The sequence below is a fragment of the Dipteris shenzhenensis genome, chromosome 5, assembly GCF_047967505.1.
Source record: "Dipteris shenzhenensis isolate YYH24624 ecotype China chromosome 5, Dip_SZ_1.0, whole genome shotgun sequence".
NCBI classification, from domain to species: domain Eukaryota; kingdom Viridiplantae; phylum Streptophyta; class Polypodiopsida; order Gleicheniales; family Dipteridaceae; genus Dipteris; species Dipteris shenzhenensis.
The window spans coordinates 53176858-53321036 of record NC_141600.1 but is presented as its reverse complement, the minus strand read 5'-3'; the positions used below and the strand labels follow the sequence as shown (position 1 = coordinate 53321036).

At 42.1% G+C, this 144179-nt stretch overlaps 3 protein-coding genes across 5 annotated transcripts; 1 reads left to right on the top strand and 2 right to left on the bottom strand.

The window, feature by feature from the left end:
* Positions 1-20036: 20036 nt before the first annotated feature.
* Positions 20037-24536, bottom strand: LOC147902193 (pentatricopeptide repeat-containing protein At5g27110-like). Of its 2 annotated transcripts, XM_087374952.1 has the most exons (3): positions 24180-24536; positions 23930-24006; positions 20037-23847 (listed from the first exon to the last, which is right to left on the bottom strand). In XM_087374952.1, exons 1-3 carry the CDS (start codon positions 24334-24336, stop codon positions 21424-21426), a joined length of 2658 nt encoding a protein of 885 aa, XP_087231078.1. In that variant the 5' UTR covers positions 24337-24536; the 3' UTR covers positions 20037-21423. The 2 variants fall into 2 exon arrangements, with proteins under 2 accessions (XP_087231078.1, XP_087231077.1); XM_087374951.1 differs by having other exon boundaries at positions 23930-24274.
* Positions 24537-42800: 18264 nt separating this feature from the next.
* On the top strand, positions 42801-75708 carry CLPR4 (CLP protease R subunit 4). The gene is made up of 7 exons (XM_087374785.1): positions 42801-43165; positions 43528-43731; positions 43826-43881; positions 56902-57028; positions 57125-57202; positions 57391-57504; positions 75151-75708. The coding sequence occupies exons 1-7, from the start codon at positions 42875-42877 to the stop codon at positions 75220-75222; spliced, it is 942 nt and encodes a 313-aa protein (XP_087230911.1). The 5' UTR covers positions 42801-42874; the 3' UTR covers positions 75223-75708.
* Positions 75709-89280: 13572 nt separating this feature from the next.
* Positions 89281-101007, bottom strand: LOC147902191 (putative auxin efflux carrier component 1b). Of its 2 annotated transcripts, none has more exons than XM_087374469.1 (6): positions 98720-101007; positions 98212-98533; positions 97716-97801; positions 97379-97536; positions 89669-89745; positions 89281-89543 (listed from the first exon to the last, which is right to left on the bottom strand). In XM_087374469.1, the coding sequence occupies exons 1-6, from the start codon at positions 100116-100118 to the stop codon at positions 89396-89398; spliced, it is 2190 nt and encodes a 729-aa protein (XP_087230595.1). In that variant the 5' UTR covers positions 100119-101007; the 3' UTR covers positions 89281-89395. The 2 variants fall into 2 exon arrangements, with proteins under 2 accessions (XP_087230595.1, XP_087230596.1); XM_087374470.1 differs by having other exon boundaries at positions 89406-89548.
* Between the last annotated feature and the right edge of the window lie 43172 nt (positions 101008-144179).

Here is a 144179-nt window from a genome sequence, read left to right as displayed (position 1 = left end):
GAATGAAGTCGTCATACATATCTGTGTAGAAACATCATTAATTTTATAAACTATTTTCTTCATTTTCATCTTGCACCAACATGGAGAGTGTTAAGACTGAAAGAATGGCATACTTGCATAGTGATGAAAACAATTGGCAATTTCATAAACGAGGATAACTGATTGCTTGTATTAAATTCCTAAAAGTGGAGAGCTAATTGATTGCATACATGTGTTAGATTGCTTCAATATGTTTTGGCCCACCATCTTAGAGATGAGGATCATTGGGGAAAATAAATAGGAGAGGGAGAGGAGAGAATCCCCCAAGTGGTGTATCTAAAAGTGTAGCGTCATAAATGCACACAGATGCTATGAAAAGCAATAGACAAATGATACGTGCAACATCCACAAGACAAAATACAGATATGCAAGAGATAGAATGTTAAAGAATGTTGTATTCCAAAGATCTCACAACATCTGCCTACACAATGATCTTGGAACGCTAGTAATGGCATGCGTATAGAACCATCTGATAGTTAGAGAAGTAGCCATTGAAGACTACAACCGCTTGGAGAAACCGTCAACCATGGTGGCTAACTTACCCTCGCACATGCCTCCCGGTCAATGCTGCTAACCTGCATGGTTATGCAATAACACATGGCACTCACAGTGGATTGTATGAACCACACATGCACATCCCGGGATTGAAGTCAGATGCCTTACATACTGTAAAGTGTATGTGCAACAATCATTTTAGGCATAGCCTCGGTAGAGAACCAGGTGTGGTAAGTTAAATCTCTCTCTTTACTCAGTACACAAGAATTACCAAGCATCTCATTTTGAAAAAAAATAAGAAAAACATCCACTCTCTATAGTCGCAATGCCTGTCTGAACGTCCTTTTTTTATTTCTCCTCCCTGTCCAAAAGCATCTCCGCATTTCGGACATCTTCGATGTCGCCTGTCCAAAAGCAACCACTATAGTGACATATGTGCTTTGCTGCACAATAACACTTTATTCTACGAGGCCCTTCCGTAGCCATCGCCGTAGTTCTACTCTTCATCTGAACTAGAAATGTACTGGAACAAGTGCAACAATAGCACCCCTCTTGCTCAGTCCTGCATCACTGCTCTCAGACAACTCTGTCGGCGGCAACTGTGTCGTTGCTCCACTCGAACCAACATTCGCAATCGCCTCTAACTACTACTTCTACATAAACATCTTCAATCTTCGATCCTACTATAGATCAATTAGCCATTGCAAAATAGATGAGGCTTGGATCTATTCACTACCTGCTATTCAGGCCACTGCTCTGTGGGTAATACTTCATCTATCCATGCACCTAGTGGTAATTACTATTGCCATCGTGACTGTGCCGTCGTAGGTCTTTGAATCACCATTGGCTCGAAGGAAGGGGGATCTGGTTATCTCGGAAAAGGTGTGTGCTTTATGAAAATACTCGGTGAACCATTCCAAATGGTTTGTCATATGAGATGATGCACCACTGTTGATGTACCAAGAATCTTGATCTACTTGGCCGACTTGATAACAGAAGGCCTCTTTTGAATTGCAATTAGTGTCAAGATACACTGTATTAGTCTTCTGCATTTCCTCACTTGCATGAAACATGTTCTCATATTCATTTGCATAATGATTGTGACTAGAATGTCCACCACGCTGATTTCGCCTTCCTCAAAAAATTCCCTTGATTGCTACTGGATTGACTACCTTGGTCGTACTGCTTCTTGTGGCAATCTCTTTCATTGTGTCTGAACTTATGATACTATATGCACTGAATGTTTGACACATTGCTGGATGCATTCCCTCATCCTTGGAATCTTCCTCTGTTGGAATGCTTTCCTCTTTGTTGATGCTGATATTGCTAAGGATGATGTTGATTTTAACTTTGATGCTGATTTTGTTGTTGATGATGGCCACTTTGCTCGAGTGATCTACCTTTGCCTCTGCCTTTACCTCTACTTCTATTTGAAGTTATGAAAGCTTGATCATTGGAATGACCTTTGTGTGCATGAATGGATTGAGTTTTGAGTTCTTCACCAAGTAAGACTACTAACTGAAGTTCTTCTAGTGTTGTTATTTGTCATTGGATGGAAATACTTTGGACTAGATTCTTATATCCCTCTCCTAGTCTATTCAAGATGACTTGAATCATTTTTGTGGGATTCATAGTCTCTCATGCTGCTATTGCGAGTTGATTGTTGTAATCCTTGATCCTGAGTACGTAAGCATGACCGGTGTCACTGGTGTTGTGAAAACTCTGGTTTATCTGGTTTCTCAATGTGAGAATCTTGGAAGTGTTATTGGACTCCTAGAGAGCTGCGAACATATCCCATGCTTCTTTTAATGTCTTGACTGTGTTCAGCTGTCCTAGCATGACATCTTGCACATTCTGCTTGATTAGGTGATATGCATACTTATCTTTCTTGTCCCATTCTACTTGCGCTTAGGCACTGGCAAGATTTGCTACAGGTGCGGACACTATTGGTGTAGTTGGAGATCTCATTGTAGATCCCACTGTGCTGGTGGTAGTGGTGTGATAACAGGTGGAGTAGAGCTCTTGCTGACTAGAGCGAACACTGTTGGTGTAGTTGGAGATCTCATTGTAGATCCCGATGTGTTGCTAGTGTTGGTGCTGTGATAATAGGTGGAGTAGAGCTCTTGCTGGCTGGATCCTCCAATGGTCTAGGTGTAGATCCACGACATACTCCCATTTGTCCTGAAGTACAAGAATGTTCTCCATTTGATATTTCCATGTGCCTTAATTGGAGTTGTCTAGCTTAGTAAATGCCTCCAAATTGAGGTTACTAGTCATAGACATAGTGCAAGAAATGTACTCGAAGTGTCTCTGAAATCACTGTCTGAATCAACTACAAAACACTGATGGTATCACAACTGAAATCTGAACCGTCAATGAAGATAGAACTGTAATATATAATCCAATCTGTTACAGGCTTGTGGCAAATGATGCCAGGAATAGCCAAGAGGATTTACAAGGCTTGAAATGATGTGCACAATGCCAAAAAATAGCCAGATAGGCTTTACAATGATGGCATGTGTGTGTGAAATCAAATCATGTGCAATATGCCCACTGAACAATCGGTCAAACCTCTGAACACTCTTAAGTTTTCTCGCTAAATTGTGGAATGTCAGGTTTCAGGTAATGTGATGATGTGAAAATGCATGTGAGGGATGGGATTGACTCTGAGTGCTTTGATTAGCTACTTTCGAGTTCTCTCCTCTATGGATGATCTAATCTACTCTGAACTAGATCTAGACCAACGATCAAGCGATGAAAAAGTAGCAAATAATTCCTTTTCTTTGTTCGTTTTAGGTGCTGGGTCAGATGCGTTGATGTAGAGGCTAATGTGCGTAAAGGAAGCGTAAAGGAAGTGGATTTGGCGTTGAGGCTCAAAAGTGTGTGATACTTGCACCAAAATGTGCGCATAATGTGACGAGCATGTAGAGCATGAAAAATTGAGCATTTTTCTTTTTTGGAGCACCCTCAAATTCTTCCTGGATCAAGAGATGCGACTTGATCTATGTGGAGGGGCAAAAAAGGGTGAAAAATGCTTTGTGGTGATGTGGTAGGGTGATGTGGCAACTGTGTTCACATGTAGAAATTGTGCCTAGTAAGATATTGTGCTTAGGGAGCACTGTGCTTAGGTGGTAGCTGTGTGGTCACATGTCGAAACTGTGTGGCTGGAAAGGGGGGTGTGTGCCACATGGCGACTGACTAGTCAAAGGTGACATGGCAGTGAAGATAAGGGTGCCATGTGTCACAATTTTGACTACACTTCTTTGTGTAACCTAACTTGATCAACCCTATCCACTATCAACCGTACTCGGGTTGACCAACCAAAGTGTGGTTTGTGGAGAGCCATGTGTCAAGTACTCAACCAAGATAAGGTATCTTGACGAAGGGTGGCCAGAATGACACGTGTCCGCTACTAATCATGGCCTTAACAGAATCTGACGGAATCCTCGGGATTCCGTTACCTTCTCCGTTGATGAAGCCAGGCATGCAAGTGGCAACTTTGATCGTTTCTAGAGGTTACTGGAGTCTGTAGGATGTGTTGGTTGCTGAGCTATTGGAGTGTGTCCATGATGCAAGAGCCAGTTGTTGGAGGAGCCGTCGTCTCTGGAGCCTTGGTGGTTGACTGAGTCGTGGGTAGCTATCGATGGTATGGAGCCGTAGAGGAGTTGTTGCTTGAGGAGCCGCCTTCTTTCGGCATGCCTGTGAGGTCTTTGGTGAAGATGCCAGGGCTGGCCGTCGTTGGGCCGTGTAGAGCACCTAGTAGAGCTTGAGCTTCAGCCGCACTGTTTTGCTGGTAGTCAAGGGCTCGCTTTCTTTAGAGATGGCGCTTGTCACACTGTTGTAGAGCTTCGGCACTGAGGAGAACTTGGCACTATTGTTAGGCGCTTTGGAGACATGGAAGAGCTCGTAGGAGGTGGCTGGTTGAGTAGTTGGCTTGAGTCACTGGCGAGTTGGGTGATGCATGTGGAGGATGCAGCGTAAGAGCTACTGTCTATTGAAGGCATTTGGGGTCGCTTGAAGAAGGTCGCTGATGGAGTTGGGGTGTTGTAGAGCCGTCTGTTGAAGGAAGCAACCAGTCGTATGGAGCCCAGAGTTGAAAGGCGTTGCTGCTGATAGGAGCCTGCGAGTTGTCGGCTCTGTTATTTGGAGCTTCAGTTACGGAGTTCGTTTCTGGAGAGATAGGCTGAGGATGTGACTCAAAGGAGCTTGCTGGGGATTTGGCAGAATCCGGGAAAGCTGGTGGCCTCTCTTGCATGCACGCTTGGAGCTTGTCGGTCGGCAGGGCTCTTAGTGGAGTCTGTAGGGGCTGAGTCGCTTGCTAGAGTGTAGGCTTGGTGGCAGTTAGACTACAAAGAGCTGTAGAAGGAGCATACCAAAGTTGATGCTGTAGAAGGAGCTGCTTGCCGAATGGCTTGCTAGAAGCCTCGTGCTGCCCACCAATTCTGATATCCGGCATCAAGAACTCTTTGCAGCCCCATTATGAACTCTCACTGCAGCCCAAGAACTCATTGCTCAGGTGGTGCAGGTGTTCAACCTTTGGTGTTGTATTTTTCCTTTTCCATCTCTACTATCTTAGAATCAATTTCTAGAACAAAGATCTGTCTCAATCTACCTTTCTTTCTCTCCCTATCTCTTTCTTACACAAAGAAAGAACAATGGACGGAAAATCTCTCTCTTTCTCAATCAAATCTTTCACGAACTCTCAAAACAAATGAATGGAAATCCTATGGACGGAAATCTTTCGAACTAATGAATAGAATTCTTCAGACAAACAGAAAATTTGTCTATCACTCAACGGAAGTTCTCACAATAGAAGAGAACACGTAATCTCTCAATCACTCAATCACTCAATCACAAGCAAGATGGCGCCTCAACGGAAGGCAAAACCATGCTCTAATACCATGACAAAATATGAAGAGGGGAGAGGAGAAGAGTGGAGATGAGGAGAGAGTGCATAGCTAGAGAGCACACCACAAATGACTAATTGTGCACTAGATTTAGTTGAAAATGTAGAATATATACAAACCCATTTAGGGTTAAGGTTAGGACATATAACCCTTTCCTTTATAGCACTCTATATGTCTTAGTGCTATGCACATTATGATGTTGAGCATGGTTTCTCAAGAGACCCTTCCCCTTCATTAAAGCCACCCTTTCCCATACAAATTTAACCTTTCATGCTATGACTATCATACAAGGGTGCCAAAACTAGCAAAGTGTTGTAGATGAGGTGGGAAAAAGATGGGGATACTCCTGCACGATATTTTATGACTACCGTGATAGTTCATCCTCTGGTAATACCTTCCAATTAATGAGGTACTCAATGTATATTGTGTTATGAAGTCCTTTATCTCTAAAATCCACAATGTGCTCAGGGAGGTGGCCTTCCTCATTCATAGTGGCAAAATGCATGTTTTAGCCCACGTGTGGTTTTAGCAATGATTTATGAAAAACATTTTGAATTTAGAGGAGAGTGGTATCTCCAATTGATAATCTTACTTCCCCAATCTTGGTAGTGCTCAAATGATCTTATAAGGTCCATAATTCGACGAGATAACTTAGTGTTGGTGTTACGCTTTATAGATATTAAATATTGTGGAGATGTAGATGCATAAAATCCCCTTCTTTGAAAACTAGCTACCTCATGTTCATACACATACTGCTTCTGCTTGTCTTGGGCATCTTGCACATTCTCTTTAGGAAATTGTAAAAGAGCCTCCATCCTCCTTTCCAAGTCTTCTTGTGCTTGCTAATTTTTCATACCCATGTTTGAAATTGTGGAAGGAATCCATACTTTGCATCCATAAATTTCTTTAAATGGGCTCATCCCAATACATAAATGCTTGGCATTATTGTCATAATTGTGAGCTAGTCCAATAGATATGATGCTTGTTTTTATTGTAACAATTGATAACTTCTTGGTTATATTGTAACAAAACTCAAATAGTCTCAACCATTTATCCCAAGACCCCGTCGAGTGTCATGGCAAAAGTGTGTCAAAGATTCCTCTACCCATTTGTTCACCCTCTCAAACTTACTTAGGATGGTATGATGTACTGGAAGTGAGTATGGTGCCCATTGCTATAAACAATTCTTGCCAAAAGTGAATCATAAATTTTGCATCTTGATCATTGATAATGTCTTGAGTAAATCCTTGGTTTTTAAAAACATGATACATGAACTGTTAAGAAACTTGAAGATGTTGAATACCTATCTTGGTAGTTATAGATGTTTTCCCTATAGAAGAAAAACTAGTGATGAAGTCCATAATTGCTATGTGTGTCTTATGGAATGGATAATGGATACAACAACCTAGTTGGAAGTTTGTTGACCACTTTATTTTGGTGGTAAGAACTCAATAACATATTACACCACATCTCCCACCCAAAAGAAACTCTCAGTAGCATATTTCACTAGATGTTTCATTGGAAAGAACTTAATAACATATTGCACCACATCTTCCTCCCAAAACAAACTCTCCTTTATCCTTTCATAGTGTTTTTGTGATTCCCATATGTCATGCCTTAGGGAATGAATACGTTCTATAGTGCAATATCAAAACCAAGTAAATTGTGTCTTGAAAGCACAAGCTAGTGCAATTTAAATTTAGGATGATCTTCACATGATTGTAACACGAGGGTCTTGCACATTTGGAAATATGGTTGCTGCCCACATTCTGCATATACTCCTCTTGAATGCCATGTATCCAATAATGGTAAATAGTGAAGACACAATGTGAATCCCATGTTCTCCGCAAGGCATCTACAACCACAACCTCTTTTCCTTTCTTATATTTAATCCAAATTTGTATGTTTGCACTAAATCCAACCACCTCTTTTTGCTTGGTTAACAAGCTAGAATGTTTTGCATGGTAGACAAGCTAGAATGCATAAGATAGTATACCTCAATGAATGGGGTAAATGAACTCGTGTATACCTTGGTGGGTTAATAAACCCCTCATCTAAGATATGTAGGCAATGATCTCTATAGAAGCTAAGCTTCACAAGGAGCTCAACTAGTTCCAGCCAAGTTTGAAATGAGTGTAGCTATAGAAGATCCTCATGTATGACCTACTTGACCTCATAATACTGCAGTGGGAAGAATGGCACATCAATGTTGTACTAGAAAGGAGGAAGTCTGTCCATATGTAACCCCAGTCGCTCAAACCATCTCACTATGTATGCATACTAGCATCTCTGGTCACTTGTCGTCTAATTGATAACACCATGGATGAGGATAGTGCTAGCCACGGTAGTCTATTGTGACTAGGGGTATGATCTCCACATGCCTTGACTCGATATAAGTAGATAATGACTTGGAAAGCTGCATTAAGCTGCAATGGTGAAGATCCCAACTCAGCCTAACTGATCTGGTGAGGTACTGATGGCTTACTCTAGATCATCTGTGATAGCATAAGAACCTATAGCCACTCCACACGAGCCCATTCTATAACTGACAGGATTGGCCGCCAACAAGGGTTGCCACACATCCCTGCTGATCGAACCAAGGAGTCAAATAGAAGACATTTGGTCTGGGGTCCTGAAAATATGAACGGAAGCACTGCCTCTCCAACCTAGCTAAAGAGGCATACCCTCTATTTAGCCAAGCCTACATCACCGGTCTCATGGCTCCGGAAAAGATAACCCCTAAGTAGGTATATGCTTAAAAAATCTCTACGGGTGACCTGTCAAACGTAAAAATCTCTCAATGCATCACAACCTGAGATATATTGAAGATCACAACCTTGGTTTTACCAAGGTTGACCTTCAGATCATGCGACTCATAGAAAGACTATAGTGAATCAAGATGTCTCTGCAGCCCCTCTACTGAGAGGACGATAGAAGTACACCGTCTTTTGCATATAGTAATATCTGAATTAGAGTACTAGCAAGAGAGGATCCCATCCCCCCTAATGTCTGCATGACTGTCTCAAGCTCATTGATATAAAGGGCATCCTTGTTTGATCCCACTCGTACTTGAAATCTCATCTGTCCATCCAACCCCTGTCCAAACTCTACCTGAGACTCTCTCATAAAGTGCCATAAATGCCCAGATGACCTCCTGATCTACTAACCCAAGCCCTGTAAGCGCCTGATGAGGCGGGCCTTGGGAATGGTGTCAAAGGCTTTGCGGAAATCCACAAAGCAATAATAAACCCTCTGTCTCTATGCTCTCGCCTCCTCAATGATACATCTGAGTGTGAGAACTCGGTCCATGGTCCCATGATCATGTCGGAACCCAGCGTGTACATATGCTCTAAGCCCCTGCATCTTTGCAAATTGGCTGGCCTCTGAATCAAGCATGGATGCATAGCTCTTAGACATGACATGCCCAATCATAATGGTCCCGTAGTTCCCCAAATTCATGGGATCCCCTTCCTTGTGGATAGGTGAGATAGTGTTAATAGTCCAAGTGCATGGGAAGCCAAGACAAACTTCTTCATTAAATAGCTTTGTTAGGATCGAGGCAAGGATATTAATCCCATATGCAATGAATTCATCAGTGCATAGACCCTCATGATCTTTCGCTCAGCCGACCGTATCCTTAACACCCCCCTTAGTGAGTAGTGTACAAGAAGTAGGATGAGATATGTGTGATAGGTCAGGAGTGGGCTCATCAGGGATGTCATATAAGGTACATGCATAGTCTTGCCAGCAGACTCTAGTAGTTGTGAGAGGTAAAGGAGACCGCTTCTCTAGGAATCTCTGCCAAAAGTCCTTGGAGTTATTACTAAACAAAATATTCAGTAATTCCTCCTCGTTTCGACAGATAAACTCATTTTTATTCCTGTAAACCAATCATTAATACTCACGTATCGTGTCAAGATCGGTCAGAGGATTATGTTTGGTCTCGAGTTTGAATTGGCAGCGTAAAGTCTTACACTCATCATCATAACAATTGCTGCAAGGGATGGTCTCCAAGGGTGGTGGGCGGGTAGAGCGAGTAGTGTGAGGAAAGGTGTGAAGTACAGCCTCATGGAGTGAACGGGTGATCATGGCAGCATGATTCTCTAGTAGGGAGATGAAGTCAATATATGTGAGGAGAGTAATAAGGCGTGCTGAGTACCTAGGTGAAAGACTACGATCGAAACGTATGTCCTGAAAAGTGATGTGAGTGATTGGAGGAGTGAAGGGTATAGTGAGGCAGGGTGTAGAAACACTAAAGATGAGATAGGTGTGGTCAGTCCCCGAGGGTAATGGCGCAATAGAAAAGTCAGTGATGTGGGAGGCAAAGGCCCTACCGTCCACTCTAAGCCTAGTCTGATTGAAGTGGTTGTTGACATCTTCGAGTTTCTGCACTTGTTGAGGTTTTTCTTCCTTCTTAGTCTTGTCTTTACCTTCTCCCTTTCGCCTTTCCCCATTTCAATTACTAACTCTTGATCTTTTTTTGCAGGTGAAACCAAGGGGCCCTGAGGTGGGCCAATCCATAGCGCGGGGCCCATTGTGTGGTGGAGAGGCTGTTGATGAAGGGGAGCCCTCTTTTTTTTTTCTCCAAGCAGGTGACGTGTCACCTGTTGATGTGGTAGGTGACCTAGCCTTTGTTGATGTGGCAAAGGAAGGAGGCAAGTGAGCTGGGTGGCGCTATGGGAGAGAAAAAGAGACGGTGTTGTTATTATTGAGATGGACGAGGGTGAGTGGGTGGACGGGGTGATGGAGGTAGAGGGAGCAGATGGGTGTGACAGAGGTAGAGGTGGACGAGCAGAGTAGGGTGCAAACGAGGTGAGCAAAGAACAAATGAGTAGACGGACCTGAGCAAAGGACGCACAGGTAGAGGGGTAGACAAATGAGTGTGATCAAACAGACGAATGTGAGCATGAGTAGACGAATGTGAGTGTGAGATGAGGACTACAACAAGGCTGACAAGAGCATTTGCTTACAAAATCATCAATGCCATCAAATAGCACCACTAGATAGAGAGAGACGACAATGAGCGATGATCAACTGAGCTGCAATGGGGACGTGAGCAGATGGATTAGCATGGAATGATGAGCGTGCAAGATGGACATGATGGACGTGAGAGAGAGGCATGAAGTGACGAACATGAGTAGGGAACAAGATGTGAGCTAGGAACAACGGATGTGAGAGAGAGAGAGAGAGAGAGTAGGAGATGTTAAACATACCTACACAAGAAGGAAAAATATGATTCATGAGATTCTTGACAAGACATATGCATGATACCTTGTGTGTATTGATTAGGGCACATGCAATAGCTAGTTCTTATTGTGCCCACATGATGCATCTTTCATTTAATCAAGGGATATGTCTCATGATAATGCAATATTGGGACATAGCTTCCCTCCCACTTTTGAGGGTGCATCATCTAGCTTTGCATGTGTGTGTGTGTGTGTGTGTGTGTGTGTGTGTGTGTGTGTATGTGTGTGTGTGCGTGCGTGCGCGCGCACGTGTGTGTGTGTGTGCATTTGTGTGTGTGTCTGCGCGCGCGCGTGTGTGTGTGTGTGTGTGTGTGAGAGAGAGAGAGAGAGAGAGAGAGAGAGAGAGAGAGAGAGAGAGAGAGAGTATTTTGTCTGGAGCTTCTGCCATTTCTCATGGGACTTCTTCATCAACTTGTGCTTCTTCTGTGTGCTCTTTGCAGCCCTAATCACTGCTTTGCTTTTTGGTCATACTTTTGCTTTTGCTCTCTCTTAATTTTGACTCAGTTGGCAGACCTTATTTCTCATATGCCTCTTTCTTCGATCATGCCCTAATCTTTGCTCATTTATCTTGCCTTTTTCTCACCTTTCTTCCTCTACCCATTTTGCTATCTAGATTGCAACCTTTTCTTATTTTCCTATCTACTTTCTTTTGCTGTCCATACCTCTTTCTTCTCCTTCATTGCTCTACAAGGCAACTACGAAGACTTATATGCACAAGAAACATAAGCAACACTTGGGTCTCGATGGCCCTATACATGCCTCTCTCGAGGATCAGCTGTTGTATGATGTCATGCATGAAGGTTTTGAAGATACACGCAAGGATTCAAAAGATTCTACTCCTACTGTTGGAATTTTGATGGAGGTAGATGACATAGTGGATTCGGTGCGTGAATATGCCAAGCATGCGGTTTTTTCCAGATCATATGCCAGTTGTTGCAATAGATGTGGGTACCTGGTTGACAAGAACACTAGGTGGCTATGTTGTTTGTAAGGTGCACTATGCAGCAAGAGATTTTTTTGAAATCATAATGGTGGATGAGCAACATAAACAAATGCTACTAGAGCACTCTCCACTCTTTTATGGACAACAAATGGTGCATGTGCTACCATGGTCGCCTACCAAGGATTATCAAGCTTTGATTTGACATTGTTGTCCAATGTGGGTGGAGGTTGTTGATTTTCCTTAATGCTTTGCTTCAGTCTTGCCCAAAATTATAGATTTTTTAAGGCAAGGTAGTGTGTCCACCTAGGCCAAATGGAAATTCTAAATAGCCAAGTGCCCATAATTGTAGCTTTTTTAGGCAAGGTGGTGTGTCCACCCATAAATCTTTTGTGGGAGCATGCTTTGAATACAAAACATTTGGGTACATGGCTTCACAATGTCCTTTAGTCTTACATAAAATGCATGCACATGCTATGCCTATTCCAATGCAAAATAAGGATGCCAATGGATCTTCAGTGTGAACAAATATGGAGAGAGGAGAGGAGAAGAGTGGAGAGGAGAGAGGGCACAACTAGAGAGCACACCATGAATGACTAACTATACACTAGTATAAGTTGAAAATGATAAAAATATACAAACCCCTTTAGGGTTGGGGTTAGGGTTTCCAACCCTTTCCTTTTATGCACTATATGTGTTAGTGCTATGCATATATGATAATACATGATGTTGAGATGGTTCCTCAGCACCTTCGCTCAAGATCAACATCGTGAAGTAGGCCTTTCGTCAAGATGATGATTATGGGGAATCAAAGAAGGACTAAACATTACATTCCATCACACGTCTTTAATGGTAATGTCCTTCCTCTACGTCAAACCAAGGTCTTGTCGGTGCTTCTAAAAAATATCTTTTCCAATGGTTTGGTAAAGATGTTTGCAACATTTTCCTTATCACAATGTTGTAGTAGTGTGATGTCACCAAGTAACACTCTGTCTTTGATGAAGCAGTCTCTGACATCAATGTACTTTGTCCTAGAGTGATATACTAGAATCTTGGTTAATGCTTAAGCCAATTGATTATCATAGTATATTGTTGTTGGCTTTGATTCATCAAAGTAGTCTTTTTCTACCAATAGTCTTCTCAGCCATATAGCCTCTCATGCACCTATTGTGAGTGCCCTATATTCTGCTTCAGTTGAAGACAAAGAAGTAGTTGGATGCGTATTTGACAACCATGAGATAGCACCTTTACCAAGAAAAAATTCATATCCTTGTGTGGATCTCCTAGTCTCATGATCTCCTACATACTCACTATCATGATCTCCTACATGGTCTCATGATCTCCTACATAGTCATTGTCATAATATCCATGCAACCTTAGATGAATTCCTCTGTATTCTATTCCAAACTCTCTTGTACCTGTGATGTATCTCAAGACTCACTTGACTATATTCCACTGAGACTGTTTTGGATTTTCCATAAACTGTGCAATTGAGCTTACTGCATAACAAATATATGGCCTTGTGATAGTAAAATATATTAGAGATCCAATGAGCTGCCGATTATACTTGTCATTGATTGTAGGCTTGTCTGGACCTTTAGTAAGTTTAAAACTTTGCTCTATGGGAGTGGCTTCAATCTTACAATATACCATATGAAACTTCTTCAAGAGTTTATCCACATATTTTTTCTCGCTCATAAAGGTGTTGTGTGAGTCTCTCTAGAACTCAATTCCAAGACAATAGTGCATAAGTCCAAGAGCTTTCATGTCAAACTCTACAGATTTGTCATGTTTCAAATTGCTGATAAAACTTTCATTGCTTCCCGTCACAATAAGATCATCTACGTACAAAAGTACAATAGATTAATGTCTTTCCCTTAAACTTTGTAGTAGAGAGTATGATCTCGATTGGACTTCATGTATCCCAGATTAGCAAAATACTTCTCAATTCTGCTATACCAACTTTTGGGTGCTTCCTTTAAGCTATACAGACTTTTCTTGAGATGGCAAACCTGATGCTCTTTTCCTGGTTCAACATACCCTGCTCGATGCTACATGTAGACTTCCTCATCTAGGTAACCTTTGAGAAAAGCATTTTTGACATATAGCTAATACACATTCCATCTGTTGAGAGTGGCGCTAGTGATATCAAAAATCTTATGGAATCCAGCTTTGCTACTGGAGCATAAGTCTTATAGTAGTCTTGACCATATTGCTATGCAAATCCTTTTACAAGTAGTCTAGCTTTGTATCTTTCAATGCTTCCATCTGGATTGTACTTCACTTTGTAAATCCATTTGTTTGCAATGGCCTTCTTTCATGGTGGAAGATTGCATAAATGCTTTTAAGTGTTGTTTTTGTACAAAGATTCCATTTCTTCATTCACATCAATTTGCCATTTTGGCTTGTTAGCTGCATCCTCGAAGTGCACTGGTTCTTTTGTAGCCATGATGGTTGTCATAAGAGAATAATTAGTGGTTTTAATCTGAATTGCTTTACCTTTCAAAGCATATGTCAATCTAGCTAGTGGTCTACTTTCCCTAGTAGACCCTCTAAGTTGCTACTCTTCCTAGGGTTCTCTGGCAATGCTTGCTCTTCTTCATCAACCTTTTCTGTAGGTGACTAAATAATTGGTGTGATCATCTCCTCCATAAGCGATGTTTTCCATTCTGATTCTTTATCAGATATATTCGAATTTCTTAGCTACATCAAGATTTTAAAATTAACGTGTCCGAATCTCTTGTGCCATACTGTGGAAAGTGGCATCGGTTGCTATTGAGCTGACATGGCATGAAAATTTGGAACTAAAGCTATCATTTTGAACAAGCGTCCTTCCTTGAGTGCTTTTCCTACTAGTTGATATCCTCTAGATTTGTCTCTGATTATGCATTTATCTCCATCGAAGATAATTCGATAGTTGTGTTTAGTCATTTAACCAACTAACAAGAGGTTCTTGCTGAGCTTTGGAACATAGAGTACATCTTTCACCAATCCTTTTGTACAATGAAATTGTTTATAGGGACAATGCCTTTCCCTTGAACTAGATTCGGTGTGTTATCTGCAATGCAGATAATGTTCTCCTGTCCTTCTAATGGTGTCATCTCTGTAAACCATTCCAGATGCTTTGTCATATCCGATGATGCACCACTGTCGATGGACCAAGGATCTTGATCTGATTGATTGAGTTGATAACTACATTCTCCTTTTGAATTGCAATCAATGTCAAGATACACTGTTTTCAATGTTCTACATACCCTCACTTGCAAGAAACATATTCTAAGGTTCATTGGCATAATGACTATGACTTGAATGTCCACCACGCTGATTTCCTCTTCCACAGAAATTCCCTTGATTGCTGCTGGATTGACCTCCTTAGTCGTACTGTTTCTTGCAAAAATCTCTTTCATAGTGTCCAAACTTATGATAGTAGTTGCATTGAATGTTTAACACGGTGGATGCATTCCCTTGTCCTTGAAATATTCCTATGTTAGAATGATTTCCTCTTGGATGCTGCTGCAGATGTTGATGCTTTGGATGTTGATTTTGATGACGATAACCACTTCTCTGAGATGTTGTACCTTTGCCTCTGCCTTTGCCTTTACCTTAGTCTAAAGCTGTTAATGCTTGATCATTGGAATGACCTTCCCGTGCTTGAATGGCCTAAGTCCTGAGCTCTTCACCAAGTAACACCGACTTTAACTCTTCTAGTGTTGTAATTTTCCATTGAATGGCAATACTATGGACTACATTCTCGTACCTCTCTCCTAGTCCATTCAAGATGACTTGAACCATTTCTACGGGATTTGTGGTCTCTCATGCTGTTGTGAGTTGATTGTTGTAATCCTTGATTCTAAGTGTAAGCATGACCAATTTCATTGTTGCGAAAACTCAGGTTGATCTGGTTTCTCAATGTGAGAATCCTAGACTTGTTCTTGGAATTATAAAGAGCTGCAAAAATATCCCATGCTTCTTTTAAAGTGATGACATGGTAGTTGACTGGTCAAAGATGATGTGGCACTTGATGCCATGTCTAATGATGTGGCATTACTGACATGGCTCTACGGCCCCGATGTTAATGTGGCAGGTGAGTCAACATTGCTAATGTGGCAACCATGCAGGTCAATGATGATGTGGCCACTAGGAAGCCATGATGATGTGGCATTATGGATGACATAACATGGTAGGTCAACTGCCACATGTTAGATGATGATGATGTGGTACTAGCTAAGGTACCACGTGCTGTGAGATAGGGTTGTAGATAGAGTGCCACGTGTTACTAGGCTAACAAACCTTGTGGGTAGACAGCTTTGGAGATTCCATCAAAATCTTCCAAGATTTTGTTTAAGGTTGAGAGTTTCGTAGTTGAAGGTTGATGCTCATAGATAATTGAGCATCATCTCTTCGTTGCTGGAGTCTGCATTGTCGGTTGCTGCATGAGGTATAGTTGTCTATTGGAGTCTATGTCGTTGGAGGCGCAATTTTGTTCATTGCCTTGGAGTCAGGGAGGTTAGCCATGGATTCCGACGATTAATGGATCTTTTATCGAATCTCTCGTTCCAGTCTCACGCGTTCGACTACCAAAGAATCAGGTCCGCCGTCATGTGCCCATGAGATCATTGTAAAGGGTGTTGCTGGCAAAGTAGTTTTGGTCATGTAGGCTAGTTGGGCATCATCATGTCTGTTGCTAGGCATTGTTGTAGGAGCTGGGATGGAGTTGTTTCCTCACAAGCTTGTTGATGGAAGCGACTGTCGGTTGGAGGGGTATGCTATGGCATGTGGGTAACCAAAAGTGTATTTGAGCAAAACTTTGTGTTATGTGCTAAGTGTGTTGTTGTGGTGAATACTATAATACCTTGCAACACGAGCACTATCAAGGTTGCTAGAAATATTAGAACAACAAAATGGTGCGTGCTCCCGTCCACATTAGTAGCCATGTTGGCCCTTAGCATGCGTTGTAGTTGTTTTGATGCAGTGTTGCTTGCCTAGGTTAGCTCCCTGCTATGTGGTCCTGAAAAGGTTGATGAAGCCTTAGTCGCTTACTAGTTTCTTTGCATGAAGACTAGGTAGGTCACCGAAGTCATGCGTAGATGCCCATGAGTCGAGTCTCTAGTGAAGGTGCTGAACCTATCTATGACTAAAGGTCAAATCAGAGCAGAGAACCTCTTTCTCTCCCAATGATCACAAAATATCGAATCAGACTCAATGGTCTCAAGGAATCTTTCAATAAGAAACACTTAAAATTTCTTCCTTTTTCTCCCTAAGAACCACTAACTCTCTCGTGAAGAAGTCTCTCAAGAGCAACTCTCAATCTCACAAAGGAAATCCTCACAACGTAACGAACAAAATTCTCAAATGAATGGTCAAAAATTCTCTCATTGAAGGAAATTTTATATCACTCATCGAAAGTGAAAGAACTCTCGATCTTTCAATCCCTCACACTCTCATACGGATCGAAATGCCTCAACAGAAGGCAAGGGATTTGATATCATGAAAAAATATAGAGAGAGGAGAGGAGAAGAGTGGAGATCATGAGAGAGGGCATAGCTAGATAGCATACCACAAATGACTAACTATACACTAGTATTAGTTGAAAATGATGAATATATACAAACCCCTTTAGGGTTAGGGTTAGGGTTAGGATTTCCAACCCTTTTGTTTTTAGCACTCTATGTTAGTGCTATGGACATATGATAACACATGATGTTGAGATGGTTCCTCAACACAGTGGTGAAAAGCAAAGGAAATAAACCAGCAGTTGCAGCCTAAGATAAGGGGAAAGCTCATATTTTTTCGAATGGGAATGCTTCCACATCGATACCCCCCACTTCTTAGTCTAAACTTGGTGAAAAAAACTCAAAAGAAGCTTGGTAGACTCCAAGCAAATTTGTAGATACCTCTACCTCCTAGCAAATGGAATGGTACATCTTCCAATGGTCGTACTCTCAAAGAGAATTCAAGAATTGGCATCACATGGGCTGCTGTAACAGCAAGCCATACTCTTTTTCCTAAAGGAGAAATTGTTGGTTTGATGTCTTCTGCACAAGCTATTTGTCACCTCAGGGTAGAGGCCCAGATCCTGAGGTGGATATGCAGACTTGATCTACATTTCCTATCAACTATACATAAACTGTAAATATGATATCACAATTCAAATGTTTGACACTTCATGTACAGGGTTTAGGTTAGGAAATGGAAACCATGGATGATTTTTTCAAGTTAGTTCGTTAATAAGCTAAACTTTTATATTGGCATCGAAAGTTTATATGCCCTAATAAAAATAAATGTTTGAAACATTTGCCTAGATTTGAAAATTTTATGCAAAAAAATTTAAAGCATCCCCAGGATTTAGATTTTTTCCTTCAAAATTCAAAAGAAAATATTTAAAAAAGTACTACATTCTACCAATATTGTGAAACTTAAAAAATGAGCTTGAAAATTTTATATTAATATGTAAGCATAGCTTCAATAAAAACATCTCTAATGGAAACTCATCTAGGTGTATCTCAATCAATTGCAGCTAGATATAGTGCCTCTGCATGAACACAATTAGCACATGTATGTGGGACGCCAAGGTCATCTTGCTAGGTTTGATATCTTCTATGCGAAAGAGCACTCTTTCTCAGGTGTAGTTTTTTGTGTAAAAACGTGATCTTCAACCATCCCTTGCTTTTAATGACAACCAAGGTAGATGGATTATTATGCAGTGTCTTATCTAGGGAGACATTTTTTAATTTGCCTTGGTCTATGCACCTCAATCCTCTTGCGATAGAGGTTGGATTTGGGATGCTATGCAATGCTATCCCTAGAGGCATCATGCCTTCATTTGTGGAGATTTTAATAATGCCCCACAACAGGGAGACAATACTTTTGGTAATACCTATATGTTGGCTTGTGAGAGAAACATTTGGTCTCAATTATTACTTCAGCTCAACGGTGTTGATCTTTGGAAGGAATTACAGCCCATGTTGCCAGGCTATACTTTCCAACATAATGCACAGTCCTCTTATCGGGCTCGCCTGGATCGTTGGTACGGGGTTGATCCCCAACACTATAATAATCTCACTTTCAAAATGTGGATTGATTATGCTTTCACGCAATCGGATCATGCCCCTTTATGGTTGAGGATATCTCTACACAAAATACCAGATGACAGATTGTCACAAAGGAGGCTTCTTTTTGTGAATAATAGTTACTTGGAGCATGATGCTTATAAGGAAATGGTTTGTGATGCCATTCAACCTCTTTCACATCAAAGTCATATATTGAGTATGCATGGGATGCTTTTATTACTAGGATGAAAGGAGTCATTCATGACTATGGCAAGAATTACATGAAGAGATTGAGGGACACTATAGCTCAGGCCAAAAACACTTGCCAAACATTGACTAAAAGCTGTTGAGATAAAGACATGTTTTGTCTACACAGCAACAGCTTTTGCAACATGTCTTTCCCATTCTTTCTCTTGCGCAGGCTTTGGAGCTAGAAGAACCTTTTACTAAAAGGGATTTCTCTGATGCAATAAAATCCTGTGGTAGATGGAAGTCTTCAAGATGGGATGGTCTCATTGCTGAATTTTTCCCCGCACATTGGAATATTCCCAAGTCTACTTTGCTGCATTTGGTTAATTGTGCTTGGCAAAAACAACAAATGCCGGATTCATGGAAAAAATGACTTGTTAAACTTCTTCCAAAGAAGCAAATATGTGAATCATTGGCTCATTGGAGACCTATCACTCTCATGCCAATAATTTATAAGATCATAACCAAAATGGTGATTGATCGTATTAAACGATACTTGCATGATGGCCTTTATCCTACCCAGCATGGTTTTGTTCCTCGCAAGCATATCACTGATAATATTGCAAATGCCTATATTGGTTAAAATACAGGAAGCAGGATGTTTTATTACTGCAAGTTGATATTGCCAAGGCTTTTGACACAGTGAAATAACATGGCTGTACAATGACAGTAAAGCTGCCTATATATTGTCTGGGGATATTTTTGAAAATTGGGCTCTCCGTTGTTCGGTCCGCCAGGGGTGTCCACTTAGTGCATTGTTATATGTGATAGCTACACATCTAATGCTTCAATACATAGATCATCTCGTGGGATTGGAAATTCATGGAAGTCGCACCATGGTTGCTCAACCATATGCTGATGATTCTTTTTTTACTCCAAAGAATACTGAGAGGGATCTTTCTTTCCTTATGCACGCTGTATCATTATATGGCACTACTCAGTTAGTTCGCCATCTTGGGTATTCCTTGAGTTGAAGGATTACTCGTCATCAACAAACTGACTAAAATTGAAGAAAAAACTTGAATATTGAAAATTGGCAACTTGGCCGTTGCATGCTTGCCTAAGAATAGTCCAATCTATTTTGGTGGCATACATTCAGTTTTACCTACCTTTGATCCTGTTTGACAAGGAAAATCTCGCATGCTTTATGTCAGCCATAATGGAAACTTTTTTGCGTTCCAAACATGGCTAAAAAAGTTTGAGATTGCTTTTAGCTGCATATCCTTCTCAACATTCAACTGCATATCCTTGCTCATAAGGCCAAAACGATGCTGCAATTTATACAAGGTGATCAAACTTGGGTTGCCATGATGCGCTATTTGCTTTTACAAATCACCACCTCTGCTTTTAGTCACTGGCAGTCAACTCAGTGGAATTTTCTGCTTAGCTGTATTGATAGCAAGATCAAAGATTGTCCTTTGCTCTCCAAAATGTTATTTGATTGAAAGCAATTCCTTAAGGACGGAAACTATACATTAGTCAAAGGCCTTTGACCCCCCGTTGGCTTTACAGGAACCCAAACGATCCTACTTTATTAGTTTTAAAGGAATCCACTCAGTGGCTTAAGCGATTCATGATGATGGTACCATGATACCTTTTTTTGTGGCTGCCAGGGAATATGGTTTAGGGATGCACTATCGCCCTATGTTCCTTTTCTGCCGGTACCTTCACTTGAGCTTCAGGATAGGCTTGAAGATTAGACTCTTCCATTCCCAGGTTCATCGACGTGTTCTTTGAGGCTCTCTCACATTACAATACCTTCCTTGTAGAAAGTTTTGTTGCCCCCAGCTTGGGTTTCTATTAAGGCAAATCAACTCTAGCAAATGAATCCCCGACAAAGTGATGAAGAGATTGCGGCAAATTTGGAGATCCAAAGTTCCTCTTCAACAATAGGTTGTTTTGTGAAGAGTGATGCTAGGGGTATTTTTTCGCCTGGGCAGCTCTTGACATGCATACATATTGCTCCGGCTATTTGTCACAGATGATTGGATCCACAAGAATCTGTGCCTCATCTCCTTTGTGCCCACACACCCGTGTTTTCTTGGATCTCCTTTGATAACGTTTGAGAACTAGATTTCCTGCTGCTACCTTTGGGAAGTATTTCTGGCTTTTTGGGATTCACCCCCGAAGAGTTGTTTTTCATTTGGGTTTGTTAGCAGGCACTTTGGACTTCATGGAAGGATAGAAATAATGTCTTTGGTGATCCTACCTTCTTAACCTTCCCTTTCTTCCAACGCGCTCTCCAGCAATCTTTCTTTGATTGTTTGCAGACACATTAGATAGACTACAATGTATACTTGTCATATAGTGAGATCTTTTGTTAATGTACTTTTGAGCTCCCCATTCAGGGGAAGCTATTGTGAAATATAATGCATCAAAATCTTCACAAAAAAAAAGTGTGTTTCGGAAATGTGTTTGTATCCCCCTCAAAAAACCAATGCATAATCCCACTATAGTCACTCCCTTTGTCTTGGCTTCTTCCATGCTCTCTTATTGGTTCAGTCTTCCTCATGCATGTGACCATCTGCATAGATGTTAGACATCAAGACATAAGCTGCAGCAGCCTTTTCATCCAATTGCACTGCATGTTCAAAGGCCAGTCTTCCAAGCTCCACATTACCCCACTTTTGGCAAGCACCCAACACAGTACACCACACCACAAGATTAGGATTGCAAGGCATATTCTTCACCATTGCTACTGCCTCGTCTAATTGTCCTGCACGACCAAGGAGATCCACCATGCCAATGTGATGCTCAATAGTTGGAGTGAAATTATAATCTTTGCTCATGGCCTCGAAGTAATTCTGGCCCTTATCCACTAGACCCGTGTGACTACAAACAGTAATAACAATAGAGAATGTGACCCCGTCTGGCTGTATGCCTTCTCCTCTCATTCTCTCAAGCATATGGAAAACAATTTCACTCTCTCCTTGCTGTGCATATCCTGCAATTAGTACATTCCACGAGACCTCGGTTCGAACAGGCAGCCTGTCAAATGCTTCCCGTGCTTCTGCGAGTGAGCTACATTGGGCATACATATCAACCAAGGTGCTGCCAACAATAAGATCTCTTTCCAGCCCCTTTCTGGCTATCTCGGAGTGTATTTCTTGCCCCTTGTCTATGGCTCCTAATCTGCCGCAAGCTTTCAAGCTGCAAACAAATGTAACAGCATCTGGAGAGAGACCCTCGAGTTGCATCTGTTTGAGACAGTTCAGTATTTCCTCACCAAGCCCCTGTTCGGCATATCCTGCCATAAGTGTGTTCCACGAGACCTCATTTCGAAGTGGCAGCTTGTCAAACACTTCCCATGCTTCTGCAAGCAAGCAGCATTTGGCATACATATCCACCAGGGTAGTGCCAACAACAAGATCTGTTTCTAGTCCTTTTCTGGCTATCTCGGCATGTATTTCACGGCCCTTGTCTATGGCTCCTATGTTGCCACAAGCTTTCAAGACGCTGATAAATGTGACAGCATTTGGAGAGAGACCCTCCTGTTGCATGTGTTCAAGACAATTCAGCGCTTCCTCACCAAGCCCCTGCTCCACATATCCTGCCATGAGTGTAGTCCACAAGACCTCATTTCGTACTGGCAGCTTGTCAAATGCTTCCCATGCTTCTGCAAGCAAGCCACATTTGGCATACATATCCACCAAGGTGCTGCCCAAAACAAGATCTCTTTCCAGCCCCTTTTTGGAAATCTCAGCGTGTATTTCTCGGCCCTTGTCTATGGCTCCAATGCTGCCACAAGCTTCCAAGCTACAAACAAATGTGACAGCATCCGGAAAAAGATCCTCTAGTTGCATCTGTTCAAGACAGTTCAACGCTTCCTCACCAAGCCCCTGCTTGGCATATCCTTTGATTAGTGCAGTCCATGAGACTACATCTCGAAATGGCAGCTTGTCAAACACTTCCCGTCCTTCTGCAAGCAAGCCACATTTGGCATACATATCCACCAACGTGCTGCCAACAACAAGATCTCTTTCCAGACCCTTTCTGAAAATCTCGGCATGTATTTCTCGGCCCTTGTCTATGGCTCCTATGCTGCCACAAGCTTTCAAGCTGCAAACAAATGTGATAGCATTTGGAGAGACACCCTCCAGCTGCATCTGTTCGAAACAGTTCACGGCTTCCTCACCAAGCCCCTGCTCGGCATATCCTGAGATTAGTGTGGTCCACGAGACTACGTCATGAACTGACAGCTTGTCAAACGCTTGCCGTGCTTCTGCAAGAGAGTCACATTTGGCATACATATCCACCAAGGTGTTGCCCACAAACAGATCTCTTTCCACCCCCTTTATGGCTATGTCAGCATGTATTTCTCGGCCTCTTTCCACATCATTTAACCTAGCACAAGCCTTCAGTACGGCAACAAGAGTATACTTAGTAGGGTGTACAGAGTCCTCTTGCATTTTCTGGTAGAGATCGAGGGCATGCTTTGAATCCCCACATTCAATATAACCCCTGATGAGAGAAGTCCAAGAATACTCATTCCGATCACCCAATTTGTTAAAAACCTTCTGAGCATCGCACATGCTTCCGACTTGGACCAACATTGGGACGAGGTAGTTCCCAAGAGATCTATGATCTTCCAGCCCAATTCTGTGAATGTAGTTGTACAGGCGCTTCGTATAAGCAAGATTCTTTTTGGTTCTGCACTTATTCAAGACGCATGTAAGGTTCTGAACTGAAGGCAGCTGGGGCATCCGTTCCATAGACGTGAGTGCCTCCTCTATGCTCAGCGTTTCCCAGCCACTCTTCTCGCACAGTTCTTGTGCTTTGGATGGACCAACCTTTACTCGCCTAGTGTATATTTTGGGCTTTTTCTCGGCTATGTCTTTAGGTACGACTGGATTATACCATCCGCCTATCCATAGCGATTCCTTGGTAATCTTATGCTTGAAATCTGGAAATCTTGGATTCGTCTGTCACAAAAGACTTGTCAGACTAGCCATTCTACAGATTCACCTGTGCAAATTATTCAATTAGGACTCGTCGCAAGCTTACTTTGATCTCATGGTTGTACCACCACTGGGAGGGCTCCGTGAAGTACCCCTTCCATAAGCGCTCGATCCCTGAACTACCTGCGAAGCACGCCACGACGAAAACCGATTGCCAGCAGTGGGTGTCGGACGTTTTAGCCCCAATCGTTACGAAAAAAGAAACGCCCGTCATGACTAAATTGCCCATGTAAAGAAATGTCAGCCCGATTTTCTCAATTGCGAAGGTTGCAAAATACACTAAAACACCGCAGGACCTGAACGGGAATCTTCGTCCAGCGTTCCACAGTCCGCAGGGGAAGCCATAGGAGAGACACTCATCTGAGAAACGATAGTGCTGCATAGTTCCGGTGCAATTGCATCAGCCGTATGGAAGGGGTCTCTGCCTCGTCCTGCATATATCTCCGTTACCATAACGAGAACTCAATGAATTGGGTGACTGAGCTGTGAGTGATGGAATTAGTTCGGCTCTGAGTATTTTTGCTCCTCCTTTCAAGAAAGGGCTATCATGCTGTTGTGGTGTTTAGCCTTGTGAAACTTGCAGTGATTATTGGTACACTAGATCGCCTCGCAATGGCCCTTGGTGTAGGAATCCCCCGGGTGCAGGGCGCTGGTTTCATGCCGCCGGATTTCCAGTCGTCAAATCCGGTCCATGCAAGCTCCATATCTTCTTTTAGAAGCAGGACCAAGCCTTGAAAGTTTAAAGAATGGCATACTATGGTTGAAAATGAATTTGCCAAAGATTGAAGATGCTGAGATCATATAGAGGCGGTGGGTTCACATCCAAAGAATTTGAGACTTACTACAAAAGCCACGGGATCAAGTGGCAAAAACCATCTACCCATACACCAAAGAATAATGGGAGGGCAATCAAGGGCTCTTCTTTCCGGACTATAAGGTCGTCGACTATATAGACTGGTTTAAGGTCTTCGTCCTCTAAAGCAAGGTCTACTTCTTTGATTTCATCCTCTAAACCAAGGTCTACTTGATCCTCTAAAGCAAGTTCTACTTCTTTGACTTTAGCAAAACAGTCATAATAACCTTACTGGTTTCCCTCCTCGGCAATTCTTTTGGCTTGCTTGAGAAGTATCTTTTAGTCTTGGACCATGTAGGATTTAAAGTGCTTATAGAACTAGCGTAGGTTAGCCTCTTCCTTTTCATCGTCCTCCAAGCCAAAGAAGGACATAGGGTCCTCGTCTGTAGCCTGATGCCATTTGGGGTCCTCTTCAAACATTTTGTGCCTTAAGAGAGAACAACTCATGGTTAAACCACCCGATCCTTCCACATCCACCCTTTCCAAGATGGGAAACGCTTTAGGGTCTCTTTTAAGTGCTTGGTAGCTCAGATGGATCATATCCTTGCCCTTGCTAGTCTTGAGCCATTGCTCAAATCTCTCTTGACAGTCTCGTACCAGTTGGTGTGCCTCTGTAAGGCATTGTTTTTCAATAGCAGGATCAATATATTCACCTTGACCCTTAAGGGTTGGGTCTTGCTTGTAATTTGGCATCCCTCTTGCATTAACATTGCTCTTAGGCCATGGATTGGTTGGATTTGGGACCAACACGGTATACCCTAAAGATGAGAAAGTGGACACGATTGTTGTGTCCTCATCGGATTCGCTTTGAATAATCACTCTATCCGATCCTTTTTCTCTTTTAACATCACCTGTATTGTTTGTATCCCTAGGTTGGATTGTCGCTATTTATCCTTCTTGGCTTGCTTATGGAATTCCTTGCTTGGTGCTGTATCTTAGGCCCTAGTTATAACATTTAAGGACGCCGAAGAAACTTGGCCTCTCTTGATACTCAACAAATTAATATTGGTCTTAGGATGCGTGGCCATTCTAGGGGTCCTTCTCATTGTACAATCATTGTAAGTACACCCCGCAGCGCCCAAACACAATAGAACATTTGTGTTAGTGGTGGTTGTTGCAGGTAGGGGTTGATCACAATTATCACCTGGTCCATAGGGGTAATTCGAGGTGGTGGGGGTTGAGGGCCTAGAATAGGTGGAGGCAATGGGAGTTTTTGAGCCCTATATTACCCTTGGTTGGCAAGAGGGGCTCCTTGAATGGTCAACTGTCCTTGATTGGATGGATTTGGTGGGGCGGGCAAGGTCAGGGGCTGCCTCTGTTGATACATTAGGAATTCCTTATGGTAGCGACACTCCAATGTCTCATGGTTTTCCCATTAAGCGCAATGGGCACATTAGAGTGTTGGCCTAGCCCTAAGGTAGGGGCAGTCATTAGTTGGATGGTTGCCCATGCGAGACCACATCAGACATTATCTCTTTTGGCGAATAAGTGAGGATTGCTTCAGCCTTCCCTTGTCAATCCTCCCTTAAGCTGTACGTTCACCCAATTCAAGAGGTTAGTGGCCAACTCATCCATTTTTATGCCTTGGGTGAGTGGAGTTGCTTCCTTGGCCCCACCTGCTCTAATGGTTTTACTCGTATGGGACACATTGGATGAAACCATGTGTGTCTTTTCCACATGGTCCTTTTCCTTCATGTTGTCATCTAAGAGCATAGCCATCTTGTTGCATAGCTCAAATGATGTGGGATTCAAGGTAAAAAGATGGTCATGAAGCTTTGAATCCCATAGTCCAATGAGAAAGCATGGCAGTAATTGCTCATCCCTCATCCTCTCGTGAGGCTCGCAGTAGTGGGAGTTAAAATGTTTGATTCTCGCAATATAATCCTATAGAGGCTCAATCTCTTTCTGCTTTATCTCATACAAGTGGTTGTTTGATGGGGCTCCACCTAGGACCTCTAGGGGCGAATCCCACTATGAATGATTTTATGAGCGTATCCTAGTTTATTTTCTCTTCAAGTTTTAAAGACTTGTAACATTGGCTTGCCTTACCATCGAGGCTCAACCCAAATGCATTGCCTTTATCCACATCGCCTATGTCCCCAAATGTCTCGCAAATTTTGTCAAACCTCTTGACATGGGACGCTAGATCTCCCTCTCCTAAGAATTTAGTAATAAGCTTAAAGACGGTGATTGGTTTGCTCCTTGAAGAGCTACTATCCCTTCCATAAAAGATTGGTGACATGACCCCCCTTCCTATTGTTGCACTAGGATCCTCATAATCTCATCAGTGAGAGCACTGTTTGTGGTGCAGGAGGACTTGCTAGTGAGGTGGGTGTAGTGCCATAGTTAGGCGGCACTAGGGGTGGATAATAAAAGGTCATTGGCCGTGTAAGCATTACAATTACACTAGGTCTTGGAACTGGCACTCATGGTAGTCTTACTAGCTACACCAGGGAGGGCCTAGGCATAGGCACACTCACATTGGGTACTGGTCTATAGGGTGTATCCAAGGGGTAGGGAGTGACGTTTGGACTCCCACCCAAGCTGGGTATAGAGGGGGGCAAGAAGCCATCGTTTGTGGAAACATGTTCTCCCCAAAGTCCATCTGTTCATTTCCTTGCGTCTCAAGATTTGGTGCCAGAAGCTAGGTATCCTGGGCTTGAAGGTTCCAATGAAGGATGGCTCTCCCTCATAGAACTACACATGAGGCCCTGTAGGATTCACCATTGAGGTGGAAATTGGGATACTCTATGCACTTCCTGATGCAGATGTTGTGGGAGGGCCCTGCGGCTCCTCAAGCACTCCAATTTTCCTTGCAAATGGGGTTTACTAGGTTGGGCTCAGATAAATCAAGCCTCCGCATTAAGTTGGAGAGTGATTTGTGTTTGATGGTTGGGGGACTCAAGTCTGACTGAGCTAGAGTTAGGATCCATAGAGGCCCCAGGATTTGGGTATTCATCCGCTTCTACATCAGAACTTAGGCTGCTACAGTCAGTTTTAGTCACTGTGCAATTTTGGCCTTAAGCAGTGAATCACTTTGTTAGCCTTAAGGAAGCAACTTGTAGGTTGTTGCATTATATATAGTCATTGCATTGCATTAAAGATAAAGTGACCTCGTAAAGCAACAATTTAATTATAGCAATGAGTTGGTAGTTGTAGCGTTGTCCTTAAATCAATGACTTGATTATAACAACGAATTGTTAATGTGGCAGGTGCCTTAAAGCAATGGGTTGGATATAGCAGATTGTTATAGCAATGACTTGATGCTTACTACATAACCATAAAGCCACAATATGAGTTTTGATATGACACTTGTCAATTCATTTAATGACACGTGGAAGAGGGTGGGTGAGGTGTTAATGCAGTAAGTAAGTGACAGCATTTAAAGCAGTAGGTCACTGCATTATTAACACAGTGACTTCGAAACTCGCAACATTAAGTTTAACGCAGTGACACATAGACATACTCTATCTTCGACAACTAGTTTTTGATGATTTTCTCATTTTTTTGAGTTTTTGTGCGAGATTTAAATTTTAGGGGATGCTAAACTACCTATTCTACCTACTCAAAGCAAAAAATAATAAGAAACAACAACTTGAAAGAGAAAAATGAGATGTTTTTCAAAAAAAGACTATTAACACACTTCAAACCAATTTTGAAATTTGATTGTGGCTTCATTTCTTAGTGTTCTTTGTGAGATTTGACTACATACACACTCGGGAACGATCATTTTCTGAGCAAAATCCAAGCGTCCGAGCAAAGGGAAAAAAAAAGCTTCCAACGATGTAAAAATATGGTAAAAATAGATCAGAGCAAATCATAGTTTCACTTAGAAATATGCAAAGTATTATAGCAATGCCTATTTTATACACAAATCTTCACATGAATCTATGGGAATGGTGAGTAACATAATGGGATGGCTTTTGGAGAAACCCACATGTAGAGTAGACTTCTCTATGAAAATTTCCTTATGATCCCTCTTACAACTTTCATGAAAGGGTTTATCCAAAGAAACCTAATTAAAGCAAGCCATCAAGGTAGTTTCACCGATGAAACCCCTTCCAAGGTAGTTTCGCTAGCGAAACTACCATGGACAACACTTTTAAAAGTGGCATAACTTTCACATCCAATGTCCAAATATAGTCATTCAACCACTCAAATTGATTAAAAAACCCCATTTGAGCACATCTATGGGGTTATATTTTGGAAAATATTTATTATATATTATTAAATATTACATGTATTTTATGAAAGAGATATATATGCCCAATAGTTTAAACTTCTTTAGAAACATATCCATAAATATCTTGTTATATATGCTATTAAAACACAAGAAAGGTCTTATCGTATTGATATAAATGTGTTTAATAAGTAATTATATATGTATAATATTATTACATTGAGAGTGATTATGAAAAATGTCCTTAAAGAAATTATTTTTCAATACCTTTTAAAGGTAATAACAGAGGTACAAAGGATGTCTATAAAATAAGAAAATTCATGTTATGTAAAAATTGAATCAATGACTATTCTGTATATTTTTATGATAAAGGGATCTAGTTCTAGTGAAAATAAAAGTGTAAAAACCATGTTTCCTAAAGAAATACAATTTTTAAATCTCTTGAAAAACATGCTCGGATAAACCTACTCATAGGTTTTTGCTTGTAAAATTGACGCATCCATACACACCCTAGCAATCATCTCTACTACCTATTCCTATGATTCAACACCAAAAAAAAAAAGCTTCAATCACTCAAAATGCTTGGAAGACAGAAAATGATAGTTTCTCCTTTCCCACACTCAACTCTCATTTTGAACTCACACTTCAATACTTCTAGTTACACTTCTAAAACATTGATCAATGGGTGGGTAACGAGAGAAATCTTATGCATTGCAAAAGCATACATTGAACTCCTGGCAATGGCACCAAAAAGGTATAGTCTAATGATGACTCACGTGTCATGAGGATCTTGCAAGAATGCCCAAGGAACCTCTCCTCCTTACGACTCCTTGTTGGAGTAATGCAAGCACAAAACATCCTCAAGTGTCACTCTTGAGACTCTTAGATTGTTGCAATGTGTTTCCACGAGAGGGGCAAGGGGGAGGGGAGATGAAAGAAGAGAGGGAAGGAGAGAAGATAAGAGGAGAATGAAGGTGGCAAACACAAAGCCACTACAAAGGAAACAAGAGAGCACTCAAACATTCTTGAAGAGGAGAGAGCTTGTATTCCAAACTTGTGCATACAACAATGAAGACCAAAGTCCAACCTTTGGCTATTTGTACATTCCACCTTTTGAAAGGAGGGTCAACCCTGTTCACACACACACACTCTCTCTCTCTCTCTCTCTCTCTCTCTCTCTCTCTCTCTCATTTTTACAACCACTTGGGCCCATATGGCTCCAAGGTAGATTTTCTATTCTCTCATCCTCTTTTTCTTCTCCACACTATCTAGAAAATAGCTTCTTGCATTGATTGTTAACCATGGTGTTCAACACACATTCAGGGAGAGTAGTCAAGGAGTTCCCCCTCAGGTTTCCCCAAGATGCCAAAAGATGAGACCTTTCTTCTGTTAGATCTCTCGATGGCAAGGGTGTAGAGTACCCAAGAACCTACATAGTACTAGGACACAAGAGCTCTCACCAATTTTGGTGACCATTGTCCCCATGCCCTCCCTCCCAGGCATTGAAGGATATGGCTCAAATCTCTTAGCTCCTTACATAGCAGCAAGATACTAGAGCTTCCATTATATTCATGGCCAATGTCCATCTCATCTTCGTCCTCCCCTTTTGATCTTCCCCCTCTCCTCCTTCCCTTCCACTTTCTCCTTCTCCCTCCCTCTGCCTACTCCCCTATTGTAGTCACTATCTCTACCTATCCCCCCCCCTCCTCTCCACCATCTTTCTCTCCCTCTCTCTTTGTAGAGGAATCAACTACTTCTTGCTCTTTTCCCTTGGCTCCAAGCCTTTGGGAAAGGGGGAGGCTGGGTCTTTCCCCACCCAGGGTGTATCTTCCTCCTCTCATCCATAGCTAGGCACCCCCTAAGAGGAAGAGGCCCAAACCTCAAAGTACACTGGAGTAGAGTTGTTTGCATTTTAGTTTCCCAAGGAGTGGCCCCAGAGGTCTTTGATCAAGGTGAGCTTATCATAGACCAAGCAACTTGGATGGGTCTCCAAGTGGGTGAGTCTAGGATTGGGATCTTGAACGTGTATGCAACTACCCTACTTTTTGGAGGTGGTTGACAAAGTGCCTTTCAAATGTTGACTCTTGGATTCTTGGATGTGACTTCAATAACCTAGAGTTTGTCAAGGACAAGCAGGGAGGTGCTTCTTTCTTTGAGATGCCTACAACACTCTCTTAGGGGATTACTGGGAATAGTTCATTAGCGATCAGTGGTGGGGCTGAGACCCATGGAGAGAGGCAGAGTTCACCAAGCTCCCTAGCAGCCTCCTCTTTTCTTTCAAACAAAGGAGGCACATGGCTTGCTGGAGTGCCTTAATAGGTTTTACATTGGGGATTGAGAAATCCACCATAGGTGTAACATCATAGAGGGCTTTGCTCTGCCAATTCCACCCAGCCATAGTTTCTCATGAGCTCCCTTCTTGTTTCATATGTGAACTGCCTTCAAGTTCCTTATCTCTTTCTACTTTCCATGTAGAGCCCTCTCTCCACTAGAACCTCCCTTGAACCCACTGCATACCATGTGGATTCCTTTCGATGCCAAGTGTCCTTTCAAAGGACCTTACCCTTTTGACCCCCCTTGGCATCCCTCAGCAATGTTAGACCTATTTTGCCTAGACATTAATTCATGTGTCCACCATTGTATTGTCAAGCCCTCTTGGTCTCCCACCTCACCACAACCAAACCTCAAATTTATGCAATTATGGCTGACGTAACATTCCCTTCTCCTTAAGAATGGTTTACGTCCTCAAAAAGAAAATTGGGAAACCTCCTCTGGAGATTGCTTACCCTTTCCCACATTGAACTCTCTTCAGATCTATCTTTCCACTTAACCAGACATTCTTGCCATATTGTATGTCAAGTACTTTTTTCTTGTCTATCTAAAATTCTTTCTGGTTCATGTGGTAAAGATGCAGGTTCAATGAGCTCAACTAGGACTTCATTTCCAATGAGATTATGAGCATCCCAACTTTCTTTTTAGCTTACTTACATGAAAAATTGGATGTTTTGATTGAAATCCATACATCATCATGAATGGACTAAAACCTATAGCTAAATGTTTGGCACTGCTATATGCAAATTCTAATATGGGCAAATACTATTCCCTATTAGTTTGCCGTTTACTTACATATTCTTGAAGCATGTCCTCAATGATCTGATTGACACTTTCAGTTTGACCATCACTCTGTGGATGATCCATAGTGCTTATATTAAATGAAGTTTCTAACCTCATAAACACAGCCCTCCAAAAATGGATGTTAAATTTGCTATCCCGATCACTAACAATATCGGGTCTGGTAGCCCATACAATCTATAAATATTCTCCACAAACATCCTAGCTAATTCTGGAGTTTCAACATCTTCACTGACAGGAATAAAACAAGCCATCTTGGTCAACCGATCAACACTTACCCACATAGAGATCACCAACCTATGGTGTGCCGCCATTTCCATGCAACTCCTCAGTGAAAGCCTCCCAATTAGTTGGATCCCCATTTCTAATTGCTTTCCATATCTCAGAGAAGTGAGGATCGAACTCGCATTTCCCTTTTAAAGACTGTAGGAAATCATTCTAAAATTGAGTAAAACTCAATTCATTAAAAATTGACATTCGGCTAAGAGAGTCTACTAGCACATTGAGCTTCCTCTTCGGATATGTCAATTGTATATCAAATTCTTGCATTAATTTAGCCCATCTAGCTTTTTTGCCTTTTTGCTCTGGCTGATTGCAAATCCACTTAATGCTCTCTTTATAAAAAATGACAAATGTAGCATCAAGAGATTGTGGTTTGTGAAACACATATTTCTGTACAACCTTTTTAGAAGACTTTGCGCCTAAGATAAAAAACTATTTCAGCCACACTCAAACCTTTTTTTCAAGCAACAAAACTAGACATATTAGAAAACTAGATGATCACTTGCAACATCTATGTCATCTCTATCATGTCTAGAGGGGCTGAGTGGCGCTGCATCTAAACGGACAGAAAACATTAACAAAAGCATAGTGTCCAAATCCTTTCAATGAACAAAAATAATTAATATCCTTACCTTTCTCTTTAGGTTGTCTTTTCTCAACCTCCTAGAGTTTTCCTTTCCTTTATCCACAACTTCTTCTTTGCCTTTTCCTGAACCATATGTTTTGAACAAATCCCTCTTGCTCACTAGTACTTGTCCTTTAGGGAAGTCAATCCACCAAGGATAGTTTTCTAGCTCCCACTGAGATGGCAAATTGATAAATACATGCATTATGTCCAACTTCTAGCCAATTCTTGCATAAATTGGGAATTTCAGGTACCTTCTTCTCCTTTACCAAATGTGCAAGATACCTTTCAACCAACATGCGGAAAAGAAATGAAATCCATTCAAAGCACATGTTCATGAATCGACTTGACAACCAACAAGCTCAATGAAGCAGACATGCCAACATATAAATCAAAGTGGACATCAGCACGAGAGAAAGTAGCATACCTGAAAACCACCCTACGTGCAGCCATGTCAAGTTAAGAAAGACGTGCTCCCTTCACCTCTTTTGATCTCAATGCCATGAACATGTGTTTTCGACCTTCCAGTTTAATGTCTTCCATATATTGTTGTATAGTATAATCCTTTGGGGTCTCCAATGGGACTCCTATGGTGGTGACATTGCTCAAGTCAAAAATTACTTTGATAGCCATTGTTTCAAATCTCTCCAAGAAAATCTCTCTACTAATCCATATGATCATGAATTTAGAGAAGAATTACTCTCAATACAAAATTGGTTCTCTTCCACCATTCAAGCTCTGAAAATAAATATGATAACAACAACTCACAATCTATAGTCTCCAACTAGCATGAAATACATTTCTCGTGTAGGTTTAGTGGCCTCTAACAAGGGAAGCAAAATTGTCTTCTTTTCTAGTCTCAAGTTAGACTTTGCAATGAGCTGCAATTTTTCCAATGTCACACGAATCTGCTCCTTCAAACCGGAGACCAAACATCTTCTCTAACCATCGCTCACCCAAACCTGGGTCTATACAATTAAGCACCTATCCAAGCATTCCAAACATGAAAAGAACTCTCATAAGCCTCACTTATTTGAGGCTTATGGAATGCCCGTGCACCTTGCATCTACGTTTCTTCATGCGATTTCAACAATTCCACCAAGCGAAAAGGCGACTTCGATTGTAAGAGCCCTTGCAAGAAAATGCGACGGGGTCCCTCGACTAATACAAGATTGTCTGAGTCTACCTGCTGCAGTCAACCTAGTGAAGGACGACACGCTATTGATCCTGGATGTACATGTGGATTTAAAGGAAAAAGAGAGGAGGAAAGCCTTGCACGTAAAGATGAGTGCGAGGAAGGAAAGACACGAGTGGGACACTGTGGCGCAGAGCATGTGCTACAAAAGGGTACAGAATACAATGCCTTTCTTGGTGCTCTTGGCGAACTACATCCTTGCTTACAGGATTGCTTCTTGGACAATGGGTGAGTTTGTCCACCCTGTTGGACATTTGGGGTGTTGGACATGGTATGGATGAGGAAAAGATCATCGTGGTGCTCAGCATATTAGCCAGCCGGTCGTTGATAGATTGGAAGGTAGAAGCAGAAGTCAATAGTGTGGCTCAGGTAAACTACTCAGATCAAAGCACGTTCTTGCCAATGCTATGCCACTTCAAGTTCGGGATTTTCTTCTTCTTTGTGGGATGGATCCTGATAATGTCCTTGTTTATCTACTTCTTCTTGCTAGAGATGAAGAATGTGCCCATTGAATATACGGAGCAAGTGTTGGAGAAATTTATTCGTGCCGAGGAGCCATGCTACCAGAAGATAGAGCTTAACAATACTAAGAGCAATGGTGTGGCTTATTGAAGTATGCACACTCTATCACTATTTATAGTGCCCTTTGAAGAAATTGTCAACATGTCACTACCTGTCCACACCTAGAAGCTTATGGGAGCGAGAAGAAGCCTCATGTATTTGAGGCTTGTGGGAATGAAATAGGCAGCGCATTACATGCGGCTTTAGGGAGGGAAAAGAGCATGAAACGTACCTGGTCACCGAGTCCAATTTGCAAACCAAAGCTGATATTGGCAAGAGAATACTCTTTGGTCATCGAGCAGACTAGTATATTCAAATCCTGATGCTATTTTGCAATGAGCTACGTTTGTGGGCAATGGAGGATTTGGGGAGAGGTTGATGGAATTATGGAGGAGGATATGGAAGACAAATCATGAACTGCGTTGGTGTGGAGGCAAGAAATGTGAGAAGAGAACAAAAGCTACGTTGTTGTTGTTGGAGGAAGAGAAATGGGATGAGAAGAGCTGCGTTGTTGTGGAGGCAGAGAAGAAGAGAAGAGTTGCGTTGTTGTGGAGGTAGAGAAATGGGATGAGAAGAGCTACGTTGTTGTGGAGGCAGAGATATGCTTGACGCTTGAATGGGAGAAGAGAGCGCCGATTCGAGGAGCGCGTCGACGGAGGGAGGGCTGAAGGAAAATCTATGCCATATAGGTCATGCAACTCCTCTAACCTAAGGGAGAGAGTGACAGAGCGAGGTCGCTGTAGACGGAGGAGGGAGGGTCTTCTCGCGGGGTAGAGAGATTTGCAAAGTGAGTTGAGGATGGGGATTTGCAAAGTGACCATACCCTAATCCGCTCTTTTAATTAATTATCTCTTATAATCAATTAACTCAGAGTGCTCCTCAGAGCGCACCTCCCCCACACACACTCACTCTTGCCTTACATTTGGATGAATGAATGAAGCACGTCTGGATGAATGAATGAATGAGTGTTGGGCCCACATTTAGATGAATGAATGAACACCTGGTGGATGAATGAATGCTTATGACAATTAATGCATACTTGGTGGACGTTATTTGTGAAGGTTAAGGTGCAAATAATTATGGTCATTTTTTGGAATGATGACCGCTTCTCTAGCAAAATTTTAATGAAATTAAGTAAAGCAATAAATATGAGTGGCTCCACCTATGATCATCATATTAGCGGCACCACTAGTGTTTTAGATGTATTGACATCTATGTATAACAGTGTTTCACGACCGTCGTTTTGTCTTGACATCTTTGTATTGTCAACTCCAATGCACTACCTCCATTCTTCTTGCTTTTCTCTCCATTCTGTAGCAATCGGCCCTTGCTTTTCTCTCCAATGCTCTCTTGCTATCTGTCATGTCTCCTCCTATGTTGCCACCTCCAAGAGTTTGAACAGTTGGATGTCTTGGTACCTCGAGACTTTAAACATATACTCTCACAACTCGCCTCCTCCAACAAGCTATCTATTCATTGTGTTGTGACCTTCGATACTTGGTACTCATGCTTGTTTTCATGTTTTTTGTAAAGGCAACCATTGATCCTCTGTTCCCACCCCACAGACATGCCTTCATCTGTGGTCATTCGGTATGGAGAAGCTTCAACACTATCCATTCGTTATGACACTCCCATATTGGAGATCTCAGTCACAGATATTAAAGAGCACTTTCATCTTGAGGCCCAGGACATTAGTCTGCATCAAGAAACTGGAGTGAACGACATTGCAATAGTTTTTCCAGTAGTGGACTTGGAGGATGGTCAAAAGGGCTTCCAGATCAATGGGCAACAGCATTCCAGCTGTCGAGTTGAGGTTATTTGAAAGAAAGATACTCATATTGACTTAGAAAATACAGATGTGACTAGTGTTGTTTCCCTGATTGAGAGGATGCCTTTGAATAGCTCATTGCACATTGCACTCACATCTACATGTGAGATTGAGAAGGTTACAGAAATGCCTCAACTTATGATGGATATGTTGTCTTTGAGCTTCCCCCATGTTCCAATGGTTCACCAATGTCTAGCATGGAACAAAATGCAGATGGGCATGTTTGGACAAAATATTCCACCTGCTCACAAGAATTTTTTCATGGTATTGTTAGAATGATTGGATGTTCTGGATACCTAAGGTGCTTTAATGTTGATTGCCCTTATCTTGAACATATGGGAGTGTTGAATGATACACAGTGGAGGGGAAAGTTTAGGAGACCTCCTATGCCTGGTCCAATTGATCCTGCATTGGGGTCAATTTTGTGTAAGCACTATTTGGCAATCCCAGAGTGTGTTTATGAATGTAGTGCTTCCATATATTACTGCTTCCCACATGAAAGAGATAAGACAACTAGGTGTGCAATACATGTTGGCTTTCATGACCATCCTGTAGAGAAGGGCACAAGCCGTGTGAAGGAAATGTAGGTAGAAGATCTTGTTTCCATGCGTGCTAGGATGAATGCAAATGCTTGTTGCAAAAACATAGAGGTGTCAGTGACAAAAGATGTGATGATGGATATGTTGCTTGCAAAGGATGGGGTTAATGTGGAAACACTTGATGATCATCAATTTCAAGAGGTTTTGGTTACCATCACACCAATGACACAGAGGAGGAGGCTTCAAAGAGTGGTGCAAAGTGCAAGAATTGAAGCTAGAGGAGGAGATGGAGGATTGGATTCAATTATGAATCTAAAATTGAGATGCAAGTACCCATATGCGCAAAGCATTTTGTTTCTTGGACAATTGCAAGATGATGTGCAGCCACATATTTTTAAAATGTCCACCATTGGTCCAGGTTCTGTGGCGTGGATCTGGTGAATCGCATGTGCCTCGGGGGAAGCCTTGAGTCACAATGGGTTCACTTTGACCATGTCCATTGAGTAACAATGGGAGCTCATGTATACGACCCCTTCATAAGAGAACTTCAAACAATAGCAATTTGTGAATTTAAGGTACAAGATATGAATGCAAAAGTTCAATTCAGGAAGCTTCTGAACAACCAGATGGAGAAGAGTGGATTTGAAGCACTTGAATTTTGGGGCTTCATGGCAGATGGTGCAGGTGCAAATTGGCTTGTTGTCCACACAGTGTACGATGGGGGCCCTTAGAATGTGATGGAGGGTAGAGAAAGGACATGTGGTTCCACTAGGAGATGAGCACGATTGAGCATACAAAAAGGTGCATAAAGCCTCAATTTCATGAAGAGCATAGAGTTGTGTTGAAAATGGAGGGCAGCAACAACAACAGTTTCTGTTGACTAGTGCAAGAGACAATTGACATTGTATTGGTCTCCGGCCCATGTCAAAGAGAGCGAGTTGCCAACACTGCACACATGGTTAGCTTGGTGGGATGTTAGAGTCTCCCAGTGGGGGGGGATGTTCTTGCAACAGGATAAACATTCAACTTTTGTTCCAATTACAAATCTTTTGGAGACAAAACACTCAAGCATGAGTGCAACACGTGGCTATGCAAAACATATCTCATTGTATGAAGCTTGTGCAGCAAACCTGGCAATGAGTGTGCTTCAGTGTGCTCATTACAATGCTTTCATGTCTTGCAAACATTTGGGAACAGGACCAAATTTGGAAACCCTCCGAAAGGGCATTGTTGATGGAAGTGGATCTAGTAAGAGGGATAGGAATAAGCTTGTTTCTTTAACACATACATTGCTTGAGGAGGCTGGGATACACTCCCCCAAGATGAGTAGACCAATGACAGCACCTATGAGTGTGCAAAGAAAGAGGAATTCCACATGTTCATCTGTGATAGATGCAATTAATAGTCATCGGCCCAAATACATTACAGTCACAACAAGGAGAGTGGCTAGAAAGAAATGACAACTTCAGTTTGTGAGTCCTTCCAAGGAGGAGGTTTGTAAAGAGATAGAGATGCATGATGCCAATTGGGCGATTAGGAGAACTGAGCCACACAATGTTGTCACATGCTTCGGATACCTATAGGAAACTTGACGACAATGTGGAGCAATGATCAATGCACTTGGAAGAAATGCTAGCCATGGTGTGCCAGCTCCATGCTTCAAGGGAAGAAAACACCCTAATGGAGTGACAGCGCAGTTCGTTTGGTTCTACAACACTTTTGTGACCCACACTTGGAAGGTTGATATTTCCATTCAAGGTGTTCCTGGTAACGCTCTAGGTGTTTGGAAGGTTGCAAGTAGGACATCTATTACTATGGAAGAGAGGGAGAACCTCATGAAGGTAGGGTTTGTATTTGAGGTAGATGATGTTGTTGGTAACATGGGACCCTTGTCTCGCTTGGAAAAAACACATACACCAAGCCACGTTCATCCTTGACGTGATGGTAAGATCGTGTCATGGAGAAGTAAAGTGAATAAAGAGTTCATTGAAAGGATTGACAAGGCACTTACGGAGAAAGCAGAGGTTGTTAGAGAGAATATTATAATTCCAAAAGAGGTACATGTGTTTCATGTTCGTACATCTGGTTCAATCTCAAAGGGCTTGACATACTTTGTGTCAATTTCAAAATTTCCACATTGCACATGCCTTGACTTCACACAGAGGGAGGCAAGTAAAAAACCTTACATGCCTTGCAAGGACATTTACTTTGTGTTCACTACAGTGCTGGGATTGAGTGACAAAGTGCATCAATTTATGCACCAAGCAGCTCTGACAAAGGTTGAGTTATTTCAAGCTCTATGGGGCAGGAGACAACCAACTTCAATTGAGTAGATGATGCCAAAGATTTTCTGGTGTGGAGATAGTTTATGTATGAATCCTCACATGTTTTCCTAGTACATCAGATGTAGTGTGCTTTTTTGCTCTATAAAGCTATGGCATAGCTGGTTTTACTTCCATGTTTGGGATCAAATGTATGGCAGATCCTATGCAAGCATGGGAGACCCGACATGTATATGTGGCACATCGGCATGTTTACATATTTTGTCATCATGTATGGATGTTCAATTTGATGTGGTCTTTATTTTTTCCAAACCCAAATTTTTTGTGGTTCTATGTCTCTATGTAACCTCAAATAAGGTAGTGCAATAGTATGAGGATGATGTTAGATATCAATGCTCCACTCTCGTGTAACTACGTGGGAGCCAGCTAACTCTACTTGTAAGCCCCCCATATGAGGAGAAGGCATTTGAGTAGCTAGGTTATCCGGTAGGTCCTAGTTTGGACACCAGATGGGGGCCATGTATGGCTTGATGGCTAGACGGCTTCAGATAGAGTTGGCACACTGCCAACTAGGCTACATGCAAGTGTGAGAAGGCATCCCATGACTGACCGCACTGAGGGTAGATGGAGCATTTCCCGAGGCAGGCCCACTCTCGGGCTGCGGGGCACGTTTGGAGCCCCAAATGATCCAGGATGGCTGTGGGCTGCTGAATGGAAACCATAGGTTAGTTGCTCTATTCTGCGCCATGGTTCTATCGAGTGGTCAGTGGCCTATTTCGGGACCGACCTCCAGTCGGCTGTTTTGGGCAAATTGGGCCAGTCTCCTAATTGGGTCTAACCGATTATGACTAGTTGCTATATAAGAGCAAGCCCATGAAGCCCATAATCATCATTGGCTATAGCAACCCTGATTCCTTAGTATCCAGCCTCCGTCCTCGACTGTTTCCAGCACGCCATTGAAGCTCCTCACACAGGAGCGCACGACTGGGAGGCAGCGCCATCTATTGTATCAGTTTTATAGTAATCAAATTTTTCATTCTCCATACTATCTGCTTTTCTCTCTTGCATACGAGATCCTGTTATCTGTTGAGCACAAAAGTTGTATTGTTTTCTTACAAATGAAAGATAGGGGAATTGTGAGTTGGAAGCTTGCATTCAATGTTGGAATATGTTTGATTTGCTTATGTTCATCTCAATTGTTCTAATCATTTTGGGAAGATTTAGATAATAAATGGGGAGCTCGCTCGCTCGAATCATGTTAAATCTTGCTTGCTTATTTGTGGCCGCTCGCTTTTTGGTAATCCTCCCCCTTGAGTAGCTACGCATTAGGTTTCGGCTAAGTCAAGGCGAATCTAACATGCTAGCTATTGTGATGGAGCGCATCTCGGATGATTAGCCAACTAACTGCATCTCCTCCTCTAAGGGTTGACAGACCTAATGGCTGATGGGAAGGACATGCCTTAATCGCCTCTCAGCGAGGATTGTGTATAGGAACCTTGAGACTATGAACAAGAAATGGCAGGTGAGAAGACGCCACGTTTGGTGGCAGAATAGGTTCATAGATATTTGGAAGCAATGCAGGGCAGGGAAAGCTAGCTTTTTGCCATGGAAGATCACCAATCTCTAGCTTCCCCGTTAGAGGGTCGCTTGTGAAATGAATCCCTATATCCCCAATCTGTCCTCTATGTGGTAAGGCTATGGAAGCCTTGAAGCATTTGTTTTGGTCTTGTCTAGTTACCAGGGAGGTCTGGGTAGAGTGGAAGCTGCAATAAAAAAGGCAGGGGTCATGTCTCAATTTTATATCAAATGAAGATGGAGGATGGTGCTGCTTGGGGAAACCTTCAGGCTCCCCTCTACCCTCCTAGCTTCTTGGCAATATGTTCGTGCGACTGTATGCCTCTCCATTTGGGAAATGAGAAATCGCTTGGCTTTTAAGGTCCAGGTCACGCTCGGCCATAGGGAGTCTGCCATCATATCTATGATCAAGGCGAACCTAAGAGATCTCGGTTTGATGTTAGGGGAGAGATCCCCAGTGATTAGTCACTGTCTCCTCAGTATTGGCTCTTTTGTCTAAGCATTTACAGTTCCAGGCTGAATCAGTGTAGGCCACATGTGTCCCCCCTTGTTGGTTGGCCCAATTTTGTATTTGGTCTTTTCTTTTTGAGGCCTGACCAACCCCTTAATATATCTGGCATATTTATTATTTAAAAAGAAAACTAGGTGGCAAAACCACTATGACCGTGCTTTTAATGAGTCTTTTAATGAAAGGAAGAGTAGATGAATATAGTAAGAAGACTAAGCTAACTCAAAGTTTTAAGCTCTGACCTACTTAACAAAGTAAGCTTGACTGAATATAAATGGGAAAGATGGAAGTCTCTTCGACCACAAAACCAACCATCTTTTCCTAGTAGGGCCAAAACATAAATGTGTTATCCTATAGGATTAAAATACCATCGATTTTTGACAATCTACACAATTTTTTTTGGGTAGAATATGTTGAATTAGTTTCGAACTATGATTGGATTCCCATGTTAACTGAAATGCTTAAAATGTAGCCTTTAAAGTAAAGGCTAGTATGTATCGGAAAGATTAATAATTTCATTGAATTCAAATGTTGTCCAATGTAGGGTTGCTACTACTCTGTGTAGTCACTAGATTTGAAATTGCTAATTGAAAGAAGTTTGTATATTGACGCTAGGTTCACACCACTTGGCAGCCATCCTTCAAAAGGTGGTGTGAAGGGCTGCCATCCTAATTGGCCAAATAGGAGGGACGGTGGGCTCGGACACTCCTAATTGGCCGAATAGGAGGGACGGCGGGCCCGAACACTGACATAGGAGATTTGTGTTTGGCCCATGAAGGCCACCGACTCCATGGCAAACTCCTCCAACCTCTGCCCATTCCATCTCCTCTAGCTACCACATGGCAAGCCTACCATTGGATGCGCCGAGTACGAGGGGGTCCCAAGCCCTCGCCTCCTAGCCACGCACAACCTCCTTCAACCCGTAGCAAAAGGCCGGCAGGACTGAAGGAGGATCTACCCATTACTTCATTTTATACCAAGGAACCTTCATTACACTCTTGCATATGGGATTTCTCCCCAATAATTTGTCCACGTGTCAACCATGCGTCAAGTGCCTCATTAACTTAGCACCCACGACTTGGAGAAGCGTGAGCTCGTAATCAGTGGGGCCATGATGGCAGTAGAGGCCAACTTTGTTCTGGGATAAGTCTTAGTTTAATTAGCGTAGGCTAGGGCAGGTAGCGCTCGGAAAGGCCCTTTTGTTTTTGTTTGGGATTGATCCCCCCTAATAGATCCAGCATTTAATTTTTAAAAAAAAAAGGAAGCTAGCACCCACGAGGGGGTTTGGACGACACATTGGCCTTTATTTCCAACAAAGTGTGACATAAATTAGCAACCTGATGACCCCAGGCGGTATAAACCCAGCTTGAGAACATTGGTTAACCTCAATTGAACGCCTGGTTTTGATTCACAGAAGATCACTTGGCCGAAATGGCCTTTTCTTCTGCTTGCGATTCTCTCAGCTCGGGATTGCTCTCCCCTACATCTACACACATGAGCTGTAGTAAGTCTCTCTCTTTTTCTCCTGCTTCTCAGGCCTTTAAATGCTGTTCCCCAAGCAGCTCTGGAAGAAAAGGCCCACATCTTCGTAGCGATTTTGTTAGTTCCTTTGTTGGTGGAAGCGCACATGGATCACTCTCTGGATTGAGCTTACGTACTGCACGGAAAAGTATCGATCAAACCGTATTCAGCGGTGGTGCACGCAAAGGAGTCGTGATGATGGTGAGTTCGAAATTTGAGATTTGTTGCCATGGTTCTTTTTTGCATTTCGCATGATCACGTAGTAGTTTCTCTAGGGCTTGAAAGCTGTCCAAGGGTGACTGGTATTTAGATGAAAAGAGCGTCTCAGTACAGTCCCCTAGAATATCCCCATCTGATGTTGTAGGTAGTCACGGCCCTAGTCACGGCCATGCCCTTTTCTCTAATTTGATGGAATATGCGCGCCTTCATCAACTGAAAATGGCGTCAGCTCAGCCTGTTTGTTCAGCCTGCTGGTTCATCTATTGTTGAATTTGGTCATCAACACTTGTCCATTATGCTGGTCATCTTAGTCTTGTCAGGTCATCAATCTTATTCTCTTTCAGGTTATTCCATTTCAAAGAGGAGATGCACACCAGCAGCCACCACCTGATCTGCCTTCTTATTTGTTCAAGAATCGCATTGTTTTTTTGGGAATGTCTTTAGTCCCAGCCGTCACAGAATTGATAATGGCAGAGCTTCTCTACCTTCAGTACGAAGATCCTGAAAAACCAATCTACATGTACATCAATTCCACTGGCACCACTAAGGTATAGCTGGTTCAATGTATTGAATAGCTTTTATAATGACGCTGAAACTTGTGAATCTTTGGTTATCAATGACTGAAGGCTTATACATTTACAGGATGGGGAGAAACTAGGATATGAGACTGAAGCTTTTGCAATATATGATACGATGAGGTAGTCCCTCTCTTTAGATTGCTTACTTGTGCCTACAGGAATACGGTTCAGCTTTCTCAGTTTGCTTTGGGGCAAGAAGGGGCCAAAGATTTAACAGGAAATTTATTTTTGAAATCTCTAATTGATCACTTGTGGAAATAATGGGGTTGTAGAAGGCAAAGATTATTTTAAATGTTCGTAGCAATTTTGTATTTCTAACGTCATTTTATGTGTGGTATATGCATTGTATTCTTTCTATACAACGAGCCTTCCTCCCAATGATTATTATATGTTACTTGCCATTTTTTTGTATTGTACACATCTTTACACTGATAATCTTGTAGGTACATATTTCCACCCGCATGGGTGTATGTGTTTAGATATTGTGAAGTTTGTGAGTGCAGAGACGACACACAATGTCAAAACAAACCCTAGGCATTGCAAAACCACCCGTGGTATAAAATCGCAGCAACTAGAAGCCCTGGTAAGATGATCGCAATCAAGTCTGGCAGCCATGGGTCAGGTCGCAGCAGATCTTGGGCCTCCTTGATCAGTTTGCAACAAGGCCCTGGCCAGTTGGAACGATTCACAGCAAGTTCTGGAGCACGGGAATGCTGGAAACCCTAATCGCAGCAGCTTGACAACCCTCTGGAACTAGAATATAAATTGCAACAAGTTCTCTCTCTCTGGACAGCACACACGTGCAAATGGGAGAGGAATCTCATGTTGAAATCATAGTGGGAGGGCATGAATAGAAAGAATGATTTGCATCAAGAGAAGGCGACTGGGAGAAATAGAAGAAGACGATACACAGCACTAGGGCCGAGAAATAAGGGCTGGACCCCCCTCCCACCTGTGAAGGTTGTACAAGTGGCTCTGTGAAGAGCATGAAGCTTAGTACTACTCTTGAATGAATCTAGAAGCTCTGAGGCCCTTCTTTTATAGACTTGGCCTAGCTAAAAGCAAGACCTTTTTTTCTAAAGCTAAACTAAGCTTTTTTTCTTTTGTTCGTTTTGGGGCAGCTTTTGTGTCGTTTTTAGAACCTTGTGGGGCCTTCTTTAATGGCACCATCTTTCCTGGTCCTTTTTGCCTTGTAGGACCCGCTTTTTGCCACTTGCTCCATCATTTTTGAGCCTTTTAGCACTTTTCCAAGTCCTATACAAATACCAAACTTTAACCCGCTAAAGGTTAGTGAAATGCATGTATTTCCAGTTTTTGGACTAATCCTAGTCCCTTGTGGGCATCCCCATAGTTCTCTTTTACCAATGCAAAGCAAAAGTAAACATAACCAAACTTGTTATAGTTAACCAGAGTTAACATTTTTTGACTGGAGCCAATATTATTTCTTGATACAACCACAAAAATTGTGGATATTCTGAGAAGAAGTCCTCATCTATCCATCTGGCATCAAGTACCGAATAGTTCTTAAACTTGACAAGGTATCTGCGGGTAACCTTGCCTCTGGATCCTTTATTTTTTGCATGATATACAAGCTGTTCTGGTTAAAGGATTTCCTCCATCTCTTCCACCTCTGGTGGCTCTTTTTGAACTGGTTCAGTGGGCTCTGGTCCTTGGTACTTCTTGAGAAGACTCACGTGAAAAGCATTGTTTATCTTGTAAGTCTTGGGTAACTCAAGGCGTGAACCTTAAGCGTGATGATGCCCGTGCATTTGGGAGTGGCCAGAGCAGGAGCTATGCAACAAAAGATGTCAAGGATAAGCTCACTGCGCACAAGTTCAAGGGTGACATGCGCACTCCAAATGAGTTGGAAGAATGGCTCACCCCAAGAAGGATGAGGACCGCATCAGTTTTGCAGGGATGCACTTGCAGGATTATGCTCACACTTGGTGGCGGTACATGAGGGACTCGCCTCAAAGGCTGACCACGTGGGAACAATTCAAAAAACTGATGGCCTCTACATTTGTATCCCCGCTGATACTAGAGCAGTACTTGGCTGAATTCTATAACCTATCTCAGCAGATGAGCACGGTCCAGGAGTATCTGCACAATTTCTGGAGACTTTCCTTTTTTGTGCATGACACTTCCGAGAGGGGAAAGCTGCTGTGTTTCATTTAGGGTTTGGTTTGGCCTTCGATGTGATGGCTCACAACCCACAAACCATTGAGCAAGCAGCCCAGCTTTCGGAGGTTTTCGAGCCCAAATATGCCTATAGGTAGATGAGTGCTACAAACAGTCCACATGGGACTGCATTTGGTGGTGAAAAGAAACCCAAGATGTTTGATTGGCATGACAGGAAAGCTGCAGCAGCATCGTTTCCAAGGTTTCCCACAATATCGGGCAGCAAATTGCCGTATACCAAGCCCTATATGTTACGCTCTAGCCGAGATAGCATGACCTCGGAAGAATCAGTCGACATTTCCCTTAAGGATCTACGTTTGTAATATATTTGTTTGCGTTTCATGTAAATGATCGGGAGGGAATTAATGTCAAGGTCCTAGGTGAGGGCTGATAGCACCAGACTAAGTGGATCTAGGGCCAAGGGCCTAATGCAAGCAATGTGCCTAGGGGCAAAGGAAATTAAAGTATCCCATGAGAGGGGTGAAAGGATGCATTAGGAAAGTCCCTATGATGATGACATGTGGCATCTAGATCCATCTAGGGAGATGGGGCTTGTTGGAGTTAGTGAGAGAAGGAGAATGGACCTTCACGTGATTTCGATTTCGATTTCTCTGAGAGTTCTCACGCTCTAGCAAGGATTTGGCTGGGAGGATATTCTGTGGTGCTACTCCCGTGATCTGCTGTAGTCGTCTCATTTGGTATCAGAGCCGAAGGTGAAAGTGAGTCTGCCTGGGTGATATCTGAAGCTACTGCGCATGCTGGGCCTGACCTGATTGAGTTACGACGAATTGAAGTCGCAGCAATCTCTCGTGAGGATATTTTCACTCAGCTACAGGAGTGCAGGATTAGTTCCTGATAGCTTCAGCGCCTGTTGTGGATGGGCGACGCGCAGGCAAAGAATACGGAGGATCTGGGAAGTGTGATAATAACCCGTGAGCGTGGTGTTGTCGTTAGAGATGTGGCTACGTATTGGACGCTCTGTTCTTCCGTTGGCTAATTCACAAGTGTGAATTAGAAAAAGATCGTTACGCGCGCTGACGAGCCTGAAGGTTGGGTGGGCTGATGAGCAGTAATGGACTGGATCACGCATAAGAGCGAAGGCCAAAGGCGTATTGGGCGTTGGTGAAGCTGTCGTTTTGAGGTCTCGTTGCAAGGATGTGAGCGCAGAGAGCTACAGACAAGCAAACATCTGTGCTTACTGTTCCAAGCGGTATATCTGCGCTACGTGAAGACTCCAGGGGTAGATTTTGCGAGTGTTGATATCCGGCGTCGTGATCTGGCACAGTATCAAATCGGGTGGCAGGAGCGAACAACCAGGGAGCTTTCTTTGGCTTTCGTCAATTTTGTGTTTTTTTTCCCGACCTTAGTCTTTGTTGATGCTCCGCTTGCATGAAGAGGTTCTCGTGAATATTTAGTCTGCATGAAGGGTCGATGCCATAGCAGGGTACATAGCAGACTTGGGATTTTTTTGACTTCTTCAAATTCCTGTGGGCAATCTGGGAGATTATGCTTGTGCATATGCCTTTGTGATAAAGTCAGTTTGTTTGCAGGAATTTCCCTAGTATAGGGAAAGGCGGTATTTGGATATATGCCTGTGTCAATTACCTAGTCAGTATAGTTGTCAGATTGCAGGTATTCCCTAGTATAGGCAATTGTGTCGGTTTGTAAATACAGTGTTCTAGCGGTGTTTATTTATTAAAAAAAAAAAAAAAAGCAAAACACCCATTGACCTGAATGGAAGCAGAAGAAGGAGCTTCCAGGATGGACCCTGTAGAGTCAGGAGTCCGGCCGACCCAGCAGGTGTCGCGCCCAGTAGTTCACACCTTATCTAGCAAGATTGCATTACTTGAGGATGCCTTGCAGCAGTTATTAGCGCAACAGTTACAGGCAAATGCAGGGCAGTGTGAACTTAGAAGAGTGATACACAGTATGTCTGCCAGACCTTCTCGAGATGAGAAAGGAAAGGCTCCAATGGAACCGGAGTCTAGTGTCCACACGGTCGAGCCTAGGAAGGCTAAAGTACCTAATATTGCCAATTATAGGCCGGAAAAGTATTCTGGTCGGATGAATGATTGTAGTTCTGATGTCATTGAGACCTGGTTACACAAATGGGACGAGGCGTTCACCATTTGTGAAATCAAAAATGATATCAAGAAAATCCGCGAGGCCACACACATGTTTAGTGAGGCAGTGGATAGGTGGTGGATTAAGAAACAGAAAGATGGTATAGCATCCACTACCTGGGAGGGGTTTAAAAGAGAATTTAGAAAACACTTCTTACCTCCTGACGAAGCATCCCGAGCTTGGGATCAGTATAGAAACCTTCGTCAGAGAAATTTGTCAATGGTAGAATACACTGATAAGTTTCGAGAGAGCGTAATGAAGGTTGATGAACCCCTACCTCACTCAATCCAAGTGAAATATTTCATATTTGGATTGAATGATTGGATTAAAATGGAAGTTCGGGCTAAGTATGCGAACACGTTGGATGATGCAATAGCCATAGCCCTGAACTATGAAGATGCCAAGGGCAGCAGGCCAAGTGGGTTTGCGCAGGTCGGAACCCAGTATGGGTACCAGAAGAAATCTGGGTTTAAGAAGAAGTGGATTAGTAAAGGGAGTGGTTCTCAGCCGAGTGATCAAGCCAAGCAGGCGAAACCAACTGAAACTCCTAAATCAAGTACCACCATTGGAGTGAAGAGGAAAGTAACACCAATGGCAGCCCGGGCTTGGTCAAAGTCTCCCTTAGACCTAGAGCAAAGAGAAAAAGCGAGGAGAGAAGGCTTGTGTTTTGGTTGCCTTCAGTCTCATCAGTGGCAGGATTGTCCACGAAATAAGGATGGTGGGATGGTTGAGATGGTAGTCTCAGAATGCGATGTGGAAATGGAGAGAAGTCCCAGAGCGGAACAGATGCAGATTCAGCTAGCGGGATCTTCTCAGAGGTCAGTACCTTGTTTGTTATGTGTGTCTGTTGCTAAGCTAGTAACGAGTGCACCTGATAACATCCTATCTAGGCGCGCAGCAACGGGGTATACAGCCTTTAATGATACGGAGTTAATTAAGATGAAAGGGCAAGTGACCAATCATGATGTCATTGTGTTGTTTGACTCGGCATCAACGCACAATGTGATTAACTCCAAGCTCGTGAAGAGGCTGAAGTTAAAGACTAGCCCACTGACTATGCGTATACAGTCAGGATGGCAGATGGAAGTTCAACTGAAGTATGGCACCAAAGGGTTACCCAATTGGAGCTTCGTATTCAGGACTATGCTGAGAAGCTTGATTTTGAAATGACTAAGCTTGCTCATGCAGATATAGCCTTGGGTATGGCGTGGCATTCTAGGAAGAATCCAGCCATTGATTGGAAAAAGCACGTATAACAATTCAAGATGAATGATGTGCTTTATGTCTTACGAGGTGAAAAAGATATACCTCAGGGACCGTTGGTTTCCGTGATGGAAATCCGAAAAGCTCAAGAAGAGTTTTTATTCCTTTGTACGGTATCGGTAGAGCCGGTTGATGATTCTTCGGCTAGCACTGATGTTGTTCAAAGTGGTGAGATGGCCAAGTTGGCTAATCTAATAGCAGAGGAGTTCTCTGAATGTTTTAGGGATGAGTTACCTTATGGGTTACCTCCAAAGCGGAACGTTCGCATAAGATCGAACTAATCCCGGGGGAACCTCTCTATCGAATGAGTTTTACCAAAGAAGCGGAGGTGCGAAGACAACTGGAAGAATACCTCAAGTTGGGGCAGATTCAACCAAGTTTTTCACCTTTTGCTTCCCCAGTGATATTAAAGAGAAAGAAAGATGATACGTTTCGCCTCTGTATAGATTACAGAGCATTGAATAATATCATTGCTAAGCACATGTATCCGATGGCTTGGATTGATGATTTGCTAGATGCATTACATGGAGCCGTGATTTTCAGCAAGATAGATCTTAAGTGTGGCTACCATCAGATCCGGATTAGAGCCGAGGATGTGCATAAAACCGCTTTCAGAAGCAGGTTTGGTCATTATGAGTTTTTGGTAATGCCCTTCGGACTTACCACTGCTCCAGCTACATTCGTCATGCTTATGAACGATTTACTATGTCCGTATATCGGAAAGTTTGTAGTACATTTTATTGACGGTATTCTAGTGTTCAGTAAAAGTATTACTGAGCATCGAGAACACTTAAGAATAGTGTTCAGTACTTTGAGGAAAGCCAGTCTTTATGTAAATAAAAAGAAAACTATACTGTGTATGGTTAGGCTTGAATATTTAGGATTCATAATTACTCCAGAGGGGGTAGAAATGGATCCAAAGAAAGTGGCTGCGATACTAACTTGGCCAATCCCTCAGAGTCTGACCGCTTTGCGATTATTCTTGGGATTTGTCCAATTTTATCGAAGGCATATTAAAGGATATTCCGAAATAGTATCGCCATTGACTGATCTGACCTCAGATAAAGTACCTTTTATATGGGGACGGAATCAACAAGAAAGTTTAAACACCATAAAACAAGCTGTGGTTACAGGACCGGTGTTAAAAATAGTTGATTTCCAGAAACCGTTGTTCCGAAGAGGGAAGGATAATAAGGTTGCTGATGCGTTGTCTCGCATTATGCACAATATGAGTTTTACGGTATTAGAGAGTGCTCTAATGACCGAGATTAGAGAAACTCAAAAGGTGGACGAGTTTGTCCAGAGCTTATGGCCTTAAGCTCACGTGTTTAGACCCGGGGAAGAAAAGGATGACCTGGCATCCAGAAAAGGCCAAACCTATGCAAGATATACCATAAGGGATGGTATGATGAAAAGAAATGGCAAGGTTGTAGTACCTAGTCAGAATGATCTCAGGCAGAGAGTCATTCGACAGTGCCATGATAGCCCATGTGCGGGACACCAAGGAGTCGAGAAGACATATGATCTCGTGAAGCGAGATTTCTTTTGGCCAAGGATGAAAAAGCATATTCATGAATATGTGACACGGTGTTTTTCGTGTCAGGTAAGCAAGGCCGGGCGGGTGAAGCCACCCGGACTTTTACAGCCCTTGGAGATACCACTAAGTAAGTGGGAGAGCATTTCCATGGACTTTATTGTGGGGCTGCCTACGACACAAGGTGGATATGATTCTATCCTTGTGGTGGTTGATCGTCTAACCAAGATGGCTCACTTCATTCCGACTAGAGAGTCTGTTAGTGCCCCGCAAGTGGCGGATTTGTTTATTAGACATACATTTCGTCTGCATGGATTGCCTAGATCCATAGCGTCAGACAGAGATGTTAGATTTATTGGTCATTTTTGGACAGCGGTATTTGAGACACTAAGGACTGAGTTGGGAATGAGTAGTGGGGATCATCCTGAAACGGATGGTCAGACGGAGAGTCTCAACCAAATTTTAGAGGATATGCTGAGGGCATATGTGTCATTGAGGCAACATACGTGGGACAAGTGGTTGCCATTGTTAGAGTTTGCCTACAATGATAGAAAACATTCCTCTACGGAGTTTAGTCCGTTTGAATTGAATTATGGCTATAGACCAGCAAATCCAACTACAGTTGGAATACCTCAGAGAGTGCCTAGTGCCGCGAACTTTGTGGTTCAGATGCGAGAGATGCTAGCACTTGCGAGAGCTAATATCCGCCAGGCTATGGATAGAACCAAGGCGTATGCAGATGAAAACCGGTCTATAAGAGAATTTAAGGAAGGAGAAAAAGTTTTTCTCAGAGTTCCTTCGCACTCGAAGTCGTTAACTTCAGGAGAGAGTGCTAAGTTATCACCTCGATATTGTGGGCCGTGGTTAATTCTAAAGAGAATAGGCAAGGTAGCCTATAAATTAGAATTGCCACAGGGTTGCAAGGTGCACCCAGTGTTTCATGTTTCTCGTTTAAAGAAATTTTTGCATACTGGTGACTCACTAATCGAAGGTGTGGTTTTGTTTCAGGAGAGAGGATAATGCAAGGCGCAAACCAACAAGAATCTTGGACCGAGGAACAATGCAAGTGCGCAATCGGAAGATACCCACGGTGTTGGTTGCATGGCATGGTCTGTCTCTATCAGAAGCTACTTGGGAATCCGTATACCAGTTGCGGAGAGTGTTCCCAGACTCTATCATCGAGGACGCTGATGTCTAAAGAGGGAAGGAATGTTACGCTCTAGCCGAGGTAGCATGACCTTGGAAGAATTAGTTGACATTTCCCTTAAGGATCTACGTTTGTAATATATTTGTTTGCGCTTCATGTAAATAATCGGGAGGGAATTAGTGTCAAGGTCCTAGGTGAGGGCTGATAGCACCAAACTAGGTGGATCTAAGGCCAAGGGCCTAATGTAAGCAATGTGCCTAGGGGCAAAGGAAATTAAAGTATCCCATGAGAGGGGTGAAAGGATGCATTAGGAAAGGCCCTGTGATGATGACATGTGGCATCTAGATCCATCTAGGGAGATGGGGCTTGCTGGAGTTAGTGAGAGAAGGAGAACGGACCTTCACGTGATTTTGATTTCGATTTCTTTAAAAGTTCTCACGCTCTAGCAAGGATTTGGCTGGGAGGATATTTTGTGGTGCCACTCCCGTGATCTGCTGTAGTAAGTAGAAAAATCGTCTCACTATAGGCACCCGGATGCAAAGCCAGGAGGGCAACCAAGTGCTGTAACAGAAAAATCAGAAATAAAACAGCACACTAGGGCCATCATGGATAGCAGAAAAAGAGCCAACTTATGCCTTAAGTGCAGTGACAAATGGGCTCCCGAGCATAGGGAGGTGTGCAAGATGAGAAACAGTGGCACAGCCAAACTTAGCATGATTATTGAGCTATCCGATGATGAAGAGTTGATGGATGCCTGAGTCTCTAGATGTGTCTCATAAGGAGACAGAGGAAGCATAGGAGTCAGGACCAACTCCAGATTCAGGAGTCAGGTGAGATTCTGAGTTTCCCTATGATCCAGGTGGTGTTACTGAGCTTGGAAGGCACTCCAGTGACACACATAGGGGTCAGCCAAGCAAGGGTATTCTAGATCGTAACCCTAAAGTATCCTTGGTGGACCATCGTACTGCTGTACCATTCCATGCACAGAATGATGCTGATGGGAATGCTCTTGTGGATGAGGAGGAGCAATATTGGGATGCTCAGCCAGTACTTTACTTGATCTCACTTGATGCATTGATTGGTGCCAGAAGTGTCGAAACCTTGAGATTGAAAGGTGAGATCAAAGGAATGACTGATTATATGCTTGTGAACAGCAGGAGCACCCATAGCTTTATCAACACCATGACCTTGCAGAAGGTGGGATTGATTGCCACAGAGACCCTGGGCTCAGAGTGGAGGTTGCCAATGGAAAGCATATGATCAACAGACTATGTTGCCAGGATGCGAGGATCTGGCTCTCTCATGATTATGATTTTACAGAAGATCTCTTTGCATTGGACATGGGTCTGATCGATATTGGCCTGGGCTGCGATTGGATGAAATCCCTGGGGGATTTTAGCATGGACTTGAATACCTTAACACTATGTTTTCCCACGGGTAGATCAGTGGTATTGCATGGCCTGACAGCTCCAAAAATGCAAAACGTTTCAGTAAGGAAGTTAGCCTGAGAGCTCAAGAAAGAAAGTGCCATTTATGCATCAAATAGTCAGTGGCTCTTACGGACAGCATTCCTAAGGTGAAGGATATGGACATGCAGCAGTTACTCTCAGATTTTGCAGATATATTTGCTGATATGCCATCTCAGTTGCCTCCGAATAGGGATGTGGATCATGAAGTTTGGGTTCCACTGCTTGTACCATAAGCATTGTGGTTGGCATATGCGTTTCCACCACCCCCTCTCCCTACATCAGAGTTTGAGAGTAGCAAAAGAGTTTTTGAGAAATTCGCCTTTGTCCTTTCGACTGCAAAATCTTGCTCATTTCCATGACCTCCATCCTTGTGTTGCATCAGTTCCTCTTCTTGATAGTGCAAGGCAAGCATCTCTTGCGTGGTAGGCACCTTAACATGAGCTGCCATGTTGAAGCTAGAGATAAACTTTTTGTATGATGGTGTCAAAGAGTTCAAAGTAATTGGCATAAGATCGTTGTCCTCTGTTTTCTCGTCAGTGGTTGGCAACTGCTTAGTGACTCCTTCGACCTTGGTGACTCATGAGTGGAGAATGAATTCTCTCCCTCTCTCATCCTCAAAGCGTGAATCTATCTTTTGAGTTACAAACTATGTGTGCATTGTTCACCTCAAAGTTGTCTTGCAATATTTGTGGTGAGAATGCACATTTACAGTGAGAATGGACATTATTTGTCCATCCAATAGCATCTTCATTGTGAACTTCTGCATGTGGATAGTTTTGGATGCGATTTAACTTTTCTTCTACGTGAGCCATTGACTATTTGAAGTCATACTCAGAATCCAAACTCTATTTGTTATGTCCATAACCGGCTAACTAGGGCCTCACCAAGACTGGACTGTCTAGGGTTAAGACTAGGCTAACTTGGATTTGTTCTAGGTTTAGGACATAGTTTAAGCTAAGGTTTGGATTAACCCAGGGTTGAGACTATAGCTAACGTGGATGATTAGATCCCATGGCATGGGCTAGCCTAAGAAAGGCATGGCTATTCCAAGATTAGCAGAGCTATTTAGAGAAAAGCAAGTAAAGGTATTTTGGGCATGCAGCCTAAGTTTACTAAAGATAGCCAGTGCTAGGCCTATAAGTATGGGCGAGAGTGGAGGGCTTATAAACAACCCTTTCCTTGATTTGAATGAGCTGTGCCTAGTGCTGTAGACTTCTTCAACATTAGAATCTCTTGTTGACGATGCCTTAATCTGATAATCCCAGACAACTTACAGATTACCACTCTCAGCTGTTCACAAGTCCTCTAGAACCTCACGATAAGCTCTGACAGAAATCACTCAGATCCTGACGGAAAAACTCTCGTACATATTCTGACTTCTCCGCAAATTCTCATAGACCCTCACGACCTTGCTTGGACGACAAGCCTCAGAACCACTCTCGGATCACGCACAAGCAGTACCTCACCAATCTCAACCACCACCTCACAAGCCCTTAGATAATTCTGCTTTCATACCATATGTAGGAAAAGCTGAGATATCAAAAATTGCGCTCTCTCTTGCCAAGTCAATTAATATAGGCAAATTAATGGGAGGAACCCGAACAGTATTTCCACATGAAATGAACCAGGAGGCATAAAGACTCAAAAACTTTGTATTATAAAAATTTGAAGGACAGATAGCTATAGGTCTGCAGCTCACCACAACTGTGGGTTTTGTCAATTACAAAAAAGACACTGGATGCTGAAACGACTCGACCTAGGAGACACAGGAACACTCCAGCCAGGCAAGAGAGCATGGCTCACAATATTCCATCGATGCTAGACTGTCATGTGAGAGCTTGGAAAAGAAAGAGAGAACACACTGCCGAGTCTCTTTGTAGAAGCCTCCAGCCACCGCCTCGATGTAGATACTGCAAGACGATTGGTGGAAGTAGATAGTTGCCATTCACCACGTAAGGCCAGGAGGCGGAGCAGCGAGCGGGCGAGCTGGAGTGGAGCAGGGAGGGAGAGCCGCGAGCTGGAGCAGAGAGCAATGGGCGGAGGAGCTGCATGCAGGAGAGCAGCGCCGGAGGAGTGGAGACGGACTAGGCGAGGAGCTGCAGGTGGCGTGATTTTTATATATAAAAGAACTCCCAAATTCAAGCACAAGTGAAAGAAGGAAGAGAGTGACTGAAATTCAACTTCATTATTCCCAAAAAACTGTACAACCAGCCTCCTCCTATCCACCTTCAGATTCTTCCCCAACAACTCCTTTTCTCGACTCTCCTCCTTTCTCCAAAACTCTACATCTCCTCTCCTCTTTTCTCCAAAATTCTACATCTCCTCTCCTCCACTAGATGTTTCTTTTTTCCTATTTACACTACACCTTAATCTTTTAAAATCTACCGCTCTACCCCCCCATGGGAACCCAACCACATCTAATGTGTTTAATCAAATATCTTGGGTCCTAGTGGTCTGATTGGCATGGAAAGAGTCATGACTGGAAGCCCTAGTGAACCCGTACTTTGAGCAAAGAATGCATTCAAAGCTTGATTTGGAGCTAATTTTGCTATCTTTGACTATGATGAAAGCTACACGCAGAGGTAATTTCCATACATGCCTGCATAACACAAGCAAAGGATTGCAATTTGGGCCCACCAGCGGCCACCCTGCACACAGACGCATGCACGCACACACACACACTCCACCTAGAGAGTGCCTGTACTTCAGCTGAAGCCCCTTTGTGGATGTCTATACATTCAACTTTGAGCTTATCCTTTGCGCTTGCACACGTTTGTGTGCATGGTGGGCATGAGTTTGAGCTCTGGTGTTTGGAGAATATTCAGCCTTTTGGTTTCATCTTATGCTTCCTCTTCTATCTTGGTGATTTCTTACAAGCTCGTAGGGGACAAGGTTTTGTACATCATGTATAAGATGCTTGCCTGTAGATTTGGATGTGGTCTCAGGGAGGAGAGGTTTGCTACTCGAGAAGACGTCCTGGTCTCCAGCACTTCACATTTTCAGCTCCATGATTCTTTGTCTTGGAGGGAATAAAGAGAATGCTGTAATGGTTTTGGATAAACTGTGCTGGTGCGTTGTGTGTAATCTGGAGAGGAGTGCTGTGACATTACAATGTAGATGATTGCTTGATACTAACGTGATTTGTTTCACAGCATGGATCGATGCTATGTAATCTGCAGTAAGTAGGCTCAAGAGTTTTTAAGACGACAGGAGGTATTTAATTGTCCACGACTAATGATGGGTTTGGTTTTAAAATTTCCCTTTTCTGTGCTTAAGATCAGTTGGTCCTTAGAGTTTCACCTATATTGATGATCAAAGATAGTGAAGCCTTTTATTGGAGTTCTGCATTACAGAATCGTACTCGTTTTAATGATAACAGAGTCTCCATTTGTTTGCCATGTGCACATTTACTATGGGACATGCAGGTATGTTAAACCTCCTATCTTCACATTGTGTATTGGCAATGCTTGGGGAGAGGCGGCATTGCTATTGGCAGCAGGTGCAAAAGGAAATCGTTCTGCCCTCCCATCGTCCACAATCATGATGAAACAGGTATGTTCTGATGATCGGATAATTGGTTTATTTTGAGAAGTACAAATTCCATGGAGTTCTGTAAAGCTACCTTTTGACTAGACACTTCTGTGACAGCCAATTGCCCAATTCCGGGGTCAAGCTACTGACATCGATATTGCTCGTAGAGAAGTTCGCAATGTCAAAAATGAGTTGGTAGTTGCTTCTCATCTCTTTGAAAATTCTGTCTACCTTTTCACTGCACTTGTTAATATTACCGTGGAGGGGCATGGGAGAAATCTAACTGGGGTATAAATATCCAAATTTACACAGCTCTGTAAGGACATATTCAGCAGTTAATGTTTTGCAACTTCTTAATACATATTAAATTTCATTTATTGCAGGTACAACTTTATGCGAAGCATACAGGCCATTCAAAAGAAGAGATCGAAGAAGATATCAGACGGCCAAAATACTTTAGTCCTGCTGAAGCTATTGATTATGGCATCATTGACAAGGTATCCATGATGTTCTGGCTAGTATTGTGTTATTAATTCAAATATAGAAAATTTATGTTTAGCTTTTAGCACTCTCATATAACTTTCTTACATTATAGCCTCAGGCTTATTCAAGTGAGACCGCCATTCTTAGAGAGAGAACATTTACCATTGTTTCTTTATTGCAAAAATTAGGATTTTTTGAACAGAGATACAACTCAGCTGTCCTTTAGGGTAATGTTTGGACCAGCTCCTTGTTATAAGAATCAGAGAAACTGCAAGGAGAGGACGGTTATACAACCTGTGAATACCTCCATCCATGGTTACAGTAGAAAATGCTCAGAGGCTAGGTCCTATAAAAATCGTGCAAGTTCCCTCCTGTCCTTCCCAGATAGAGTGCAGTGGGGGCCACCAAGAATGTTAGGCAGTAGTGCTGGCAATGGCCTCTAGATATCATCCTTGTGGGGGGGAGGCTTTCCTATAGGGTGTTAGGGTCTAGTGGAGTGATCTCAAACCGCATCGCAGAGGGATCTTGTATTGGATAATTTGGCAAGCTGGGTGCCCATCCCCTAGGTCACAATGCGAGGCTGATAGATAAGCAAGCGAGGATCCGTAGGGCATGTTGCTGTGCTGCTTGTTGCAACTTAGCCCTGGTATGGCCTTGTAGGCTAGTTAGGATGAGTTAGGACACGTAGTCCTATTGGGAGATCTAGTCCTAGTTCACTTAGGACACTTTATCCTAAGTTGAGTTTGGGTCCCATATAGGCTACTATTTGTACTTTCTCATTATCCATTTGCAAGGACAGTTTAGTTCCTTCTGCTTGTTGTCTCCTCGCATTCCAGCTTCCTTCCATTGCTCCCTGCATCTGATAGTCGTATCAAAGCAGGATCTCTTGCTCCTACTTGCCTCCCCCTATGCGCATTGCTTAGCCCCAGTTACTCTCAAAGGAGCAAATGCTACAGGTGAAGACGGGAGTCGACCCAATGTGTGATGGAGTAAGAGTGGGAGTGGCTTCTGTTTGTATGGTTCAAGCATTAGTAGGATGCCTTGCGAATCTATAACCCATGTTGATGACATAACGTTATAAATGATCTATCCGGGGACCTAAGGTCTATCTACTTCTCTTTCTGACTTTAATTAACGCAAGGGTAATTTAATGAGCTAACGCAGTGGCCATCCATGTTCGTGATATTTAAAGGTTAGGTTGAAGGCGAGACCACACGTCAGCAATTTGGCATGCCTTTTCGGATCCAATACATTTCCGATTCACTCCGATTCGCTGCATGTAGACTAACTTTTGGGGCTATCCTCCCGGAGACATTTCTGCATCTCATAATTTCTATCATATTAGTTTTCTGCTTGTAAAACTGCATTTTTGTGTCGGGGTCTCTGTGCCATCCTTGTAGCTTCCATTGCGGTTTGGGCTATCCTGTTTGCATCCATCTTCTCAAGCTTGTTGAAGTAAACCATATGTTGGCATAAGGCTTCCCCTTCATACCCTTGGCATAGGGTGTCAGCCCTAATTCTCCTATGAGACAGCGTTTATGTATTGTTTATATTATTTTCCGATAAGCTCTAGAGAGCCCGGGTGCCCAGGCCAGATACCCGTAGAGGATCACTGTTTGCACAAGCATTGTATATAGAAATTTCCCCATCTCCCAGTTCCAGAAATGTGCCTTTCTGCATTTATTTTGGCGACATCAGACAATGCTGTGGCAGCGCAACTTACTAGGCCATGGGAACCACTATAACCGGCCTTCAGTTTCCTAAAGGGCAGTAGACCATAACTTGCATTGCATATTCATTATTCACAGCCACATTGCATCATTTCCAACCACTTAACTTTAAACAATACCACTTAGAGTGCCCCTGCTCAATGAATCCAAGTACAAGACACCACACTGGCCCCAAACACTTGGTGCCCCTTCCGGTATTTATTTATTTCTTTAGGAATGAAATTGGTACATACAACAAGGGCTCACCCTTGTGCTCTGCCCCACGGGCTATTTCCAATGTCCCAGCCAAACTTTGGCTACAACCTGCATTCCATCCTAGTGGACACACTAGTACCCAAGTTCCATAAGGCATTCACCATTTGTCCATGATCAACTGTAAAGGTGTCTAAGCATTCCACAAAGACTGTAACCAACTGTTAATGACAAGGCATCCATACACTTCCCAAAATGCTCAAGCAGCCCCAAGGCACCCAAATGCAATACACTGCCCCTCTGGCACTCTCTCAGGCACACCCTCTGTAACTGAGTGTCTGCTTAAGCCTGTAAGGTCCAGAGGAAGCTCCAAACAACAAATGGAGCAATAACAAGCTTCCAAAATCACCAAATGCAATCACATGAAAGGGATAGTGGCAAGAGAACTCAAACCAGCTTCAACTGACTTCAATCTAGCTCCAAAACATCTCCAGAAGCAACACATCCAGTGTTGAGGCTAGCAGGAGGAATTGGCAGCTAGGAGAGGGGAAGGAAGAGAGGGATAACGGGCTGGAATCAGAGATAGAAGAGAGCAAGAGGATCATGGGCAGGAGAGAGAAGGTGAGCAGGCCGTACAGCAGGGGAAAAGGGTAGTACAACAGTGAATAGACATCCGTACAGCAGCCTTTGGCATCTGTACAGCAGCAGCATTAATGGCGTCCGTACAGCCAGAAGTGGAATCCCGCACAGCAGCAAATTAACGTCCGTACAGCGAGCCTTGGGAGTCATGAAACAGCCTGTACAGCAGGCCCATTCCGTACAGCAGCGATGAAAGCTTTGTACAATCAGCCTTGGGTTGCATGCCTCTTTCGTCCAGCCAGCAAAAAGGATTCTGTACAGCCCGTATTGGATCCCATGCAACAGCCCATACAATCCGTGATTAATGCTTCCGTACATGCGTACGAAAGCCTTGGAGAGAGCCTTGGAGAGAGGGAGAGAACCTCGAGATGTGTGCAAAAAGGAAAGAGAGATGAGCAAGCTGCGTTGAAAAACCCGTACCTTCATCAAAACCAAGGTGGAAGGAGAGCAAGGGGGGTAGGTGTGCATGAGGGGCTGCCACGTGGCCCCCTCATGAATGCTCTAACCCACTCAAACCAATGGAACATTGGTTTGCCCCTCACATTAAAGTCCTAACCCCTACCAACCAATGAAACATTGGTTTCTCCTTGGGCCCAACAATTAGACCCCCCTAAACCTTGCCTTGCCCCTAGCAAGTAGGCCTAGTGTGTGCACCTAGGGACTTCTGGGAAGTGTCGCTTTCCCTGGGCTAGCCCCCTAAGCCAAAGTTAGTCACGGTTCATAACTTTACGTCCCATCTTCCTGAGTCGTGCTTTTTGAAAACGCAGCAGCACCCAATCGCCCTCTTTCAAGAGCAACTCGCGGCGATGCTTATCGGCTGCCCGTTTGTGCTTCTCTTGGCTTTTCTGGAGGGCTGTTTTGACCTTCTGGTAAGCAACATCCAAACTTTCCACAAATCTCTCTGCTTCAAAAATCTCCTCTTTCGTATGCAGAATGGGAGGTATCTTCCGTTCTCTTGCCACAATTTCAAAGGGGGCTTTCCCCGTGGATGAGTGTATAGTGTTGTTGTACGCGAACTCAACAAGTGGCAAAAATTGCTCCCATTTCAATTCCTGATCCGAAACATAGCATTTGAGAAGATCAAGGGTAGTGGAATTGGCTTCTTCGGACTGCCCATCAGATTCAGGATGGAAAGAGGATGAGAAATTCAGCGTGGTACCCATATTCTCAAAGATACCTCTCCAGAAAAGACTTGTCATCCGCGGGTCTCTATCACTGACAATTGATTGAGGCGTCTCTATCATTGACAATTGATTGAGGCATCCCGTGATGTTTAAACACATGAGACATAAAGAGTCTCGCCATCTGGTCTGCTGTAATGTTCTTTCTGACGGGAATGAAGTGGGCCTGCTTGCTGAATCTGCAAATAATGGTCCATATCCCATCATTTCCAGATGGTGTACGAGGAAGATCAAAGATAAAATCCATGGCAATGCTTTGCCAAGGTCGATCGGGAATAGGTAGAGGCTGTAGCAGTCCAGCCGGCTTTTGCCTGTCATATTTCACCTTTTGGCAGGTGATGCATGTCCTGACAAATGCCTCGACATCTTTCCTCAACGATGGCCAAAAGAAATAGTGCTCCACAGCTTTGATGGTGGCATCAATGCCTCTGTGTCCTGCATAGGGTGGAGCATGACTCTCTGTCAACACTTTGGGCCTCAACTGTTTCGTGACACACAATCTGCCATGCATCATCAGAAATCCGTCTTTGAGAGTATAGTGCTCATGTCTCTATCCCTATCAACCAACTGGTCATAAATCCGTGAAAAATCAGCATCATTGGCATATTGATCCTTCATGGCATCAAGCTCATCATGATATGCAATGGTCACTGCTGAAACTTGTGGCTTAACAGACACTGCATCTGGAGTGAGCTTGCATGAGAGTGCTTCTGCAACAACATTCTTCCTCCCAGGCACATGCACAATCTGAAAATGAAATATAGAAATAAAATTTGCCCACCTCATATGCTTCTCAGACACTTTCTCTGAGTGAGAAAGTACCGCAGTGATTGATGATCGGTTTGAACATGAAAATCAGCACCCAAAAGATAATGCTTCCAGGTTGAAAGAGCATGGATGACAGCCAACTCTCTTTCTCATAGATGCCAAAATTCATTTCAGCATCCTGGAGCACTCTACTCTCATATGCCACGACTCTTCCATCCTACATAAGTACCCCTCCTACGCTGTTCCCACATGCATCTTCTTGGACAGCAAAGGGTTTGCGAAGATGTGGAAAAATAATCACAGGATTTGAGCATAGTCGCTCCTTCAATAGGTCAAAAGCTGCAATTTCTATGGGACCCCATCTGAAAGTGACCCCTTTCTTCTGTAAGGCATGTAAAGGAGATGCAATCTTTGCAAAATAGCGTGTAGCCAATTTCTGATGGCCTCTACCTTGGCAGGGTCCATCCTAACTCCATCCTTGGAAACAATGTGCCTGAGAAAATGGATCTCATGCATGAAGAATATTCTTTTCTTGGCATTGACAAGCAGCTTATGCTTCCGTAGCTCCTCCAGAACAATTGCCAGGTGCTTCCTATGTTCAGCCTCATCCTGAGAGAACACGATGATGTCATCGAAGAAAGTGCCAACAAAGGCTTGGTGCTCTCTAAAAATCTTGTCCATCATTCTGTTGAAGGTGGTGACTCATTGAGTGGCATGGTGTTGATGGGTGGTGTCGGTGCCGATGTAGTCTCAGGCTCTAGCTATTGTTGTTGTAAGAGATATATTAGTTGCAATTGTGCGCCGAGCTATAGCATGGGGCAATTCCTCAATTCCTACCTCCAGAATAGACGGCAGGTGCATTGGTTGACCCAACAAATGGCATGAGATTCTAGAAACTCGTACAGACCAAATGTGGTACGAAATGCTGTTTTGTGAACATCCTCTGGCTGAATTCTGATCTGGTGATAACCACTCTTCAGATCAATGTGGCTGAACATTCCAGACCCCTGTAACCTATCCAAAATATCATCTATCCGAGGTATAGGGAATCTGTTCTCAATGGTAATCTTATTGAGGGCTCTATAGTCAATGCACATCCGCCAGGATCCATCCTTCTTCTGGACCAAGAGTACGGGTGAGCAATAAGGTGAAGAGCTGGGCTGAATCAGCCCCTTCTCCAGCAGGTCCTTGACCTGGTTCATAACTTCCTCTTCTGGGCTGCACTGACGCTGTAAGGAGGTCGGTTAGGAGGGGATTATATCTATCGTGTGGTCTTCTGGCCTTTTAGGGGGCAACTCCTGTGGAAGTGAGTCAGAAAAACAGTCCCTAAACTGAAAAAGAAAATCTGTCCGCTGTTTTTCCAGCTTAGAAAAATGAGACTCTTCTTCTACTGACTTCTTTTCAGATGCAAACACTAAGTACGCTGAAAGATGCTTTTTCATGACATTGCCAATGGCAGAAGCAGATACAACAGGGATGGATTCTCCCTTCAATTTAGCATCCAAAATGTGGGTCTTGCCACGGTGAGTGATTGTGATTGTTTTATTTTTTGTATCCAAAACAGCCCCAACACGAAAGTGCCAAGGTATCCCCAGTAACACATCACAATCATTCCACCTCACAAACAATGCTCATACAATCTTTAAACACAAGATCATAGCCTAAATATGAAGAAGACTTCAAAAAAACAAAAAATCTTATACACTCATATAAGAAATTAGAACTCTTAATCATGAACCATGTAGTAACAAACGCTTACTCAAACAAAAGTACTTGGCACGCAACGTAATATTGATCGAGAACATAGAAACATATACACATGAAGGGATAGAAATAACAATTGCTCATATCAAGAAACAAAACAAAAGATTCATAAAATGTAATAGTTATAGACCCACACAAAAAAAGGACAACATCTTCATTACACAAATTCAAATTATGTTATAAGGTGAGTTCATCTTTGAAAGACCCATCTCTTCTGCCCTTATTCCTAACTTTCCAGCCAGCTTTGGAGAGATGAAATTGGCCTTGGCTCCTGGATCGAAAAACATCAGAGCTGTTTGGTCTCTTATCTTGCCCCATGCCCGGCATAACTCTGTAGCATTTGTATTCTGAACAGCCCCAATTAAGTATGGCAAAAGACCAGCAGTGGGCTTGGGCTTTTTATTCTTCTGATCAGTCCTCTTTTCCTCCTTGTGCTCACCCTGCTCAGAAGGAGGGAACTTCCGCTTCTTATGTGGGCATTCAAAAGCCCTGTGGCCTTCCTCCTTGCAAATATAACACTTGTTGGCATCATAGAGAATTTGCTTTTCCTCATTAGACATGCGGGTCGGTACTCGCCTCTGTCCTCCAACAAACTTTGCCTTCATGGGCTGCGAAAACTTTCTGAACTTCTTAGGGCATTCCATCTTGCTGCCCTTTGACCTTGATGTCTCTTGTGAGCTTCCTTTGAACCTAGAAACTTTGCCTTGCATTAGTGCATAAGCTGTAGTGGCATTCTCAACCAACTGAGACATATTGGAAACCCTTGTCTTCGTGCAGTAGTCCCAAATCTCCTTTGGCAACCCGCAGCAATATCTTTCAATTTGCTCGGACAGTGGTACATGTCTGTAAGAATTCACTGGCAGTAGGGCTTCCCAAATTTCTTATTGTAGTCCTCCAAATTTCTACAATTTGTAGCATCCAACGTGTACAAGGCGGTCATGATATCCACCTCAAAAGTGGTAGTGAGCCATGCTACTGAGAAGACCTGCTTGAATTCAACCCAAGTGGTAGGTGCTCTGCCTTGCAAGAGGAGGTTGGTCCACCATTAGAGCGCATTGCCCTTCAAAAAGGTGGCTGCCTTTCGGACTTTGGAGGATTCCGTGAAGTGTCCACCTGAGTAGGCAGCATCAAATTGTTGCACGAATGGGTTAAGTGTAGGTTGAGTTGTGAAGATACTTTACATCACTTTTCATGTCCTCGTGACATACCCTCCTCTTCAAACAACAAAATGCGCAAAAATCTTGCTTATCCGACACTAGTCGTGCCTGCTTGTGATCTTGACTCTTTGTCGACAAAGAGAGCCATTTGGGAGTTGGGTACACTTTGTCAGCTACGAGAAGGGGCCGCACCGGAAGCTTTCTTATGTCTTTTCTTCATCTTTGGGCAATCTCTAGCAAACTACCCGCCCTCAGTCTCCTCTCACCGATGGTCACTCTCACCACCCGCTCCTTGCCCTCTGTCCCCCGCGTCCCGACCTCTCCCTCTCTTGTCGCTCCCCTCTCTGCTTCAGTAGCAGCATCTTGCGCTTTGACACCCCTGCCATTAGGCAAGGGAACGACGATGCCCCCTTCTGCCTCCTCATTGTAGCAGCAGGTCCGTTCAGAGAGGGATCATGAGAGACGAGGCTCGTCCTCCCGGCCAGCAGCTCGCAACCTCCAGCCTGGGCGTCCCTTACCGCGGGACTTTTGGAGGTTAGGACCTTGGAACTACCTGGAGATTCCGGACTCATACCCTCTACCATTGGAGATCACGCTCATGGTCCTTCAGCCTCGCAAGGGGGGTTTGCTCAGTGCAGTGGGATCTCAGACACACCTCGTTTGGAGATTTCCGTTTGCCTCCACAGGGTTGGAGAAGTGGTTCCTTGAGGTGTGAGCTTATGCTCACGATTGACGAGTGGATGGGACCACAGGGACTAGATCTTTGGTACGTCCATGGCGCGGAGGTGAACTTTCAGCTGACTCACTGAGCTTCACGCGCGAGGAGCCGGTGTGTGGTTTAGCGTTATCAGATTGCCGATGGAGGCAAAGGTGGATCATGCACACTTCTGGCCCCTCCAGACGCGTGCAGATTTGTTCGGGGTGGAAGCCTCCTTCATGATGAAGTGGGCACGGAAGATCGGTATTGAGCTGGTATCCACCCTAGTATGACGCCGCACAGACACTAACTACTTGCCCTCTAAACCCTCGCAAAAACACACAAGTCAGTCTTTCTAGGACAGGCAAGGAGAGCCTTGTTTCCGACTCCCCTGTCCTCATGAGCTGGACCATAGTGAGTTGGAATGTACACAGGCTCCACGACTGTGTTCGTAGCCAGCCGTAGTACCTGATGCTCCGGCAGGAGTTGCAGAGGGCAGTGGTAGGGCAAGCAGTAGACATCCTCATGATTCAGGAGCGCATGTTTTCAGCAGCAGACATCAGACGACGCCATCCTTCTTCCAAGGAGAGGTCCAGAGGAGTGGTCTCCCACAGTAGGACGGAGTGGAGGGGTTTGCATCTCAATCTCACAGACCTTGGCTCCAAAGGACTACGATCAGGGCGAGCTCATTCCAGGACGGGCAATTTGGATGGGAGTTCGGACGGGAGAGTCCAGGATTGGAATCCTGAACGTGTATGGCCCACTGTGTAGACAGCATCGCCCGGCCTTTTGGAGGAGGCTGTCAAAGTGTCTTCCGGATGTTGACTCTTGGATTGTTGGAGAGACTTCAACAACTTGGAGTTTGAAGAAGACAAGCAGGGCGGCGCCTCGTTCTCTAAGATGCTAGCAGCAGAGCATAGCACCTGGGAGCAGTTCATTTTCATGATCAGTGGCAGAGACCCATGGAGAGAGCCAGAGTTCACCCATGGAGAGAGCCAGAGTTCAGCAGGACTCCTGGCAGCCTTCTCTTCTTCTTTGGACAGAGGAGACACGATGGATTGCTCGAGAGATTAGATCGCTTCTATGTTGGCGACTGGGCATTACACAGAGGCGGCGCTATCGGGATTTTGGCAGGTACCACGATGTTTGACCACTCTCTAGTGGTACTTCACTTGGATCAGCCCCGCCGAGGTCTCCCTCAGAAGGGGGTCCGCATCCCAGAGGACCTCTTGCAAGATGAGGAGATTCAGCAGGTTATGGCAGAGATCTGGGAGCACTCAGAGATGGCACTGAGTGAGGGTTGGGCGGCGTGGGTTGCCGATGCGATTCAGATGAGCAGTGTGGAACTGCAGGCTCACGCCCTCAGGCGGAGGAGGATCCTCCAGGAGCGCGAGCGGGCTTTGAGGAGAGACCTCACCTCCATCGAGAGGCTCAGAGAGCAGGACCCAGTGTCTCAGTGGCTTAGTGATAGATTGGAGTGCGCTCGTCTCGAGCTTCAGGACACGGAGGTGGGGCGGGCTGAGTTCTCCTATCATTCTTCTCGGGCCCGATGGGTATAGTAGGGAGATAGGATGACGAAGTAGTTCTTTTAGACCACTGGGCCCCGATCGACCGGCACACAGCTACAGCATCTCCGGGACTCGCAAGGCATCATGCACACTGACCTGTAGGAGATTCTTGACATGACCACCGGTTTTTATAGCGAGCTCTTTCAGACAAAGAGGATGACCCTAGCCGGTCTTGTGGCGCGAGAGCTTGTTTGGGATCACGTTCCGACAATAGTCTCGCGAGACCTATGCAGCAGACTTGAGGAGCCTTTCACAGATGAGGGGCTCTGGGAAGCCCTTAAGGCTCTCTTGACCTCGGGGGAGGATGGCTTGACTTCGGCCTTCTTTCGGAACTTCTGGGAGATTATCTCCACTCCTTTTTGTTTAGCTTGCCAGGAGATTTTCGACACAGGCCTTCTCCCTCAGTCCTTGCGCAAGGGTTGAATTAATTGATCCGGAAAGGGGGAGATAGGTCAGATATCCGACAGTGGAGGCTGATCACTTGCTTGATACTGCATACAAGATCCTCGCCAAGGTCTTGAGTTTGCGGTTACAGCCTCATCTTACTGACATCATCCATGACACACATACTGGGTTTGTCCAGGAGCGCAGCATCCTAGACAATATCTTCACGTTCTGGGAGGCAGTGGATTGGTCCAGGGAGGAGTCACAGCCACTGGCCATCCTTCTCTTGGGCTTCGAGAAGGCCTACGACAGGGTGGAGTGGTCTTTCCTCGAGGGCACTATGAGGAGATTGGGTTTCTCAGACCGATGGGTCAGAGGAGTTTCAACGCTATACACAGGGAGCTTTAGTCAGATGATTATTAGAGGACACACAGGCGAGGCCTTTCCTCTCTTTCGCTCAGTCCGCCAAGGCTGCCTACTAGCTCCCTTCCTCTTCTTGTTTGTTGCAGAGGCTCTGGGCTACTACTTGAGATCACAAGTGGCGGGTCTCACAGGGTTGAGGCTCCCAATCAGACAAGAGGAGGAGCTCCTTGACTCGGAGTTTGCAGATGACATGGCCTTGTATGTTGAGGGCACCATAACGAGTCTAGAGAGAGTCAGAGGCGCCTTGGCTATCTATTGTGAGGCCTGGGGGGCACGGATCAACTGGACGAAATCCAGAGGCTTCCTCACGAGCTTTGAGGAGACACAGGAGATCCGTGAGTGGGGGAGTGACTTTGGTTTTAGATGGATACCGCAGGGCCAGACAGCGAGATACCTCGGATGCCAGGTGGGTATTGACATCACAGCAGATTGCCTCGGTCCTTGAGAGTGTTTGGCGCAAGCTTCTCTATTGGAGCTCGGCCAAATTCTCCCTCATAGGTGGCGCCTTAGTGGCAAACCAGGTCCTTGCCAGTGCCTAGTATATTGCCTCCTGTTGGTGCTTTCACAGAGGATGCATTGGGCAGCTTCGACGGTTGGTACGAAACTTCCTTTGGGCAGGTTCAGACGGCACGAGGAACACTAGGGCCCAAGTAGCTTGGTAGACGGTGATCATGCCGCAGGCACTGGGAGGCTTGGGTATCATTGATCCGGAGATGCAGAGCAGAGTCGAGCCCTTCTGGGCAAGTTGGTGGTTCGTGGCCTCACCCTAGGTGCCGAGCCTTGGAAGCTCCTCTTACAGAGAGAGCTTTTGAGGAACACCCCACGCACTGGGGGACAGTGGCAGCCTTCACATAGATTGATCTTCTCAGAGGCCTCCCTTACGGGGAAAGGCTCCCCCCTGATGAGGAGCCTCCACAGGGTTTGGCTGAGACTAGCAGGGGGCCTCATTCGTGCTCCACCCATATGCAGAGAGGAGTTTGAGCGCCAGCCCCTTATGTGGTACCCAGAGGTCAGAGATCAGGAGGGACGTATGCTTGGGCAGCGGACTCACATTGGCTGGGCATAGTGGGACAGTGGTCCATCTTTTGGTCGCTGGAGCAGACTACCTATGGAGGCAGAGGCGAGGCTTGACGCCATAGCGCATCTGAGAGGGGCAGGTCAACGGATGGGCGAGATCGACTTGGCCATTCTTGAGTCCTGGTGGGAAGGACTTCACATTTGGAGAGACAGCAGATGGTTGGGGCAGTTTTCCCGTACTGGTGCTACCTTGAGGATTTTGATGTAGTGCGGTAGCATGCACCCCGACTTCTTCCGTGTAGGACCTGGAGGTCTGCTTCAGTCCCTCACTGGGAGTGACCCTGAGATGGATGGGAGTCTTGATGGGATACACTGGCAGATGATCAGAGTGGTAGGATGCTTGGGGAAGGAGTGGCACATTGATCCCAGTATCTCAGAGCAAGATGCCTCTCGATGGCGCCTCTGGCTATGGGAGGGTAGACCCCTGAGGGAGGTCCAGTACCCGGGGGAGTGGTTATGGCCCTCCAGGGGCGGCCTAGCTAAGACGATAGATGAGGTGCCTTTCTTTTCCTACACCACACGGATTGGCAGGAGACTTTAGATGGACTCGTCGAGGTGGACTCCCTCGAGGGAAAGACACTGGGTGACCCAGAGAGTGCCCCGGGAGGTTCGCTTCAAGTTTTGGATGCGGTTGTGGTCTAGCTTGCGGCCGAGGAAGATTTTATACTTCTTCTAGCTGGCAGCCCATGGAGGCTTGCCCATCGGCCCATGGTTGGAGCAGATGCAAGTGCAGGGGCAGTGCCACTGCTGCTCAGATGGTGTCCTAGAGACTATCCCGCACTGCCTATGGAGCTGTCGTAGCGCAGCGAGGATCTGGATGAGAGCCCTCCAGATCATGACATGCATGCAGAGTATACACAGAGATTACACTTGGGGGATGGTGGCTTGGTTGACAGAGGGAGGACACGCATTTCAGATTGATGGGATCTCCCCAGCCTACTGGATATAGGGTGAGAGCATTCAAAGGATTGCACTCCACGAGGCAATCCCTCTTGACACCGTAGCTCCTCCTCCTAGGGAGGATAGTGTTTGGGAGGTGGTAGCCAGCATCACGGCTTGGAACGGCTTGGTGCAGTCTTGTGATGGGAGAGCACCCGGTTCCACCCTCGGCTACCTTGGTTGCCATCTGGCAGGATATCATTTACACTCTACGGTCCACTGGGAGCGCGGGGCTCCAGGCTCCAGGACGACTATAGAGAGATGTGCTCGTTTCTGCAAGGCTTGGCTTGCAGGTGTTTTCTACATCTTCACTCCGCGAGGGATTCGCTGGCTGTATAGTCCCCCCACTTGGCTGTTAGCCCCAGTTCCAGAGATCCCCTAGGCAGTGAGCTGGGCTTCTCTGGAACAGGCCGGTTTTTCTTTCAGTCTTTTCTGGTTTCTTCATACTCAGCACCTTCGGGGCTGTTGTCTTGTATGAAATCTTTCAAGCATTAATAGAAGGCTCCTTTCTTTGAAAAAGAAAAGAAAAGGAGGAGACTATCCATTTTCTGCCTGTTACAATTATTCATACCAATATTACTGCTTTTTACCAAAGGAAAACAAATCTCCTAGCGCGTGTGGCTGTCCTTTTTCGCTTCTTGTGCTCCCATAGGTTGTTTTTGCTTACGATTGGGGCAATCTTTGGCCTGATGGCCCTCTTTGCAAAGGAAATACTTTCCAGCTTCAAATAGGGCTTGCCGTTCCTCAGGAGACAATCTCTCTCTGGTACTGTGCTTACTATTAGGTCGCGGGTCCACATCGAACTTGACTTTGGTCTTGGCAAATTTCCTTTTCGGGAAAGGTCATCTTGCTGCTTACCTTTGAACCCTGGAGTCATCCCTTGCATGAGAGTAGAGGCTGTAGTAGCATTCTCAATCGGCTGAGATATGTTGGAAACCTTTGTCTTGGTGCAATAGTCACGAAGCTCCTTTGGTAGCCCACAACAATACTTTTCTACCTGCTCAGACAATGGTACCGTCCTATACGAATTGACTCGCAATAAGGCCTCCCAGAACTTTTTGTTATACTCTTCAAGATTCTTACAGTTTGCAGCATCCAGCTTATGCCATGCTGTCATTATATCCACTTCAAAAGTGGTGGTGAGCCAAGCAGATGATACTCCAAGTGCTACTCATCATTCTAGGCATCCCTGTTTGCATACCGGGCTGCATCCCTATGTTTGCATACATCATATTGGCATTTGCCGGGGGCATTCCTCCCTCCATGTGCTGCTGGAAATTTGGCATTCCTAGCTGGAAACTACCCGAGTATGTACCAAGCATACTGAGCCCTTCTGTCGGCTGTCCCACCATTGCCTGAAAAACTGTTCCTCCGCCAAAATATCTTGGATGCTTCATGGGCTGAGGGAGGACTTGCTGTCCTTGATTAACTGAATGAAAATTATTGACATTACCCGCTACAGGGGTGACTGTGGGCATCTCTGGTGGCTGTCCACTGAAAGATACACGCCTGTGAGGCTTTTTATGCTTCTTCTCAGCTGTCTTTTTGCCTCGAGGGGGAGCATTACTACTAGGAGAAGCTTGCATAATCTCCATGAAAGTCTGTTGCAACTGTGACAGGGCTCCCACTGCACTTTGCATTCGTAAGTGAAAAAGGGCATTGGGATCAAACTCCTCTGCCTCATCTACCTCGTCTTGCGAATCCTCAGTGGCATGCTCAGGAGAAACATGCTGTCCCTACATCATTTTGTTCTTCACCCTCATTGGTGTTGTGCTCCTCCTCAAAGCTGTCTGCTTCTTGCTCGGAGATAGTCAACGATCTCTCGCGGTGTGACATGATTGTTGATCACCCGGCAATGGAACCACTGTAACCGGCCTTCAGTTTCCTAAAGGGCAGTAGACCATAACTTGCATTGCATATTCATTATTTACAGCCACATTGCATCATTTCCAACAACTTAACTTTAAACAATACCACTTAGAAACCATTTGAGAAATAACTGGATGCAGGCTAGAGTAACCCCGCTCACTGAATCCAAGTACAAGACACCACACTAGCCCCAAACACTTGGCGCCCCTTCCGGTATTTATTTATTTCTTTAGGAATGAAATTGATACATACAACAAGGGCTCACCCATGTGCTCTGCCCCATGGGCTATTTCCATTGTCCAAGCCAAACTTTGGCTACAACCTGCATTCTATCCTAGTGCACACACTAGTACCCAAGTGCCATAAGGCATTCACCATTTGTCCATGACCATTTGTAAAGGTGTCCAAGCATTTCACAAAGATTGTAACCAACTGTTAGTGACAAGGCATCCATACACTTCCCAAAATGCTCAAGCAGCCCCATGGCACCCAAATGCAATACACTGCCCCTCGGCACTCTTCCAGGCACACCCTCTGTAATTGAGTGTCTGCTTAAGCGTGTAAGGTCCAGAGGAAGCTCCAAACAACAAATGGAGCAATAACAAGCTTCCAAAATCACCAAATGCAATCACATGAAAGGGATAGCAACAAGAGAACTCAAACCAGCTTCAACTGACTTCAATCCAGCTCCGAAACACCTCCAGAAGCAACACATCCAGTGTTGAGGCTAGCAGGAGGAACTGGCAGCTAGGAGAGGGGAAGGAAGAGAGGGATAACGGGCTGGAATCAGAGATAGAAGAGAGCAAGAGGATCAGTGAGCAGGCCGTACAGCAGGGGAAAAGGGCAGTACAACAGTGAATAGACGTCCGTACAGCAGCCTTTGGCATCTGTACAGCAGCAGCATTAATGGTGTCCGTACAGCCAGAATTGGAAAGCACAGCAGCAAATTAATGTCCGTACAGCGAGCCTTGGGACTCGTGAAACAGCCTGTACAGCAGGCCCATTCCGTACAGCAGCGATGAAAGCTCCGTACAATCAGCCTTGGGATGCATGCCTCTTTCGTACAGCCAGCAAAGAGGATTCTGTACAGCCCGTATTGGATCCCATGCAACAGCCCATACAATCCGTGATTAATGCTTCCGTACAGTTGTACGAAAGCCTTGGAGAGAGGGAGAGAACCTCGGGATGCGTGCAAAAAGGAAAGAGAGATAAGCAAGCTGCGTTGGAAAAGCCGTACCTTCATCAAAACCAAGGTGGAAGGAGTGCAAGGGGGGTATGTGTGCATAAGGGGCTGCCACGTGGCCCCCTCATGAATGCTCTAACCCACTCAAACCAATGGAACATTGGTTTGCCCCTCACATTAAAGTCCTAACCCCTACCAACCAATGAAACATTGGTTTCTCCTTGGACCCAACAATTAGACCCCTCTAAACCTTGCCTTGCCCCTAGCAAGTAGGCCTAGTGTGTGCACCTAAAGACTCCTAGGAAGTGTCGCTTCCGTTGGGCTAGCCCCCTAAGCCAAAGTTAGTCACGGTTAATAAATTCACGTCCCCCATAACAAATGGCTATTATTGATACCAAATCTCCTACTTGGGGCTATATTTGATGCTTCCGACATTGCTACAAGAGTCATGTTGATGCAAATTGGCAAAGTTATTGCTTTTGTCACCGAAGTCCTTAGAGAGACCAATGCCAATATGTTAAAAGTGTAAATAGCTGATTGTTTTGGTATGTTATAAGAATTGGTCAAGAATTTAGCTGTCGAGGTCTGATAATCGGTATCCGAGATAGCTAGAAGTCTCTTGAGGCTTCCATGCGCATTAATTTGGGTTTATTCACTGACTATGCACCTAGGGGCATGTGCCTAGCGCAGGAGTAGTGAATTAGTGGAAGTCCCAAAAGGGTTCAATTGAAAAAATGCATGGAAGGGGCTAACTAAGGTGAACAAGCAGCTAAAATTAGTATAGTCTACAGATTTGTGGCCACAAGCTTACACGCTGCAATTTAACTTGGAGCACGTTTTGTAAGTGAACTTGTGGGATTTGTCTGACATGAATATTCTTGGTTTTACTATTGCTACCGTCTTTCTACTCCCTAGCTTACTTATGACAATAGATCCCTAGGATTTCTTACAAGACTGACTGACAAAGTCTCCTCTTAAAAGGACCCTTTCAGCCCTCAATCCCTATGGTTGTTTCTGCCAACCCCCTTCTAACTCAGCCATGAGTGTGGTGCTGTAGTCCATAGACAGTTCCCACTTTAACAAGCCATGTTTTAGGCTGATAAGTGCCCGAGAAAATACCTGAACAGCAGAACTCAGCAGTTATTTTGGGCAATCAAGTTGTCTTGATATCAGTTTTACTGAGCACTTATTTTTCTGCTGACCCATAATGAAGCAAGGAACAATGACGACATGATGTAGATGAGTCTGATTGTTAGACGTGTTGAGGCTATGGCTGTTCATGATGAGGGTGTGGCTATACATCAAGTTGCCTATGGATTAGTAGGCATTTTTGATACATCCTCATAACCTAACAGTAAGATGCTACCCTTGATCATATGGCTGGAACTCGGCAAGATAGCATTCATTACCCCATGTTTGAGTACACAACCATTCTTCCTTGTTGAAGTCTGATAGTCACCATTCTTTGCCTGCACATGGAACATCTTCTCCACTCGTGAAGACACGGGACATGCATGGTAATCAGCCGATGTGTGAAGTCCGGTATGTACACGTAAATAATGATAAAGTGTAATGAAAGAAAATCGATATTGATTCCATGGAATAATGCAGCGATATGGTTCCATGGAAGAATGTAGAGCTGTTACTGATGGTCTTCCACATGATCACTGACCAGCCTTTCAAGCCAGTCTGATCAGTTATAGATGGAAAATTTGCTTGTTTACTTCTTGGCCGCTAGGCAGCTAAGGCCTATTTCGGCCTGTCCATTGACCAATTTCTTGCTATTGTCTTTACTGCCTCTTGCCTCCTTTTTCTGAGCATGTGACTGTCCTTCCATACCTGGCCCCTCGTGTGTTGAATTATGTTTCATGTATAATCCCTCCAATGCTTGTGACATATCGAAAGGAGTACACAAAAATATCGTAACAAGCCAGTGACAAACATGTACTTTGTTCAGTGTTTGCAATCTTACGAGAAGACCAAGTAGGAAAGTCTTACCTGCGTATAGTATTTTATCAAAATTTCACAGTATTTTTCTAAAGTATTTTGCCAGAAAGGCATTTAATTGAGACTATCTAAATGTGAGCAGGTTTTATATTCAGAAAAGGGTAAAGATGAAAAGGGTGTTGTTGCTGATCTTCGGAGAGCTCAGCTAATATGATCACTAAAGTACCGCAATACATTTTGCTGATAGATGCTCGTAAACCTTATGGCCACCTATTAACTCGTGGCTTTGAGTTTGGGATCCTCCTATCCAGTGAAATCTTTTGTTACATTAGTCATTTGCAAGCTGGATTTCAGCAAAGGGGCTTATCTCCAGTATGAAAATGCTACTGCCTATCTTTTCCCACTTTGAAGAATTTGCATGAGTTAGAGTGAGCTGTTCAAGCGGTCGTATATCCTGTCCAGCATGTAGTAGTGGAGCAAATGGATAATGGTCCTTCAAAGATGCTCTTGTGTATTAGTCTCCTTTCAATATGTTTAGAGAGATGTACTTTAGCCCTATCAGCTGGTTATACAGTGCATGCCTACGCTGATCTGTACAAAGGTGACTGGATTGCAGAAGTTGATGCTCTTAAGCTTCCTATGTTCTGTTCATTGTGATGATTGGAGACTTTTTTCAAGGGTCTAATATTTCTTTGCTCATGCAATGTTATAAAAAATTCTCTTTGCCTTTTAATTCTTTTCGTGGATTCATGATTTGGAGCTAGTTCTGTTCATAGAGTAACACAAAATACTTACGCAGGACTGATATAGATTTCTTTACTTTTCATTTTTGATGGGACATTTGCTAATTGAGCTCGCTAAAGCAATGTTTCCGTCTGAATGATCTTATGAGGACTGGATGTGAGGAAATAGAACCCTACCAGTCAAAGGAAAGTTTATATATCATCATCTGTGTGTTTTCTATATACTTTTGGACCCTGGTGCTGTACATGGGATGCCACAGCATTTAGTGGATGCTATGCATGGTGGAAGCATGCATTTTGAAGGTGAAAAAGTGGAGCCACAGTTACCAGGGAACGGCGTTCTGTCTTCCTGGAACGTGGGAACGCCGTTCCCAGATAGGGCCTACCGAGAATGCCCGGGAACATTCCCAGTACTGGGAATGCCTGGGGAACGTTCCGGGAATGCGGTCAGAACGTGCTCCAGACCTAGGAACAGGCGTTCCCATTTTTGGACTGCGCGGGGCTTGTTTGTTGGGCTTTCCACTCTCCACCTCCTTCCACTCAGCCCCCTCCCGTCCCCCTTCTACTCAAGTCTCAGCCCCCTCTCCTTCCACTCAGCCCCCTCTCCTTCTACTCCCTTCCCCACTCAGCCCTCTCCCCTTACACTCCCTTCTGCACCCACTTCCACTCAGCCACTCAGCCCTCTCTCCTATGCTCGAGCTTCTATGATCTGCAATTCTATGACTTAAAGATTTAAAGTTTATGCAACATTGCACATTGCACAATGCACATTGCAATTTCATTGATGTATATTTCAGTTTTCCTAGGATTTTGTCTTGAAAAGTCCAAAGATGAAATGGAAAGCTTAAAGCTGCTACATCTGGTTATTCTTAGCATATTTTGGTATCTTAAATCTTTCCATGTGATTTAATGATGTGTCATATGACGTGGTGTTCCTGTTCTCGTTCGAAACGGTCCTGTTCCAACCCCCCCGTTTTGGAAACGTTCTCGTTCCTTGGTAACTATGTGTGGAGCTCATGATGTGAAGAGCACGTGTGCTTATTATATTGATTTGGGAATAAACTCGTGCTTTTTATGGACTTATTTTCTTGCCTTATCAGGAGACATGCAAGACTCTTCTTAGATTGTGTCCAAAATGTATCTTTTTGCCTTTGAAAAGAGAAACCTCACTAGCACTGCATAGCTGTCTAAAAGCATGTGGTCATGATGTACTTCTGGACCTTGATTCTGTACAGAGTGGTGCCACAGCATATAGTGGATGTTGTGCATGGTGACATATATATTTTAAGGGGTGGTGAAGGTGTGCTTGTTATACAATTTTGGGATTAAATTCGTGTTTTTGGCTGATTTATTATTGTGTATTACTAGCAAACATGAAATTCTTTACTGAGATTTGGTTTAAGTTGTAGCAAACTCTCTATTGGCACGCCGCACAGTAGCTCCCTTCTATAAGTTTTGAAGTGCCCATTTACAATAGTGTCTTCAAATGTATTGATTGCATTCGGTTGCCTCTTTCACCCTTACGTTTGGAGAGTTAATTGAAATGCACCATCTCAATTTAAATCTGTGTATTTAAATTACTAAATTGAAGTCATCTTATTTCATAGAAGTTCGCTATCCTATTGCTTGCTTGAAGTTGATTGCATAAATCCCATTGTCAATGTTGATGTACACGGATGTATATAGTTCTCTCCATGAAATGTCAATGCATAATATCTTCTAGTCTGATTTGATGAATTATTGATGCATAATTATAGATGTTGATGCTCTTGGAAATTGGCATGAATGTTGGCATTTTGAAAAGTTGATGTTATACTAATTTCTTCGTATTGGTCACTGATGTCCTTTGTTGTCTCTAGTTGAACTTCTAAGATAGGATTGTTGATGCCTTCAAATTTGTAATTGAAAGTTCATGATGTATTCACTTATGGCACGCAATACTTGCTTCTGGATCAACTATGTGATATCCAATTTTATTGCTTTAAAATTCGATTGACTGGTATGTACCATAATTGAATGCATTTGTGTTAAAAATTAAGGTTGTCTTGTTGACTTTTTACAATGTCTCGATTGTCATAATGAAAAAAATATTATTGGATTGATTGTGGAGATTGTGCTTTTGCAATTGTTGAAGAACTTGCATTCGCTTGATGATGACGATCTACATAATAGTCTTGTTTGATACATCGATTCTATTTTCTATAAATTCATTTCTATTGAAGCTAGGGTTTGCAAAATTTACCGAAACATAATTCGTGCGTATAGTTCACTACAAAAGTGGATCAGTTATAGTATGGGTCCCCTACTATCCGTCCATGCACGGTGTTCCATTCTCAATTCTCATACTAGTATCATTGAAGATTTCCAAGATTGAAATTGATTGCATTGTTGTTTGTGCTAGTGAGGTCTTCAGTAGGTCCAAGACATCATTGTATGAAGGATGAGAGATGAGGACTCATGGAGAGAGTAGCTGTTTGCGATGGAGGTAATGATGTGCTCTCTAGTGTGTGTGAATTGAGAGCTAGCTCTCGAGACCTAGCTAGCTATTAAAATGGCTACATCTTTTGTTGCTAGTAGGATGGAGACACATCCCTATTCGAGCACCTTAGTCCATTTGCAACACCATGGATAATAGTGTAACACCTATTTTAGTGTAATAGTAGCACCAATTGTAAGATTCCCTCAAAATTTGCTTAAAGTAACTAAAAAAGAGGCTATAGTTAGCATAGAAAAAGAGAAACATGCTAAATTCATGCATTTTGCATCTTCATGCCTACAAAGTAATAAGAACCTCTACTGCATCACATAATGTGTAATTATTTTTTGTACTCTCAAAGTCTAAAAGTCGTATCCTATTTCTCTCATACATTACTTTCGGTATCCTTAGTTGTTGCGCCTAATAGGGTCTTTTGCACATTTTTGTCCAAGGGAACTTTTGTACTCTCATAAAAAATTCTATAAATTATATGGTACATCCTACTTGCGTAGGCCTAGTAAATATCACAAAGAATAGTAAACCTTTTTTCAAAAAATGAAGTAAACTCAATGCTTCCTTGTTTAAAAACACTGGCCATATAGAATGTCTCAATGGCAAATAGATCAAGTACCCCATCATGCTCCCTGAGAATAGACCTATAAGTTGATTTATGAGTACTTATGGTTTTTGATATGGATTCACTATCTCTCTATTCTTGTCTATTGTCAAATGGCTAAGTTTCTTTGTCATAGTGGGACTATTAAAATAAGTTGTAGATGTAAGAAAAATGATGTGAGTTATCTATTTGCTACCATCCATTGACTAATGTGCAACATAAATATTCTCAATGGTAGAGGTGATGTGATGGCCCTTCAATTGCCTCACATTAGGCTTTATCCTATAGCATGGACCAAAAACTTGTTTCAATTCACCCCAAGAACAAATAATTACATATACCAATTGTCAAAGTAAGATCTCTGAATTTTGTTTGGAATTACTTGCCAATAAAGGTGGTCATCCCTACAATATATATTATTTATAATGCTAATGAATGCACCAAATGAAATATTACAGCTCAATAAAGGTCATTATTATTGTAATCGTCCATGAATTGCTCAAGGAAATTCTTGACCTCCTTTCCTTTGTAGGCGACTTCATCAAACGTAGAGTCATGCCTAAAGGGTGTCACTCTTAGGAAAAAGGGCATGTCATATACGCGTATGTACCTCAAGAAAACTCCAGTCTTGTGGGAACATAAAACACCCCTATCTATGCGTATAAGGATACCACAAAACTCAACTACATCCCCCCCTTTTCTCAAATCCTTTTGCCCATGCAATTTTGGAGTCCTTCAAATATTCACAGAGGGGCTAATATTTTTCCTTATTTTCCCACTGGCATGGCCTAAACCTTGCCTTATTTTGGGGGTGGTTCATGCATACCCTTGGTACATGACTGATAGTAATAGTAAAAGCTATGTACGTTTGTGTTCTTTTTAAATTCAGGGAAAAAGTTAGTAGTGTCCTAACCCCCCCCCCAATCTACCTTCCCAAGATGGCATGGGCCCTTTGACTTAAATTTAAGATTGAGAAAAATGAAAAGTTCCCCCATCTCTAATGTAACTTATGCCTCGTCTCAAAGAAACCCCCCTGTTGTACACTCATGTGACTCTCATGAGTTTCCCCCTGTGAATCTTGTGGGAGTTAGGCACATTGAAACCAGATGCTATCATAAGTTTCCCCTTGTGATATCATAAGATTCCCCTTGTGAATCTTGTGGGAGTTAGGCACATTGGAACCATATGATATATCAAGAATGACAAGTGTGCACAGATCACTCTTTGGCACTATCATTGCTAATTCATTACAATCACCATTGATCACATGATAGAAACTTGGTGGATGATTTTCTCCTTGCTCAAACTCTAGCAGCTATAAAGTAAGAACAATTGATTATTGTTGTGTCTTCTGCTTTGTTTCTTTGATAGCTCAACCAACAACTTGTAGGCATAATGGTGGTCTCACCAAGCTTCTTGCCATGTCTCTAAACATTGTTTTGACACCATTCGTTTTCTAATTTCCGGCACTAAAATCTTGCAAACATGGATGTTTGTACCATTGTTTGACTTTGCTTTGGAAATATAAAGTATGGAGAAATGCGTTCCATTTTTCTTCTCCTGGGGTCCTCCTCTCGAATTACATCCAGCTTGACATGTTCAATTGTTAGGTCATGCATTTTTCTGTTCTCCTATATATTTTATGGCTACATTTAAGCACAATGTATAAAATACCTTACTTTCTCAAAAAAGACCTCTTGAAGCAAAGTGTATATGTACTAGATTTTATTGTGAAAGCAATCCTCATGAGAGAAAAGAAAAGAGAGATGTTTATTTACTCTTCAAACTTTTTGCCATGTGTTTGTGAGAGAGATTATAACTCTACCTAGCATTGACTCAATCAAAGTCTCATCTCTTACTCCACACATAGTCTTCCCAACAGTGATTTGAATCTCCTCAAGTAAATTCTTCAAATCTTGGTTGTCATATTTGGTTCCTTTACTTATGATCTTCCTTTGCTCTTTCAACTCTAAGTTCACCCACTTTGTGAAAATAGCATCAATAAGATCTCACACCTCCACTCATTAAGAAAAAAGGGAGCTCATTTTGGGGCCTTTTGGCCAAAATGAAAAATAGCTCTCAACCAATGGCCATAGGGCCAACGTAATGTGGGGAAATTTTAAAAAATTGAACAATTTTTGGATTGTTAGAGCAAGAAATAATATTTTATTCGTGTACAACTATCAATAACAAATAAAAAATTTGGTCGAGCTACTGACACGATTCTAATATTTGATAATGTCTTATTCAAAATAGCTCACCAACTAAAATGTGCTTTCCTTCCCAAACTACTCTCCCCTCCCAAAGTACTCTTCCCCCCCCCCCCTGCCTCTCTCTCTCTCTCTCTCTCTCTGGGTTGCTTCCTCGCATGCGTTTCTTTAACCTGTAGATTGGGTTGACTTCTGCGAGTTTCCAGTGGTGATGGCAAACCATTAACTCGAAGCATCTCTAGGAGAAAGGTACAACAATGAGCTCTTTGCTTTGTCAATCTCTCTCTTTAAATTTTCAGAAGTTTCGATGAACCAAACTATGCTTTTGCAAAACAATGTGTTAATCAGAATGCTGCAGACTAAAATGTAACTTTTGCAAGTTTTTCGTCGGTACGAAAAACCATTAATAGGATCTCGTTCTTTGAGAAGCTTTCTTTATCAAAATATCAAGGAGCGAGCTCTTTGCTTTTTCAATCTCTCTCTTTGAGATTTCAAAAGTGAAAGTGTTAGGTTGGATAATATTCTTTTAGTTTTTGATCAACAAGAGTGTATTTATGAAGTGTTGCAAACTAGAATATAACTTTTGAAAGTTTTTCATGGGGACGACAACACAATAACTAGTCTTGGTTCTATGAGAAGCTGTGTTGATCATGTTGTGAGATATGGTGCCATGAGCACATAGATTAAAAGGCTAAGGTATCGTATAGGAAAGAATTAAAGTAGCCACCCTAGGATGTGGACTACAAGATGTGGAGATGTGGATTGAGGATATCCACAAGGAGAGATGTGGATGAGAGGATCCCACATGGTTTGACTATTCTAAACGCTCTCTATATAAGAAGCCTATCATGTATTGTTGAGAACACACATTGCAATAGATTGATTGCTTGCTACCCTATGTCTACCTTATGGTGCTTTGATCCTCCTTGATCCCTTCTTTTCTCATGGTATCAGAGCCCAGGTTAGCTAAGTCTAGATTAGTTTTAGATGTAGTTGAGAATGCTTTGTGAGACTTCGTGAGTGTTGCCTTAGAGAGAGAGAGAAAGAGAGAGTTTTCTCGACAGTAAGCTCCTACAAGGAGGACCTTCACAAGCAAAGGCTCTAAAAGTACAGGTCGAGCTCTTGACTACTAGCCATTTCCTTCGACTCACCTTTCCTGTGCCTACGGACAGCTTGCCAACTACAACCGCCACCTTCTATGACTACCTACCTTCGACTTTGCCCTGAGATCCGTGACTAAAGCTCAGCCAACCGCCAACTCCTGGCTGCCCCCATGCGGTCCACCGAGTGCTGCCCTCTCCATCTCTAGTCCTTCATTGCAAGACTGCCTACTCCATAGCTAGTCCTTCATTGTAGCCAAGCAGTTACTGGATGGCTCGAAAGTTGCAGCCAAGCAGTCGCAACGAACTTTGCTTCAACAAGCTGCGCCTTTCGACTATTCTGCAACGCTCCTTCTCCAACGCTTCTGTAGTGTGCTCCATCCCTCGACCAGAAGCTTCAAGCTCCCTACAAACGAAATCCAGGCTCGAGCCACACGCTGCTAGTAAACCATCGAGGGTTGTATACCAACCTCAACTGCTCTGCGGAGCGTTCCCTGCATCGCTTTCCAAGCACACATGCGATGGAGGTTGGAACTGCAGATCCAAAATGATGACTGATCGCATGCGCCTCAATATCTCGACCACGGCGCCTCCTCTGGTAGAGACTAGAGGAACGAAAGCAGAAGGAGGGCTTGGTTGGAGCAACAGAGGAATGGCAGGAAAAGAAATGGAGGCAACTACTAGAGAAGGCAACTTTCCTAACGTTCACATAGCAAGGTAGAAAGCTAAGGCAAGGCCAGGCTCCCATCGAACCGACGACGCAGCCCAGAAGCAAGAGTCGCCACCGGCCATCGATCGCCATCATCCTCAGAAATCCAAAGTCTTCTCTAAGGTGTAGCAGAGTGACATGTGGCAAAGATCAAAATTAACCATGGTTGAATGTCTTGAACCTTGGTTGAGTATGTGGTTAAAATTAACGGAGGTGGTTAGGTTAGTGGGGTTAGGTTCAATTGCTTGAATCATAGTTAAGTTTGCTTAGCCTTGCGTTAACTCAGTTGAGTTAAAACATTTCCATGTGGCATAGAGCCACCTAAGCACAATTTGTAAGCTACATGTGAATCCTTGTGCCACATCATCAAGGCCCCCTCTTCTTCACAAAAGTTTCAACAAGCCATAACTTGCAATCTAGGAAGAATTTGCACACGCTCCAAAAAGGAAAAGTGATTATCTTTTCGAGCTCTACGCACCTGTCAGATCAGAATCATTGTATGCAATTAGACACTGCTAGATTTGAAAGTATCATCAACTGGTAAGACCTTTGCAATGGCAATCCGCACACCAACTGTTGAGAAGTTCACCGGGGAAGGATTTCACACATGGTCTACACAAATGAGATATCTCCTAATGCACCAAAAGCTTTGGAAAACTGTAAAAGAAGACATACCCACTGCACAAAATGATGCTTGGAAGGAAAAAGATGAAGCAGCACTATCACTCATTGGATTGCACTTAGGTCCAAACATAATTCATCATATAGACTCTAAAGATCATGCCAAGGATGCATGGGATGAGTTGAACACAGTGTTTGGTGCAAAAGCCAAAAACCAAGAAATCCATCTTAAAATTGAATTCTATGGTATGTACATGGGCTTCAATGAATCCATGGCACAATTTGTCAACAAAATCAAAAGCATTATGACTCAACTAGAGGGCATAAATGCAAAAGTAGGAGAGAAAGATGCACTTGCAATTCTCCTTAAAAGCATGCCTGCAGAGTATAGTGCATTGACAACCACTTTGAAGAATTTGCCAGATCCAAAGTTTGAAGAATGTGTATCCTCTCTTCTTGAAAAAGAAAGAGAGTTGAAGACATCGACATCGACATCAACACTCAATAGCTATAATGAAGAACAAGCACTATTCAGTAAAACATCAGTGAAATGCTACCATTGCGGAAGGATGGGTCACTATCAAAGTGACTGCAGATTGAAGAACAAACCAAAGTGTCACCATTGCAAGAAGCTGGGATACAAGGAAGAAGATTGCAGATTGAAGAATCAACAAGTCAACTACGTGGAGTCATCATCAAGCCATGAGCCAAAAGGTGACATCAATGGAATGTATTGAAAAGCAAAAGCCTTGCCAACTTTGCCTATATTTTGTAATCAAACCTAACCACCTGAGAGTAGCTATGAAAGCACCTAGGGGAGGTATTGACATGTAAAAACCACACTTGACCACCTTAAGTAGCAATGCATGCACTAAGGGGAGGTGATGGAGTGTAACTCACATCTGACCACCTTGCAGTAGCCAAAGGATCATGGCACCAAGGGGAGGTGTTGTGAGATATGGTGCCATGAGGACATAGCTTAAAAGGCTAAGGTATGGTATAGGAAAGAATTAAAGTAGCCACCCTAGGATGTGGACTACAAGATGTGGAGATGTGGATTGAGGATATCCACAAGGAGAGATGTGGATGAGAGGATCCCACATGGTTTGACTATTCTAAAGGCTCTCTCTATATAAGAAGCCTATCATGTATTGTTGAGAACACACATTGCAATAGATTGATTGCTTGCTACCCTATGTCTACCTTATGGTGCTTTGATCCTCCTTGATCCCTTCTTTTCTCAGATCATAGTATTGAAGAGCAAGGTACTAGAACGATCTCGTTGCTTTGTTAATCTCTCTCTTTGATAATATTTTTGAAGTTTTGAATAAGGAGATTGTGCTTATGCAAGACTAGTATATAATGTGTGCTCCTTGATATGTCCATTGAGTTTTCAGGTGTTCGAGTATAAATTTGGATACTAGTATCGATGGAATGCATTGATAATTAGAACTATTCTTGTGCAAAGCGTTGTGTTGATGAGACTGTTGAGGACAAAGCTATAGACTTGAGCTCCCTCCCTCGTTGACGTCTTTCCTCTATATCTTCCATCAGGGTTGCCAACAAGGTTACTGTGGATGGCTACTGCAAACAGTGACTGTATCAATAGGAAGTTGGGTGCTCATGCAACCAAACAGAAGGAAGAAGCCACGTTCAAGTAATCTCTTTTTGGCATCTTGAAAGGGTAGGGTGAAATATTTTAGAACCAAGGAGGGGATGAAATCAATTAAGAAAATATTGGTTCAACATGTATACATGCATAGAGAGCTTGTGTTATGAGAGAATTATCCAAATTATCTTCCACAACACAGACCACATTGTAAGTGACTTCATTGACAATTCATATTTCATAAATCAGAGAATTTCTTGAACCTCAATGTCTTGATTTTTATTTTTAGATATATATCCTTCATCTTATGAGTAGTGGCAGCCTACCGAATGCATTTTAGGATTCATGGATGTGTTACATGGGTCCATAGAAGAATTGCAATATCAAGGTAGATCGGCAACACAATTAGCTCAGTCAGGATTCTTTTTCTATGATCATTTTTACAAACTATTGAATAAATCCAACACACATGGTGTGTTGAAGAAACTAGCTCTCCCAGCATCAAATACTATTGATTGGCCAATTCCTCATGATACTGTAATAGAGTCATATAGAGCCAGGTTGTTTTCAGAAGTACAACGATCCTTACGGCCAGGGATTGCTAGTAGAATCAACAAGATAACTATTTGCATGCCAATAACAGTATTTGTAGATCTATTCAATAAAATTTCTATCAAGATTTGCAAGATGATGCTCACTTATAATGCAAATGGTGTTGAAAGAATTTTTGACTTCTTGAATGGTTGGGACATGATAAGACGCTCAAAAACATGTAATTCTAGCTTTGCAATATCTAGATTGGTGGAAGAGGTACGAAGACGCCTGGTGTCCTTATATTTTAGCTTTTGCACCTCCTTGAAGGCTATTTTTGCTCTTGTTTTTTTTCCATGAGTCACTTGAGTCACTTCCTCTATAGTCACTTCATCTTGTTTTGGCGTTTGTGCAGGTGGTATCAAAAAAATATCTCTCATCTTCATGTTTGTCATATCTGTAGCCTTCAAGAGTTTGTCATATCTCCATCTAACCATGTTTAAAGTAGTGATATCCTTTGCCATAATTGTCACCCTATGGCTGTGGGCTGCAAGAAGAAATGTATCCTGGAAAAACTCTATGAAAAAGTCCTTAGCAGCCACCTGCAATGCTCAAATGGCTGCTCTTTGCCACTGGTAGGCCCACAAAGTTCATATTGTCACAAACTTGCCTAACTGGCCTTTGAAAAGGAACCTTGGGAGTACACACTCCCATGGATTTCTAGGCCCTTTCTATTATTTCCATTAGTACACTGACCTTTTGTGTAAATCTTTTATTTTTTGCTTATTGGAGAAGATGCATTGGCTTTCCTTTTCTTGGATGTGAATCTCGTCCTCTTGATGCTGCCAATTTTGGTATGGGTGGACCCTTGTCCGTCTTCCTCTTAGTCCTTGCCATTGTAATGATGCTAAACTACACATTGAAGAACACAAAAAATAAGTCCTAATTCCTCTGTGTGTGTGTGTGTCTGCCCCCCCCCCTCTCTCTCTCATGAAAGGCATGACGGAACACAGTGTAGGCATGATGGAACATAGTACATGGAAACGAGCAGATGGGATTTGAAAAAAATACTATTCCACACAAAATGGCCCTACTTTGAGTTAATCGCTCCTACTTTGAAGTGCTACTATACTTATAATCAAATCTCTTATATAGCCTAGTCCTCCACTCTCTCTCTCTCTCTCTCTCTCTCTCTCTCTCTCTCTCTGTGTCTCTGTGTCTGTCTCTCTCTCACACACACACACATAGCTCAGTACTCTCTCACTCCTAGTTGTCTTCACTCTCTCTATCTCTCTGGTCTCTTGCTCTCACTCCTCTCTCTCTCTCTCTCTCTCTCTTCCTCCCCCCTTCTCTCTCTCTCTCTCTCTCTCTCTCTCTCTCTCTCTCTCTCTCTCTCTTTGTGTGTGTGCAAACCATAGAGTTACTTTGTGCTCTCTCCCTCTCCCTCTCCATGTCCCTCTCCCACTACTTGTGTGTGTGTGTGTGAACACCAACGAGTGTACAAAAGAAAGCGATATGGAGGGATGGGAATTTCCTAGCCCTCCATATCACTTTCTTTTGTACAAAAGTTACTTTATGCTGTGTGTGTGTGTGTGTGTGCAAACCATAAAGTTACTTTGTGCTCTCTCCCTCTCCCTCTCTCTCTCCCCCTCCCCCCCCCTGTGTGTGTGTGTGCGTGTGTATGTGTGTGCAAGCAGTAGAGTTACTTTGTGCCCTCTCCCTGTGTGTGTGTGTGTGTGTGTGTGAACACCATAGAGTTCACAAAAGAAAGCGATATGGAGGGTTGGGGATTTGTCAACCTCCAAATCACTTTCTTTTGTACAAAAGTTACTTTGCTCCCTCTCTCTCTCTCTCTCTCTCTCTCTCTCTCTCTCTCCCTCTCTATGTGTGGGTGTGTGTGTGTGTGTGTGCACCATAGAGTGTACAAAAGAAAGTGATTTGGAGGGTTGGGGATTTGTCAACCCTCCAAATCACTTTCTATTGTACAAAAGTTACTTTGTGCTCTCTCTCTCTCTCTCTCTCTCTCTTCCTCTCTTTTCCTCTCTCTCTCTCTCTCTCTCTCTCTCTCTCTCCATGTCTTCCTATTCCTTTCTGGTCTCTCCCTCTCCCTCTCCTCCCTCTCCCTCTCCCTCTCACCCTCACCCTGGCCCTCACCTTGGCCCTCCCTCTCCCTGAAAAGTGGGCATAGAAGTAGTTTCAAGACGATCAGAATCTCGCAAGGCTATGTGATTAACAAATTTTTTTTACAAGCAAGTGTTAGCAATAGGGATGATGTGGATGAATAGTTCCGGCTGGTAGTCTAGCTTATCGAGTGCATCTCTCTTTCTCTCCACCTCCCCCTCCCCCTCTCCCTCTCCCTTTCCCTGTCATTACATACCTGTCCAAAAGAATGCAATTTGGAGGTTTGGGAAACACTCAAACCCTTGAATCGCTTTCTTTTGTACACAAAGTTTCCATGGGGGGGGGGGAGAGAGAGAGAGAGAGAGAGAGAGAGAGAGAGAGAGAGAGAGAGAGAGAAAATTGCTTTTTATAACTTGGATTGTATAACTTTATCAAAATTTCTTTTTCGATTCAAGATAGTAAATTTAAAGGGATAGTTCAATTTTTGGTGCAAGGGCTATCAGCAGAACAATCGCCAGTTCTATCAATGAAAAGGAGGTTGTAGGGACAAGATTTCCCTTATCAGGGAGAGGGAAGATCAAGCAAGAAGGAGAGAATAGATAAAATCGAGCTAGCAAGTGTTCAAGGCATGTCTTTTGTACAAAATCTAGTCTCGTTCAAGGGGAAGACATTAAAAGAAGCGCAAAACCCTGCAAATTTGTTACTCTTTGATTTTCTTAAGAAGTGTGATGCTCAATAGGATTACCATCTGTTTTATGAGATGTGGCACAAAGAGCTCGATTATGTTGCCATTTTGGAGACCCACAAAGATTTTTTAGCAAACAATCTAACAGAATTCCAGAAGATTTCAAAGAAATAGAAGGTAACCAATTGTATGTCCATGCCAAGGATTTGATTACAGACAAAAAGCTTTGGATTCCCATCAATAGGAGGTTTGATAGCTTTCCAAAAAAATACAGAGCGGTTTGCAATATTCATAGTGAAGGATGTAGGCTATTGGAAGTAAGCCTTGATTTTGATGTATTTTTAAACACATGCACTGTACCATTTTTAAATTTTATTGAATAGACCATGCACTATACCATTTTTAAATTTTATTGAATGTAGGAATTCATAAGCTATAAGAGATTTTATTGACCACATGAGTCCCTTCAATAAGGTTTCCTTGTCCTTTTAAAAAATTATATGTATAATAAATTTAAGAAAAGTGAGTGCACCCCAACTACAAAGGAAAAGTCTCGAGGGGTTCACCTCCCAAAATTTTAGTGTACCACGTGCATTCAAAAAGAGGGGTCAAAAAGAGGGGTATTTTAATTCCACTTTTAGAAAAAAATTTAACAGGTTGAGGGGGTTTTTAATTCAACTTTATAAAAAAATCCATTAGTTCATAAGTAAAGACGGGTTGCTTTATTGAGGAAAAAAATTAGTTGAGGGGTTTTTTTATTACCCCTTGAACGCATGTGATACCTAGGATTTCTTACTAGTGCACCCCCCGAGGAAAAAGTGCCCTAGTTACAAGTAAGAATGCACTCTATGGTTTAATCTTTTGTGTGTGTGAATATTGAACTACTTGAATGCCACATGTTTGGCATATAATTGTGTTTAAGCATGAATGTTTATATGATTAAAATTTTATAGTTGATGTCAAGATTTATTGTAGATTCCTTTTGAAATTGTGATTATCCTTTGGGTTTTCACGCCATGTATGCTCCATGAAACCTTGTGCCATCTCAAATCTCAAAGTCCCAATAGAAAGTAGTACAATAGTGTCACTGGAAGTGCGACAAGCATGCCAAATACTACCCTGCAAGGCAAGCCCAAATGAGGAAAACTTGGAAAGAGGGAAAACATATTTCATGGATTGAAATACACTATTTTAGAAAATGTTTTTGTATGATGCAATGTAAGGTTGATTTATACATACGCAGTGCTAAGAACATCTGGATGCAAATCATATTCTCGTGCAAATACAAATGGAACTATGCCTTGAGGAAGTGCCGCCTAGCATAGAAAATGAAAACATTGTATGGTTAGTTTTAAAGGAGGGAATTCCTTAGAGAATCACATTTGTAATCTCTCTCTCTCTCTCTCTCTCTCTCTCCCACTCCCTAACTAAGCTGCAGCCTCATGCACATTTAATGCAATATCTACTTATGAATTTTATGTAATAAACCCGCATGGACAATACTATCATACATGTCAATTGTGGGGTAAAAGGATTTGTTAGGAAATGTGTGTGTGTGTGTGTGAGAGAGAGAGAGAGAGAGAGAGAGAGAGAGAGAGAGAGAGGGGGGGGGTAGAAAAGAGGGTCAATGCCCTAGATGAGAAGGAAGATGGGGTTGACATCTAGCAAACCAGTTTAGGGTATGATAAGGAGTGTGGCAAAACAAGAATCACATGGAACTTCACTAGTGAAGCGGCCGTAAGATATGGCATGGGCAACATGTCATCTAGAAACTTGGGACACATAATGATGAAATAATTGCTGCCATGTGGGTAGCAACAAGGGTACCTTGTGACTAGACCTTAGGTTTTCATGAGAATAGCAACAATGAGATGCAAAACTAGCTACAAAAGGTAGTATGATAGACACAAAAAATGTGAGTACATTTTGTGACACGATTTTATTAGCTCATGTGGACACACAATGGAGCATGGTAACAAAATTGTTAGCTCCCTACATTACTGAGGCCTTCTCCAAACCTATTTGATGGTTCCTAGAGATACCAAAGGATACATATTATATGAATAAGTCGACAAGGATCATTAAACTCAAGAATCTACTATTTGCTAAGAAAGGAGAGTCAATATAAATCTACTATTTGGTAAGAAAGGAGAGTCAATATACAAGTATCTCACAAAAATGAAGGTGGATAAGGACCAATTGGTAGTAATTAGTCAAAAGGTTGGTGCACAGGCCCTGGAAATACTCTTGTAGAAAACAAGATTATAAACATCTTCAAGGGTTAAAATGTTATGTAACAAGGAGAGTTGAAATTCATTGATATTATTTAAAGAGATAGGGACTCTAATGGAGTAAGGCGAGGCAAGAGTAATTATGTTCATAGAGATGCAAGTGATGAAAAGGCCCTAGTTGAATGTAAGGGCAAGATTGAGAAAAAGCTTGTCAACATGGAGTCTTCATTTTATAGTCCTCTTCAGATGGTGGGAGCGAGAATAAGGAAAAATAATTCTCTAATAAGCATTGACACTATGCTCATGTTTAGAATACGAAGAGGGTACCCAAAGGAGGAGGATCACTACCCAAGGAGAAGAGTGAAGGTTGATGAAGAACATGTTATGATGACTATTGAATGAAGTCACCTTGATTGTGCATGCTCATTGTTTCTAGGGAACTAGGTTGAGATATACAAAAAGTGTAGTGGTCATCGTTAGAGTAGTTTTCATTGATTGATATTTGAATAGAATCTTGGTAGAAATGATCTATGTGGAGCAACCATAGGACCTTTTAAAGAAAATGTTTGAACAAATTCTGTGGATCATACAAGATGGTGGATGGGTTGAATAGACAATCTTTAGGTTCTAGGCTATGCATTTCCTTACTTATAATGGGTAGTTGGATCGTCACTTTACCTATTTGAGGATGGAAGTGTTTATGACTCAACTTGTAAGTACCAAATCTAACCAATACTATATTTTAGCTAGGTTAGAGACTCAAGGGGGTGCACCTTAAAATTTCAAAGAGTTTATGACTCAACTTGCAAGTACCAAATCTAACCAATACTATATTCTAGCTAGGCTAGAGACTCGAGGGGATTCACCTTAAAATATATAATGAAGAGATGTGGGCTTAAAAGGAGTGGCATTTTAATCAAGTTTTAATCAAAAAAATTTCATACACGAGGGTTCAATTAATCCAAATTCTTTTTAAAGATTTATAAGGGAGAAGAAATCTAGGGCCCTTATGTACCTTGGGGTTTTCTTGAATGCATGAAAGTTTTATGTAGGGTTTAAAAATCCAAATTCCTTCCAAATATTTATAAGGGAAAAGATATCGGGCCCTAATGCATCTTAGGGATTTGTTATTATCCCTTCAATGGGGCTTCAATGCAAGAACTCTTCTAGTAGTGCATGTGCCTAGGCTAGAGATTGAGATGCCACCTAGCCAACACTTTTGAATAGGACTTCTTCCTAGTGTAAGGGGCTATCATGGATCATTTAGAAATTTGAATACATGGTCTCTTCTCTTTCCATCGATTTTAGAGAAACATAGTCAATATGTGATGCAAGCTCAATGAATTAGTCCAAGGATGGCCCTAGAGTGATTTTTAATGGTATTCCATGATTGCTTAGAGCATCTAGAGGTCCAATTACACACACACACACACACACACACACACACACACACACAAACACACACACAAAGATAAAATAAATTTGATTAGTAAATGTATCTCACACACAGACACTTATTAATTTACACACGAGAATTCCTTGGATTGTGCCCTTATATAGTCTCCTAATTCCAAAGCATAATAAGATGGCCTCAATATGTACATGTTGCATCCAATGTAATTCACCCATTCAATATTTGAGCTCCTCACTAATAGTTTTTTGATGGAATGTATAAGTCATTGCACCCTTCTATGGTCCCCTAATTCTAAAGTATAGCACGGCCCATACACAAAAATTTTTCTATTGGAAAGCTGTGCATCTCATTTGTTGCCCATTTGTAGCCTAAGATGTTTCTCATAGGGTATCCTTGTTCCTACCTAGATGGTAGCCCAAGGTGGATCAAATGTTGTCCTTATAGCATCCTGCACATGTCTCATTGCTGATCCTCAATGTGGCTATCCTTTGTAGACACCACACTCCATACCAAAGCCTAAGAAGGATTGTAAAGTGATAAGACCTCTTGTTCACCCCATTATCCTCCTCATATGGGGCCCAAATGTAGGGCATTGATCCTTGTTTTTTGACATTGTCCTCAACGATCCAATGTGGTAGCACATCTATACATTAAATGAGATGCTCTCAAGAGAGCACTTAGGAACAACTCAAAGGCATCCTCCAAAGCTAATCCATACACCCACGTGGAGGAAGTAAGGTATTTAACTTGGATCTTCACACTTGCAACAATCAATGAATCTCCTCACAACTCATATCTCCCTCCTTTACTCAGCGCTCTTGATTTCTATCTTTGAAAAATGGAGCACAAAAAATTGCTTCTACTAGTATCTAGTTAGAGTTGAACAAGGATGTGAGGTCATAGGAGACATTTCTGTTGACAACCTCATGTTACATTAAGTATCCAACATTGTGGATTCATGACCCACCCCTATTGGTAACGATGACATGAGAGTGCATGAATTTCTAGGACCTATGCCTTAATAGTCACATAGCAAGAAGCACTACTCGTCCATTGTCCTTTCATGAGAAACGAGCTCCATTTTGTAGTTCATAATGATGGCAAATGAAAGACCCCATGACTTGATGAGATCCCCATTGAATTCTTGGCAACATTTTTGGATTGTTTGTGGATTGGATCTCACAAAGCTTCTTACATAATTTAACTTATCCCTGTAATATTTTTTTATCAGGATTTCACCCAAGGATTGATCCCATCAATAATGCTCAATGGGGCATACAAGGTCCTAGCCAAGGCAATGGCAATTTGTATCAAGTTCATTCTAGCTAGGATGCATCACCTATAGAAGTATGGTTAAATTCACCTATAGAAATGTTGTCTTTATGCGGGATGATACAAGGACAACATTTGGTCCACCTTGGGCTACCATCTGGGTATTAACAAGGCTACTCTATGTGAAACACCTTAGGCTACAAATGGGTAGCAAATGAGATGCACAACTTTCCATGAGAAAACGTTGTGTGTATGGGCCATGCTATACTTTGGAATTAGGGGATCATAGAAGGGTGCAATGGCCCATACATTACATAAAAAAACTATTAGTGAGGAGCTCAAAGATTGAATGGGTGACAACATTTAATCCACCTTGGGCTACCATATGGGTAGTAACAGGGCTACTCTATGAGAAACACCTTAGGCTACAAATGGGCAGCAGATGAGATGCACAACTTTCCATGAGGAAAAGTTGTGTGTATGGGCCATGCTATACTTTGGAATTAGGGGACCATAGAAGGGTGCAATGGCCCATACATTACATAAAAAAACTATTAGTGAGGAGCTCAAAGATTGAATAGGTGACTTACATTGGATGCAACATGTACATGTTGAGGCCACCTTATTATGCTTTGGAATTAGGAGACTATAGAAGGGTACAATCCAAGGAATTCTATCGGAAAAGAGTCTAGTGCCATAAAAGAATCAAATTGAATAAAGAGATCATTGTACAAGGGTCCAATGAGTTTATTTGTATCACCCAAGGGTTATAAGGGTTATATAGATAGAATTTGCAAAGAATAGTAGTATGATACATTGATGAACATACCTTTAGAATTTTATTATGAAATTGATTGCGCGACAAAGACATCAAAGAGTGATGCATCGTACATGTAGCTTAAGTGAAGAAATAAAGGTATTTAAATTGGATCTACACACTTGTAGCTTGAGTAAAGGAAGTAAGGTATTTAACTTGGATGTACACACTTGCAACAATCAATGAATCTCATCACAATCCATACCTCCTTGTCTTACTGAGCTCTTACTTAGCGCTCTTGATTTCTATCTTCAATAAACGGAGCACAATAAAATTTCTTCTGCTAGTATCTAGTTAGAATTGATCAAGGATGTGAGGTCACAAGAGACATTGCCATTGCGAACCTCATGTTACATCATCATTCCAACATTGTGGATTCATGACCCACCCTTGTTGGTGAATATGATGTGTGAGTGCAGGAATTTTAGGACCTCTGCTCGTAATAATCACATACCAAGAAGCACTACTCCTCCATCGTACTTTGATGAGAAATGAGCTATGTTATGTAGTTCATACGATGACAAATGAAAGACCCCACTATTTGATGGGATCCCGATGTTTGAATTCCATCAACATTTCCAGATTGTTTTTGGATTGGATCTCACAAAGCTCGTTACATAATTTAACTTATCCCTAGTTTTTTAATTAGGCTTTCACCCAATGATTATTGCCCATCAACAATGCTCAATGGGGCATACAAGGTCCTAGCCAAAGGCATTCATTCTAGCTAGGATGCTTCACCTATAGAAGTATGGTTAAATTCTTTAAGGGCAAAATATACATGAAGCCATCCTCAATATGCTTCATGTAATAGTTTATGCACTAAAGGTTTATGCTTATAAACGTCAACCTAGAGAAACAAGTGGAGGAACAAGCAATTGTCGATACTCATGTGCCTCACAATATATTCTTGCCCCAACGTCTGTTGTCCTCCCCTTTTCCCAAGCGATTCTTTCAATGATGGAAATTTTTTAAAGATATTTTTTAAGAAGGGAGCAATGGCATTCCATTCCATGGTTCTTCATAATTACACTGAAAGTAGCAGGTGGTTTGGGTCTGGAATCATCCAAAGACAAGTACATCCGACTTTCCTATACTAGATGGGCAACAAAACTCCCCTCACTACAACTGTCGGCTACTATTTCTTGATTTTGGATTGAGAAGAAGGGAGTGTTGGGATTTTCAAAAGGTAGTTGTCATGGCAAGAGGTCCTAATATCCGGCTTTCTGATTAAAATTAGAGATCCTTACATTAATCAGTTAAGTATGGAGAAAATGGATAGGGAATTTCGAATGGAGAGGACTGCAATGAATGTGAGGTAATAGGTCCTTGGCCTTCAGCATATGGGTAAACAAATGGCCGTTTTGAAACTGCATGGCACCTATGTAGATAAGTCCTTGGCTAGGTAAAAGAGTCAATGATAGAGGTCTCTATAAGTGGGACAACCTATGGAATTCATGCACAATGCATTGGCACAATCCTTTAAACTTACCACTTCAATTCAATCTTTTAGCATGCAAAGTGGCCTTCATTTGTTCCATGTTTATAAGGCTTAAACCCCAAGGATGGAGCTGAACCTCGTTCAAACTCCCTTTATCACCTAGAGCATATTTCCATTTGCAGCAGAACAATTATTGATCTCTTGCAAGCCACATGTGAATTTGTCACCACAACAATCGAATGAGGATGTAGCCCGAGAATAAGTGAAAGTGGTTCTCCATATTGATATTACAGAAAGGGCATACAAGGGAGATAACTTCAACTCCAACGCCCTATCCTTGTCGAAAATTTGTAGATAATAAAAAGCCATGACATGAAATTCAATTTGTGAGATGGGGTGGAATTCCAAGTAGCTCAAAGGCAATACTCCCAAACCACCCCCAAGTCAAAAGGAGCCCATGTTCTGCATGCCTATTGTGCCATCAGTAGACCAAAGGACTGGAAAATCCTTTAAGGCAAACCATGAGAGCTACTTCCCATTGTTGTTGAACTAGCCATGATGACCCATACTATGATGTAGAACTAGACTCAAGGGCCAATACAACATGTTTAAAAACACAAGAACGAGGTAGTCTTTCATCACTACAAGCCTAAATCAGACTTCTATTAGCTTCTATTAGATTGTCAAGATAGACATCTTGGATATTATTATATTGTAAGGTCACTAGAATTCAAGTTTGCCTCTAAGCCCCTTAGTGATGCTCTTTAGCTTGAGCTTGTAATGCTGCATTTCATTTTCTTTCTACTTCAACTTTAATACTAATTTCTATTTTCTCACAAGAAGAAAAAAAGTAAGGTAGATAACTTACTTGGTCTTTTTGAAAGATAAATAAACTATGTTTCACACTTTTACTAAAGGCTTAGTTCTGTGGAAATAATGATAACTGTCATCTTCCTTGGTCGCATCCTCACAGATACATGGATTTAATAGTAATCTCAAGAATGCTTTGATAGAGATGACAATAGAACACAAGTCTATCAATACCACATTATTATAAGGTGATAGAAATAAAACTCATATTAAGGGATACTAAATAGCTCATCATGGTTGTCTCTTTTCCTTTAAAAATCCAAAAATCTAGGTAAGGATGCTATTGGCATACCCATAATTGGGGGATATCTCGCATTTAGAGGAGCCATAGTAAGGAAGCTTACCTAGTGGTTGGGGTCACCAATGGAAATTGTCCATACCGTGGGTGTGATTAGAAAGCCTCTACGTACTATGGTCTTTAAAAAAAATTTATATGAGAAAGATTGAATAAAGACACCCCTTACGAATGTAAACTTTATGTGAAAAAGTTGATATTCAAAAGCTCCTCTTGTTGTGAATGTATTCATATATTTTTCAATGATCTTACAGCGACTCCTAGATAACTATCCTTCATTCCTATTGATCCAAGCTCCCATAAGCAAGAACACATATTGCAGTTAGCTTGGTTCTATATTTGTGACAAGCACGAAGCCAAAATGGGATAATTTTTTATCAATTGAACCTAAGACTCAAGATTGGACTTATCAGTTCAGTATAATTTGAGGCTTGCCAAACCACTCAGAACGTTCAAGGTCGTTACAATGTTTCTCTTGAACAAGCTGTATAAGACATTCAGCCTCAAACTAAATGCAAAATCATGTTTCTGCCTATGAGCAACTTGTCTCATTTTTCTGACCAAAAAATAAAAAGAAACGTAATGAATTCCGACGGTGCATAGGCGTACCTGTACAATGGCAGCATGCAGTTTGACCCCTCTTAGTCCCACTGCAAGTGAGGCAGCAGCCATAACAGCTGGTCCCGTGAGAAATCTGACTGCCATTGCAAAAGTTGCTAAGGATGTACCACAGGCTATCAGTCTCGGTTGTATGCCCATGAACAATCCTGGCATGCAGTGGAAAATGAACACAAGCGTTCAGAAATCGTGCATTCAAGAAGTACAGAAATTGTATTTCCTGCAGAACTCATTTTCTCTCCTGGCGTATACAAACGAAAATGCTTCGGGTTCTGCCAAGTATTTTACTATTCCAATAAGAATGCAAGGCTAAACAACAAGTTCCTACCTAAACTGAACATGGCCATCCCAAGCCCAGCCTGCCACAGTAACCTGAGGGATTCAGAAATAATCTTCGGCATTGCAATGCCAAACCTGCCCATATAAAATGACACGGCATACATCTCAATAACCTACAATGATACCCAAAATATAAGAAAGCAATCCGCAGTTGGAAACTGCCGCCTAAGATATGCTTCTACGCTGCCATTTCTTTCAGTTGCATTTTGGGGGTTTGCTTATTGAGTTGCCATGCAGAGGACCTCGACCAACAGATCGGAGACCAAAACTACAAAGCGGTCAAGGTCACGCAAGGAAAACATTCCTCACGGGCATCTGAATCGACAACATTTGACAGACAGAAGCTACAACGATCTGCGAGATTCAAAAGACATGACCGACGTCAATAACATATTGTATGCATGGGAGAACTGAAACCTACGATGTGTGATCAATTGGGAATTTCATTTCAAATAAAGTTCATAAAGTAAACGCTCTGACCTCACCTGAACGCAATCAGTGACCAGATGAGGCCTAGTAAACTTGCGTAAGTGTTCGGATTGCGAAGAAGCTTTCGCCCTACCATTTGGAAGATCAGTTTGCACATGACGATGGCGGAGGGCATGTCTTTGTGTTTTGGGGAACATGAAGCCTTTGGAGAACTTGAAGCCTTCCGAAATGGAGACGTTGAGGGGGACTTTGAGTCGACGTCGCCAACAGGGGAGCTAACAACTATTTCACCGGGAAATTTTGAGCTTATTCCGAAGCTGAAATCTTCACCAACGACTTCGATCGGAGGAGGTGAAATTGGAGACATTTCATGCGCAACTGTAACACGGTCAACAGGCGAGATATCGGAGTCCTTCCATGAAACGATTAGAAACAGGCGCAGCATCTTGAATACTACTGCACAGTTCCTATGAATTGCACGTTTACTCGGAGACATATCAGCATTGCAATACTGAATGTGCTCATTTGCCCAAAGCAGCTACCGCAAAACACTACGTAGATTACCTGCTTTTGCTCTATAATCTTTTGGGTTAATGGTTTCCGTCGCTTTAACACCAGACCTTGAGTTATCAGCCATTCCGACACCGGCACTTCCACTGATCAACCCATGCAGACCAGCTTCTGATATGGGAGGAGAAGTGCTGGAGCTCCACATAAACATTTGGAGGCTTTCTAACTCCGATCCCGATGGAGCCTTAGGATCCAGAACGTCTTTATCTTTCCGTGCATTGTCCGCCAGTACACTGGGACCTTCACCCAGAAGTCCAGAACCAGTCTGCCCAGCCACATGATTCTCTTCCAGGGAAGTAACGTTTCGAGGTGACGTCTCACCCAGACCAACATGATGAGCAGCAGGCCCGGGTATTGAGGTAAGCGGGGGAGGGGGCAGGCATGGAGCCACTGCTCTGGAAGCTGCCGCCGATCCGGCAGCCTCAATATGAACGTGATCGGATGCGAGGTGGGCGCTATGATTGGGGTCGTTGCTGAAGCTGGATGCGCGGGGAGTGGGGCAACGGGAGGACTGCAAAGAGTATATCTCGCAGGACATCAAAGTGGACGTGTGGCGGTGGCGTTGGGAGGCGTGATCGCTGTTGTTGCGGGAGCTGGAGTTGGTGGTCGTGAGGGAGAAGATTTCTGCACCGGTGATGTTGGAGGTACGAGGGGTGGCGAGGGTGGGGGAAGCGAAGGGAGGGAAGAGGTCGGAGTGCATGGAGGGGGAGGGGGAGGCGGCGAAGGGGTCAGGGTGGTCGAGGTGGTGGTGGGAGGAGGAGGAGGGGGAGCGCAGGATGGAAACGCGGATGGAGCCATCGTGAAAGATGTGGGCGAGGGTGTGGAGGGGCTGGCGGGCATCGAGGGAGGAGACGTCGGGGTGGACGGAGAAGGAGACGATGGAGGAAGCCGAGTGGGGAAACTGGAGGCGGAGCAGAGCTCGAGCTGAGCGGAGCTCGAAGAGAAACAGAAGGAGAGTGTACCAGACGATGCTTTGGAGGACGACGAGCTGAACCATGAGGCTCTGGTAGTAAGCTCCATACATGGCGGAGAGAAGGGGGATGCCCATAACCAGAGTGTTCGGCAGAGTGGTGAGCGAGAAGAGGGTGATGAACCAGTCCAACGATCCCCTGGCGGCGAAATTGGCCCATACCGCCAACATGGCGAACACCGCCAGTTTGGAGATGGAGTCCGCCAATATGAAGGTGGCGTCCATCTTGAAGGGGTTGTTTGTGGAGATGAAATTGAAGGAGAGCAGCGGCACGGCGAAGATCGCCACGAAGCGGTTTACGCCGGCGCATTGAACTGCCGTGAAAACGCGCCACCACCGCACTGAGGCGTAGCCTAGCAGCATTGCTACATATAGCGGTACCATCGCCGTTAGCACGTTGTATAAGTCGCCGCCGATTATCATCTTGGCCCCTCCTCCTCCGCCCGATTTCCTCCCCCGCCCCGCCTCTACCAATTTAGCTGCACCCTAAACTTTCTCTTCCCGCCGCCGCCGCCGCCTGCTACTCCGCCCGATTTGGTAGCTCCGCCCGCCCCACCTTAGTCGCCGATTTCGACTTCTACCGCTTGATTTCCGATTCTGATCCCCTCCAAGCTTCTATCATCAACTTAGAAAACTTAGCGGACCTAAACACTTCGCCCTTCTTCCTCCTCCTATCTGCTTTTTCCGCTTCCCCGGCTTTGCTCGCTTTCCCTCGCTTCCTATCGACCTTACCCTTCCTCGTCAAGAGAAAAATGCCAAAAACCACCTCTTCCGAAAAAGTCCACCTCCCCCATCCCTGCCCTTGTGATCTTCTCCCCTCTTTACGATCTCGCCTCCGCTGCTCGATCCGTCGGATTGAGTCCCGCCCAATTATCCACACCTCAGACACAAAGCTCCTTTTGACTCGCAACAGCTCCCCTCCACTTTCTCTCTCTCTCTCTCTCTCGCTCTCTCGTTCTCTCGCTGTCCCTATATATATAGCTCAATTGCGGCGCCGACAACCGGCCCGGCACGCAACGGTAGCTCTTTGCCTATCGTAGCGTGCATGCAATCGTTTTCGGAATCAAAGGAGCTTCCCGCCCTCGTTGCTTGCAAAGGCGCTCCTGCGGAGCTTTCGTCCAAGGTTCTTGCCTCGCAGAGCTCTCTTCTACTAGATGATTACAATTCACTCCGGCCGACAGTGAACAAACAAGTGACGCAATTCCAATTAATCAACAGCTTCTTGTCGATCGGAGGGTGCATGCAACCGGGACCGAGGAAGATCGGTCGGGGAAGGACGGGAATCGAGACGAAAGTTGTGCCGGATTTTAAAGGCGCGGGCCGGGAATCGATATCCGTCTTAGCGTGCATGGCTTATATTGGGCGGCATTTCACGCAAAGGCGATGCAGGGGCGTCCGTCCGCGTGGACAAAACGTAGGGAAATTTCTCATGGCCAGCACAGCAGACGCGCCTGGAAAGACACTTTACAGGCAGCGCAATGTCAGAGATGTGCTGTGGTGGCGGGAAACACGAAAGGACCGGCGTCCGAGCTGGCAGTCCACTAAGACAGCAACTTTGCAAGATGCCAACCTCAACGGCCCACATAATTGCAGCTTTTCTCGGCCATGCAATCGTGATACACTATTCCCTATTCACGTGGCACGTTGTGGTCGTTCCGCAAGATACTGTTCCCCCAACTACCTTCACATCAGCACCTCAGTCGCTTTCGCCCCGTGGTGTCCCAAGAATTTTCAATTTAAAGATACGAAGCACAACTAATAGCTCACTTTGAGTTGGATGAATTGCAGTTCTTAAACTTGATTGTTAACTCATTTGCTTGAGCTCATAAACCTCTGGCTAGGCCTTGGCGGCACCTCCTTTGCTAGGCCCTGGCGGCAGCTCAATACAAAAAAAACTCATACACTTTTCAAGCTCCACCTTTGAGAAAACCTCCAAATTAAATGGAAAATATACTCTAGATTTGAACTCCTCCTTAGTGAGAGAGAGAGAGAGAGAGAGAGAGAGAGCTAGTTATCTATCACAAAGTTTGAGTCGTGAATTTCTTTAAAAAATGTTTTCCATGAACACGATATTACCCTTCACACATTCAAGCACATCCTATGTGCCAAGTATGCCCATATCCATGTCTTCAACGGTGACTTAAAAAGGACTCCATCATTTATATTACTATCTTCAATGCCTTTATTGTTATGGTTTTCCCATCCCATCCTTGCCTTTAGCGTACTTGTACCACTCTTCCCTTCATAATGACAAAGCAGTCCCAATTTGAAACCACCTCATGAAAAGAAAGCCTTACAAATCAAGAGTGCCCCTTCATAAGATCAAGGACGTGTAAAGGAGCGCTCATAGAAATAAGAAATGCTATACCCTATATGAAATGAACTTCAATTTGCCATTCGTGCATTGTCATTCTTAGCCGCATATGACATAAAAGAAGTGTTAAAATATTCCTTCCCCACTTGTAAAACTACCAACTATCCATCATGCTCTAGTTGTGCCTGGTAGTAGTAAGATACAAGGCAAGTGAATTCTTTCATGTAGTTGCGGTTCTGTGCCTTGTGAAATGCTTTAAGCAATCTAAGAAATTATTTCCTCCACCATTAAAGCTTCTATGTACATAAGTTCTCTTCCAATTCTGTAAACATTCACTCTAACAACGTACACGTCTTTTCATGTAAATACCCACTTGCTCTGCCAAGACGTGAGTAGTCATATATCCTTTAGATAGGGTGTAATATTGGCTCCACCACTTATAATAAAAAGCCATTCTCCCTATGGCAAAAACCAATGGGTTTCTTCATGCACACATCTCCCATAGGCCTTTGACCTTTAGAAGGGTTCCTAAAAAGAATGGCTATGTCACTTTCGAACATAGGAGACCACATTATAACGAATTCTACCAAGAGACATAGTCATCAATCTCCTTCCTCTGTTAACAACATACTAGAATGAAAATTTTGTACTTATGCGCATGGACACTCTTGCAAATAGGTTGTACTAGTGTAACCCCACATAAATGACAATACACACATATGTACATAACATAAATTATAATATACATATGCATGCAGAAAAGACCGCATGCATGTACCACCCCACACAAACACACACATAGGTGTGCGCACGCATGCACATGCACACGAACATGCGTGCACACACACACACACTGAGAAAATAATTTTGATTAGTAAATGTATCTCATACACACAGACACTTATTTCTTTACATGTGAACACACACACACACACACATGAATACTTCCCTAGCTATGAATTATTCTTTTATGTACCCCCTTGAAATCTCCCCTTTACACTTTCTTTTTAACCATGCCACATACCAAGCCCACTAATCATCCCATACCTCCTCTAATCCCTTCTTGACCCATGCACTCATTCGCTCCTTACTCCACTTGTGACTTAAACTTCACTTGTGGCTAAATTGTTTTTTTAATTATCTAAGAATCCATAAGGTTGTCTACATTCCTAGGTAAAGTGATAACAAGCCGGGGAAAACATGCATTACCTGTCTACCCAAACGTAACTATGATGTTCTAACACCTACTTTGTTTGGATGGTGGCAGGTAAGTGGACCTCGACCTCAAAACCTGGATTGCTTGAGGATTCAATATCTTTTTTCAATATTATGTTTGTCAAACTCAATATTATTAGAAATTCTTAATTTGATCGAAATTTTTGCAAACTCTATTGGATTTTTCAACTTAGATGTCTCAAACATTTTTTCCTTATATGTTTTTCTTTTTTAACATTTTATCCAATTGATGGAATTAATTGTATGGCTCATTTATTGATGGGACTTTTTAATCTAAACACACACACACACACACACATTCTAAATGGCCTCGACACTCACACAAACTCTCTCTCTCTCTCTCTCTCTCTCTTAGTCAATCAGTCACTCAGTCTCTCTCTCTCTCTCTCTCTATATATATATATATATATATAACTTTCATATTTCACATTTCCCTTCTCCTCCCTTATGCACTATTTCATTTAAACATATGGAATGTCTCCCTTTCCCCCGCCCTGGTTGCTAGCTTAATGATATGTTTAAGCCATATAAAAATTCCCCCCCAACCCTCCTTGATCTTCATACCTAGTAAAATAAATTACTCCCTTGCCTTTTTCCTTTCCTTTTGTTTAGGCACTTTCCCAACTACTTTAAACTTCCATATAACTAAACCATGATATGTGGTTCATCTACCCTTTGCCGTGTCTTTTACTTACGTAGATGCCCCCGACCCCTTTCTTTCTTTTCATTAAAACGATTCATTTGATTAAATCCATGGGAACCCCCCATGTTTTCTTTATGAAGGTGGTATAGCCACTTAAACCATAAGCCTCCCTCTTTTAGTAAGGAAAACTACACTACCCAAACCCCTTACAACCTCCTTCCCATTAACCTCCCACCTAGCCACACCTACCTAACTACCTCCCTAGCCATTCCCCTTCCCACCCCTTGTTCTTCCACCCCACGTCGTCTCTTCCACCACCTTGCATGAGAGTCAAGAATGCTCAAGGACTTGGTTCTCTTGTAATGGTTGCAAGCTTCTTATAGTTGCACAATGCTTGTCCCCTTGCTTCCAAGTGCTAGTAAGCTTCACGTTCCCTTTCCCTTGGCGATACCTTTTTTAAGATAAATCGCCACCCCCCCACTTATGTATCACCCCCTTCCCCCTTTTTCTTGACCCTTCATGTATGGAACCTTATTCACATTAGTATTATTTTATTTATTCCCCCCCTCCTCTTTATTTTTACTACCATTATTGTTGAGACCCTGATTTTATTTTCTATATGAGTCGTAACTACCCCAAACTTTATGTTTCCTTTAGTGTGGTTAACTAAGTTGCCTAAGCTGTACTATCCCCCCACCTCTTAGCTCAACTACCTATATCCTACCTTACCCTAACCGTCCCACTGCCCCACTATGCCTTGCTCACCTTTGGCATTATAACTGACTCTTGCCTGACCCTTTGGTGCCTCTGTTCCACCTTTAAGCTTTCCTCTAAGCTTGCCTCCTCCTTACAAGCTTTTCCTTTGTCCTTAACCTCTTCGCCATTGCATCATAACTCCTTCACGGCTTCTTCCAAGTGTGTCTCACCTTCACGACTCCTTCATGGTGGTTGCCTTACGTGCTCACAAATCTCCTTTGGCTCTTGCTAGCCCTCGATGACTTCAAGGATAGCTCTGATCTTTCATCTTATCTCCTTCTATTTACGGTAGCTTTTTGCCATCGCTTGGCTCCTTTCCTAATGAGTGAAGCTCATGCATGTTTTAGTGCTTCAATTTTAGGATTTTCTCTTGTATACAACATTTTGCCATAGTACTAGTTCTGGGAGAGTTCTAGGCATTGGTAGATGCTACTCTTCAAGCCTTTCGGCTAGTGTCACAGTGGTTCCTTCACTATTTTCCTCTACGACTAGTTTGGTGCATCCTGGTTTGTCCCTCTTGCTTACTTGGTTTGTTTCTTTGGCTCTTCTTTGGGCAACGGCAACGTCCTTGCCTCCATTCCTATCCCTCATTGCCATCTTCTTTTGTCAGTATCTAAGCTCTCCACCTGCCCATCTCTAAGGATCACTAACGATATATGCCTTTCTTTTCCCTACATTACCTTCTCTTTGCTGGGCTGCTGGTGGCTGTCTTGCTCAAGTGCTCATTATTTTCATCCCCTCATGCCTTCTTTTCTTACTTGATTGCCAAGGTTTTCATTCTTTTCCTTCGTCGCCTACTTCCCCCTAGCCATCCTCTTGGCCAACCTTCTTTGCTCGAGAGCTCATAAGTCATAGACTTGCACGTGACGCCTCGGCTCTCTCTATGTTTCCATCCTCTGCCCTTTATACTTTCCCAAGACTTTGTGTTTGATGCCTTCCTCATTAGCATATGGCACCCTCCGCTTATGCACGACTCTAAACCTTGCCCTCTCATTTATTCTTTTTTCTTTGGCCTCTTCATATCTCTCGATCCATCTTTGCATCTCAGGAGTATTGAGGACACAAAACGTATTGAATTTCTCTGTTTGCTATTTTCTCATCTTTCTTTCAACCCCTTCACCTTGGGGAACCTCTACAATGACACAATCATCGTCCTTGATGTTCCAAGCATGTGCCATATTGGGATCCATAGGGTCTGCAACTCCTTGATCAAGGGTGTTATGTACACGTCCATATTTTTTGCCTTGTACTTCCCCGGCACAAGTAGGGAAAGCATGAGGTGTCCCTTATTTATTGTTAGCGATGGCAGGATATTGTAGTTCACCAAGACTATGGACCATGTTGACCAAGATGTGGAGCATAACCCGAAAGGGTTCATGCCATCCATACCAATGATGCACTAGCATGTTGATCAATATCCTCTTCTACTGGCGCCTCTCCATACATCTTCAAGTGGCACATGACAGTACGGGGTTGAAGACGAACCCCTCGCTTGCAATGCGTGCAAGGGCAAGGTGTACTCTGCCTTTGGGCATTGGTTTTGTATCATCCTCTTTTCAATATAATAAAGTGTCTTTTTTTGCATTGTCTTTGTATGTGCAATCTCAAATTTATTTTTATTGTATTTGCAATCTATAATTTACTAGCATGTAATCTCAATTTACTTAGATGCAAAATGGAATCATAAACATCAAATCTCAATGGAAGATTCAAAAGGAAATAATACTCAATTTTACTTAACATGCAAAAGGAAACAATGTTTCGTAACAAACAAGAAAATAATTTGAAAATTGTATTCTTTATTGACATAGAGTGGTATTACAAAGAGCATCCACTTTAAGGCACAAATTACTCTACCCTACGTTTCTTCTTGCTTGGTTTAGATCCCTTTTCTACTTGCTGAAGAAGAGAGGGTTGCATAATTTAATTCTCCATAACCTGGGGATCCATAACACCAACTAGCCCTGCAATGGCTATGATGCTATGGAGAGGACCAGATCGTGTGTTTGAGAACAAAAATAAAGCTACACTAACCCTAACCAAAACAACACGATTCGTAGTATGACAAATGGCCCTCATCTTCACCATGCGACTAAGGACCCTGAACTTCATAATATTCAACTTTCCATCTCGTGATAATTGTCGATGGAAGACCAAAATATGTTGAGTGACTCTGTTGATGTAGTGGCCAATCAAAGCCATCCCCCCACTAGAAGACCCTATGGTTCCACCCTTGCATCTAGCATATTCATCAACCCATAAGATATTCTGCAATCAACATATTACATCAAAAACCCAAACCATGATTCATGATTATATAAATTAAGAAAACATCATTTTTCAGAAATTAATAAGAATTAGGGTTTTCTCACATAAGAAAAATAATCTATTAAAACAATCATTTCTCAGAGCCTATCGAGACATAAGTGACCATGTGCATGATGTTTATGCAAAAAAAAACCCTACAAACCCTAAATCCAACATCATGCGACCAGGGCCCAAATTCTACAAAAACTGGGCCCTAGTCACACGATGTCAGATTTAGGGTTTGCATGGGTCTTTTGGATAAAAATCATGCACATGATAACTTATGTCTCAATGGACTCCCATAAATGATTGTTTTAATAGATTCTTTTTCCTATGTGGGAGAATCCTAAACCTAATTGTATCCACTATGGGCTGAATAAAATCCCTAAACCTAGTTTTTCCCTATGTGAGAAAACCCTAACCCTAATTTTTTCCACAAATGGAGCGTCAGGGGCAAGTGGGAGGGGGTTGTGGGAGTGGAGAGTTTAATTTATTCAATTTCAAGTGGTAGGAATACAAAATATAATTTAGGGTTCAAACACTTTCCAAAACAAGGCCTTGGTTGCATGACGTCAGATATCATGATTCGAGGGCATCTTTTGGGCTGAAAAATCCATATACATGCCTGGTATGCATGCAAGATAACTTGCATTTAAAAGAAAAAAATTTGGTTGGGGTTTTAACACTAAACCCTAAACCCTATTTCTTATTCCCTACTAGTTGAAGACAAAGCATGGATTTTTGTTGCTAAAATGGAACCTAGAATTATACTGATGATACTGAATCACGTGATGAAGTTGGCAAAGCTACATACCTTTTTTGCCTCATCGTGGACTGTGTCAGCTCTACAGTGTCCAACTAGACTCCCTTTTGTGGTTGGTGTTGAACTTCATGTTGGCTTGAGGTGCCAGCTTCTTCATCTCTCTCCCCGAACAATTCCCTCTGCAAATTCATGAACTCCTCATCGGACATGTTGTACTCTGGTGCGGCATCCTCGATTGCCTTCTATGCTCATTGGATTGCCTCCAAATCGGCGAGGCTCAAGTCATCGAAGCGTGCAATCTCATCGATTGTTGGATTGACTGGAGAAGCAAAGTGTGACATCATCGAAGGTGTCATTCGAGAGCCGACATAGCACCTCATCCTCTCGAATACTGGTTTCTTCCATTACTTCCAATAGGGTACTTGCTATTCCTCACCCTCAATCCTGATTAGATCAACCGAAGCGTGGTGTGGCTTGGCTGCTGCCTCATCTAGATTATAGGTGGAGGATAGATATGCATGAGTCAGATATGATGATAAGATGACCTCGCTTTCAACTTGCTCCTTAGCTAGGTTAATAGTATGCTCCTCACGTTCTATGTCTAGGTCTATGTCATCTCCTCCACCACTTGTTGATGGACCTGCTCCACCATTTTTGGATGCAGAGGACCCTCAGGCTGCTCACCAACATCCTCATAAAAATTTTTAGTTGCATGGAGAATGGTAAGGGTTGCATCTCTCTCGATCAAATGAATGGGGAAGATGAATTATCCCCGATGGGAATAGCATACTCACACAGAGAGATAGGGACATTATCCATGGCCCTACCTAGTATCTTCTTGAAGTAGTACTCTGGTTAAATGAGCTTAAAATATCCAATGAAATCCATTGGTGAGGGGAGTCAGCAATTGTGACAGATTGCCCATGGATAAGTCTATCAAAAAACTGAAGAGAGGGATTATCAGTAGGAAGGAGAGCTCCCAAGTGAGACTCAAGGTGGAATGTCTTGCAGAAGATAGGATAAACCTGATCTGCAGAGGCATGGGAATCAGTGGATGAAATCCACTGGTCAAAAGCCTCTCTAGGGGAAGCCATGAGTGTAGAAAGATGCTTGGGAAGATGAAAGAGGAGGCTGTGGAATGCAAGGTTACTCAAGAGTGGGAAACTGAAAATGTGAAAATGACCTTAGAAGTGTACTTTATAAAATGGCCATTGCCCTTAAAAATGCTTTTAATTATTAAAATATTTTTATATTTATTGTTTTTACTTTGGAAAGTCTCTCTCTCTCTCTCTCTCTCTCTCTCTCTCTCTCTCTCTCTCTCTCTCTCTCTCTCAATCCATCTTTCCCTCCCTTTGTCTCTCCCCTCTTTCTACCTTAGCCCATAGCGGTTGTATGCATTCCAATCTATGATTGTACTCTATTGCATAGACCCGCAAGGTCTTCTGAGGATGTTAATATTTCTTTCTTTCTTTCCCTCCCTTTGTGTCCCTCATTGCTCTCTCTCTCTCTCTCTCTCTCTCTCTCTCTCTCTCTCTCTCTCTCTCCCTCCCTCTCTCTCTCTATCTCTTTCCCTCCCTTTGTGTCCCTATTTGCTCTCTCCCCTAATGATCATCTTGTTGCCTTGTTGCCCTTAGCTATCTATGTCATGGACATTGGACACGGGATTTTACATATACATTTTTTGTATTTTGTTAGTGATTCCACCCTTTGGATCAGTTGTCTCTATGTTTTTTTAAGTATCATAGTCTCTCGAAGACCTTAATTACCTTTCTTATTTTTCCCTTTCTCAACTTAGAGGTGCAAATGAAAAAAATCAATCTTAACTCTCTCTCTCTCTCTCTCCCCCTCTCCCCCCCCCTCTCTCTCTCTCTCTGTCCCACTCTCCACCTCCCTCTTTCTATCCCCATATCCATCTCCATCTCCATCTTTCTCTCCCCCTCCCTCTGTCTCTTTCCCTTGCTTTGTGTCCCTAACTGCTCTCTCCCTCTCTCTCATAATCTCTCTCTCTCTCTCTATTCATACATCTAACAATGTCTCATGACCAGGTGCATTATTTGTGTCCCTTATTGCACTCCCAACTTCTCTCTCTCTCTCTCTCTCTCTCTCTCTCTCTCTCTTGCACACTCTAATTGCTATCTATGTCTCTCAATCTCTCCCTCACTTATTCTCAATTTGGGATCTGTTAATACATCCTATCCTGATAATTTTTTATACAAACAAGAATTGTAAGATGTGCTCACTGAAATGTAACATCTAAAGTGTTCAATTGACATTGTACCAAATCTTCAACATGACATGTTCTTGTTGTCCATCCATTGTCAAATAGCTCAGAAAGCCAGTCCAATTCTAAGCTCTTGCAAGTGTAAGAAATCTTTGTTTTATATAGACACACACACACACACACACACACACACACACACACACACACACACACACACACACACACACACACACACACACACACACACACACACACTTGCAAAGAAATCAACAAAGCATGGAAATGGAAGAAAATAGCCCAACCTAGCATTTCTTCCACCAGCAGTTGGTTTCATAGCATTTCTCACATCATTAAACATTATATTTCTATATGATTCACTTATCTCCATGCTTGGAAGCGGCCATTCTGGACTATCAAAAGAAGGCAAGGGAAGAGATTCAAATCTACCATACTGTCCTTCTTCATTTGGCACAATGAACATTGAGTCATAGAAGAAGATCCTGTCCTTTTTTTATTCTGACGGTGTGCGACTTTCATACTAAAGACTCCCGATCTCAACATGGAGGACATGCAACACCCCAGTTACGCATGCTGCAGGCTCCCACTCTTTGTAAGTAGATGGATATAAATCTGTAAAACAAATACAAGGCATAAGACAAGTCCCCATATAAATGCAAATACTCTAAAATGCAACTGAAGTACTAGTACACTTTGAGAAACTTACAATTGTCCTACGCTATGCAAGTCCTGCATTCGGATGCACATATATGTTTGCATATTGTGTTACTGCCAAGAGAAATTTCAAAATCTAAGATCCTTCCCTTCCAATGTTTGGAGATGTCCATTGCATCCTTCTGACCCACTTTGTAGCACCCACGATTAGTGGGTTGCATTGTGATCCAAGAATATTTCCTGTAGAGCTAAGGAATCCATTCCTCGTCCTTAACATTCTTCAATACAATAGACTGTAAGCTACTTTAATATCTATCATTTTCTACTTCCATAGTTTCTGCCCCTGTACCATATGATTACAATTATCTCTTTCTACTTCCATAGACCCTCAAAATTTATGTCTTCTCTTCTCTCTTTCTCTGTCCCTCTCGTTCTCTTTATCTTTCTCTTTCTCTGCAACTCTCCCTTTCTCTCTCTCTTTCTCTCCCCCCCCTCCTTCCCTCTCTCCTTTAACTAAACCTCTCACACACAAGTAAAAAATTATTCCAAAAAACATAGAATACTTCGCTCTGTGTGTGTGTGTCTCTCTCTTTCAAGGTACCCCTCACAGAAACAAACAACAAATTATTTTGAAAGACTTAGTTTAAGAGATGCTCTCTTCCTACTCTATTTCTCCACAAACAATGAAAAAATTATTAGATCATCTCTCTCTCTCTCTCTCTCTCTCTCTCTCTCTCTCTCTCTCTCTCCATCCTAAAACTCTTTGATTAGATTCTCTTTTTCTTCCTTCTTTCTCAGATACTTCTTAAAATATAATCTCTCTCTCTCTCTCTCTCTCTCTCTCTCCCCCCCTCACTCATCCCCTCAAAAAGAAAAACATATAGCAGTTCGGAATATTCTCTCTCTCTCTCTCTCTCTCTCTCTCTCTCTCTCTCTCTCTCTCTCTCTCTCTCTCTCTCTCTCTCTCTCTCTCTCTCTCTCTCTCTCTCTCTCTCTCTCTCTCTATTTCTCTCTCTTTCTATCCCTCCTACACCATTGAAGCAAAAAATGTCAAAAATAGTCTTGTAGTTTGAATATCACTTACCTCAATCTCTCCTTCTTCCCTGCCTCTTGTAACACACATATAGACAAAGTGTGATACAAAAACGTATCTACTTAAGACAGACAAAACTTTCAAGGAAAAATCACTTCATTACTTGGAAAGTATGTGTTCCTTCTTCTGGAGTTGACTCTCTATATTCCAAAAGGGTAGAGTAAGAGCTGGAAATGATATCTAGAACACCAATTTTTCTCTCCTTCCAAGCAGATTTAGGTTGAAACTTCTAGAGTGGACTCTCTATACTCTAAAAAGGTAGAGAAAGAAACAAAAATGAGAGAATACTCGTGTTTTTCTCTCCTTCCAAATAGCTTTAGGTTGCAACTTTGGTTTCTGAGAGAGTGAAATAAGTAGAGAATGAATGGAAGAGAAGAGGGATGAACAGAATTTGGGCAGAAGTTTCTCTGAGAGATTTTTAAATGTGTAATAAGAATGCGAGCAAAGAGGAGAGAGAATGACTAGTCAAAAGTGGAATGAAGATATTTTGAAACCAGCTGCTAGAAAGTGGCGGGAATGAATGTTTGAAATGTTTTGGAAGAGAGCGAATAGTGAGAGAGTTGGTTAGGAAGTCAAAGTTTAGGCCAAATGGAAAACTTGAGCATAGTTCTATAGTTTGCCATTAGAGGAAAACAAGGAGGCCTGACATGGTCAGGGCAGGCCTGCCAAATATAATTTTTTATTGTGAAGCACCAATGACATTTTTTGGGGTATTTTGAAAAAAAATTAAAATTTCCCCTAGATTTAGGGAGCCTCTACTACAGCGAAGACCACATGGCATAATCTCCTTCATGGAACCATATTCCCTTATCCAAGCCTCTAGTATTTTAGTAATTCTCCAAAGGGCCCCTTTTTGAGTTAAAATTTTTGTAATGTTCTAGCACTATTGGCATTGGTGGCACTTGTCACACTGGTGGCATTGTTGGAACCGGTGGCACTTGTGGCACTTTTATCACTAACTGGTGGCACTATTCACAATATTGGCACTTATGGTAGTTTTGGCATTGTGGCACTTATGGCAGTTGTGGCATTCTTGGCACTTTTGGTGCCCCACTTATGGAATTTTCAGCATTGGTGGAACTTTCTGGCCTATTGGATTCACTTCTCCTTTTAAAGTTGATTGCATTACCAAATGAGGAAGAGTTGTCAAACAAATTTGTGTGTTGAGATTCAATTAGCTTACCAAGTTTGAAGAAACAAATGAATTTAGTTGACTTACTAGGATTCTTGGATCGGCTAGATTTAAGTACATTGTTGGGTTGAGTTCGCTGACCGAATCTCTTTGCTTTGTCGGATTTAGTGAAATTGCAATGTTTTTTGGTCCAAAACTGAACTCTTGACGTAGCTTTAATTTTGTACTTGGTCTACTAAATCCTCAGTCAAATTGTGGATCTCTTGCCTTCTGCCTGTGGTCAGCCCATTTTAGCACTTTTGAGAGCGTGATGGTTCCAGCTACCCCTTGAGGTGCTACTAGATTTGGATACCATGGGCTACAATGGGTACTGCTAAGCTATGGTTCCTCATTAGACTCTTCTATTGATTCTTCGGATTGGGTTCCAATCCTTCTACTATAGAGGCACACAATCTTCCTTATTCTCAAGTTCTATTACTAGATTCTTTTGTCCAATCCTTCCGACTCAAAGCGGATTGTATTGCAGTCAATGGTTGGTTTCCCATGAGACATCGTTGGGATGCTTTTGTCCACCCCTGAGGGTTCTCATGCATTTATTACTAGTTCAATGGTTCACATATCTACATCTTGCTCCTACAGGCACTATTATCACAAATCACATACGTGAAGAGATGGGTCTTGACTGATCCATAAAATTTGACATGCAGAAAATCTCATGTTGCTTTCCATTCCACTCATATTGTCAAATACACTCCGTGGAGGCTTCATATGTCAAACATCACCAAATATTTACCAAACATGAAAGCGGAATGGAAAACTAGATGTGTGGGAACCGTTGAAGTGGCGGATGTTATTGCGGTCACTGTCCATAGTGTTGAATTGCCAAAGGACTATAGAATTCTCTCTCTCCATTAGCACAGAGAGAATCATCAAAACCTGACACCCCTCCCAAAAGAGATTTAGAAGTGGAGGTAGCAACAGATTTACTCACTACACTCATCACTGCACAAGTTATGCCACTAAACTATGACTATTATCCATCATCTTGTTCCCAAAATATCAACATCATTGGCAACTTTAGTCTCGGAGTTGGCAAGGTACATGAACAGAAGAATCGCCAGTGTTGTGGGGCTCATTTGGAACCCACAAAAGTGTTCCATATAGAAACTTCTATAAATGTCATCTCTCACAAAGATATAAGACTAAAGAGCAGGTCATAAATGTATTGCAATAGTGCACCGAATCGACATTACTGTATAATAAATAATATGGATTGCATGAAACATTTCCACCGGGAAGTAATCCAGATACTTGCAGAACTACTAAATTATAAATATCAAAACAATGCATACATGAATAGAGATATCCAAGGCAATATTCCATCTTCATCATTCAATAGAATATGCTCTCATACTTGCTTACAACAAAAACAACTGTAGCACATCTTTCATCACACATGCTAGCATGTCTTTCATGCGTGGATATGAAGGGATGCAACCAACTAGTGGTGACCCTTGCTTCTTGAAAGAAACAAATGCATCTATAAGGAAATAAAGTACAACACTATCTGGATATATATATATGTATATATCTGCTTATCACCAATACCAAGAGAGAGAAGGATGCTAATGCAATAAGGAAGTCATTATAATTTTGTAACAATACAACTTTTTCCCCCATCACCGAGATAGGTCTATCAATGCTTTTCTTTTGAGTCAAAGTTTTCAATTTACATTGAAATTCTTTATTCACACATGACTTGAAAGGAGCAATGAATCTATAGATGTTTAAATGAGTAAATATTGACGTGGCTCTTTGAGGGGATGCAAACCAACCAAAGAAAAATGTGGGAGTTGACTAACTAAAGCATCACGAGAGGGGGAGAAGAGAATATTTTGCAAAGAAAAAGAGGGAAACTCGGAGCTAGAGTCTACAAAGATAGCCTATGGGAAAGCTCAATGTAGGAGTTGATGAAGGTTGAAGCTATAAAAATAGCAATGTACCAAGGATCTTGGTACAAGGTTAAAAATACCAAGGATCCTATAGAGAGGTGTTTGATCTTTGAGATTGTGGATTTCAAGACTTGGTGGTTTAAAGTCCATGCTTTTTTTCAAGTTATGTTAGAAGAAACTTACCAGTTACTATAATAGGCATTGTTGTGGACGTAATTACAATTTTTTGGAGAAAGAGTAAGTGTAGCACTATAGAAAGGGCTAAAAGAGGTTTCCTGAAAAAATGGTTTATCTAATTTATAGAGAAATTATGTGATTACATGGTGTGCATGAAGCATGGTATTTGAATATTGCATGATTTTGTTGGGGCACAAAGAGCTAGAGTTTTGATATGTTTACTGATATGGAGAGCTCAATTATATGTAAAAGCCTCTAGTTGGCTACAATAAGAGGCATTACCAAGAGAATTTCATGAATAATCTTCAATGAAGTAGAAACAAACACAAAGCCAAAGAAAAAAGGTAGTTTGAAAGATTGCCTAAGAGCATTGGAGAAAGCATCCATCTACATTTCATCTTAAATAGCAATTAGTCAAAATAATTGAAAAAACAAGGGCTGTAATTTCTTACAAGATGCAAATCAATCTAGACAGTTGTGTTTCGGAAAGGAAAGTGACTTAATATCTATATGGGAAACATTTGGAGGACCACGAATGATTGCAAGTATCAAGATATTTTGTAGCTTTCCAATGTTGAATTTACCATTCCCAATGATAGTTAAGGCCTTTGCAAAGGGGTTAACATTTTTGGAGGCTACCAAGAAGTAGAGGTAAGGTTTACTCTATTCCTTCTTCTCACATCTCATTACCCATTGCACAAACATCAAGTAGCCTAGTGAAATATGGTTTCTTTTGAAGTTTTAGGGGTCCAAGGAGTTCATAGTGGTTGTTTTGTTATGTTTGACATTTTAGAATGAATTGAGATTGCAGACCTCCCATAGGAACATTTGTCACAGGTGGAAGGTAGAAAGATGGAGGCAATGAATTGAAAGATGCTAAATTTGTACTCATAGAGTGCGAGACCATATCCTAGAATACAAAATACATTATAGCATCATTAGTATGTAAAATAAAGTATGAAATGTCTCAAAATATCAACTTTTATGGAAAAACAATTAGGACTAACTACCTACTTGAAGCTATATAGCTCCACTTCACACCTTTTCATACAAACGAACATGTGTACGCGTGCACACACATGCATCCACACAAGTGCATGAACTCTTTTTTAGTTTCATAGTAGCAAGCACCTCACTTTTTGTTCTTTTAGGCACCTTTTGGGTATGTGAAAAAACAAATAGAAAGGACAACAACAAAATCAGACACATCCAATGGATGTTCCTAAAGAGTGGAATTTTCGCGGAAAAGAAGTACTAAAGGAAAAAATGGGATGCATTAAAAAGAGGAGATCCAATATACATAGAATTCTTAAACATAATCAGAATTAGACAACCAATGATAGAAGAGATTCAGTATTACCTAGGTAATTTAATCATAAGTGATAGTGAAGCAAATGATTTCATTGACAAGGACACAACTATACTGTGCACCCATCAAAAAGACACATGATACTATAATGAGCTCATACTACATAAGAAATTCAAAGAGCATCAAATTAAAAATGTCACTGTGACATCCAATGCAGATCAAATCTTAGAATTAAAAGAATGGATAATGGATCCAGATTTCCACTCCATACAACAAATAGCAATAGGAGCGAAAGTGATGATCAGAAAAAATATAGATCTCAAAATCGGAGCTACAAATGGTGCTATTGCAAGTGTCATATCACTAGAAATAGATAATAACACAAACAACATTTTAAAAATTCATGCCAAGATCTTATCAACAAATGAAAAAATCACACTAAGATGATCAAAACATAAACAGAAGGTATTATACTCAATATGGTATCACAAAACAAATTTTCCAATCACACTAGCATATGCAATTACGGGACACAAATTGTTAGATATCAATGCTCCACTCTCGTGTAACTACGCAGGAACCAGCTAACTCTACTTGTAAGCCCCCATATGAGGAGAAGACATTTGAGTAGCTCAGTTATCTGGTCGGTCCTGGTTTGGACACTAGATGGGAGCCATGTGTGGCCTGATGGCTGGACGGCTTCAGATAGAGTTGGCACGCCGCCAACTAGGCTATATGCAAGTGCAGGAAGGCATCCCTTGACTGACCACACTAAGGGTAGACGGAGCATTTCCCGGGGCAGCCCACTCTCGAGTTGCGAGGCCCATTTGGAGCCTCAGATGATCTCAGATGGCTCTGGGCCGAACGGATACCATAGGTTAGTTGCTCTGTTTTGCACATCGGTTCTATCGTATGGTCGGTGGCCTATTTCGGGATCGACCCCCAGTTGACCATTTTGGGTGGACTAGGTCGGTCACCCAATTGAGCCTAACCGACTATGACTAGTGGCTATATAAGAGCAAGCCCGTGAAGCACATTTCATCACTGGCGACAGCAACCCTGATTCCTTAGCATCCAGCCTCCATCTTCTACTGTTTCCAGCACGCCATCGAAGCTTCTTTCACAGGAGCACACGGTTGGGAGGCAGCGCCATCTATTGTATCACTTCTACAGTAATCAAAATTTTGATTCTCCATACTATCTTGTTTTCTCTCTTGCGTACGAGATCTTGTTATCTGTTGAGCACAGACGATGCATTATTTTCTTACACAAGTCACAAGGATGCACACTCAAAGGAAATGCTCTTGTAGTAATACAAAAATCATTTGCACTAGGACTAACATATGTCATGCTTTCATGAGTCACCACTTGAAACAACTTAAGAATCTTAAATAAAATCAATCCATCTGACTTCATTCCAATGCTTACATGAACTTTACAAAAATAGTAATCAATAGAAAATCCTTTTATTAAATATTCATCAATATAAGAGAAAAGAAACTTTTGATATACAAACTAATATGTAGGATCTATCAAAAACTTATTTGAAGAAAAACCAACAACAAAATATGGCAACATCAGATGAGGTACATTTTCAATATTAAGCATTGTAGCATTTCTTCACATTAGTTTATATTCTAATTTATAATAGATTACTATTTCGTAGATCTTTAATCATTCAAAAGTAAAGCCCGATTGGCTCTACAAGATTAAGAGAAATCAACAAAAAGAACAAAGGGACAAAATTATTTCTTGTATACAGCTCAAATGCATCTCGCAAACATGGCTGGAAAGGAACCAAATGAATACATTTATGGAGGAGCACATTGCAAGACCTTAGGAATTTCATGGATAACAATCAACCTGAAGTACAACAATGGAAGGTAGAACATGGGGACAAAGAAATGAGAGCAAACGGTTAGTAACCCAATTTTATCTATAAAAAATGATTAAATTTTAAATTTTAAAATACAATAAATAACATATACATAATATCAATTCAAACATAATGCAGGTCTAACTAAGTACATAATTCAAAAAATCACAAAAAGGATGATATCATTACTCTAATGATGTTGAGAACAGAAGCACAAGCTATAATAGATAAGCACTCAGAAGGAATTTTAGCTTATTGCCTTGAACTTCTACACTTTGGCTACAATGTAAGCTTAGCCGAACTCCTCAAAATAGGTCGTAAGACTGGAAATGTCATACAAGCCGAGTTCAACAACATGTTCCAAACAGATGATAAAAAAAAAGCAAAAGAGTTGCCATTTACCATAGAAGGTATAACTTCCATTATTGATTTAAATTTTGCAAAAGAAGCATATGGCGAACATTTTGAGTTTTTCCCAACTCCACCAAAGAACAATATATTTCAGCCCCCTACAGGTACATTCTTGACTCCATATCTTAAAATACATACAAACTTCATCTTCTAACACACAAGAAAAACTCATCGTACTTCATTTTGCTATTTCAAATAGGAAATCACGAAGAAGACAAAGAAAAAGGCACAAAAGGCCCATCTTACATATATTCTATTTTCTATGTATTGCTACAAAAAAAAGATATATTGGACAAACTAGAAATCTTGAAAAATGGATAGCACTGCACCAAACCAATCCTCCATTAAAATTGAAACATGATGTTAACAGGTACAAACTGTTCCACTCGAACTTCAAAACAGAAATCCTAGCCACCACAAACTTTAAAAGCAAAGTCGATACACTCAAAGAGAAATACATAAAAGAACTCAACACAACAGACTCGAAATATGGCTATAATAACCTTAGTGGAAATCCAGCATCTACAAAAAAAAATTTACATTCTCAAAAATAGAGACATAATCTAGTATATTTAGGTAGAAGCCCATTTTCAATACATGTAAAGGACTTCCTATTTCAAACTATAGTTAAATCATACTCTTGAAGGACTCTTAATTCATAACATATATTACTCAATTTTTTTCGTTTTCAAAGCATAACTACTTTTTTTCAATAAACATAAAATCATTCATGTATGAACTGTTATTAAAACATACTCATTAAAACGTCATGGATATAGTGATATATAACTCCATTTATAAAAATTCCAATAATAACCACTTTTAGGTATACTAGATAAATTTTCATCTATTGTTACTCTTATAATAATATTATAGTGTATTTCAAAAAATACTACTATAATAAAATCTAAGTTCTAAATTCACTTTAACAATCAAGTCAAGATGGAAAAATTATTTAACAATTTTTACGAAATAGCACTAAATTCATTTATATATATTCTAGCTCAATACAGCTACCTTCCTGGATCTATTTGAAATTGTTGTCTCAATTGCCAATGCTTTTGTATTGTTTATTCAATTGAGGAACGTCAGCAAAGTCGATTGGCAATGCTTTTCCATTGTTTTTTCAATTCGAGGAAATGAGCATCCGTCGATCGAAGGAAACCATGTGTTCTTTCACTTACATCAAAGGTCCCAAAGGGTAGATAAGACAATTCCCAAAGTTAAGGCAAGTGATTGACATACGAACCTGCCATTGTACATAAATTGGAGGTTTTTGCTAGTCATAGTCCAATCGGTGGGGTTAGGTTAGGGTACAACTTGCAAGGTGCTTTTTCTTTCTTTTGTTGGGGCGGGCTTGTTTGGTTGGGAGCATAATGTCCATTCCCTTGGCGTTTTTTGGCTTAATCTTGTTGTCCATTGTACTTGTATAGCTTAGTGTTGTCTAGGCTTGCAGGATGTGGTATTTGTCATTGTGTCCTTGTAGGACTGCTTTCTTTTTGTTTGGTGGTTTGTTGTATGAGCTCCTTATTTTGTCCAAGCTCTACAGTCCCCTTGTTTCCTAGAATTTTGGCAAAGGAAGCATCTAAACATGTTTTGCCATGTTTGTCTTTCTTTTGAGTGAGATAAAACATGTTTATAACATATCAACAAGAGATGCATATTGGATTAAAGGGGGAACTCAACTTGAGAGTACAATGAGGCTACATTAAGGATCCAATTAGAGTATTCTTTGGACAAAAAAGAGAGGATCTTGTTAGAGTAGAGAAAATCCGATGGGTCCTCCATGGGGAGGTGAAATAAAACCAAGTCCCTTGAGAGGAAGAGCTTTCTCTTTTCTTGTTGCTTCAGATGGAGGTCTAGGTGTTGAATTTTGGGTTCTTTACTTTCTCAAGTTGTCCACCACCTATAAGTAAACCATCATATGTTCCTCATTGCAGTTCTGTAGGTCTAGTTTAGGTTTAGTTTAGTGTTAAGTCTATAGGAGCTAGGTATGATTTGTTGTCATGGGCCCTTGGAATTGGACTTTTGTCTCCTCAAAGGGCTCTCTTGTTTTGGTGGGTCATCAATTGCAAGGCTATTTTGGTTTTATCCAAGACTAGCACTTCTTTTTCATGCCTTGGCCACCCTCCTCACAAATCATTGCTTAGTTGGTAACATTAGACGTGTTCCTACTTTGCAAGCTAGTTCATATAAGGTACTTTTTTGGAGGGGATGAACGGGGTGTAGATTAATGAGCATATCATACAGTGATCCAAAGTACCGATCATAGTTCAAATTTCTCATCCTGTTGAGTTAGAAGGATAACAGACTTTGCGAGCCAAGCTCTATGGAGAACGTTAGAATAACCATATTGAATATTGTGAAGATAGTGGGAGAGAGGGAAGGAGTCTCACTTGAGGCTTTCTCACAAGTACAATGGGGGAGTACACACAAAGGTGGAGGCTGAAAACAGTTTTCCTCTACTTAGTTGTGTAAGCCAAAAGAACTCTAGTACAAAGAAAGTAGAAGAACCCTATATGTGGGTCTCAAACCAAACTCAACTAACTAAGGTGGCATACTAACTGAGCCACAAAGTAGAGTAGATAAGGATAGCTGTCATCCAGCTATTATTCGTGGGCGGTGTACCAACCACATCTCCAGCTAACAAGTTGGTGACATAAATGAACAACAGTCACCCTGGCATATCGCGAGTGGAGCTCGATATCTCAACACTCCCCCTCGAGCTCAATCCCAATTTTTGCACACCAAGCAGGTCTCTGAACTTGCGCAGCTTCTCTGCACCCAATGCTTCTATGAAGATGTCAGCTACCTGATCCTCTGTGCTGACATAAACTAGATCAATAAGACCTAGTAACACTTTCTCTCGCACATAGTGATAATGCACCTCAATGTGCTTTGTTCTAGCATGAAAGACTGGGTTCTTTGCCAAGTGTATACTGCTCATGTTGTCACAATAAATGACAACTGGCCCATCTGTAGACTGATGCATATCATAGAGTAGCTTATGCAACCAAGCTACCTCACATGCAGCCATTGCTGCACCCCTGTACTTAGCCTCTGTGCTCGACAAGGCAACTGTAGGCTGTTTCTTGCTGCTCCAAGTGACTGCATGAGAGTGCTCTCAACGGAAGCAAGAATGGAAGAAGGAGAGAGAGACAGAGAGCCACACAAGTTTGGTGGGTGCAGAACCACCCTAATCTTCTTTTTCATTCATTTATATATGTGTTTGAGTATTTTACATAACCGGGGTTAAGGCACAGTGACCTTTAACCCCCACAACCTCCCACTTAAAGGACAATGTGCCTTTAAGGGAGAATAACTAGTGAGCATACTATCCAATACCCATCAATACACGACAATACTCAAACCGCTGACTAGGTAGACTCTTCGTCAGCATATCTGCAGGGTTATCATCTGTATGAACCTTGACAAGCTCTATGCGCTTGTCCTCAAGTACCTCCCTGATGAAATGGTACCTGACCTCAATGTGTTTGGTCTTTGCATGAAAGACCGGATTCTGTGCATAGCACTCATGGAATCACTATGCAATGTCGGTACACCTGTATGAATCCCCAAATCTCCCACTAGCCGATCAAGCCATATAGCCTCCTTGCAACCCTCTGTGGCTGCAACATACTCATCCTTTGTGGTAGACAAAGCCATGCACTTCTGTGCACGGGACATCCCACGACACTGCACCACCTGCAAAGGTGAACACATAACCAGAAGTGGATCTCCTACTATCCACATGCCCTGCATAGTCTGAATCTGTGTACCCAAGTACACGCATGTCTCCTTTACCAAAGCAGATGCACATCTCCTTGGTACCCTTCATGTACCTCATGATGCACTTAACTGCCTCCCAATTCCTCTTTCCTGGATTAGCCATATACCGGCTAACAACTCCCACTGCAAATGCAATGTCTGGTCTAGTAGCTATCATAGCATACATAAGACTCCCAACTGCTGATGCATAAGGAACCTTGGCCATCATGGCCCTATCCTCATCTGATTTGGGACTATCTGTATGACTCAGTTTCACATATGGAGGCAATGGAGTACTCACTGCCTTCCCCCCCTCCATATTGAAACGCTGCAATACTTTTGTAACATACTCTTTTTGTGAAAGCCAAAGGAGTTTCCTACTTCGATCACGCGTGATGCGCATACCAAGAATATGACCTGCAAGTCCCAAATCCTTCATATCAAAGGCCTCATGCAACTTGGCCTTTAATGCATCTAGCTCATAAGTATTCTTGCTAGCCAATAGCATATCATCCACATATAGTGCCAGGATTATCAGGCTATTATCCTTAGCCCTTTTAGTGTAGAGGCAGTGATCAATTTCACTCCTTCTAAAACCCTGGGACCGAATGAAAGCATCAAACTTTTGATACCATTCTCTAGGTGCTTGCTTAAGACCATAGAGACTCTTCTTTAGCTTGCAAACTAAATGCTCTTTGCCCTTTTCTTCAAAGCCTTCCGGCTGCACCATGTAAATTTCCTCATGCAAATCCCCATGCAAGAAAGCTGTCTTGACATCCATCTACATAAGCTCCATATCCTCTGCTGCCACTAGTCCAAGCATGCATCTAAGTGTGGTCATCTTCACAACTGGAGAGAATATCTCATCAAAGTCCACACCATTCTCTTGCTTGAACCCTTTAGCAACCAAAGGGCCTTGTACCTAGGCACATCATCACCTCTGACCTTCATTTCGTAGACCCATTTACATGGCAATGTTTTCTTTCCATGTGGCAAAGAAACCAAGTCCCAAGTCTTATTCTTCATTAGTGAACTCATCTCTGATTGCATAGCATACTCCCACTTGTGTTGATCCTCACGCATCATAGCCTCTTTGTAGCAAGAAGGCTCCCCGCAATCAGTAAGCATCACATAGTCTACCCCTGGAACAAACCTATCAGGCGGTCTAGACACTCTAGATGATCTTCTCAAGGGCATTTTAGCTTGCTGTCCCACTTGCATATCAGCCACATTTGGCTCATCATTTCCACCAATAGATGATCCATCATCTACCCTTGATTGTATACCTGTGGGAGTACTTGGTTGTACCATTTCTTGCACATTTGGTGCATGGACAGCTTGCTGTCTATCAACATATGCAGGTGGATTCACATCCTGGAAAGTGATTCTCCTCATTTCCACATCCCTCATGGGTGCCTTATGCATCTTCTTCTCATTGAAGACCACATCATGGCTGCGTATGATCTTCTTTGCTTCTGGATCCCAGAGATGATAGCCCATCTCTCCACTTTCACCATAACCCAGAAAGATGCATTTCCTAGACTTAGGATCTAGCTTCTTTCGAAGCTCTTTTGGCACATGTGCATATGCCTCACACCCAAATATATGCAAATGAGAGTAAGAGGGCTTCTTGCCACTCCATGCCTCTTCAGGAATACCACCATCCAAACTCTTACTAGGTGATCTATTGATCACATGCACTGCAGTCTTCATTGCCTCAGCCCAAAAACAACCAGAAAGACTTGCATTGGAAAGCATGCATTGCAACCTTTCTTGAATGGTACGGTTCATCTTTTCTACAACTGGATTTTGCTCTGGAGTACGAGGGGATGTGAGCTCCCTCTTAATCCCACGTGTATCACAGAAATGCTGAAAGTCATGAGAGAGATACTCTCTACCATTGTCAGTCCGTAGGCATTTAAGCATTCTACCTGACTGATTCTCAACCAAGGCCAGCCATTTCTGAAATACCTGGAACACATCACTCTTCCGAGCTATAGCATAAGCCCACACTTTCCTAGTTGCATCATCAATGAATGTCACATAGTATTCAGCCCCGCCTAATGATTGTGTAGGCATGGGACCACATACGTTTGAATGCACCAAATCAAGCATTTCAAACTCTTTCTTTCCCCTTCTTTTATGGGCTGATTTAGTCTGCTTCCCATAGAGACAATGCTCACAAAATTCAAAATCAGAGAAACTCAAATGCGGTACATAACCCAAACGGCATAAGAGTTTCATTCCATTCTGGCTCATGTGCCCCAACCTGCAATGCCACAAAGAAGTGCTTGGCTGCTCGGTTATTGCAACAACATTATCAAATACCCCTGATACATGTAAGGGATCCAAAGTCCCACACTTGGCACCCCTGGCCAAAAGCATAGAGCCCTTCTGAATTTTCCAACTCTGAAAGCCAAAAGTGGTGTGAAAACCAGCATCATCTAGCTGACCCACTGAAATAAGACTCTTGGTCAGCTTAGGCACATGTCTCACATGTTTCAAAACAAATGCAGACCCATTTGCAAAAGAAAACTTTATGTCACCTACTCCCACTATGTCACATGCATAGTCGTTTCCAAGATGCACACAACCTGTCTTTTCACTGTCATAAGTGGAGAACCATTCCCTATGGGGAGTAACATGGAATGAAGCACCAGAATCCAAAATCCAATCCTGGGAATATGCATCATCTGAAGTGGTAAGCAACTCTGCAGATAAACTAGACATAAAGAGAACATCATTGTCACTATCACGTGTGACTGCATTGATCTCCTCGGTCTTCACTTTTCCTTTGTCCTCCCTTGGACTCTCTTCCTTTTGATTTGCACCCCAATTTGCATTCTTTTTCTTATCCTTTTGCTCTCTTTTCAGCTTGTAGCAATCCTTTTTCATATGGCCCTTCTTGCCACAATGGCAACACTCAATGTTTCGTGCCTTGGATTTGCTACGAGACTTTCCTCTTTCTTGGGACTTCCCCCTGAACTGTGATCTGCCCCTGTGCACATTTAAGGCTGCATCCTTCTTGTTGCCATCCATAGACTTCCGTCTAATCTCCTCGGCCAACAAGCTACCCACAACATCATCAAATTTCAGTACTCCACCAGGTGCAGAGTTACTGACAGCTGTACGGAAGGTATCCCATGAGGATGGCAATGAACATAAGAGAAATATTGCCTTAGTCTCCGCATCAAAATTCATTTTCTGAGCCTAAAGTTGGCTGAACATAATATTGAATTCATTCAAGTGAGAAGCAATGGAAACCCCTTCCTTCATCTGCAACTCAAACAACCTCTTCATGAGGTAAACTTTATTAGAGGCAGTTTCCTTCTCATAAGTGGCACACAGTTTCTTCCACAAATCTTCAGTAGTCTGCTCATTTACTACTGTGAAATAAACTGACTCTGCAAGATGAAGTCTAATAGTAGACTTTGCTAATGCATCCAACTCATTCCAATCATCCTCAGACATATTTGCAGGCTTAGCTTCAATCCCTGCCAAGGGTTTAATCTGCTTCTTTTGAATAAGCACATCCCTTATTTGTTCTTTCCACAAAGAAAAGTTTGTCCCATCAAACTTTTTAATGTTGAAAAACTCCTTTTCAGACATGGAAGAGGATGCCATGATGCAAATAAAGCAAAATCCCAAATGCTAGTGCCTACAAGAGAGAATCACACCAAATACCAGGTGCACCCAAATGTGTATGCCACAATAGAGTGAAATATCACCAAAACTCAAAGCTCAAAGCATTTGACTCATGTGCATATACTATGCATCCATATGAGCAAATCTGGCCCAAAAGAAAATGCCAATAAGTGCCAAATGACTCAAGCATGAACACCATCCACTGGCATATGCATCAATAATGTCTCATCCAAGAGAGCATAGCACTATCAGTGCATCACCTGCAATGTGTCAAAGCTGTCCCTCAGCATAAAGTAGCATCCATGTGCAAAGCGTCCATAAAAATAGCATCCCACAAGGCAATTTGGGCCTATCAGCGCATCCAATAAGGACCGCAATGCATCCAAATGGCCTATAAATCATCCATTGCAACCCAATGCACACCACGAATGAGCGCACACTGCTCAAACTACAACCAGAGTGATCTGCATAAGGTATGCTCAAGAAATCATAGTCCCACGGTAATGAGCGCTACTGAAAATAAAACCTGAGATGCCTCAAAACATGGGCGCCATTGCATAATCGGACTCAGCAAGAAAATCTGCAAATATCTCTCTTCTGCCAGAACTCCAAAATCCCAACCGATGAGTGAGAAACGGGAGTCAATACTTATCCACTGCCATGTGGCATAAATCTAAGGTTTCAAAACCTTAGAATGAAAAATGCATAACAGAGAGACGAAATCGAATACACAGAGATTTATAACTTTGAAAATCCTTCACCGAATCGCGCAAGAACTGACAAGTAGGGGTTTTTGGGCATCCGGAACGCAATGGGGCAGACGGTTTTGGAAACCGTGGTCTCAATCACTGGGTCCAACACACGGACTGAAAAACGTTTTTGGAGATAGAGCTATCTGTAAACTCCATCGGAGTGCAAATGATGAGCAATATAGAAGTTTTAGGACCTCCTGAGTCCACCGGAACTGACAGATCTGCAAATGGTTGCTCCAAACTTGAGTTCCAACACCCGGGCAAAAAACGCAGGAACTGACACAGTGACTCAGAAATCCAATGAAATGATCCCAGATTCAGGAATGAAGGTGTTTCCAGGCTCCTGAAGTAATGTGGACACCAAAAGCAAGCAATAGTTGCCTCTACAAGTCAATACGGAGTCTCTGTCATCGAACAGAACAGGGAAAAGCTCAAAAAACGACTTTTTCTTTGAAAGCTCTTAACAGGCTCTCAAAACCACTTCACAAAGCCAAAGTGACTTTTCCAAAGGTTCCTCCAAGGTCTCTGCACACTCGGATGCAAGTAAAGTCACCCACAAAGCTTCCCACAAAGCTTCTCCTTCCTCCCACAGAGCTACTGAGCAGCTACTGAGCTTCAAGCATTCACGCACGCTTAGCTAGATCACCCGGGCTCTGATACCAGTTGAGAGTGCTCTCAACGGAAGCAAGAATGGAAGAAGGAGAGAGAGACAGAGAGCCACACAAGTTTGGTGGGTGCAGAACCACCCTAATCTTCTTTTTCATTCATTTATATATGTGTTTGAGTATTGTACATAACCGGGGTTAAGGCACAGTGACCTTTAACCCCCACACTGCAGCACTCCCAAAAGAGAACACATACCCACTGGTAGATCGTCTATCAGAAATACTACCAGCCCAATCAGCATTAGTGTATCCATGCAACTGTATCTGAACCCCAGCCTCATAAAATAGTCCATACTGCAACGTGGACTTCACATACCTGAGTATGCGTCTAGCCGCATCCAAATGCGATTTCCTTGGAGCCTGCATAAACTGACTTACCAACCCAACAGCATAGCTCAAATCTGGCCTGGTAATAGTCATGTAAATCAAACTTCCTACTATGCGTCTGTACATAGTAGGGTCTTCCAGAAGCTCACCTGCATCTGTGCTCAGCTTCACATTCTGCTCCAAAGGAACTGAAATAGGCTTACAGCCTGTCATCCCATATTTGGACAGCATGTCCAGTCCATACTGCCTCTGCAAGAGCTATATCCCACTTGGTGATCTAATCACCTCAATGCCCAAGAAATAACGCAGCTCTCCCAAATCCTTCATCTCAAACTTCTGCCTCAATAGCATTTTCACATGAAGGATATCTTCATCACTATCACCTGTGATGATCAAATCATCAACATAAATGACAAGCAGCATAATCCCTTTCTCTGTTTTTCTCACATAGAGTGAGAAATCTGCCTTGGAAATCTGAAAGCCAATAGTGACAAGATACTGTCCTATCTTGTCAGACCATGCTCTAGGTGCTTGCTTCAAGCCATACAAGGCTTTCTTCAACCTACAAACAAACTCAGGATGAATAGCATGAACATAACCTGCTGGCTGCTCCATAAAGACCTCTTCTTGCAAATCACCATGCAAGAAGACATTCTTTACATCCATCTGATGTAAAAACCATCCCTTTGATGTAGGCATAGCAATGGCTGCTCTTACGGTTGCCATCCTTGCAACCGGGCTGAAAGTTTCTTCATAATCAATGCCATATGTCTGTGCATACCCCTTGACAACTAATCTTGCCTTGTATCTATTCATAGAACCATCTGCATTGTGCTTGCTCTTATAAACCCACTTACATCCAATTGCATTCTTGTCTTTAGGCAAAGGCACCAATTCCCATGTAGCATTTGCATCCAAGTCATCCGTTTCTTCATCCATGGCTTTCTCCCATTTTTCATTTCCCATGGCTTGCTCAAAAGAAGTGGGTTCTGGTTCCTGTATCACTTTGACCATATAGGCATAGTGAATGGCTGTAAATCCATCATATTTCAGCCTATCCACAGGATACCTAACCTTGGTAGACCTGCGCAAAATAGGCTCACTTCCAGGTGCTCTCAAAACATCCCTGGTCTTCCTTACTCCAGGTGTAACAACAGGAGGAATACCCAACTCATCATCAATGCTCTGTCTGAGCCACTGGATTCACCATCCACATAAGAGTGACCTGCATTCACATCAAACATGGGCTGATCTACCTTCTCTTTTCCTTTTCGTGATACCTACATACCACTCTCTGCATTGCTTTGAGGAGATTCTCCTGATCTCAATCTGCCTGTCCATGGCAAAGTATGTGAACCACTACTAGAGGACACTTCAGGTCCACTAATATTTTGTGATTGCTGCTGTGAATTCTGTGCAGCATTACCATTTTGTGCATCTACATCAATCATTACATTTACTGGTTTATACCAGCTGCTCATCTCATCAAAAACAACATCTTTGCTACTGTGAACTTTCGTGTAGAAGGGTTATAGCATCTATACCCTTTCTGCTGCAGAGAATAACCAATAAAGACGCACTTCTCAGCTTTTGGATCCAACTTGGACCGCAACTCATCTGGCACATGGACATAGGCAATGCAACCAAAAATTTTCAAATGAGAAATATCTGGTTTCCTACCAGTATACATCTCCTCTGGCGTCATGCCATGTATTACTGCAGTGGGAGTCCTGTTCATTATATAAACTGCTGTAGCAACTGCTTCAGCCCAATAATAATCTGGTAGATCTTTTTCATTTAGCATAGCCCAAGATACCTCTCCAATATGCCTGTTTTTCCTTTCTGCAATTCCATTTTGCTGTGGGGTATGACTGCATGAATATTGCTGCTTTATACCATGCTCCTGCAAGAACCTTGCAAACTCATTTGAGAGGTAGCCTTAGGCATTTTATTTGTAGGCCTGTTTCTTTTTCAACCATAGCTTTGAAAGCTTTGAAGTGCCCAAACACTTCACTTTTCTTTTTCATAAAATACACCCAAAGTTTTCTGCTGAAGTCATCAATAAATGTGACAAAATAGTGACAGCCTCCAATAGATGCAGCTTTAGTAGTCCACACATCAGAGTGGATTAATTCCAATGGCTTTTTACCTCTTGAACATGCCTAGGAAAAGGTTTCCTTGCCTGTTTCCCAAATTGACAGGCTTCACAAACCTTGTGCATTTCTGCAACCTTGAATTTAGGCAATCCTTCAACAATATTTTGGGCTTGCATTGATTTAAGTCACTGTATATTAACATGATCAATGCGTTTGTGCCAGATATCAATATCTGCAACTACACCGGTCCCATGTGCAAACATTGCTGCACTCAATTCAGGCATGTCCGCATCCAACGTAAACATCCTACCCTTCTTCTTTCCTTTTGCTATCAAGCGACCATTATTTTTCATATTCTCAACAAAGCATCCATGAGGATTAAATCTGACCTGCAAGCCCTGCTCAACCATCTGACCAACAGAAACCAGGTTCTTGGTGATGTTCGGGACATGAAATACATCATACAAGTATTTCTTTTTCCCATCCTGCATAGACAAAGGAATTTTGCCAATCTGCACAATAGGATGTGCAGTATCATCACCAGTCTCCACAAATATTGGTTTTTCCATTTTCCTTGCATCCTGCATCCATTCAGCATGACCTGTCATGTGGTTTGACGCCGCACCTCAGTCAACATACCACACATCATTGCTTTCTTCTGCACTTGTCACAGAATTTGTCATATGCTGCACCATAAACAAATGCTCATTTCTGTCATCACCCTGTCTACTAGAGGATGCATAATTGCCTTGCTGCAATTTTCCATTCATAATGTCATTCTGCTTTTTGTAGCAGTCTTTAGCCATATGCCCCATTTTACCACAGTAGTAGCATTCAACATTGCTGTTTGCATTTTGGCCTCTCTGCCATCCACCACGACCTCTGTGGCTCCCCCTGCCTCTAGAGTTACCACGTCCTCTTGCATAGGACTGGTTTTCTTGCGTTTGCTGCATATTCTGATTTCTACCACGGCCTGCAGATCGGCCTCCTCTACCTCTGCCTCTACCTCTGCCAGCATTTGAGTAGAAGACAGTTTCTTTTGAAGTTCCTGCTGAAGAAGATGCACCACCATTTCTCTGCTCTTCAGAAATAAGAAGAGCAATCAACTCCTCAAAATCAGGAAATTTTTCACGGACGGCAATGGATGTCCGGAACTGTGCATAATCCTTTCCTAGACCATTCAAGGTCATAGAAACTAAATCGTCATCATCCACTGGTGACCCAATGGAAGCAAGTGCATCCGCAATTTTCTTCACCTTCATGTGGTAGTCATTGATGCTCATATTTTCTCTCTGCACATTGTGCAGCTCCTGCTTGAGCTACATTTTCCTGGATTGCGTATTTGTGCTGTACATTTTTGCCAAAGTATCCCATGCCTCCTTTGGCGTACTTGCATCCTGAATATGCACAATCATGGAGTCCGAAATACTGATAGACAGCCAGTACATAACTTTCCTGGCTCTCTCATGCCATCCTTTAAATGCCTGCATTTCCTGTTGATTGGGAACATTAGGAAGAACAGGTTCTTCTTCATTTCCTGTAATGAACTCCCAATAGCCTTTTCCCATCAAGAAATTCATCATTCTAAACTTCCATGCCTGGAAGTTGTTCTTGTCAAGCTTTTCAGTGACAATCTGTGAAAGAGAATCAGATGCCATTATAGAACACTACAAAATATTCAGTCACTGCAAAAAACACAGCTTTTGCCTCACACGGGCAGATCTGCAAAACTGACGAAAGTGGTATTTCACCACACAGTCACTTCCTAGTGACGATTTTGCATCAACAGGCAACAAGCATGAATCTGCAACTCCCAATGTCTCTGCGCACAGGCATATGATGCAATTTCTGTGGCAACTTTTCACCGACCTGCAGAACAGTGGTCGCATAGCAAAAACAGGGCCTTTTTTTAAGTGCCTACGGAGAACTTACGCCTCCAAAACGGGCCCCGAAATGACTTCGAATCAGAAAAATAAAGTCACCGAGGGCTTTGCCCACGACCGCAGCATATAATGCCCTCTCGCCACACCACGAAGGGCATCTCAATCTGAGACAGAGCCCTCTTGCACTTCCGGCTGTGCTACCTGCAGAGATTTGCTCCCAAACTCGAAAAAGGAAAGCAACACTGGTCCTCTTACCAGGACACTGCAAACTTGGTTTGCTTTCTTGAGCTCCTTACCACGAACAAGGCTCTGATACCATGTGAAGATAGTGGGAGAGAGGGAAGGAGTCTCACTTGAGGCTTTCTCACAAGCACAATGGGGGAATACACACAAAGGTGGAGGCTGAAAACAGTTTTCCTCTACTTAGTTGTGTAAGCCAAAAGAACTCTAGTACAAAGAAAGTAGAAGAACCCTATATGTGGGTCTCAAACCAAACTCAACTAACTAAGGTGGCATACTAACTGAGCCACAAACTAGAGTAGATAAGGATAGCTGTCATCCAGCTATTATTCGTGGGTGGTGTACCAACCGCATCTCCAGCTAACAAGTCGGTGACATAAATGCACAACAGTCACCCTGGCATATCGCGAGTGGAGCTCGATATCTCAACAAATACTTCCACCATCTTGCTTGCTATCTCCTCCTCATCACTGTAGCTCCTTTGCCTCTCCAGCCTCTTTGCCACATCCCTTACCTTCTAAGGCTTCTATGAAAGAGCTGAGGAGGAGTACCTTGCATTACTTTGCAAATTAAAAGCAAGCATGTCTCTAGCATAAGTGCAATTGTTATCGTGGGCTTGTAGACTATCAAGAGGCATGGATGGAAGGATTTGGGTGTATTGTAAAAACGTTGGGATTGATTTTGTGGAGGCTTCTATCAACATTCCCTTTAGCAATCTATGCACAAACTTTCAAATGTAGTCTCTTTTCATTGATCTAGCAAGATACTTGGAAGTGCAACGTCTGATGCTTCGGTCCTTCTGCTTTTGGCTGTGCAAGTTGTTTCTTATATTACTGAAACCCTTCTTAGGTCTAAATTTTACACTTTCTACAATAGATAGCCAAGCATTGTTTCTAGAAAGTAGAGTTTTAAAGCCAAACGTTGTGAATCTCTTTTGTCTACACATTTTTTTGCAAACTATGCATTGCTTAACAAACCATTGTAGATGGCTCATTGCAATTTGATGGAACACAAAAAAAGTCATTTCAACCTTGTCTATAGTCTCTTCATAGTCTATGGTATCTGCATTAGCATCCTGATATTGTTGGTACTCAGAAACCAAATCATTCATATTACTCTCCACTTTCGTGAACTCCATCTCATCCATCCCATGCCCCATATACCGGTGCAAAAAGGGCTTTCTCTTGAACATAGCTGTGAATTTTGATCGCTCAATTACTGAAACATCTCTTGAGTGGAAGTGAAATTTTTGGAGGTGAAAGACATCTTGAGCCTAGTGGGGGGATGTTGTAGATGCTTGATTTGACATTATTGGGAATCCACTCTACAAAATACTAGAATTTTGTTAAGTACATCAATCATTTGCTTGTTCACATCTTTGGTGCTCATCTTTCCACGGAACATGGCAAAGGCTGTAAGGCACACAACATTGCCAAGCTAAACATTGTAACTACAACTTGAGACATTGAACATTTGAATTGCAAACACATGGCAAGCTCTTCTTCTCCAAATCTACCATGCATCCTCCTTTTGCCCATCGTTAATAGGTAGAATATATATATATATATATATGCACACACACACACACACATGCACATACACACACACACAAAAAGTCATCTCATAAAATTTTATCACACACACCCACACACTTCCCCCATCCCATCTGGTTCAATAATGGCAACTCCATCCCCCCATTTTTTCTAATTTCACAATTAGACTTTTTTTCTCCTCTATCCCTTAGGGTTATTACTTGTAAATCTCTTCAAAGAAATTTTGCACTTACAAACACTCACACACAATGTTTCTAGTAGCCAAGATTTTTTATTTTGCATCTTGGATGTATACCTTTGGCTCAGCCTTGGATAATAATAGGTTTTCGACACGTTTGAATAAAATATATTCTTGGTGTCTCTTATTTGTTTTCTTGAATTTGATGACTTGAAAATAAACTATATATTGTTAATTGTACTTATCATTCAGTTAATAATCCTATACACACATACGTGAACTTCAAGTAGTAAGAAGGATCCTAACTATGGATGCATACTAAAGGTTAAGGTGTAGTATTATCATGATAAGAATGATACGGTGGTGGAGACATGATCACATGTAGTGAATTAAATGCAATATTTGGTGGGATAGTCTATATAATTGTTCCCATTTCATGATTTCATGAGCCATCGTCTCGCTTTCCTTCATGCATCACCACAATCTTTCATTCTCTAGCTTCCCTCTCAAGGTTCTACTTAGCTGTCTGAGTTCTCCATAGCTAATATTGCTCCTCTCCTTCTCCTCACTCATTTAGCTTCTCTCGGTTGCTCCCTTTGTAGCCTCTACACAACTTCAACACTCCAAGCTCCACCATTGAGTCCATCTATAGCTCCTTCCTAAGCCATGGCCCTAGTTAGTGCTAAAACAATTATGCCCTTGTAGGTGATCCCTTCTCCACAAGCTTCGATTGATCTTGTTGTTACTTTTGTAAGTCTATTTGGGCCACTCATAGCAATTCTATGCCTTCTTTTATTTGGTCGTTCGTGCAACTCTTGGGGCTCATGGCTACTAGTTTCTCGTTTTTCACCCAAGTGTCGCTTGAGCTATCTCTTACTAGTCTCTCCTCATAGCTTCTGTCAGACCAGTTGAGCTCCCATACTTGCAATGCCTCACTTGGCATCTCCAAGAAGCTCTTAGCTATTCATCCACCATAGTGGGTCATCACGCATCGCCACCATTGCTGGTTTGTGCTCTTCTTTGGTGACAACCATCAACACAGCTCTCTACCATTGTCTTAGTCAAGTTTTTATTGCGTACACTATCCATTTGAGCTCCCCGTGTAGTCATTTGTGCTAGTGGTTCACATATAGCACTCTTTCACAATGCAACTCGCTGTGAGTTGCCACCTCTATTGAGCTTTCTGTTGGTTGCATGCATTGTTTATTGGCCACCACCAAACAAGATTTACTTCAAGCTTTAGCGTTGGAAGTTAAGGTTCATTTCTACTCAAATGTATGATGTCAAAAGACATTAGGGTTCATTTCTACTCAAATGTCTGATGTCATCATTGGTCACATCATCTACTTGTAGTGTGCCAGTCTTTCTTGAGAGCTTTGAAGAGCTTTTTGCTCATGGTCAAAAGCTCTAAGCTCCCTTTGTTGAACGTAGCTCCTTCTTTCTCTGAAGCAAGCTCTTTGTATTCTCTTACGGGGTTGTTCTTGCTAGTGTGTGTGTGTGTACATATACAAACACAAACACACTTAAAGTAACCCCCAATTTTGCATTAGAGCTTCTTAGCCCTTGAAATTTTCCTCAGGTTCTCAATTTTTATACTTTATTTTCCTCTCTTTTCATCTTAATTTTTGCTTTAAAACACTCACACCTTTGGTGCCCTTAACCCTTTCTTTTTCTATTTTAATTTGTTTATGGCTAGAGCTCTTAGTTATTTTTGTAACACCTATTATTCCCTATTCATATCATGTCCCCTTAACTCCCTCTTTCTCTTTATATATAAATATAAATATAAAGATAATTACATACATATATATATAGTTATATATATATATACATACATAGTTGATCATCACTTGTATTTGTGCTTGATTTCTTTTTAGCCCTTTTTAGACATAGTTATATATTTTGTTTTTTAGTTTTCATGCTAATTCAATCAATTTATGTTATGTACAAAAAGGAAAAACAAGCTCTATGAATACGTATTAGGTCGTTTATTTTCTTTATATTTGACCTAGTTCAAAAGCAGCTTATTTTACATTTGTCTTCATTTGCACATTTACATTTACTTGGTAATTTATTCATTTATTCCTTTTAAGATGTACTAAATCAATTGCTTATATTTGTTAAAATTTATTCATGCAATTAATTACTTATATTTTTCTTTAATGCTTTATTCAAATTAATCTAACATTTATTAATGGGTGTGGATTACCCCCCTTAATAAGTTCATTCATTTTAATTTTTTTCACTCTTGTGCGTGGACTACCCCCCGTGTGATTTTTTGCATTTTTTCAAAACTTTTTTACTTTAGAATCTAGAGGGATGTTTTTGTTCCTAGGTAAAGTGACAACAAGCCAAGGAGCACATGCATTACCTGTCTTCCCAAGTTAAAGCCATATATATATACATATATATATACATGGATGAAAGCATGCTACGGTGTCTAAAAAAGTACTCTTTTTGGAAAACAAATGGTGGGGTTCTAGCATAGATTTAGTACTAAATTGTGTACTAATATGGAAAAAAAGATGCTTACAATTGGATTAGATCGAGGATGATTTGTCATAATACTCCCCGCACATCGAGGAGTCCATGATCTGCAATCTACTCTCAATGGGCTCTCTTCTCCCCACAATCGAGGAGTCTAGGATCTGCGGTCTACTCTCAATTGACTCTCTTCTCTCTCGTGGAATCAGTCTTACATGTCTGAGACCATTGATACTCGACTCTCTTCTCTCTCATGGAATCATTTGCACACGTCAGAGTCCTGATTGTGCGATTCTCTCGGTTCATCTTCACAGGAGGTCCATCCTCTCTCTTTCTCATTGAATCTGTGCTTTGGGTATTTGATTCTCTCCTCTTCTTTCTCACTGAATTCCTCACGCTTTTGACTATATAATTATCTCTCTATGGCACAAAATCCAATCGTGTTTGAGTGTATACTTATGTTTCTTGGCTAAATATACGATTCTACATCTAGCTCTCTCTCTCTCTCTCTCTCTCTCTCTCTCTCTCTCTCTAAGGATGACTCTCTCGTATAGTAAGATTTATCATGCACGTTTTGACGTATTTTCTTCCTGTGGCATTCATTAATTCATTGAAATACAATTGTGTGTAGGATGGAGAACTCCGCACTAGAAGTGCCACACCATCAAAGGAACTCGCTCAATGCATTGCCAAAACATTGCTCTAAAAGGAACATGAGACACCTGACATTAATAGTTGTGTGATATTTCAAGCAGACCACAAAAAACTTAGACTTGAGAAGGAAGGCTGACATTTTGTCTAAGATTATAGGACATCCAGATATGAAAGAGGCTATGGATGAGATTAATTCTCAAAGCTAGTCCATATCAATGGCAATAGTGGATAATTTAAAGACATCATTGAATATTGTGAAAAGAGTAGAAAGTGCTGATAAGTTAGCTGCTGCGAAGAGAGCAGCTCTCCACATGATTGCCAACACATCAACATTTAAAAAATATAGTGATAGCAAAGTAGCTAAAGCCCTTGGAATTCAACCATAGAATCTAAAAAAACATCACATGGACATAAAACAAGCTTCTTTCAAATGGGCAAATGGACGTCGAAAGCATAGGAAGGATTCCTTAAGTTGTGAGGTTGTTCAATGTGTTGTCCAGTTTTGGAAAGACAACACCAAGGTTTCTCCAAACAAGAAGGATGTTTGCAGGCATAGGATTAGCCCAAAAAAGTATGCAATACATCCCACCCATTTCTTGGAGCTCACGGAGGTGCGTCTTCCTTCTTTCAATGAAGCCCATTACACACTATTATTTAGTACTCTTTAGAACTATTTAGTATTGTTAAGAATAATATTTGTATTGTTCAGATGTTTGTTAGAGACAACATTTAACACTATAACGGGAAGCCAACTTAGTGCTAAATAGAATCACAGTACTAAATACTACACTGAGGACTTAATAAGTTCATAATACATACTATATATTATATTTCTCATTACTTACATTCTTTAGTACTAAATAATACTATTTGTTGTTTGAAGACAGTTATTATAGAGAGACATACCATATGACTAAATAGACTGACTAAATAGTACTATTTAGTATTGTGTGATGTTTGAAATAAGTCGTAATAGAGATAGGACTTCATAGTTGTTCTCTTTATTTTGCAATAACCCTTTGTTGATGATTGATTTGTAGGCAGAATTCCTATTCTCACAAGCTTGCACAAGCAGTATTAGTACTATTTAGCAGTACTTGTAACAAAAATCCAGACTGTTTTTAGCTATCCTAGGAGAGCTGTGAACTCTAGCTCTACTTGTTAGTAAAGCTGAAAATTGTCTAGATTTCCTTTGTAGCCCTACTACAAGTACTGAATAGTATTGTTTGTTGTTTAAAGTCAGTTATTATGACTAAATAGAATACTGCTTATGACTAAATATTACTAATTAGTAGTGTGCGATGTTTGAAACCATTCGTAATAGAGATAGGACTTCATAGTTATTCTCTTCCTTACACTAACCCTCCTACTAGTACTTAATAGTACTTGTAGCCCTGCTACTAGTACTATTTAGTACTATTACATGGTGTCATATTTAGTGTTGTTCAACACTTAGCATTTAGTACTATTAGTACTACTAGTAGTTAGTACTACTATTAGTTAGTACTATTAGTACTACCTAGCATTTGAATAGAGATAGGACTAAATAGAATAATGCTTATGATTAAGCATTTGAATAGTATTGTTTGCTATTACTTTTAAAGTCAGTTATTATGACTAAATAGAATACTGCTTATAAGATTAAATAGCACTATTTAGTACTAATTACTAGTGTGATGTGTGAAATCATTCGTGATAGAGATATGACTTTGTAGTTGTTCTCTTCCTTGCATTAACCCTGCTACTAGTACTTAATAGTACTTGCATCCCTACTGATAGTACTTACTAGTATTTATTTTAGTACTTAGTACTATTACATGGTGTCATATTTAGTGTTGTTTAGCACTTAGCATTTAGTACTATCTAGCACTTAGTAGTATCTAGCACTATTAGTAGTATTTAGTACTATCTAGCACTTAGTAGTATTTAGCACTATTAGTAGCACTTAGCACTTAGTAATAAAGTGATAGCACTTAGTAATAGAATGATGGCACTCTAAGTGGACTAATAGTACTATGTAATAGTATTTTTTGATGTTTGAAATCAGTTCATGTGCATATTTAAGATTCGTTTGTTCTTCTTTATACTCTTTAGTACTAAATAGTATTGTTTGTTGTTTAAAATAGAGAAATAGACCATATGACAAAATGGAGTACTGTTTATGACTACCTATACTTTTTAGTCCAAACAGAGTATTGTTTATGAGTAAATAGTATTGTTTAGTACTAATTAGCACTAGACTCCAACACAACCCTTAATAATATGGCCCTTGGATTCTCTCGTACGATCGCGTCTCTCGCTGGCTATGGCAAATCTACTTCTCTCCTACTATGGTGAGTTGTCCTCCTACTAATTTTGATGTCCTTTGTTGATGTTTTGAAGGAGCAGGTGAGGTGCTCGAGGCAATGTTAGAAAAAACCTTCCTTTAGTGTATTTTGAACTGGCAAAAATGGGAAAAAATTGGCTTAAGTGATGAGAAGAAGGTTATTTAAAAGGATAAAATTTAATGGCAATCTTGACTTTAAGGGTGTTTCCAAGATATATCTTGAAAATCAAGGCTAGATTAATAATGTATTAGCTATAAAATTTTAATCAAGACACAACTTAAAACTAAAGGTTATATTGGTATTTTCATTTATTATTGATATAAATTTAAAAAAATTGGTCCATCTAGCTTGCATGAGAACCTTTGATCAAATAGATCAAGATACAATCACCACCTTATGGAGCTATGATTAATTTCCTAACACTCTTTCCCTTAATTTTGTTAATGGGTACTCTTCAACACTTAGCACCACTTAGATCATGCTACGATAATGCATGCTTTCAAGGTATATGGAAGATGTGTTCTAACAAAGCACCCCTTTCATGTTGGGAACATATCACACTAGTTCCATCAAGTGATTATTATGTTTAGGATCCTTCATCAAAGATGCAACATATCAAGTTCACCCCATGATGTGTTGAGCAATGCTCTTGAAATTTGTGATGTTGTTGTGATCCTTCAAGTGATTGTGATGTTGGTGATCCTTCAAAGTTCAAGTAAAGATGTAGCATATGAAGTTCACCATAATACATTGAGCAATGCTCTTGATATAGGAGACAAGTTTTTGTGGTGAATGCTGAGGTTCAAAATATTGATGAGCATGCTAGTTCTTCTCCATCAAAAGTGCATTGTTATCAAGCATATGACTAATCATACTTTGAAGAATGAATGGAATAATGTTATAGAACGAAATTCAGACTTTGAGAAAGGGTTATACTACCAAGAGCTACGAGATTTGATGTTCACATTGCTCGATAAAAATCCTAAAGGATCTAGATACTCAAATCGATGGCATTTAATGCTATAAAGTTTCAGATGGAGGTTGTTGAAGGTGATAGTGTAGTATTCAAGATTTTTGAAATTGGACATGAGGCTACATGGATGAGATGGTTTGTGACAAATCTTGGAGTATGCAAATTTGATGCTACATCTTAGAGTGGTCTAAGGATGATCCCATTATGATATTTTTTGATGATCAAATTTCCATTACATTGGAAAGAACCCAAGGATTCAACGTCAAAACATTATGGAATTGGGATTGTTAACTATTTCTTGGAGAACACAGTAGACGTATCCTAAAAGCCTTGCCTTGTGAGAATATTGAAACATTCTTTGTATGATGTACACCATTGAGTGATGAGGGAGTGTTGATGTTTGGTCTTTCATGTGTGTGAACCCTACTTTTATGTTGGTGATCGTGCCAAGTCTCACTTTGCAATCCTAGCCAACATCGTGGAAGTAAATGATTGGTGACGTTCTTATTAGCTCGTAGCTCGCAGCTCTCCACCTGTACTTTCCTTGCACTTGCCTTCCAGAGTCTCCATGCAACCTTGGCCTTGCCTGGCCTCCAGTGTTAGGAAAAACCCATCCTTTAGTGTATTTTGAACTGGCAAAAATGGAAAAAAACCATCTTAAGTGATGAGAACAAGGCTATTTAAAAGGATAAAATTTTATGGCAATCTTGACTTTAAGGGTATTTCTAAGATATATCTTGAAAATCAAGGCTAGATTAATAAGGTATATTTGGCATACCAGTTAATGTTGCCTAAGGACTTTAAAACTAAAGGTTATACTAGTATTTGCATATATTATTGATGTAAATTGAAATCCAATTAGTCCATGTGGTTTGTATGAGAACCCTTGATCAAATGGATTAAGATTCAATCATCACCCTTGATTGCTCATTATATCTATGGTTCTAGTCTCTTGTAGTTTAGGTTTCTTTTCCAACGTCCTTTTCCAAAATCCAACATCCCTTTCTCAAACTCTAGTCTCTTCTCATTCTGTCACATCTTTGCTTAATGCTCTATCCCATTGCAAATTGCTATCAGGCTTCATCTTTGCTTGTGAGCAGTGAGTCGTGAGCACTTAGACTTTAGTACTAAGTAGTGATTCGTGAGCCTGTCACATCAATCTTTAAAGGAAGCCCAAGTTCCCAATTTCCCAAATCCCACCGGCACCTTTCAAGGCTCAAGCCTCAATGTTTGCATAATCCAAAATCAAGATTTGAGAGGCAATGAGGCATTGACAATCGTGCAATGTGAACTTCTCACTGGTTAACTCATACAAACTTCGAAGCTCGAAGGACCCATCACCTAGGACTCATGAGTCGTCACTCCAAGTACTTTCACTTTGAGCATGTTTCATGCGCATTTCATATGTTGTGTAGATTCATCATTTAAACTGATGACCTCCCAAGTCCCCTCCTCGCTTTAAATCAGCACAACTGAAATTGAAAGAGCGTGTTAGAAGGCACTTCCATGCAGGTTCCCATCATCTCTACCATGACGATGATGAGTTGGGAACTCTGAGTTTTCAGAGGTTCCCAATGCTAAGATAGAAATGAAATTGATGGGAGCAAGCACATGATATCTCCTCTACTGCAAAATGAAAAAGGGGTGGGGGGATGCCAGGCCGAAGGAGAGGCGATGCATGTAGTGGAGGGCTGATACTCTTCCTCCTCTGCTAGTCGCCTTCAGCCTTCTAGTCATCTTGAGTCTTGATTCCCCTTTCATACCCAAAATGGCCCTTGAACCTTGAATCTCTAGACTCCAACATTCCTGATGATTAGGTCCTTCCCCTGCAACACAAAGCTATGTGAAAAGGATGACCAATCACTCTCGGTCCTTGAAAGTTGAGTGTAATGATTGGCACCAGAAGAACACGGTTGCTCTTCTCCCCTCAAGTCTCTCAGTCTACGAGTATCCATCGAAGAGGCTTTTAAGAAGAGAAAAGATTATGTTCCCCTAAAACCAAGAGGGTCATGGGCAATGGGGAAGATGTAGGCGAGAGTAATGACACACGGACTAGAAAGCAAGCAGGATCCAGAGATGTGTGCTTGGGTGGCTATCGGAGCAAGTATATCCAACAAGATAAACATCAACCTAAGAACAATTTCCTTCAGCTTATAACATTGCCTGGCTAGAGTACTACAATTTTGTGGATCCTGTTACTCCAAGGTGCCATTTCCTGGGACCTATAGTGTAAATGCCCGATTTCTCAAGTCTATTATGCTCATTGCAAATCGCAAATGCAGATGTGGTCTGTGAATTGTGATCTGCGGTACTAGGGCCACTGCAATGGTTTGCTCTATAAAATCCATATTAGTGGCTTCAGAATTTCACATTACACATATAGAGCTCTGCTCATATTTATGCGAGTGGGCTATAGCCTCTTATGATGGCTTCTGCATAAAGAAGCCACTACATTGCACTTGCCTTTTGGGGTCAAAGCCGAGCACACGGATAAAAGCATCAGGATAAGCTCATCCTTTTCGGCATGTTTCCAACTTCTTGATTGTGATTGCAAATTTCAAATGACCTTACTCACAATTTGCGAGTTAAGAATGTCACATTTTTCTCCCCATCCAATCAATTTGATGGGTTAGAAAACCTTATGCCCCTCAAACCCCGTGACCCCGCCTTGATTTTATTTTATTTCTCTCATAGTGGCAAATCATTAGGTATCTTGAATATATGCCTTTACACAATGTTGAATGAAGATTCATGACTTGTTTGAACTTTGCAAGCCTATTTGATTTCTTAAAGTAGGAGATATGCATGATGCCAATTTGTAATTTAAAGTTCAAGATAGGTGGTTCAAGCTTGTTTCACAATTCATAATGTCTTTGTTGCAAGGATTTTAGCCGTGACTGTGATATAAACATTGACGAGTCTCTTTTGAGTTGCTTTAGAGTAGATTCAAGATAGCCATGGTACATAGTCTTAGATAAATTGGCCATCAAAACAGTAAGTAGTTAAACCAACCAAAGGTGATTACATTTTTAAAATGATTTAGGCATCTTTTGATACTTTGTAAAGTTTTTATCTTTAATGATTTGTTGACTCAATGAGCATTAAGTATTTTTGTGCTCACAAGGTAGGGGGCTAAGGGGCACCATGACCTAGGACCAAGTTTCTTAGATCCAACTGACAACCTAAAGAAAAAAATGCCTATTTATTTTTTAAAAGTTTATGTTGTGGATATGCATATGCCTCATTGTCTGGTATGCATGATGTGATGTTCTCTTTCTTTGTTAATGTATTTATTGGTCCTTTGTATAGAGTAAGTTGAAATTGGTTTGGGATGCTTTATGTAGTGTAGTATTATGATATCAAACATGAAAGAAGGGCTTGGTTCAGGAAGTGGTGTTTGGTTCCTGCACTCACAAGGCAGGGGGCTAAGAGGCACCATGACCTAGGACCAAGTTTCTTAGATCTAGTTGACAAGCTGAAGAAATGTATGCTTATTTATTTTGTAAAAGTTTATGTTGTGAATATGCATATGCATCATTGTCTGTGATGTGCTCTTTCTTTGTTAATGTATTTATTGGTGCATTGTATAGAGTAAGTTAAAATTGATTTGGCATGCTTTATGTAGTGTAGTATTATGATATTAAACATGAAAGAAGGGCTTGGTTCAAGAAGTGGTGTCTGGTTCCTACGCTCACAAGGCAGGGGGCTAAGAGGCACCATGACCTAGGACCAAGTTTCTTAGATCTAGTTAACAAACTAAAGAAATGTATGCTTATTTATTTTGTAAAAGTTTCTATTGTGAATATGCATATGCATCATTGTTTGTGATGTGCTCTTTCTTTTCTAATGTATTTATTGGTGCATTGTATAGAATAAGTTGAAATTGGTTTGGCATGCTTTATGTAGTGTAGTATTATGATTTCAAACATGAAAGAAGGGCTTGGTTCAGGAAGTGGTGTCTGGTTCCTCCGCTCACAAGGCAGGGGGCTAAGAGGCACCACAACCTAGGACCAAGTTCCTTAGTTCTAGCTGACAACCTGAAGAAATATATGCTTATTTATTTTTTTAAATTTTATG

Bases quoted from the DNA above. Each gene is read 5' to 3' on its own strand.
- LOC147902191 (XM_087374469.1), bottom strand. From the start codon at position 100,118: ATGATAATCGGCGGCGACTTATACAACGTGCTAACGGCGATGGTACCG. The intron at 89,746-97,378 runs GTACGCCTATGC...TTTCTATGCTAG, and splicing joins TGCATGCTGCCATTGTACAG to GCGGCACTTCCTCAAGGCAT. The intron at 89,544-89,668 runs GTATGTATAAAT...CTTGCAGGGTAG, and splicing joins CCAGATGTTCTTAGCACTGC to TATTTGGCATGCTTGTCGCA.
- LOC147902193 (XM_087374951.1), bottom strand. From the start codon at position 24,265: ATGCAGCACTATCGTTTCTCAGATGAGTGTCTCTCCTATGGCTTCCCC. The intron at 23,848-23,929 runs GTAAGCTTGCGA...CTTTTGTGACAG, and splicing joins GGTACAACCATGAGATCAAA to ACGAATCCAAGATTTCCAGA.
- CLPR4 (XM_087374785.1), top strand. From the start codon at position 42,875: ATGGCCTTTTCTTCTGCTTGCGATTCTCTCAGCTCGGGATTGCTCTCC. The intron at 43,882-56,901 runs GTAGTCCCTCTC...TGGGACATGCAG, and splicing joins GCAATATATGATACGATGAG to GTATGTTAAACCTCCTATCT. The intron at 57,505-75,150 runs GTATCCATGATG...AAATGTGAGCAG, and splicing joins ATTATGGCATCATTGACAAG to GTTTTATATTCAGAAAAGGG.